This window comes from Canis lupus, chromosome 1, assembly GCF_003254725.2.
Source record: "Canis lupus dingo isolate Sandy chromosome 1, ASM325472v2, whole genome shotgun sequence".
Lineage (NCBI taxonomy): Eukaryota > Metazoa > Chordata > Mammalia > Carnivora > Canidae > Canis > Canis lupus.
Window position 1 is genome coordinate 107,680,768 of NC_064243.1, and position 114,607 is coordinate 107,795,374.

The 114,607-nt window shown below is 54.9% G+C and overlaps 9 protein-coding genes across 20 annotated transcripts; 5 read left to right on the forward strand and 4 right to left on the reverse strand.

The window, feature by feature from the left end:
- Positions 1-2,993: 2,993 nt before the first annotated feature.
- Positions 2,994-30,681, reverse strand: LOC112645195 (galactoside 2-alpha-L-fucosyltransferase SEC1-like). Of its 7 annotated transcripts, none has more exons than XM_025424389.3 (6): positions 30,319-30,681; positions 24,192-24,242; positions 15,424-15,542; positions 11,071-11,182; positions 5,251-7,450; positions 2,996-3,268 (listed from the first exon to the last, which is right to left on the reverse strand). In XM_025424389.3, exons 3-5 carry the CDS (start codon positions 15,523-15,525, stop codon positions 6,426-6,428), a joined length of 1,239 nt encoding a protein of 412 aa, XP_025280174.1. In that variant the 5' UTR covers positions 15,526-15,542; positions 24,192-24,242; positions 30,319-30,681; the 3' UTR covers positions 2,996-3,268; positions 5,251-6,425. The 7 variants fall into 7 exon arrangements, with proteins under 7 accessions (XP_025280173.1, XP_025280176.1, XP_025280174.1 ...); XM_025424390.3 differs by having other exon boundaries at positions 24,192-24,313; XM_025424388.3 differs by lacking the exons at positions 24,192-24,242; positions 30,319-30,681 and adding an exon at positions 20,435-20,904 and having other exon boundaries at positions 2,994-3,268.
- NTN5 (netrin 5) lies at positions 13,397-22,061 on the forward strand. The gene is made up of 6 exons (XM_049094031.1): positions 13,397-14,107; positions 17,325-17,513; positions 17,649-17,798; positions 18,580-18,633; positions 18,853-18,933; positions 20,253-22,061. Exons 1-6 carry the CDS (start codon positions 13,477-13,479, stop codon positions 20,705-20,707), a joined length of 1,560 nt encoding a protein of 519 aa, XP_048949988.1. The 5' UTR covers positions 13,397-13,476; the 3' UTR covers positions 20,708-22,061.
- Positions 30,682-35,032: 4,351 nt separating the features above from the next.
- On the forward strand, positions 35,033-40,678 carry CA11 (carbonic anhydrase 11). 2 transcript variants are annotated; one of them, XR_007402229.1, is made up of 10 exons: positions 35,033-35,791; positions 35,890-35,964; positions 36,676-36,818; positions 38,352-38,537; positions 38,752-38,847; positions 38,983-39,055; positions 39,190-39,344; positions 39,591-39,756; positions 39,852-40,418; positions 40,550-40,678. XR_007402229.1 is itself a non-coding variant. In XM_025424407.3 (9 exons), exons 1-9 carry the CDS (start codon positions 35,725-35,727, stop codon positions 40,573-40,575), a joined length of 987 nt encoding a protein of 328 aa, XP_025280192.1. In that variant the 5' UTR covers positions 35,033-35,724; the 3' UTR covers positions 40,576-40,678. The 2 variants fall into 2 exon arrangements, 1 of the variants encoding a protein (XP_025280192.1); XM_025424407.3 differs by lacking the exon at positions 39,852-40,418.
- A 304-nt stretch (positions 40,679-40,982) lies between these two features.
- On the forward strand, positions 40,983-47,093 carry LOC112645199 (D-box binding PAR bZIP transcription factor). The gene is made up of 4 exons (XM_025424408.3): positions 40,983-41,834; positions 42,698-43,108; positions 44,677-44,888; positions 46,608-47,093. The coding sequence occupies exons 1-4, from the start codon at positions 41,696-41,698 to the stop codon at positions 46,821-46,823; spliced, it is 978 nt and encodes a 325-aa protein (XP_025280193.1). The 5' UTR covers positions 40,983-41,695; the 3' UTR covers positions 46,824-47,093.
- A 178-nt stretch (positions 47,094-47,271) lies between these two features.
- On the reverse strand, positions 47,272-54,478 carry SPHK2 (sphingosine kinase 2). 5 transcript variants are annotated; one of them, XM_025424400.3, is made up of 6 exons: positions 54,338-54,478; positions 50,959-51,445; positions 49,906-50,055; positions 49,672-49,766; positions 49,468-49,583; positions 47,272-49,006 (listed from the first exon to the last, which is right to left on the reverse strand). In XM_025424400.3, the coding sequence occupies exons 1-6, from the start codon at positions 54,374-54,376 to the stop codon at positions 47,902-47,904; spliced, it is 1,992 nt and encodes a 663-aa protein (XP_025280185.1). In that variant the 5' UTR covers positions 54,377-54,478; the 3' UTR covers positions 47,272-47,901. The 5 variants fall into 5 exon arrangements, with proteins under 5 accessions (XP_025280185.1, XP_025280189.1, XP_025280188.1 ...); XM_025424404.1 differs by lacking the exon at positions 54,338-54,478 and adding an exon at positions 53,010-53,134; XM_025424403.3 differs by lacking the exon at positions 54,338-54,478 and adding an exon at positions 52,855-52,993.
- A 1,175-nt stretch (positions 54,479-55,653) lies between these two features.
- On the forward strand, positions 55,654-60,377 carry RPL18 (ribosomal protein L18). Its single transcript, XM_025424409.2, has 7 exons — positions 55,654-55,907; positions 57,263-57,349; positions 57,667-57,774; positions 58,464-58,562; positions 59,350-59,473; positions 59,547-59,616; positions 60,262-60,377. Exons 1-7 carry the CDS (start codon positions 55,905-55,907, stop codon positions 60,335-60,337), a joined length of 567 nt encoding a protein of 188 aa, XP_025280194.1. The 5' UTR covers positions 55,654-55,904; the 3' UTR covers positions 60,338-60,377.
- A 388-nt stretch (positions 60,378-60,765) lies between these two features.
- Positions 60,766-71,103, forward strand: FAM83E (family with sequence similarity 83 member E). Its single transcript, XM_025424410.2, has 5 exons — positions 60,766-62,841; positions 64,294-64,461; positions 64,795-64,919; positions 68,151-68,595; positions 70,272-71,103. Exons 1-5 carry the CDS (start codon positions 62,368-62,370, stop codon positions 70,545-70,547), a joined length of 1,488 nt encoding a protein of 495 aa, XP_025280195.1. The 5' UTR covers positions 60,766-62,367; the 3' UTR covers positions 70,548-71,103.
- Positions 66,271-67,052, reverse strand: SPACA4 (sperm acrosome associated 4). Its single transcript, XM_025424411.3, has one exon. It carries the CDS (start codon positions 66,756-66,758, stop codon positions 66,378-66,380), a length of 381 nt encoding a protein of 126 aa, XP_025280196.1. The 5' UTR covers positions 66,759-67,052; the 3' UTR covers positions 66,271-66,377.
- A 265-nt stretch (positions 71,104-71,368) lies between the features above and the next one.
- On the reverse strand, positions 71,369-105,828 carry SULT2B1 (sulfotransferase family 2B member 1). The gene is made up of 7 exons (XM_025424412.3): positions 105,621-105,828; positions 86,498-86,637; positions 79,686-79,894; positions 77,948-78,074; positions 77,372-77,466; positions 73,206-73,386; positions 71,369-71,582 (listed from the first exon to the last, which is right to left on the reverse strand). The coding sequence occupies exons 1-7, from the start codon at positions 105,689-105,691 to the stop codon at positions 71,401-71,403; spliced, it is 1,005 nt and encodes a 334-aa protein (XP_025280197.1). The 5' UTR covers positions 105,692-105,828; the 3' UTR covers positions 71,369-71,400.
- Between the last annotated feature and the right edge of the window lie 8,779 nt (positions 105,829-114,607).

The following is a 114,607-nucleotide window of genomic DNA, read 5'->3' on the forward strand; positions in this document are numbered from 1 at the left end:
TACCCACATTATAATTTCCCTGATGGTCTCAAAGCTGCCTTCCCCCCCACTTTCAACCACCACCAGCATGCCCTCATGCAAAGGCAGAAATCCATGGGTCCCTGCCCCAGCGCCCACACATAAGAGCACCCTTCGTTTTGTGTGCGGTGATAGCACCCACGCCACATGCCAATGTGCCAGGTATGGTTTATTTTTTATAACAGCTTGACTGGGATATAATTCACATACTATAAAATATAAAATACACAAATCACTTAAAGAATACTTTGAGGGTTTTTAGTGGCCTGCAGATCAGTGGCTTATAAACCAGGGTGGCTGCAGAGCTCTGCACACTCATCGCCACAATCATTGTGAACATATTTGTCCCTCCCCAAAAGCAAGCCTGGACCCGTAAGCGCTCACTAGCCGGATGACCATCAGTCTTTCTGTCCCTAAGGGCTTGCCTTTTCTGGACATTTCCTTTTTTTTTTTTTTTAAATTCTCAGAGAGGGAAAGTCACTTGCCCAGGGTCACACAGCGAGCGAGTACAGGAGCCTGACAGCCACAGTCTGTGGCCAGAGCAGGTGCGCTTACCCACTGAGCTATGGGTCCTCTCTGAGCCACTTCAAGAAGCATATTCCATGTTGGGCTTAGGGAGCTGAGGCTTTACTTTCGGTGGCCATAACAAAGTGGCCTGATCTGGAACTTTTGACTAGTTCCACTGAGAATGTCAAGAGCATCAGCTGTGCTGAGAAATGAGGCTTATTCAGCAAACCCCACCGCCCTGGCTCCTTGCATTCAAGTCCAAGGTTGCCAGAGGGGATGGTACCATATGGGGAATCCATTTCTGGTTGGGCTCAAAGCCTGGTCGTGACCCAAGGTGCCCAGAGCCCCCAGCCGGGTTGGCTCAATTCAGGAAGAGGCATCTGGTCGATAAGCCTCAGTTTCTCCTGGAAAGAGCTCTCTGGCCTCTGAGGGTTTCGGGGGACTTATAAGCCACAAGCAAGGATGTGGGTGCTAGGTCACCCCTGTGGCATGCCTCTCTAGCCTCTATGGCTTTCCACATTCAACCAGGTCACACCTTGCTTGACTTACACCTGGTGTTTACCCCTCACTGGCCACTGGATTCCCTGATCTGACCAGGAACTCAGGGCCGGGGCCAAGGCAGCTTGTGACTCTAATGTGCTGCTGTGCTAAGTAAGTTCAATGCTTGAACTGGTTCAGTGCTTGTCCAAGCCATTCAATAAACAGGCATGAAACACTGTATCGGTTTCCCAGGGCTGCTGTAACAAGGGGCACATTGCAAACTTCAAGCCTTTTTTTTTTTTAAGATTTTATTTATTCATGAGAGAGAGAGAATGAGAGAGAGAGAGAGGCAGAGACACAGGCAGAGGCAGAGGGAGAAGTAGGCTCCATGCAGGGAGCCCGATGTGGGACTCGATTCCAGGACCCCAGGATCATGATCAGAGCTGAAGGCAGATGCTCAACCACTGAGCCACCCAGGTGCCCCTCATCTGAACTAGTTTACCTGCAAAGACCCTATGTTCAAATAAGGGCACAAGCTGACATCTTGGGCATTGGGATTTCCGCCTATCTTTTTGGGAGACACAACTTGACCCGTAACAAACAGGTATGGTGTGCTCGATGCTGGTTTTGGAGTGGTGCCTGTCCTGGGCTTCCTTCTGTCCCCTGTGGTGAGGACAAGGAAGAGGTCATTGAGTTCAGGATAGAGCTCAGTAAATATTTGTGACTGATTTAGTGTGATTTATGCTTCACAGTTGGCCAATTTCTGCTTCAGCCCTTCTAAGAGTCACTTACTTCCTCTTCAAACAAGGCACTTCAAACATAAGGAGCAGAGCTGGGTTCCCTTTGCCTTGAGATTAAACAGAACTAAATAGAATCTTATTGCACTACTCCACCCAGCTCCCGGAACCCTGCAGGCCTGTTCTGGGTAGCAGGGCCCCTTCCTGGGTGGGGGGGACCCTCCCACCCCAGGAGATAACGTGGGAGGGTGGCTGGGAGGATGGATCTTATGAATCCTCCTCTGGTGCCTACATCATGCCCAGGATGTGGGAGAAGAGACAGGTGGGAAGCTGGTGCTGCCCCCCCAGCCCCTGCCTGTGGGAACTGGCCCTGTGGCTGCTCCTGGGTTTCGTCTTTGCCCCCTGAGTGAAGTCCGCAGGCAATATCACCTCTCTTCATTATTTTCAGAATCAACTTGATTCTGACCGAGAGCATGTCCTCATGCTAAGCTGAGGGATTTCAAGGCACTGGAGCCGTGTCCATGCGGGGATTTCTTTTGTGTGATACCAAAATCCCAGGGCAGGGGGGCATCGCTCAGGGTCCCAGCAAGAGAGGGAACCCTCATATGGAGGCACCTGGAGAGGAGTCTAATAGGACGGCTTACGAGGTGTGGGCAGGTGAAACAAGAGAGAATAAACACCCCCAGCTTCGCTCGCCTCCTCTGATTTCTGGACTGTGATCCCACTGCCCTGAGTCAGCAGGAGCCTTGGGGCGGGGAGCCTATGGAAACAGCGATAGAGTGGGGCTGCCACAGGCTGGGTGCTCCAACACTGCGTTCTTCCCGACAGCTGCGAAGTCCAATGTGAAGGTTTGCCTGGTGAGAGCCCACTTCCTGATTTGCATCAGAGGGCAGAGAAAGATCATCTCTGACATCTCTTACAAGGACACCAATTGTGTTCACCAAGGGCTCCCCCCACCCCCGCCCTAATCACTTCCGGAGGTCCCCTCTTCAGATACCAGCACCAGCACATTGGGAGGTTAGGGCTTCAACACATGAATTTTGGAGGGACACAAACGTCCAGTCCACGGCAGATGCTATCAGACAGCCTCCCAGGGCACAGAGCAGAGCAGGGAAAGTTGGAGAGGAGATTTGGAGGGGCTGTGCGGAGGGACCTGGCACTGGATTATTTTATTGAAGTGTGAGACATGGTTGCCATTTGCTTCTTTCTTTTATTTTATTTTATTTTATTTTATTTTATTATTTATTTATTTTAATTTTTATTGATTTATGATAGTCACAGAGAGAGAGAGAGAGAGAGAGGCAGAGACACAGGCAGAGGGAGAAGCAGGCTCCATGCACCGGGAGTCCGATGTGGGATTCGATCCCGGGTCTCCAGGATCGCGCCCTGGGCCATTTGCTTCTGTACTTTGATACTGTGGCAGGTGGTAGAGGGCCAGAGGTCCTGGCTCGGCTTCCTGTACCCTTCTGGCTGGAGTCTCTCCAAAAGGGGCAATTTGGGAAAAGACCCTGCTCAGGTAAATGATCCTGTAGGGGAGAAACAGAAAGGAAATAAAGCCTGTGTGATTCTAGGGCAGAGGGCTGGGAGTCCCATGGTGGCCAGTGTTACAGGCTGTATCCCCCACAAAAGTGCAAATGTTTAAGTATTAACTCCCAGGACCCCAGAATGTGACCTTACTTGGAGACAGGATCTTCAGAGATGCAATTAAATTAAAATGAGGGGGGTGCCTGAGTAGCTCAGAGGAGGGTTAAGGGTGGCTGCCTTCTGCTCAGGTCATAATCCCAGGGTCCTGGGATGGAGCTCCACATCGGGCTCCCTGCTCAGCGAGGAGTCTGCTTCTTCCTCTCCCTCTCCCCCTACTTATGCGCTCTGTCAAATAAATAGAATCTTTATTTTTTTTTTAAGATTTTATTTATTTATTCATGAGAGAGAGACACAGAGAGAGAGGCAAAAACACAGGCAGAGGGAGAAGCAGGCTCCATGCAAGTAGCCCGATGCAGGACTCGATCCCGAGACTCCAGGATCACGCCCTAGGCCAAAGGCAGGCGCTAAACTGCTGAGACACCCAGGGATCCCTAGAATCTTAAAAAAAAAAAAAAAAAAAAAAAATGAGGGACACCTGTGTGGCTCAGTAGTTGAGTGTCTGCCTTTGTTTTTGTTTTGTTTTTTTGTTTGTTTGTTTGTTTTGAGTGTCTGCCTTTGGATCAGGTCATGATCCTGGGGTCCTGGGATCGAGTCCTGCATTGGGCTCCTTGCAGGGAGCCTGCTTCTTTTTTTTCTTTAAGATTTTATTTATTTATGAGAGACAGAGAGAGAGAGAGAGGCAGAGACACAGGCAGAGGGAGAAGCAGGCTCCATGCAGAGAGCCTGATGTGGAACTTGATCCCAGGTCTCCAGGATCATGCCCTGGGCCGAAGGCAGCGCTAAACTGCTGAGCCACCGGGGCTGCCCGGGAGCCTGCTTCTCCCTCTGCCTGTGTGTCTGCCTCTCTCTGTGTCTCTCATGAATAAACAGATCTTTTTTTTTTTTTTTAATTTTTATTTATTTATGATAGTCACACAGAGAGAGAGAGAGAGAGAGAGAGGCAGAGACATAGGCAGAAGGAGAAGCAGGCTCCATGCACCGGGAGCCCGACGTGGGACTCGATCCCGGGTCTCCAGGATCGCGCCCTGGGCCAAAGGCAGGCGCCAAACCGCTGCGCCACCCAGGGATCCCTGAATAAACAGATCTTAAAAAAATAATTAAAAAATATTTTTGTTCATTTATTCATGAGAGACACACAGAGAGAGGCAGACACACAGGCAGAGGGAGAAGCAGGCTCCATGCTAGAAGCCCGACGTGAGACTCTATCCCAGGACTCCAGGATCATGCCCTGGGCTGAAGCAGGCGCCAAACCGCTGAGCCACCCGGGATCCCCCAAAAATAAAATAAAATTAAAAAAGAACCCAGAGTCAGCAGAGCTTCCAGCCCTCAAAGCGGGACACCCCCCCCCAGCTCCCCAGAGAGCCTTCAGAGGGACCAGCCCTTGCCTATACCTACCCGACGGCAACCTCCCTGGATAAGTAAGGCAAGCAGAACCACCCAGCTAAACCACGCCCGAATCCCTGACCCACACAAACCGTAAGAGCTAATAAATTGCTGCAGTTATTTTAAGCCACTAGGTTTGGGAGTCATTTGCTAAGCTGGGGATAGCTCACACAGAGCCCCCCCCCTTCCTCCCAGACCCCTCTTACTTTCCCTAGCATCCCCCTACCCTAGGCCCCAGACCATGATGACTCCATCGGGACTTAAGGAAGTATACTGGAAAAAAAAAAAAAGGAAGTATACTGGAGTCAAAAGACTCTGAGGAGATATATTGATAGGTGAAGACACCTGTGCTCAACCTCAGGCATGCCAGGAAATGGGCATTCAGGTAATTAAGACATTTGGAATGAATTTACAACAGGAAAGGGATGAGATCAAGATTTTTTTTAATATTCAAAACGGAGTATTACATGGATAAATGTACCGGTATCTCCATACTGCTGAATGCACTGAACACAGGAAAACCCGTATTGTGATCACTTAATCCAACTTCTCTCCACACGGGGGGTTTCTCAGAGTGTGCCCAGGGCACAGGCAGTGCCGAGAGTGAGGAAGTCTGTCTGCAGGTGGAGGCTGGCATGGCTGTGCTCCTGTCTGGGGCCTCCTGAGGTCTGCCCGCTGCTTCTAGAACATTGGCGGCTTTGCTGCTGCAGGCCAAGTGGTGTGGAGTCCTGCTGGACTCCGGCCAGCACTGTGAGGCCCCCACCCCCCATCCACACCCATGTCCAGGGCCCTCACCTCCCCACTGAGAGTACTTCCCTGAGATTCATCCCCTCAAACTCTGGGTTCCCTCCCTTTCATGCTAAGGCCTTATGAAAACTAAAGCCTGAATTCTTTGCTGCCCAAGACACCCGGCTCCCTTGTACTTGACGGCAGGCACAGCTTCACCAAACCCTCTCAGGAGACAAGGGCAAGACATCTGGACTTCCATTCCAGAAGCTGCAGACAAGGAGAGGGCAAAAATTAGGTTTCTTAAGGCAACCAAAGTTCAGGGCATGCCATACACCTGCCTGGTCATGGCCAAGGAGCATGCAGCAGGCAGGAAGTTTCTGGGGTCCCAGGCAGGTTCGTTTTCTGGGGGCAGTTTCCTCGTGGTTTCAGGCACCACTTGCAGAGCCAGAGCAGCAGCCAGAGCCACTGCCCTCACCAGGGAAAGTGCACTGTGGGTTGAGCGTGGCTTTTCCACCCATAAAATGGAGAGATGAGATTAGATCTTCTAGTTCTTTCTCAAGGCTGGCTTGCAGCGACTGGGGAAGGAGACAGGGTGTGCTAGAAGAGGCTGGGTATGAGCCTGCAAATTCGCTGCCAGGGCCTCTGCTGCAGGGGTGCCCTTGCATGGTTTGTTTAGTACCAACGGTCCAACTGCCAAGCAAACCCAGAGCCATGATGTGTTCCTGAGGACACTAAATGAACTTGCTGCAGGACTGCTGAGGTAAGCTCTGTGTTACTTTCTCTGCAGGTGGCACCTAAGGCCCCGAGAGATTAAGTGACTTGTCTGAGGTCCCTCAGCTGGAAAGCATGGTGGCTTGGAGATGCCTGGTGGTGCCAGGGCACCGCCTGTCGGGGGAGGGGGAGGAAGAGATGCGTGACCTCGAGGGGCTAGAGGCCATTCTCTCTGGCCTGCCCAAGGTCGGCCGCGATGCCCACCCACTCGGGCAGGAAGGCTGCCTGCGGCTTAAAGATCCACTGGAGGGGGGAGTCGGGCAGGGTGAAATTGGCCAGGTAGACAGTGGCCCCACCCGCGAGGTAGGCTGCCCAGATCCCGAAGGTGCCCACCGTGATGATGCTGTGGTTACACTGCGTGAGCAGCGCAAAGTCCCTGGTGGGGGAGCCCTGAAGGCCATTGCCCGCGAACACCACGTCGCGGAGGGAGCCGTTAATGTTCTGCCGACACCAGGACATGTCGTCACTGGTGATCACGAAGAGGGGAGCATGGTAGCGGGCCCGGAACCAGTCCAGGGCCTGGCGCAGGTAGCCCCGATCAGCCAGCACGCCCTTCCACACGTTTGGCATGACCTGCACGTAGTCCCCCCGGCGCACGTGGACCCCCACGAAGGTGCCCGGCTGTCTTCCGTTCACCTGCAGGCCCCGCAGAAACTTCTGAGCCTCCTCCCGCACGTGGTCGTGCAGGGTGAACTCCCGCAAGATCTCATCGCGGAGGTGGTGGTAGAAGGTCCAGGAGCAGGGGTAGCCAGTGAGGCGCACGTACTCCCCCGGGATGTGGCGGTACTCCTCCTCCATCCAGTCGTTCAGGTGGTAGTTCTGCCACGGGATGCTGCTGGCCGTGGTGCCGTGCAGGACGGGGAGGGTGATTCTGAAGATGGGGGCCAGCGTGCTGTGCATCTCGGCCGGGATGAAGGCCGGCCGCCCGTTCATCTTGGCCAGGGCGTAAAGGGTGGCGTACTCACCCATCTGGTTCCCCAGGCGGCCCTTGGAGTTGATGGTGAACACGCCCCCCCGGGGCAGGTATCTGGGGAGCAGGACCACGCGGCCTGAGTAGGCCCAGGGGGTGGGCACCAGAGCCAGGCGCTGGTGGCAGTGGAAGATGGTGGACACCACGAAGATGATGAAGAGGAAGTAGATGGTAGAGAAGGAAGGGCAAGTGGCCCGGAATCCCATCAGGGCTGCAGGGAGGACAGAAGACGCAGTCACGAGTGATGGCTTGGCAGCACCCGAGTCACATTCACCCCCAAATCATTGGTTCCCTCACTCAACTAAGCCAAGTGAGTCGAGTGGTGTCCAGCGTGTCCTGACCTGCTTTTTACTCTCCCCTCCACCTGTGGTTTCTCTGTGGCCATTCCAGGGGCTACAGCTCAGGAGCCCGTGCAGAAGGAAGCACTGGAATGCTGGGGCCCCCACTTTTCATCCTCTGGCTTCTGTTCCACCCCTGTCCAGGCTCCCCAACTCTCTCCCTCTGCCAGCCCCCCCTCTACTCCCTCTCCAATATTCCAGGGCTCCTCACTTTATTTATTAATCTGACCCTTTGGAAAGTCTGAACACTCCTGGGCCCTCCTCAAATGTTTCTTGTTCAATGTGGGTCCCCAGCAAGGTCAGCTGGCTCTTCCGCAGGAAGGCTGAGTATGACATCACACTCCCTCCACTGGGGTGTCCGAGCAATGCCCATACTGCCAGAATTTCAAAAAATGAGCCCCTCTTCTCATAGGGCTGGTGACAACTCTGCCCCAATCCTTAACACATGGCCTGCTCAGCTCAGGTCCCGCCCAGGGAAGACTCCAGCTTCGCTCCAAGCCAGCCTGCGGGGTGGGCCAGGTTCCAAAGATAGAGCAGGGGAGCTGAGCAGGGACTGGAGCCTGGGCTACTGGGGAGGAAGCATCAGCTCAGGACAAAGTCACCCACCACCCAGGGCCACCTCCATGGTGCATGACCCGAGCAGTTGTACATGGCCCACACTCAAAAGGGCCTGCGCTTCAGCCAGCTGGAAGGCTGACGGCTCAGGAAGGCTCTTGATCTTGAGGTTATGAGTTTGAGCCCCATGTTGGGAGTAGAGTTTACATGTTTTAATGAAAAGGTGGGGGGGGGGGGGCTGCACTTGGTTTAATGCTCTGCTCTCACCAGCTAGAAATTATCAATCAATCTGAATAAGGCACCCCAGGATCCCTGGGTGGCGCAGTGGTTTGGCGCCTGCCTTTGGCCCGGGGCGTGATCCTGGAGACCCGAGATCGAGTCCCACGTCGGGCTCCCGGTGCATGGAGCCTGCTTCTCCCTCTGCCTGTGTCTCTGCCTCTCTCTCTCTCTCTCTCTCTCTGTGACTATCATAAATTAAAAAAAAATAATAATGAATAAAGCACCCCAAGTTTTCATGTTCCTCTGGGCTCTGCGAATCCAGCAGCCCTGGTCCTTGAGTCTCAAGAGCTCCCTCTCCTGGCTTTCTGTCGGCCTGAACAATTTGAAAGTCGGAGAAAGACTGCATCAGGGGTACTGCTTCTGTGGTCCCTGGGTGCACCAGGCACTGGCCCCAGTGCTTGCTTGCCCACCTGCGATTCCTTATCCATCACCTTCCCAACAACTGGTGGCCAACTTCAACCTCAACTGAACTCATTTGGAGACAAAAGTGTGGCCCAAAGTGACTTGTAGACTGACTTCCTGAGATGCCCACGTTTTGCTGCAGAAATTGTAACATCTGATCATGGGATACTGCCCAGACCCCACATCCCACTACAGTGCTGATGCACAGGTTCTGGAACACGTCTGGTCCAGGGAGGTTCCGTTATGAGACTGCGGGGCTGTCTTTGCTCATCTAGACCTCATGCCCTCCTGGGAGGAAGGCGGATTGTTATGCTCGCTCGTTTAACAGATGAGGACACTCAGGCACAGAGAGGTTAAGAAAGCTGCCTTAGGTCACACAGCCAGGAAAGAGGTAGAGCATGGATTTTGAACCCAGGCAGTGTGGCTCAGGAATCTGTTCTCCATTACTGTCCTGGATTTTTCTAGTCTTCCTGAAGGAGAGCACTCAGATGCAGGCTCTCAGTCGTTATACATGGAGTATGATCTGCTCTGCCTCGTGGTGCCTGTCTTTTCTGGACCACCAAGGTAGGGATAAAAGATCTCTCTGTAAGCCCAGAGCTGTGGGTCCCACACTGCTGAGCTACCACATAGCTGTGCCCCAGGGAGGTCCTGCCTCCTCTCTGGGGCCATGTGAGGGAAAAGGTGCCCCCCCCCCAAAAAAAAAGCCTCCTTCCCAATTTAGAGAATTCTTTCCTCCAGGCTTACGTTGCTTCTACCCTCCCCCCACCCCACCCCCTCAAAGTGCTAAACACCTCATGCAGCTCAGGCTATTAAAAACAAAAGTGAGGAAGAAAGCTTCCCTCCAGGTCACATTAGCTTAAGAAACTGCTTGTTCCCAACCAGGTGGGGAGAAAAGTAAAGCAAAATAAATCAGAGACCTAAACCTCGAATTTTCTCAGGCAGCCAGGCTGGCCTTTGCACTGGCCATCCTCTCTACCCCAGATACTCTCTACCCCAGTCGCTTGGGTCCTGATGATGGGGGGGGGGGTGCTGCCCTCACCGCTTTCAGGTCTCAGCCCAAAACAAATGTCCCCTGCAGACTCCCACCCCACTTCCCTGCTTGCTTTTGCTCCCAAGCACTTGTTACCTTCTGCCATTCTCTAGAACAGAATTACTTAATACTTTCCTGTAGTGATCTCTCCTCTCCAGATTGTAAGTCTGGCAAGGGCGGGGGTCGTGGACACAGGACGGACTCGGGGCGCACTTGCTGGATGGATGCGTGTGGTGAATATTCCACAGCGTTACCCTGTAGCTCACACTGCCTGTCCCTAGAACTGGTATGCCCCCTCTGATTTGGGGGTGTCTCCACCCCGAAACCCCTTCTCTTGCAGCCAATTCCTCCTCACAGCCTAATTTCAAATCCAATGTCCTCGTCCTGGCTCCCACCCTGGCTGGCCTCTCTAGGGTGGTTCATGGGGGTCCCCCAGACCCAGAATCAGAGACTGCCCTGGCTGTGCCCTCCAGACCTCAGGGCAGGCTCCCAACAGTGGGACACTCAAATCCCTGTCCGGGTCGGGTCCATGGGGCCCCTCAATAAACACATTCAAAACCACAGGCAGGCAAATATCTGTGCCCCATACTCCTGAGACTCTTGCTTTTCTCAGCAGGAAGTGATAGAAAGCTTTATTTTTCTAGTCAAAACCATTGACTCTGTAATAGTCTCTGTAATAGCTGACAGTCACATTTGCATGAAAATTTCGTGACTGATGTGTTGAGGCCTTGTAGGAACTGGCCGTGGGGAGGCTGGCTTTGGGCTCTGTCCCCCTTGGGGTCCCTGCCCTCTCCTTCCAAAGCAGGATGAGGGAGGTCTGGCCATTCTCATCTCCTCACCTCCCTCCCTGCTGTCCTAGAAAGTGGCCCAAGTCTTTGGGTTTCCTGGTGGCTGCCCAGATCCTTCCAAAAGCACAGATATTTAGAGTGTAACTCACCTCAATGCTGAATTTACCCACAGCTGACAGAAGGTTCCAGAGGGAAGGAGGTGCCAGCTGGGGGTCCTGCCTCAGTGTGGAGAGAGGTCCTGATAGTCACCTGGCAAGTCAGCCCCTTCCCAACCCAATGGATCTGGATTGAAGAATCAAAGATTCATGGATCAAGGATTGCAGCACCACATGGTGAGCTGAGCTGTGGGGAGTCAGTGCTGTGGGGCTCTGAGTGTGAGTGCAGCAGGGACCCCAGACCCCAGAAGCCCAGGGGGCCACAGTCTGCTGTCCCATCCTACCTGTCTTTAGCCTCCTGGGCCAGCGTGCTCTGGGCTGCCTGGTTTCGGGTCCCCCTGGGGCGACATCCCTCACGTCCCACACAGTCCTGGGTGGCGTGGCTGGCTGGGGTCCCTGCGGGGAGAAAGTGGCTGCGGTTGGCGAGGGGACTAGGGCGGGGGTTGGGGGGGAGTGGTGGTGGTGTTGGATTCTGCGGGCTCTGCTCTGAGCTCCCGCCCAGAACCCCCACTAGCCTGGGGCCTGACAACAGCCACTCCGGCACTCAGGCACTCACTCCTGAGAGCCCACGCTGCCGCCCCGCAGCCAAGCTCCTGCGAGAGGGAAGAACACATGAGGAGCTAGCTGCAGAGGACCCTCTCTTCTTGGGCACAGGTTTGGCCAACGTCAGGGGCAAAGGGGTGGGATGCATGCAAAAAATCCAGAGAAAAGGAGCCTGGGTCCCAGATGGACCTCCTCACCGCCCAGGCATGGGGGCCTAACTATGGGTCTGGTAGGAGCACAGCTAGACTCTGCTCCTTAAAGGGGGGTGGGAGTGGACTCTGGCTCTCAAGAGGGATAGGGGCTGGAGGCTGGACATCTGGGTTCCCAGATGGGCAGGGGCTGGCTTCTGGATCCTCCAGGAACACCAGGGGACTCGCGGCCTGGCTGTCCAGGTGCAATGGGCCAGAAAATGGTACCCCACGAACCGCCCAGGCAAGGAAGGCGAGGTAGGAGATGGGGGCTAGGTCCTTAATGAAGCTGGCGCTAAGAAGACAGGGCAAATGCCCGTGGCTGCAAGTGTGCAAAATGGCGCCAGGCTCATGGGGAGGGGTGGAGGCTGATGCCTGTCCTCTGGGGCAGGGGGAGGTGGTCTCCGCACATGGCAACCACAGTTGGGATATGGCGGGGGCTGTGAGATCAGGCTGGGGTGGATGTGACCCCACCTGCACCCCCAGATGCCTCACAAGACTTCTGGGCCAGGAGCAAGCCAGGGGCATGGTCAGTGGGGCCCAGAAAGGTTCCAAGGGCACCAGACCTGAGGAAGTTCCTCAGTAGGGGCTGCGGGCCCAGGAAGGGGAAAACGGGGGGTGGGGGTGGGGGTGGGGCGGATTTCAGCCCCTAGTCCTTCTTCACCCCTGCGATCCCAGAGTCTGGACTTCAGCCACCACCCCCACATGGCATCTGGCTCTGCCCTGCCTCCCCCGCCCTTCCCCCTAGGCAGCACCCGACACCCCCCATAACTGTTCCCCCTTCTAATCTGAGGACCTTAGGGTGGGTAGAGAAAGTGGGGGCTCTGCTCTGCAGATTGGGAGGCCTAGGATGGCAGGTAGGAGTAGGGAGGGCTGCAGTGATCAGAAAGTCCTCAGAAATCCAAGTCTGGGGTCCTCCCAACCCTGAATTCTGAGGGGGCTCGCATCTGCTCTCCTAACCCCATGCTCCAGCTCCAGAGTGACCCAGGTTTCTAGTCCCTGGGTGACCCCCCCGCTCCAGCTCCTCATCCTCAGCACACTTCTGAGGGTGAGGCTTGGTCCCTGGGTGGGAAAGGGTTAAGGCTGGGTAGAGGCTGGGGTGGGTGGCAGTGGAGGAGGCTGGCGGGGTTGTTTGGCGCTAATCCCCCTCCGTGCCCTGGGTGTGGAGAACAAGGTTAGGGCCCCACGTGGGAAAGGGCCTCCGCTCTGATCCTCGTGGGCCAGGGGCCTGGCCACAGGCTTCTGATCCCCCGCCCTGCCCCGCCCCCACTTCCCCTCCCCGCCTCCACCTTCCCACTGGCCAGGCCAGGCAGGCAGGCTGTCTGTTCTCTTGCTCCCTGGGTGTCTCTGAGCCCACAGGTCTGCCTGTCTGTCCGTCCTGGCCCCAGGCTTCCTGGGACTCCATTCCCCCTCCACCCACTCCCTGTGGATCTGGGTGCCCCCTCCGTCTGGGCTCCAGCTTCCCCCATCCCCATGGTTCCTTTTCTGCACCTGGCCCTTTCCGCAGACTTGCGTCCCCTCCCCTGTCTTTGCTGTGGGTGCCTCTGTCCCTCTTTGTTACTTTGTCTCGGAGCTTCATCTGCCTCTAAGCCCCCCCACCCTTGTGGCCTGTCTGGGTTTCCCCATCCGCCTGCACCCCTGGCCCTCTCCCCAGGGCCCCCTGCCCCTCCACACTGACACCGACGATAGCTCTAGGGTGTTAAGCTGCAGATTAGTTCAGGCAAAATTCTCAATTTTGCTTGCGTTCTTTTCCCTCTGGGTTATGTAAACAGTAATTCTCCCCAGATGGAACTATTTTCCTCGCTTAGAAGCAGCCAGGGAGGGGGCTTGGGCAGGGCTAGGGATGGAATGCCAGGGTTCCCCCCCAGAGCCTGTGGGGGGAGGCTGACCCACGAGGGCAGCCTGAGGCCCTCAGCCTGGTCACTCCTCTCCTCTCCAGGTGCTTGCTCTGCTGGGACCATGCCTGTGATCTTTGCCCTCTGGCTCCTCCTAAGCCAGGCCACCGCTGACCCATGTTACCATCCAGGTGGCCGCCCCCGCTTCTGCCTCCCACCAGTGACCCAGCTGGCTGGCACGGCAGCCTCCTGTCCCCAGACCTGCGCCCTCTCCCTGGGGGCAGACCTCAGCCCCCGGGCCACCTGCAATGGCAGCCTAACCCTGGCCCTGGGCGGCCCCTTCCTCCTGACGTCCGTCAGCCTGCGCTTCTGCACTCCAGGATCCCCAGCCCTGGTCCTGTCTGCTGCCTGGGCCAACGGAGGTCCCTGGAGATCGCTGTGGCGCAGACCTGCCTGGCCTGGGGCCTTGGGGGGCCCTGAGAAGGTGACGTTCCGGGCCCCACCAGGCTCGAAGTCCAGCGTGGTAGTCAGTCACCTCCGTGTGGAGTTTGGGGGTCGGGCAGGGCTGGCGGCTGCCGGAGTGAGGGGCCGCTGCCAGTGCCATGGCCACGCGGCCCGCTGTGCCGCCCGTGCCCGGCCCCCCCGATGTCGCTGCCGCCACCACACCACGGGCCCGGGGTGTGAGAGCTGCCGCCCATCCCATCGAGACTGGCCCTGGCGGCCTGCCACACCCTGGCACCCCCACCCTTGCCTGCGTGAGTCCTGGGTGCCCCCCTCCTGCCCTCACCCCCCCATCCGTGCTCCCTGACTCTCTAGCAGCCGGTCCCTGGTCCCTCTCCCTCCCTACAGCGGCTTGCTCCTGGCTTCACCTTGCTTCCTGAGCCAGTCCCCTCTCTGCCTCCCCCACAGCCTCCCACCTGCCTGCCCCAGTCCCTGCTACCCCGACTTCCAGCTGCCCAGTAAGGGGCTCCAGTTTCTGCCCCACACACCATTTCTATGCTGCTGCTGCTGCTGCTGCTATGAATAACATTTCCTAAATGATTGTGGGGAACTGGGCAGCTGGACCTTTCCTGACTCATCAAATCAACAATATGGGGGACATATTTACTCACTAAGGACATCACCAATCACCAGCTATGTACCAGGCAGGTTTTGTCATCAGGTCCATTTTATAGATGAGGAGACTGAGTCTAGAGACGAGAGGTCCCTTGCACAAAGACACATAGCTACAAAGTGTCAGCTCTGGGTCTTGGCTTGTCCCTCCTGCCTATCAGGTGCCATCATGCTACATGCTCTAGGGTGGCAGACAGGCACATGGGCTCAGCAGCAAGCCAGCCTGGGCTCAAGTCCCAGCTCCTCTGCTTCCCAGCTATGTGACCACAGGCAAGTGACTTGACCTCTCTGTGCCTCCACTTCCTTGCTTGTAAACTGGGGACAATGACAATATTTCTTTTATAGGCTGTAGTGAAAGTCCAATGGGTCACTATGTATAAGGTCCTTGGAATAAAGCTTAATATGGTACCTGGCCCCAAAGAAGAGCTTGCTGTGCGACTGCCACGTTACCATTCCCCAGATGAAAGGGGGGGCCCTGAGGGCATGTACCACCTGCCCTAAGGGCCAACAAATTGCAGAGCTGGGACTGGACTTAGGGAGACAGACTTTCCCAGATAATGGGCGATCCACTGGTCCATCCAGCTAGACTAGGGCTCCCCAGGCCCACTCCACACCCTTTCCCCTCCATGGTGTTTCCAGACCTGAAGCTTCTGGAGTCTGGGCCCTTCCCCACTGCTCCTGAAGCCCTGGGAGGCACATCTGCTCTACCAACAGATACACACACAACACACCCCTCCTCTCTCTCAACCCTCCAATTCTTTGCCCCATTCCTCTTCTCTTTCTTCCTGCAATGTCACGTGGAGTAACTTACAGCCCATCCCACCGTCCTTGGCTCCCCACTCTGTCCTCATCTGTACCAGGGTCTATTCCTAGACCCTTTGCCCCCGCCACCTCTGGTCCATTCCCACCAGCCAGATCTGAGGCCCCTGCAGGGGCTGGGGGAGAAGGGGAGACTCACACTGCCTCGGGGTGGGACGGGATTCATCCTGAGCCTGGATGGGGCCTGGGAGCTGAGGAGGCCGTCCCTCTGAGGATCACCACATGGCCCCAGGCTGGGCATGGCACTGGCCTCTGAACCTGGGTAAGAAGCCAACAGTGTTGTGATGAAGCAGGGTCTGGGTGGAGAGGGTGGGACTAGGTCCTGTGGCAGAGCTGCTGGCTTTACAGGCATGGTGGTCTGAACCCCTTCCCACCACTGGAGCCTTCCAGACAGAGGGGAGGTGAAGTGATCACCTTCAGGTCAGAAAGAGCCCAACGCATGATTCTTCCCACTGATAATCTGAAGAGTATCTCTTAAGAGGCACCTCTTAAGGCCCACGACAGCCCTGGGAGAGGGACTGAGATCCCCACTGCACGGGAGGAAACCAAGGTTTAGGGAAGCAAGTCATTTTTCTGAGAACACACAGCTGCCTCAGCGTCCTGATCTTCCTGCTGCTGTTCTGTGTTCTCGGGACCTGCCAGCCCAGGCCCCTCAAACCCCTCGAGAATCAAAAACTCCTTAAATCTCTCCCAAGTATGGTCCATGGACCCCCTCCATCAGCATCTTGCTCAGAACGCTTGCTAGAAATAGATTCGTGGGCCCAGCTGAAGCCCTGGGGGTGGGTCCTGGAAGCTGTGTAGTTTCTTTTTTTATTTTTTAAGGTTTTATTTATTTATTTGAGAGAGAGTAAGCAAGCAAGCAAGAGCATGAGCAGAGGGAGAGGCAGAGAAGCAGACTCCTTGCTGAACAGGGATCCCTGAGAACACAGGGCTCTATCCTAGGACCCTGGGATCATGACCTGAGTCACCAGAGTAGAAGGCAGATGTGTAACCGACTGAGATACCCAGACACCCCCATTGCAGTTTCTTTTTTTTTTTTTTTAAGACTTTATTTATTCATGAGAGACATAGAGAGAGACAGAGACACAGGCAGAGGCGCAGGCAGAGGGAGAAGCAGGCTCCATGCAGGGAGCCCGACGTGGGACTCCATTCCAGGTCTCCCGAGTCATGCCCTGGGCTGAAGGTGGTGCTAAACCGCTGAGCCAGGCTGCCCTGCAGTTTCTTTTTAATATTTCCCAGTAACTCTGAGGAGTTGTAAAGTCTGAGAGCCACTGCCTCACTGATCAGCTCTCCCCAGAAACACACACACATGTACACTGCACAGAATCCTCACGTGAGCTGTGGATCACACTAGACTGGTTGCCAAGGCACAAGCTCTGGAGTCAGAAGCCCTGGGTTCTGATCCTGCCACTGACTTCGCCTCAGCTGCATTACTTTGGGCAGATGACTTGGCCTCTCTCCACCTGTTTTCCATCTGTAAAATGGGGCTGATGACAGCACAAGCCTCATGGAACTGCTTTGAGAATGAGAGGCGCTGAGCACTTAAGGCGAGGTGCTGGGCACACAGCTCTCGGCAGGCAAAGGCGTGCTCTGTGTCAAGCCCTAGGTCAAGCAATTTATATCCTTTTGGTTTCCTTTAAACCTCACAAAGTGGGCACTGTACTGCCATTTTATAGCCGGGGAGACCCAGCTACAGAAAGAAGTCACTTGCCCAAGAAGCACAGCGAGGAGTGGACAGGTTAGGGGGGCTGACCCCGCCGCCCACGCCTGGAGTGGCCACTCCTCTCTAAGCCCCCAGTTCCACAGAGATGTTCAGAGGTCTGCCAGGCCCCTCGTGCGTACCCACTCTGGTCCAGTGCACCCAGCTTAAAGATGAGGACGAAGAGGTTCTGGGGCCTGGGCTGACCCGCAAACCCCCAGGCAATCTCATTGCACCTATGCTTTGTTTCCTCTCCTGAGGGCAATGGGGAGAAAGCTCGGGACTGGGAACAGAAGGCTGGACCCTGGAGCCTGACGTGTCTGCCCCCGTCCTGTCTCTAGCCTGCTCTTGCAACCAGCATGCCCGACGCTGCAGGTTCAACTCTGAGCTCTTCAGACTGTCTGGTGGCCGGAGTGGGGGCGTTTGTGAGCGGTGCCGCCACCACACGGCTGGGAGGCACTGCCACTACTGCCAGCCGGGCTTCTGGAGGGACCCTGGCCAGCCCATTACCAGCCGCAAGGCCTGTAGGGGTGAGTGCCTGACCTAGGAGGAAAGGGCCTAGCAAGGCCAGACTCCTGGGCGGAGGGAGGAGGGGCCGGGTGACTGGGAAGGGCGCCTCTGGGGCCCCACGCCACCACTGATACCCAGCTCCTCTCCTCATGTAGCCTGCCAGTGTCACCCAATCGGGGCCACAGGGGGCATCTGCAACCAGACCAGTGGGCAGTGTTCCTGTAAGTTAGGGGTCACTGGCCTCACATGCAACCGCTGTGGTCCGGGCTACCAGCAGAGCCGTTCTCCTTGGATGCCCTGCCAGCGTGAGTCATGACGGTCAGGGCTGCAAGTCCTAAGTGGGACGGGAAGGGGACATCCCAGATCCCAGTGGGCAAGGATGCTCAGGGCTGGGACCCTGGGAGATGGAAGCTAGAGGCTGGAAGTCATACTCTGGGCCTTTGGGGGAGGAGGGGACTCAAATCCCAATCTCCTTAGTCTTGGGAAGGGGAAGCTAGGGGCCTGGACTCCTGTGTCTGAGGGAGAAGGGGGCTGTGGGTCTATGCTCCTGGATCTGAAGGAAGACGGAACTAGGGGGACGCCTGGGTGGCTCAGTGATTGAGTGCTTCCTTCGGCTTAGGGCTTGATCCCGGGGTCCTGAGATCAGTCCCGCATCCAGCTCCATAGGGAGCCTGCTTCTCCCTCTGCCTGTGTCTCTGTCTCTCTCTGTGTGTCTCTCACAAATAAATAAATAAAATCTTGGGACGCCTGGCTGGCTCAGTAGTTTGGCACTGTCTTCAGCCCAGGGTGTGATCCTGGAGACCCAGGATCGAGTCCCACATCGGGCTTCCTGCATGGAGCCTGCCTCTCTGTCTCTCATGAATAAATAAATAAAATTTAAAACAAACAAACAAATAAATAAATAGAATCTTTAAAAAAAAAAAAAAAAGGAAGGGACTAGGGACCAACTCCAGGTCCTGGGGGGAGGAGGGCAAAGGGTGCTCATACTCGGGCTTTAAGGGAATAGACTACAGGGTCTGGATGCTTGGATTCCTGTTGGAAGTGGGGGAGGGGCAAAAGTTAAATTTCTCCTTCGGTCTCTCACAGGAATTCCAGAGGCAACAACACCCCTTGTTACTACCCCTGGTGCTTACAGCTCTGGTAAGGCTGGTGTGCAGAACCCTGGCACCAAGAGGGATTAGGGATGGGCTGCTTGGGCCCCCAGATGGAGATACAGGGTGGCCCACTGAGCCCAGTCCCAAGGGGTCCAGAGGTGGGGCACCCCAGTTGTCCATCAAGATGGAATGAGGGGGATGGGCAGGAGCAGACGCTGCGGTCCAGGCCTCGGGAGCCCACTGCAGATGGCCTAACCCTCCCCAGACCCTCAGTGTCAAAACTACTGCAATGTCTCGGACACCAGGGTACATATGAGCCTTCGGAGATACTGCCAGCAGGACTACGGTGAGTGCTGGGGAGAAAAAAGGCCGGTGGGTTACTCAAGGTGTTCTGATGATTGCCTCCTTCTCCACGTTTAGCGTTCTCATCTTAAATGGAAAGGGGGACTTTCAATAACCCTTCCTGATTCTAGGACCAGATGGGGGCAGGGGCAGCGGAGTGGGAGTGTTCCCTATGTTCCCATATCTCCTCCTTCCCCATGTTCTTGGCCTTGCGGAGTGTCACTCTCTCCTTCAGGTGGACAGCTCTGAGGGAGAGAGGGGGCCTCCCGGGGATGGAAGGAGAGAGATGCTGGTTGAATGGAGGGTCCTGCCTATCTTAAGATACTTCTTGCCTCCCATCAGGGTCCCAGATTCTGAACCTTAGCCCCACTCCCACAGAGGCTCACCTCAAAGTTCCCTAATCCATCAGTTTACACCAGTCCACACCAGTCCCATGACATCAGGGCCTACGACCTCGGGTAACTCAGATCTCTTAGATACTCAGGAGTTCAGCCCAGCCCTTGAATCCATACAAGCCTGTGATTTCCCTCTATGGTGTAAGATCCCCAGGCCTCTCTTCCCTGAGGATCCACCATCTGGCCACCGGGTCCTAGGATTTGGAAAATGGAAACTTCTCATCCTGCCTCGCAGAGGGATCTTCCACCCCATAGACTTAGCTTGCGAGCAAGAGTCCTGCCCCTAACACATCTCACCTCAGCCCTTCAGAGAGTACATGTTTTCTGAATCACCATCACTATGACCTCAATTCTCAGGTCCTAAGTTCTGACCTCCTTCTGGCTCCCAAAATTCATCCCAGAGCCAATATCCTTTTCCAAGGGCTCTGCTTCAATGTCTCTTGACTGTGCCATATTTGAGACCCTGGACCCACTTCTTCTGCCTTGTTCCCAGCCACACCCACTGGAGGGTCCCCTGGTTACCCCGCCCCACACTTTAAGTCATTCTGGCATCTGCTGCTCCCAGTATAAACCCCAACCAAAGCGTCCCACAGTCCTAGGTTCCTCTCTCTGTTCGGCCTCCCCTTCCAAGAAGGAGACCTCCATCACCCCACCCTTCCTAATGACAATCCTGGAACCCCATCTCACGCTCCAGAAGCCTTGCCCCTCCTTGCCTTGACCATGTCTCCTCCAGCAGGCTCCACTACTCACGACACAGGGCCAGGACCCTCCCCCCCCCACCTCTCACCCTCAGACGTTCAAGGTCTCCTCCCTGAGGGTACCTTGGGAGCCCACCCCTGTTCCTGCCCCCCTCCCCACCGGGCGGGACTGACCCCGCGCGACCCCCGAGGCTCCCCCAGCCCGGGCCTGACCGCAACCCTCCCCGCAGTTCTCCGCGCGCAGGTGCTGGCGTCGGAGGCGGCGGGCCAGGCCTGGCAGCGGCTGGCCGTGCGCGTGCTGGCCGTCTACAAGCAGCGGGCGCGGCCGGTGCGCCACGGCAGCCAGGACGCCTGGGTGCCCCGCGCCGACCTGGCCTGCGGCTGCTTGCGCCTTCAGCCCGACACCGACTACCTGCTGCTGGGCAGCGCGGCCGGCGGCCCCGATCCCGCGCGCCTGGTCCTCGACCGCCACGGCCTCGCGCTGCCCTGGAGGCCACGCTGGGCCCGGCCTCTTCGGCGGCTGCAGCTGGAGGAGCGCGCGGGGGGCTGCCGCGGCCTGCGGCCCCCCGCCCCAAGCCCGGCCCCGAGCACCACAGCGGGACCCGGGCGAACTCCACCGCCGCCGCCGGAGGAACAGACGGGAGCTGGCGCTGAGCCTTCCAGTTCGACGACGGCGCGTCCCTGAGCGAGCCAATCAGGTGCCGTGGAGCCTGTGATGTCACTGGCACGCGCCAGCGCCGCGCCGCGCCGGCCGGAGGGACCGGCCAAAGGCCGCGAACCGCCAGCGGGACTTTGGGCCTTGGGCCAGGCGTTTGGGCTGCGGACTGTGCGGCTAGGCCCCTAAATAAAGAATTAAATCTTGGGGGAGTTTCGGCTACAGGGCACTCATATATTGAGGGGCAAAGGTAGAAAACCTACAGCCAAAAGACGGCTTTGCTCCCCGGCAAAATGCCTAACCCAGCAGCAGAGCTGGGATGACGTCACTGCGGTGCCCGTCAGATTTGTGTTGCCTGGTGATTGGCCAGAAGCCAGTAGGAGGGCGGGCGGATAGAAAAGGCGGGAAACGCGCCAAAGGAAAGGGCCGCGGTGCCGTATTTCCAGAAAGCTCCACCTGTAGGAATTTTGTGTTGTTGTTGATGTTGTTTTTATTTTTTTTTAAAGATTTTATTTATTTATTCATGATAGTCACAGAGAGAGAGAGAGAGAGGCAGAGACATAGGCAGAGGGAGAAGCAGGCTCCATGCACCGGGAGCCCGATGTGGGATTCGATCCCGGGTCTCCAGGATCGCGCCCTGGGCCAAAGGCAGGCGCCAAACCGCTGCGCCACCCAGGGATCCCTGATGTTGTTTTTAATGTTGTGTACCTGGTGGGTCCTAGGATAGTCTCTGAGAAAGGAATAAAGGGACTTGGAGTGAATATCTAGAGGGTTCTGACCGAGGTTCATCTGGTCTTGAAGTGCAGCCTAAACACTTTCCTGCAAGAATAGCCAGCGGGGAGCCACAGAGTGGTATGGCATCTCTTGGTGCTAAGCAGAATGCTACTCCCACCCGAGAGCTGGGTACTTACAGGCCAGAGGGATGGAGCTAAAAAACCCAAGGAGTAGTAAGTACTATGGCATGGAAGGTTGTCATGGCCTAGGACCTTCCTTGCCACCCTGACCTCTGCCCCCTGTAGCTGCAATGGACCACAGAGTTTCAGATTTGGGTGATCTTTGCAGGAGAGTCATTGAGGGAGGACTTGGAGGGATTCTCACAGGAACGGATAGGACTTCAGGCCTGGAGAGTGATCCTGTTCCTTCCCTGAGAGGAAAGTGGGCCTCTCAGCCAATGGAGAGCCAGGAATAGGCCCTGATGTCCTAAGTTACTAGGAAGAGAGACAGGCCCTCCACCCAAGGTTCTTTGTATGCTCCTTGTGAGACTGAAAAAGGCAGGTTCCAGCCTCCAGGAGGTGATTGTTTAACCCCCAAGCCACCAATAATACCCTATATCTGGGAAACTTGTTTTGGCTTCCAGGTGGGTCCAGGGTGGGGGCATCCCTGAAGCAGGAGTTAGGAGTCTTTAGGGGCTTTCTTTCTTTTTTTTTTTTTTTAAGATTTTATTTATTTGAAAGAGAGACAGAGTGGGGAGGGGAGCAGAGGAGGAGGGAGAGTGAGAATTTCAAGCAGACTCTGTGCTGCGGGCAGAGCCCAACTCAGGGCTCTATCTCACGAACCTGAGATCATGACCTGAGCCAAAACCAGGAGGTAGATGCTCAACCGAGTCACCCAGGCACCCCTCTTTAAGGGATTTTCTTTTTTTATTTTATTTTTATTTTTATTTTTTTTAAATTTTTATTTATTTATGATAGTCACAGAGAGAGAGAGAGAGAGAGGCAGAGACACAGGCAGAGGGAGAAGCAGGCTCCATGCACCGGGAGCCCGACGTGGGATTCGATCCCGGGTCTCCAGGATCGCGCCCTGGGCCAAAGGCAGGCGCCAAACCGCTGCGCCACCCAGGGATCCCGGGATTTTCTTTTTTTAGATTTTATTTATTTATTCATGAGAGCACAGAGAGAGAGAGAGAGAGATGCAGAGACATTGGCAGAGGGCGAAGCAAGCTCCATGCAGGGAGCCCAATGTGGGACTCGATCCAGGGACCCCAGGATCACACCCTGAGCCAAAGGCAGACTGCTGAGCTACCCAGGCATCCCTTTAAGGGATTTTCTTTTTTTAAAAAAATATTTTAGGGATCCCTGGGTGGCGCAGCGGTTTGGCGCCTGCCTTTGGCCCAGGGCGCGATCCTGGAGACCCGGGATCGAATCCCACATCGGGCTCCCGGTGCATGGAGCCTGCTTCTCCCTCTGCCTGTGTCTCTGCCTCTCTCTCTCTCTGTGACTATCATGAATAAATAAATAAAATCTTTAAAAAAAAAATATTTTATTTATTTATTCATGAGAGACACACCCACAGAGAGAGAGAGAGAGAGAGAGAGAGGCAGACCCACAGGCAGAGGGAGAAGCAGGCTCCACGCAGGGAGCCCAACATAGGACTCAATCCCGGGTCTCCAGGATCATGCCCTGGGCCAAAGGCAGGCACCAAACCGCTGAGCCACCCAGGGATCCCCTTTAAGGGATTTTCTAAGAAGTGTTCTGTTTCAGGGAAACTATATGTTTTATCTTGTCTTTTTCCATTCTCTCTCTCTCTCTCTCTTTTAGAGATTTTATTTATTTATTCATGAGGGAGTTTGAGAGAGAGGCAGAGACACAGGCAGAGGGAGAGGCAGGCTCCATGCAGGCTCCCACCCTGGGCTAAAGGCTGTGCTAAACCACTGAGCCACCCAGGCGGCTCTCCATTCTCTCTTAAAGCCAGTTTAGTGAGGCATTTGCCCCACTGCTCCACCCGCATGTCCTGTCCATCAGCAAATCCTGTACGCTCCACCAACTCCATATGTTCATAATTCAAGCATTTTTACCATGTCCACTGCTACTACTCAGTCCAAGCCACCACTATTGTTCTCTTGGATTTTTACAGTAGTCTCCATACTGGTTTTCCCTTCACCCCCTTATAGTTTTCTTCATATAGAACCAGGATGTTGGCTTTAAAACCCACGTCAGATCATGATCCTATTATGCCAAAACTCTTGAATGGCTTCCCATCTCTTTCAGAATAAAATCCAAAGTCCTTGCCCTGCCCTACAGAGCCGTACATGATGTACTTCCACCACGTAACTGACTTCACCTCCTATGACTCCCCTTCATTCACACCTCTTCAGCCACACTGACCTCCTTCCTGTTCTTTTAAAAAATCAAGCACACTTGTCCCAGGGCCTTTGAACTTGCTATTCTCTCTCCCTAGGGTGTACTTCCTCATATAACAGCAAGCTAGTGTCCACACTCCATTGAGACCTTCCATTACTCAGTTTAGCTAGCTCTGTTGGAATGATAAATGAAAATTGATTTCTTGGTCGTGTATGTGTCTCATCCAAGTCAGCAAGGGATGGTTTTCCACAGAGTCATTCAAGGACTCCAGCTGAGAGACATCTACCATCTTATCATTGCACCAAATGCAATCCATGGCATCTTGATCACTGCAGCAGGGAGAGAGCTGACTAGTCTCACACAAGAAATAAATGCTTTGGCCCAGGAATGACTCCAGCACTTACATTCATAGCTCATTGGTCAGGAATACTCACATGGTTTCACCTAATAGCATGATGGTGGGGAAGTAGAATTCTCTCATGTGCCTGGGAAGAGAGAAGAACCAGTGTAATCATTTTCTTATTGCTGCCATAACAGATTGCCACAACCTCAGGAGCTGAAAACAATACAAATTTATTATATTGCGGGGTTTTTAGATCTTATTTTTATTTATTTATTTATTTATTTATTTATTTATTTATTTATTTATTTATGAGAGAGTGAGTGGGGGAGGAGCAGAAGGAGAGGGACAAGCAGACTCTCTGCTTGAGCATGGAACCTGACACGGGGCTGGATTCCAGGACCCTGAGATCATGACCTGAGCTGAAATCAAGAATCAGACGCTTAACTGACTAACCCAGGCGCCCCTCCTGCCTCTTTTTTCTGTCCTCACACCTTTTATCCTCCTGCGGGGAAAGGTTTTCTGCTTTTAGAGACCCATCAGATCAGGATGCCTGAGTGGCTCAGCGGTTCTGTTGAGAGTCTGGCCCTGGCTCAGTGCATGATCCTGCGGTCCTGGGATTGAGTCTCACATCAGGCTCCCTGCAGGGAGCCTGCTTCTCCTTCCGCCTGTGTCTCTGCCTCCCTCTGTATCTCTCATGAATAAATAAATAAAATCTTTAAAAAAATCAAATAAAGACCCATGCAATCAGATGGGGCTCACCCAAATAATCCAGAAAAAGCTCCACATCATAAAGTCCTTAACTTTTTTTTTTTTTAAGATTTTATTTATTTATTTATGAGACACAGAGAGAGAGGCAGAGGGGGAAGCAGGCTCCCTGTGAGGAGCCCAACGAAAGACTTGGTCCCGGATCCCAGGATCACGACCCGAGCTGAAGGCAGACGTCCAACCAGTGAGCCACCCAGGTGTCCAGTAAGTCCTTAACCTTAATCACATCTGCAAAGTACCTTATACCATAGGAAGTAACATAGTCACTGGTTCCAAGGATTGGCGTGTGGTCATTTTGGGCTATTATTCCACCTACCACAACCAGATATGGGTTAGCACTAGAATTTTCCACCATGTGGCTCTGCTTAAATTTCACAGCATCAGTGAAAACCTCCCTGTTGGCGCTAAATAGTTGCTCCTTCCAATTATTCTTTATTTTTTAAAGAATTTTATTTATTTATTCATGAGAGACACACACACACACACACACACACAGAGGCAGAGACACAGTAGAGACACAGGCAGAGGGAGAAGCAGGCTCCATGCAGAGAGCCCGACGTGGGACTCGATCCCGAATCTCCAGGGTCACACCCCGGGCTTCAGGTGGCGCTAAACCTCTGCGCCACGGGGGCTGCCCTCCAATTATTCTTTAATTGGCAGTTTAAATTTACATATGTTTATATATATATACATATATATAATATCACACTCCTATGTAATAATATTCTTTTTCTCCAAGTAATAAACAGATGCAGTGCCACTGGAAAAGCATAAATTGATAAGGTTAGAGTAAAGTAGATTTTCCCATGGATTGGTGTGCACGATTTCTTTTTCTTCTTCATTTCTATATGTAAAGGAAAAAAACAATAAAAAAGAAAATCATGGAGACTTCATCTATTTTATGACAATAATTCTTTTCACTTTATGATTTTTTAAAATTTTAAGTAGACCAGGTCCCCAGCATGGAGCCCAATGTGGGGCTCAAACTCACCATCCTGAAATCAATACCTGAACTGAAGTCAAGAGTCAGGTGCTCAACTGACTGAGCCACCGAGTCAATTGAGCATCAAATTCTTAATTTGAGAATTTTATTTTTAAGATTTTATTTTTTTTATTCATGAGAGACACACAGAGAAAGAGGCAGAGACATAGGCAGAGGGAGAAACAGGCTCCTTGCAGGGAGCCTGATGCAGGACTTGATCCCAGGACCCTGGGATCATGGCCTGAGCCAAAGGCAGATGCTCAACCACTGAGCCACCCAGTACCCCTTAATTTGAGAATTTTAAAGAGCATTTCAAGCTATCTTATCTGGAAAGGTGATAGCAACATTACATATTCGGTTGGGTAAACAGAATGGTACATTAAAATTAAATACTAGGTTTAAGTAGATTTTGCAAAAAAAAAATATTTTTCATTCATTTGTCCTCCTTTATCCTTCTTTTTAGTACTTACCATCAAGTGACACAATAAATATTTGTCTTTTTGGTTACTATTTCTGTCTCTTCCACTAGAACATGAACTCCAAAAAAAAAAAAAAAAAAAAAGAACATGAACTCCACAGGAGCAGGGATTTTGATTTGTTCGAGTGCACCCTCATCCCTACGAAGATGCATGGTACATAGTGTACGGTCAATAAGTACTTGTTCAGAAACCAGATCAAAAAATGGCCTAACCTACCTGAAATTAATATTACACTGTCTGTTAACTAATAGGAATTTAAATAAAAATTAAACAAACTAAACAAAACAAAAATGGTCTAACTTGCAGCTTAACTGAACCTGAACTGGTCCCTCAAGCATCTGTATTATTAGGAGTTATGGTAAACCTCAAATAATAGTGGGCTTAAGCAAGATAGAAATTTATTTCTAAGAAAGAAAGAAAGAAAGAAAGAAAGAAAGAAAGAAAGAAAGAAAGAAAGAAAGAAAGAAAAGAAAGAAATTAATTTCTCTTTTGCATAAAAGAGGTCTGGATGTAGTCAAGCCAGTGGAAACCTTCTACCTTTCTTCTCCAACATCCTTAGAATGCAGCAGGATGGAAGAAGGAAAAGAGAAAAGCCCAAAAGTCTACACAGCTGACTTAGGGGGATCTTTTCCAAAAACTGCTACAGAATCCGCCTGTTCTTATCTCACTGGCCAGAATTTGGTGATATGACACCTAAGCTGCAAGACAAGGGGGAAGTACAACCTTTGATGCTGTGTGGTCTTGGATCCAGCTAAATAGAGTGTTTTGGTATCAAGTTAAAAGTAAGGACATTTAGGAAAATTAGCCAACCTGGCTTTATGCCAGGCCTTCAGCCAATCAGGACCCAGAGTATTCTATGACGTCATGAAGTGCTAGGCAGAGCAGCCTTTTCCCATTTCCTGGAAAAGAGAGGCTGAGATTCAAAGTAGTATGGCCTTGACATTCCATTCCGCCTCCTACTGTCCTGACCGTGCCTTTGTGTCTGTTTTGTCCCATGCTGTAAACACACCCCCTAGGACTTAATAGGTACTCAAGGATTTGTTGAATTAATAGGCTGGTCTTATTATCCCCTTATACAGAAGAAATTGAGGCTCCTGGGAGACTGCACCTTGAGGTGAGGGAAGAGATTCAAACCCAGGTTTGTTTGGGTTTGGCCAGCATTCTTAGCCATCTCTTCCATGAAGAAAGAAACTGGCTCAGAGAGACAAGGAATCTTAGCGACTGTCACACAGCAAGCAGCTGGCATTGGTTCTATAGAGCGAAGCTGTCTGATATGGTTGCCACTAGCCACATTGTGCTATTTAAGTTTAAAGCAATTAAAATGAAATAAAACGTAAAATTCGGTTCCTCAGTTGCATTAGCCACAATTCAAGTGGCTGGTGGCCAGCACACTGGACAGAGCAGATATAGAACATGTCCACCATTGCAGAAAGTTCTATTGGACGGCACTGCTCTAGAGACCATTTTCATGAAGAGCATAAACTCAGAAGCCAGGCAGCTTGGGCTCAAATTTCTCCGTATCCCTCAGTTCTTTCATCTGTAAAATTGGGATGATGATAATGATGATAGGAAGTAACTTCCAGGGCATATTATTATTATTATTATTATTATTATTATTTTAAGATTTTATTTTTAAGCAATCTCTATACCCAACATGGGACTCAAACCCACAACCCTGAGACCAAGAGTAGCATATTCCACTGACTAAGCCAGCCAGGCACTTCACAGGACATATTATGAGGATTAAAAGAGTTACTTTGTGGTTTAATGGGCTTAGAACAGTGCCTGGCACTGAGGAAGAGCCATTTGAATTTGTTATTAAGTGTCTGGTGGCTACACCTCCCCCCAGGAGAGACAAGTCCAGAAATCGAGAATACATATCTGCAGAGTTTGCTGGGTTCCCCCAGGGAGTGGAAGTTGACAGCAGCTTGCTCCCTGCTCTCAAGGTTAGGAGGTGAAGAGGGGCTGTGGGAACCACCCAGGCCTGGAGAGCCCTGGTCCTGCTGCCTCCCACCCAGGGGCCAGGGAGGAAGGAGATGAAAGTGAGGAGCAGGACAAGCCCCATATGTTCCCCATGACCCAAACTTTGTTCCCAGCAACCGAGACAAATAGGCATGAAATCCACATCTGGGACCCACCTCCGGCCTGGCCATTCCCTCCTCTGGGCATCGAGCCCAGTCTGTCTGTGTCCTATAATGGGGGCAACACAGGTGGCTTCTAGAGCTCAGAGGAGGCTCCTGCCCACCTCACCACCACCGATGGCTTTCTGAAAGACCAGACTCCTGTTGTACATAAGAGCCTAGGTAAGAATTTTCCCAGAAGAGAAGAGAGAAAGAAAACAGCAAAGGCAACAGTTTGTGCAAAGGTCTGGAAGCCCGAGGGCCTGGTATGGTAAGAGAAGAGCAATGAGGCTGGGGATTGGTGGTAGTCAAGGCATGTGAGGCCTCTAAGGCCAGGCTGAGGACCTGTGTGTTTCTCCTAGGGAGCACTGGGGAGCCATGGGAGATCTCTGGGCAATGGAGAGGGTGGGTCAGTCCTCTGTGAGAAAAAAAAACAGTGATGTGGGGGGGCTGTCTGGCTAAGTCCAAACAGCATGCAACTCTTGATCTTGGGGTTGTGAATTCCAGTCCCACATGGGGTGCAGAGATTACCTAAATAAATTTTTAAAACTTAAAAAAAAACCACAACCACCCTACAGTCAATCATCGAGGTGGCTCAGTTTACTCGGAGAGCCCAGAGAGGGCCATGAACCTAGCTGGAGATCAGGAAACATTTTAGGGAAAGTGAGACATTCGAGGTAGGTCTTGAAGAACAGATGAAGGATTTGGTGACCAAAAGAAAGGGCAAGGAGGGACGCCTGGGTGGCTCAGCGGTTGAGCGTCTGCCTTTGGCCTAGGGCGTGATCCTGGAGACCTGGAGATCCTGTGTGCTGCCTTGAACTGTTCTGTTCGGGACTGGATCGTGAAGCACGTGAACACAAACCCACTGTGCGACTTGACGCCCATCTTTAAAGACTACGAGAAATACCTAGCGGGAATCGAACAGCAGCACGGGGGTGGCGGCGGCAGGAGTTCCGGCCTGGGCATCAGTGGGACTGCTGTGGCTAGAGCCGAGGCAGGATGAACCCTGGGATCTGTGAAGGGTACACTGCAAGGGGAGGAGAGTCTGGGAGGGGAAGGTCAGCGGGGCCCTGGCTATGGGGACAGAAAAGAGTTAGAGGGTGCCTGGGTGGCTCAGCCACTTAAGCATCTGTCTTTGGCTCAGGTCATGATCTCAGGATCCTGAGATCAAGTCCCATGTTGAGCTCCCTGCTCAGCGGGGAGTCTGCTTCTCCCCCTCCTCCTCCCCCCTACTCGTGTTCTCTCTCACATGCACTCTCTCTCTCAAATAAATAAATAAAATCTTAAAAAAGAGTTAGGAGAATGTCTCTTCCACCCAGAAGACTTCCTCTTAACCCTCATGCAAAAAAATTTTTTTCTCAACCATTTCTGAATACTGGAGTCTGTTTTTTTTTTGTTTGTTTGTTTTGTTTTAAGATTTTATTTATTCATGAGAGACACAGAGAGAGAGGCAGAGACACAGGCAGAAGGAGAAGCAGGCTCCCTTGGGGGACCCCATGTGAGATTCAATCCCAGGACCCCGGGATCACGACCTGAGCCGAAGGCAGACGCTCAATCACTGAGACACCCAGGTGCTCCGGAGTTTCTCTCTCTTTTTTCTTTTTTAAAGATTTTTATTTATTCATTCATGAGAGACACACATACACACACAGAGAGAGAGAGAGAGAGAGAGAGAGGCAGGCTCCACGCAGGGAGCCTGACGCGGAACTCGATCCTGGGTCTCCAGGGTCAGGCCCTGGGCTGAAGGCAGCGCTAAACTGCCAAGCCACCCGAGCTGCCCTCTTTATTTTGAATTCATTCACTCACTTATTTGTTTATTCAACACATACTCCTGGTGTCTCAGTTATTCAAGGGTCCGACTCCTCATCTCACCTCGGATGTTGATCTCGGGTCATGAGTTCCAGCTCCGCCCTGGGTCCACGATGGACGTTGAGCATACTTAAAGGAAAAGAAAACAGGGCAGGGCTGATGGCTCAGCAGTTTAGCGCTGCCTTCAGCCCAGAGCCTGATCCTGGAGACCCAGGATCGAGTCCCACATCAGGCTCCCTGCATGGAGCCTGCTTCTCCCTCTGCCTGTGTTTCTGCCTCTCTCTCTCTCTCTCTCCGTGTCTCTCATAAATAAATAAAATCTTTAAAAAAAGAAAAAAACAAAACACTAAAAACGAAAAAAACCTAAATATAAAAACCATATTCTCCTGAGATCTCCCTGGGAAACGCCAGGATTGAGACCTGAGTCAGACCCAGGACTTGCCCTGCAGGGGCTCCAGGCAGAGGGTGTGGTAGGGGACAAACCTATGTACAGTCACATCTGGTGTGATGTGTAATAATAGACGCAGCATGGGGCCTCGCCTGTTAGATCAGAGAAGACTTTCCAGAGGAGGTGAGGCCCTCGCTGGGCCTTGTGGGAAATCCAGTTGTCTCCCAAGCATACAGGAGAGGGCCAGAGTCTCTGGGGAGAGACACCAGGAGCCTCATCTTATTCAATTGTGTTTGATTTCTCTCCTGAGGATTCCTTGTGCCCTGTGGGGAATGATGCTGGGGACCCAGAGATGGGTCAGGCCTGGGCCCTTGAGCGAGGACACACGGGACACGGGGACATTAGGGAATGGGATCTAGGCTCTAATGGAGATAGCACAGGGCATGCGGAATGTGCACAGCAGGCATTGACCCAGGCTGGGGGCATGGGGTTGTCAGAGAAGGCTTCCTGGATTCCTGGAGGAGGAGAGCCAACTTGTAGGTAGAACCTGCTATTCCTTTTTTTATTTTTTTTTAAGATTTTTTTATTTTATTTATTCGGGGGGGGGGGCAGAGACACAGGCAGAGGGAGAAGCAGGCATCATACAGAGAGCTCGACGACGTGGGACTCGATCCAGGGTCTCCAGGATCACGCCCTGGGCTGAAGGCGGCGCTAAACCGCTGCGCCACCGGGGCTGCGCGGAACCTGCTATTCCGGTCAGTCTTGTCAATCTCTCCCTACTCGTATCTCGGGCTCCTTCATTGTCACCAGTCTCTAAAAAGTTCCAGGTCTTTCTCGTTATTTCTCCCCACCTCAGGGGTTGGCTGCCCTTAACAATGACCACAAACTGCGTGGCTTAAGAAAAACAGAAACTGATTCTCTCACAGTTCCGGAGGCCAGAAGTCCCAAGTCAAGGTGTCAGCAGGGCCGCAGTCCCTCTGAAGACTCTAGGAGAGGATCCTTCCCTGCATCTCGCAGCTTCTGGTGGCTCCTGATGTTCCTTGACTTGTGGCTGAATCACGCCAGCCAGTCTCTCTCTGCCTCTGTCGTCACATTGTCATCTCGAATCCCCCTCCGCCTTTCTCTCATAAGGTCGCTTGTCATTGGACAAGCCAGATACTGAGTGCAGGATGATCCGATTTCATGGTCATACCGCAGCTACACCTGCAAAGACCTTTTTTTTTTTTTTTTTCCTAGATTAGGTCCTACTCAGGTTCTGGGCACCTTTTTGGGGGGGTTTGGATGAGTCACTTCCATCTCTGTCCAGCCTCAGTGTTCTATCTGTATAATGGGGCTCATCCTAACCCCACCACCTCCTGGGGCCACTTTGATGGTTGAAGCAAAAGCCTATAGAGCACCTGGCACCTAGGAAATACTGATCAGGACGGTGCCCTTTCTTCCTGATTTATTTCTCCACCAGAGCGGGGTCCCTCCACCACTCTTCCTCAATATGCTCCCCGCTTCTCCTCACAGATGCCTCCATCATGTTTTCTCTCATCCCTCTTTGCTCTGTTTCCCTCCCTTGCCCCACCACTTCCTGTAGAACTCTGGGCAGGTCAGCTATGCCCTCTGACACTTGGTTTCCTCATCTGTAAAACGGGATAACAGTCTCTCCCTCATCAGAAGATGACACGCGTGAGTTCACAGAGAGTGCTCCAACTTTGCCTGGTATACACTGGGTGGTTTACGTGCCGGCTCTTATTACTGTAATTAATAATGATCATAATGATGTTATTGCTGCTGTTTTCTTTGTCTGGCCTCTTTTTCCTGTTTCCATGGTGCCTCCCTCTCCAAATGTTACTGCATTTCTGAATAAGTGTCCCACTGACCTGTAAGCATCATGGGTCTGTAAGGGCTCATCTCTCCCCATTGTTCTGTCTCCCTCTTCTCCCCCAACTGTGATTTTTTTTAAAAAGTAAAATCTTGAGGGGCACCTGGGTGGCTCAGTTGTTGAGCGTCTGCCTTCAGCCCAGGTTGTGATCCCAAAGTCCTGGGATCAGGTCTGCATCAGGCTTTCTGCAGGGAGCCTGCTTCTCTCTCTGCCTATGTCTCTGCCTCTCTCTGTGTGTCTCTCATGAATAAATAAATAAAATCTTTTAGAAAAGGTAAAATCTTGATTTTTTTCATATTTATTTATTTATTTGAGAGAGAGAGAGCATGGTGAGGGAAGGGGGCATGGGCGAGGGAGAAATAGAGAGAGAATCCCAAGATGACTTTCCATTGAGCATGGACCCCAATACGGGGCTCGATGGGGGGCTTGATCCCAAGACCCTGAGATCATGACCCTAGCAGAAACCAAGAGTAGGGTGCTCGACCGACTGCGCCCCCCAGGCCCCCTCCCCACCTGTGATGGTTTTAAAACAAGCCCACAAATTCTCTGATAACTCTTCTCTTCAAGAGGAGGAGCCTAATGGCTTTCCCTTTGACTGTGAGCTATACTTAGTGACTCACTTCTGAGGAAGAGAATAAAACAGAAGTAACAGTGTGTGACTGGAGATTAGGTCATACAAGACATTTCTCTCTCTCTTTTTTTTAATTTTTATTTATTTATGATAGTCACAGAGAGAGAGAGAGAGAGAGAGAGAGGCAGAGACATAGGCAGAGGGAGAAGCAGGCTCCATGCACCAGGAGCCCGATGTGGGACTCGATCCCGGGTCTCCAGGATCGTGCCCTGGGCCAAAGGCAGGCGCCAAACCGTTGCTCCACCCAGGGATCCCTCCCTCTCCCTCTCTCTCTCTCTCTCTCTAACCAGTCACTCTGGGGAAGTCAGCAGCCATACTGTGAGGTCACACCAGTGCCCCTATAGCCCTCAAGAGAGGCACAGTGGTGAGGAGCTGAGGCTTCCTAGTGACCATCACGTAGGTCAGCTCAGAAGTGACTGCCCACCCCCAGCTGAACCTTCAGATGACTGCACCCTGGCCTAGGGCCCAACTGGACCCTCATGAGAGGCCCCAAGCCGAACACCCCAGCTAAGCCACTCCCAAACTCCAAATACTTAGACACCTGTTTGTTTCTCAAAGCCACTGAGTTTGGGGGTAATTTGCTATGCGGCAATGGCTAAGTAACAAATTACCTTTCTTGTGTTTTCTGTCTCCATTTCTTTTTTTTTTTTTTAAGATTTTATTTATTTATTCATGATAGACACACACACACAGAGAGAGAGAGAGAGAGAGAGAGAGAGAGGCAGAGACACAGGCAGAGGGAGAAGCAGGCTCCATGCCAAGAGCTCGATGCAGGACTCGATCCAGGGACTCCAGGATCTTGCCCTGGGCCAAAGGCAGGCGCTAAACCGCTGAGCCACCCAGGGATCCCCAATCTCTCCATTTCTGATTCTCTTTGTGTGTCTCTGTCCCCTCCATCTCTAGGGCCTCTGAATGTCTGTTCTCAATTCTCTATCTGAATGCCTGTCTTCCTGACTCTACTCTCTGCCTTGATGTCACTTGGTCTGTTTCTGGGCCTCCCTCCCTCTCTCTGGGTCTGGGGTCTCTGCCATCTGCCCCTCTCTGGTGATCTCTCTTTCTCTGCATGAGCAACTCTACTCAGAGGTGGGCGTGTGTGTGTGTGTGTGTGTGTGTGTGTGTGTGTGTGTGTCTGCCTCTTTCTCTGTCTCTCTTTGGCATTTGCTGTCTCTCTCTGTCTTTGGATCTCTTTTGGGCTTCTGTCTCTCTCCACTCCCACCCCCAACCCCCTTGCCTGCCAGCTTGTTCTTCCATCTCTGACCAGCTGGGTGGGTGTCTTTGCTGCTATGGCTTAAGTGTGTGTCTCTGTAGTTCTCTCCGCCTCCATCAGTATATATATTTCTCTCACTCTACCTGTATCTCTGTGTGTGTGTGTCTCTGTCTCTCTCTCCTTCTCCCCCTTTCCCTACCCCCCATCTCCAGCAGGCTCCCTCCCTCCATGTCACCCCGTATCCGTCTCAGGCTTCCTTTCCATGCTAAGCCTCTGCAGTTCTCCGACCTCACCTCCGGCTCTCGCCTCGGCCTCCCCGGCTCCTCCTCCCGGCTCGGTCCCTCTCCAGGTCTCTGCCTCCCCCTCCTGGTCAGCTGCGCGCACCGCACCCCGGTCTCCCAGGGGGATCCCTCGGCCGGGTTAAGGCAGCCCCCAGCCGAGGCCCACTGGAGCCTTTGGCGGGGGCTGCAGGCCCCGGTGCAGGTTCCAACCCGAGTCCCCACGAGCTGGGGGACCCCGGATCCTCCGGCGCCCGCGGCCCCGAGCACCGAGACTTCGGAGGACTCTCCCAGCTCCACCTTAAGCGCCCCCCCTTCCCCCTTCTGCGGAGGATGGGAACTGCCAGCTTCGGGCCCCAGGTGTCCGGGCCACCTCCCACCCCCATCCCCACCCCCACGCCCCTGGCCCCGGCACAGCTGGAAGCTGGGGATCAGCTCCTAGCGACCCCTCCATCCTGCCCCCTGGGCACCCCCTACACACACACACACACACACACACACACCCCAGTCCGAGGAGTGTTTGCTGCTGTGAGATCACCCGCCCCCCCCAACAACAACGACAAAAAAATTAAATAACACCCAGAGAGAGATCAGAGAGGGAGGGGGAGGAGGGAGCAGGGACGAAGGAAGAGAGAGACGAGAAACAGGAGAGGCAGAAGAGGAGGAGGTGGGGAGACTGGGCGAGAAAGAAGCTGGAGACGAGGGAGACCGAGAGGAGGAGAGAGAAGCAGGATGGAGACATGGGGTTAGGTGGCTCAGGGGAGCTGGGAGAAAAGAGAGAGAAGAGGGGGTGTGGATTAGAAGCCAGGAGGTAACCCCGGGGAGAAGCAGGAGGCAGAGAGAGGAGTAGGAAGATCCAGAGGTAGAGGGAGATTGGAAGGTTGGGGAAACCAGGAGCGAAAGGAGGAAAGGCACAGAGAGCAGATCTGGGGGGGTCTCCGTCCCCACTGCTTCAGTGTTTGGGGAACGGGACTCCCTGTAGGGAGGAGAGGCAGGCTGGAAGTCCTGGAAGGAGAGGGTCCCACAGAGGGGGTTAGGAGGAGCTGAGACGGGGGGGCCAGGACATTGGGAAGGAGTCGCTCAGACCTCCCCAGGATGGGGGCTGCCGCTCGTCTGAGCGCCCCTCGAGCGCTGGTACTCTGGGCCGCACTGGGGGCGGCAGGTAAGGCCTGGGGTGGGGGGGTGGTTGGGGCAGGAACCCCTGAGGGAGCGGTGGGGGTGGGGTGCCAAGGAGAGGGGTTCAGGCTGCTCTCTCCCCAGCTCACATTGGACCTGCACCTGACCCCGAGGACTGGTGGAGCTACAAGGATAATCTCCAGGGAAACTTCGTGCCAGGTGCAGCCAGGGTGGGGACCCAGGAGTCGGGGCTGTCGGGTGCCTCCTTCCTCAGACCCAAGAGTCCCAGCCCCTTCCTTTCTTCCTCCCTCCCTCCAGAGTGGGGCCCAGCCTGTGAACCCCAGCGGCTCACCATGGGACATTATTTATGCGCATTTCAAGTAGTGAGTGGGAGTGAGTGGAAGGAAGGAGTGTGGGGGAGCAAGAGAGTGTGAGTGCGGGTTTGCAGGGAAGTAGGCAGGTAGGACTGGCTGCTGCTGGCAACCAGAGGTTCCGTGGCCGGGTCCCCAGCCTTGCCCAGCCCTCTCTTGCAACTCCTCTTCCCAATACATTCATTATCCAGCTGTGGGACAAGGGAGACTGAAAGAACTACAACTCCCATGGGCTCTGACGCAGGCAGGCAGTGGATGTGTAGGCTGGCTGTCCTCAGGCCTGCTGGGAGTTGTAGTTCCTTTTTCCCAATGACTTAATTGAAGACAGATTTGAGCAAGGAGGGTGCTAGATGGTCTTTGGAAACTCCTCCAAGATCTTCTACGGCCCAAGGTTCTGGATCCCAGCCCCCTCCTCCCTCAGACCCAGGAGTCCCCATCCCCTGCCCTTCCTCTCCTGAGATCCGGGACCCCAAAACACAGCCTTTTCAGGGGTTCCCAGTTTGGGGATCCAGTCCCTGTTTCTGACTCCCTTTCCTCCCTGCCCTACTCTTGCCTCCAGGGCCTCCCTTCTGGGGCCTAGTGAATGCAGCCTGGAGTCTGTGTGCTGTGGGGAAGCGACAGAGCCCCGTGGATGTGGAGCTGAAGAGGGTCCTTTACGACCCCTTTCTGCCTCCACTGAGACTGAGCACTGGGGGAGAGAAGGTAAGGCGCCTGGTGGGAGGGGTCACCGAATCCCCTAGGGGTGGGCATGAGTGGGGGTGGGGTGTTGAGGTGGCAGGCCCGCCTAGGGCACAGAGGGGTGCACACTGGGTGGAAAGGAGGCTGCTTAGACTCTAAAAGGGATCACCTGTTCTTCCCTCCCCCAAACATGGCTCCCTCGTTTTTCCCATGTTGGCAAAAGCAATGGTAACACAGACTGTTCCCCGTGCCAGGTGCAGTTTTAAAAGCTTGATAATCTTGATAATCTTGCTAATTCTCCCAACCACCCTATGAGGTGAATGCGATTATTCACTTTATTTTAAGGATGCAGAAACTGTGGCACAGAGAGATTGAGGTACTTGTCTGAGGTCACACAGCTAGAGTGCCAGCACTGGGATTCAAACCCAGGCGGTGTGGTCCTAGCATCCATGCTCTTGCCCACTTTGTAATACCATTTCCTTTAAGAGCTGGGACCACTCTTCATTCAGCTGCCCCCACCAAAAGCCAGGGAGCTATTCCCAACCTGTTCTTGCCCTCATTCCCATGGCTAGTCTGGGCCCTTTTTAGTCTCCCTGCTAAATATCATTTAGATCTTTTCAGTTTGTGTCTTCTCTGCTGCCCCCACCATCACCTTGCATCTGGACTGGTGCCATAGCTTGCTAGCTGGCCTGGTTCTCTGCCTACTGCAATCCACTCTCTACCCCACAGCCAGAGAGATGTTTAAAAGCACAAATCAGATCACACCACTCTCCTGCTCAAAAACCTATTAGGATAAGTAACACTAGCAAACAGTTATACAGCAAGTACCACGTGCCCGGCACTGTGCCAAGTGTGAGATATATAGATATATACTATTATTTAAATAAAAATACAAAACATCCCATCATTGCCCACAAGGCCGTGGACCATCTGGCTCCTATCACCTCTCCTTTGCTCACCAGGTACTGGTTCCACTGGCCCCTTCACTACTACTGAAACAGGCTACCTCAGGGCCCTTGCACTTGCTGTTTCCTCTTCCTGGAATGCCCTTCTCCCTGCTCTTTGCAACGAATTCCTACTTATCCTTTAGGTCTCCACTCAAACATCACTTTCTCACCAAGGCCTCTCCTCACCCTACCAACCCACACCCCAATCAAGGCTGGGTTTCCCATCATGCCTTCTCAGAGCTCTCAGTTCTTCCCCGCATAAGCATAAGATGTAATTAATTAAGCAGTTTCTTATATGATTCATTATTTATTGTCTGCCCTCTGCTCCATTAGGACACAAATATCATGAGGCCTGGGGTTTTTGTCTACTTGTTCATTGCTCTCTTCCTGGCATCCATGGCACACAGTAGCAGCTCAATAAATATTTGTTAGTCGAATAAATTCACCGATATTGAGCACCTATATGGGCTAGAACAGAGCCTGGAAAGTCATTGGTGTTCAAATTATGCTGAATTATTAAATAATTGTTGGAAGCAGGAAATGTACCAGTGAGACACAGGAGGGAAAAGATCTCTCTTTGTCCCTGTGACGGCTTCCTCCTCTCCTGCAGCTCCGGGGAACACTGTACAACACCGGCCGCCATGTCTCCTTCCTGCCTGCGCCCCGGCCCGTGGTCAATGTGTCTGGGGGTCCCCTCCTCTATAGCCACCGACTCAGTGAACTGCGACTGCTATTTGGAGCACGTGACGGAGCTGGCTCTGAACACCAGATCAACCACCAGGGCTTCTCTGCTGAGGTGGTGGCCACTGGCCTCTGACCCTTGACCTCACCCTGAGTTGATCCAATTCCTCCCACCTCACCTTTCTCTTCATGTCTCACCCCCTCCTCCTTCACAGAACTGCCCCCCAAGCACTAATCTTTAATCTGACTTGGGACCCCAAGGTCCCAGAGCTGCACCCCTTCTCTCCTCCCTTTCTGCTGGGGGACCCCACTCTGTGCTCCCCTTCCAGGTGCAGCTCATCCACTTCAACCAAGAACTCTATGGGAACCTCAGCGCTGCCTCCCGGGGCCCCAATGGCCTGGCCATTCTCAGCCTCTTTGTCAATGTGAGCCCAGGCAAGATTGGGAGGGAGCAAGTGGCTGAGTGCCTGGAATTGGGTCTGGGGGAGGTCCTGGGGGAGGAAGGGATTGGGGTCCTGGACTTCTGGATTCCTACCTCCTCACCTTGTACCGCCACACAGGTGGCTGGCAGCTCAAACCCCTTCCTCAGCCGCCTCCTTAACCGTGACACCATCACCCGCATCTCCTACAAGAGTAAGTCCCTGGTGCATTGGGCTGTTGGGGGTGGGGTGGGGTGGTGGGGGTGGGAGGGTAGGAGGAGCAGTGTGTGCAGAGGAGAGGAGGTCAGGAGGGGTCTTGCTATTCACTCTAGCCCATTATTCCCGCAGATGATGCCTACTTTCTTCAAGACCTGAGCCTGGAGCTCCTGTTCCCCGAATCCTTTGGCTTCATCACTTATCAGGGGTCACTCAGCACCCCGCCCTGCTCAGAGACTGTCACCTGGATCCTCATTGACCGGGCCCTCAATATCACCTCCCTCCAGGTGACCCGCTGTCTGCCCCCTCCAGGCCGGCTAACCCATTCCCTGGCCTGGGCATTCCCCTCTAGGCCCTACCTACCCTCCTTCCTCCTTGCAGATCTGACTGCTAGGAGGCTCACACAACCTTTGGGGGTGGGCTGGGGCCAAGTAAGACCCCGCCTACCCGCTCCAGGGGCGGGGCCGCCTCTCTGACGATTCGCTAGGACTCTTCGTGATTCACTCTCAGTTTCCCACTCCCTTCCGCGGCAGATGCACTCCCTGAGACTCCTGAGCCAGAATCCTCCGTCCCAGATCTTCCAGAGCCTCAGCGGTAACGGCCGGCCCCTGCAGCCCTTGGCCCACAGGGCACTGAGGGGCAACAGGGACCCCCGGCACCCCGAGAGGCGCTGCCGAGGCCCCAACTACCGCCTGCATGGTATGCTCGGGTCTCCACCACCACCACCACCCCCCCCCGCACGTCTTGGTCTAACCCGCCTCTGTGTCTCCCCTTCTTTTCTCAATATGATACAGTCCTGCCCACCCCTTTGCCGTTTCTGTAAGGTCCAGCCTCCTGATCTCGCACTCGCTCTCCCTTCTACGTTTGTGTCAACATGGTACGGTCCACCTCCCCGCCACAGACCGTAGCTGGTCCGTGATTTGTCCCTCTTCACCGCTTGCAACTTGCAACTTGGTATATAACCCGAGATCCCTGGCTCCTCCCGCCCCACGGGCCGTGCTTTCCATTACTAGGGTTTTCCAAAGTGGTACAGCCCGGATCCTTTCCCGGTTTCCATGTGGTACGATCTCAAGCTGTTCCATAACCCGACACACACCCCCTTCCTGAAAATCAACGTGGTACAACCCCCTTCCCTCTCCACTGCCTAGCCTGTGCGGTTCGACCCTGCGATCTCTGGGCCACCACTCTAGCTTCTCTGCGGGGTTTAGCCCTGACCCCTACCCCCACCCCCATGAGTACCTTCCTGCAGTTCCGTGTGATGCTGAAGCTGGACGTCCCCATTCAACCCTCCTGCTGCCTCCTGTTGGTTAAACCCAGCGCGGGTCCAGAACCTGACCCGTTTCCCCCAACTTCTCGACTTGGTACCTTCCGGCTTCCCCCTCCGCAGCCTCCCCGTGGTAGAGCCCACCGCGGCCCAGCCCCCGCCTCCCTGCAAACCCCCTGCAGGGAGCCCTAAACTAACGATCCGCTACCGGTGTCGTCTGTCTTACAGTGGATGGTGCCCCCCATGGTCGCTGAGACTCCCCGTCGAGGATTGCGCCCGTCCTCTCCAAGTCTCCCCACACGGGGAGGGGAGTTACCCCCAAAACAAAGCTATTAAAGGGACAGAATACTTCCTGTTTCTTAGTGGTCTGATTCTAGGCGCGGCGGGGAAACATGGGTACTGAAGAACAGCAGCCTGCTTCTAGAAACCAGTCTCCCTCTTCCTAAACCGCCCCGCTCGGTGTTTCGGCTTCCTGTTTCCCAAAACCGACATTTCGGTTGGCGGCTCCTTTAAGCGGCGCCTCTTTTCACTCCCCCAACTCCCCTCCCCGCCCGGCAGCACGCGCGGAGCCATGTGCTTCCCCCTCCCGCCTGCCTCATTGGCCCGAACTGGGTCAGGGTCCCGCCCCCAGTGCAGTCTCCCATTGGGCAAATGTAGGTCAGGGTCCCGCCTCTCACCTAAAGGCACGGCCACTTCACGCCCTGAGCCCCTCACGCGCCCTCCCGAGCCCTGGAGGATCCGGGGGTCCCATTGGCCGTGCGTCTCGAAGGGTCAGGACGCGATTGGCCCGCGCTTTCAGCCGGAGGGAGGCACGCGGCTGGGGTGCTTAGCCCAAGAGGCTGGCAGGGGCCGAGGGGAGGGGTGCGCGCTGTGGCGTCGGGTGTTTTGGTTTGGCTTTTTTTTTTTTTTTTTTTTTCCGCGAAAGAAGTTTGCGTTGGCCACGCCTCAAGGCGGCCGCCTCCTCTTGCCCCCTCCCCCGCCCTCCGCGCACACCTCTTGGTGCAGATTGCAAAGCGCCTTCCGCTGAGAGAGCTGCAGATTTTGCAAGAGCCAGGCTCGCCCACCTTGTAGAAGGAGCGCCTGGTGTCCCCTTGAACTCTGAGTAGCAAAGAGCCGGCTGCCTGGTTTTGATCAAGCCTCTCACTCGGACTGCATGATCTCCTGGGACCCTCTTGAGTTGCACGTTTCTGCACCGAGGACTGCAAATCCCCGTCACCCCTAGGATTTGCAGTGTTCTGGATACTGGAGGCTTGCAAGCTCCGCTCGCCCGCCCCTGGGTAGGCACTCGCCCGAACCACAGGAGTGTGCCGCTGACTGGCAAGCCAGCTCTTCGCCTCTCCATGAGCCCGTGAGCCTGCGGGCAGGTGCCCGGTGATGGCGCGGCCGGTGAGCGACAGGGCCCCGGCTTCCCTGCTGCTGGGCGGCCCAGCCGGGGCCCCCCCTGGCGGGGGAGCGCTGCTTGGGCTGCGGAGCCTTCTGCAGGGGACCAGCAAACCCAAAGAGCCAGCCAGCTGTGAGTTCTAGCCCCCATCTATCCCAACCCGGACACCCTACTCCCATAGGGATTCAAGTGTTGAGGGGGGTGGGGGACTGGTGGCTCCCTCCTACGAGCGGAGAGTCCATCCTTTACCCGTCATCTACCCGATTACAAAGGTGTTCAGGCCCCTAAGTCCCTCAGCACCCAGGATCCAAAAGTACAGGCGCTCAAGCCCGTCCACCAGGAAGACCCAAGGAGTCCCCCCAAAGTCCTCTTTTCCGAGGACACAAGAGTCTGGGCTCCAGCCCCCGCTTCCTCTGGATTCTGAGAGTCTGGACCCCTGGGGTCCAGGGAGGAGGGAGGGGGTGTGTCGGATGCTCACACGGTAGTGACACGGGCTTGGGCGGGGCCTCCTGGGGTCACATGGAGTCTAGGGATGAGGAATGTGCCCCAGGAATAGAGCCCCTTCCTGCCCCTTACATAGTGTGGGGGTGGGGAGAAGAGATTCCTGTGAGCAAGGGGGTTAGACTACAGAGAAGTCTCACCTGCCCAACCCTCCACCTACCTCTGTCTGAACTTCCGTCCCCCTTCTGTGTCTCTATCCCTTCCCTGGTCTGTGTCCTCTCCTTGTCTGGGTCTCTATCCTCCACTCTTTCTGAGTCTCGGTACCCGTCTCTCTCTCTGTGGCGCCCCTTTCTGTGCTTTCTCTCTGGGTCTCTTTTCCTCTCTTGAGTCTCTGTCTCTTCTTTTGGGGTCCTTGCCTTCCCACTCTTATCTCTGCCTCTCCCCCGCCTGTCCGTCTTGCTCTGGATCTCCGTCGTGTGGGTCTCTATCTCCCCTTTCTTCGCGTCTCTCTGTCTCGGGGGTCTCTTCTCCATCTCTTCCTTCCCACCCCGCAGGTCTCCTGAAGGAAAAGGAGCGCAAGGCGGCTCCGCCAACAGCCACGGTCCCCGGGCCAGGCCTGGAGACGGCGGGCCCGGCGGATGCCCCAGCTGGGGCGGCGGTGGGCGGCGGGTCCCCGCGGGGGCGCCCGGGGGCCCCGCCAGGCCCGGGTCTGTTGGCGCCGCTGCTGTGGGAGCGGACGCTGCCGTTCGGCGACGTGGAGTACGTGGACCTGGACGCGTTCTTGCTGGAGCACGGGCTCCCGCCCAGCCCGCCGCCGCCCGGGGGCCCATCACCGGCGCCCTCGCCCGTGCGCACGCCCGCACCCTCCCCGGGGCCCGGTTCCTGCGGCTCAGCTTCCCCTCGTTCCTCCCCGGGGCACGCCCCCACCCGGGCTGCCCTCGGGGCCGCGGGCGGCCACCGCGCAGGTGCGACGGCGGGGGCGGGGCAGGGCCCTGGTGGGGCGGGGCTTGGGCTTTAGGGGCGGGGCTGTACAGCACTTGGGGCCGGGAGCGTGGGGCTGGGGTTGTGCGCCCAAGTTCTGGGGCCTCTAGGCGCAAGAGATGCTGGGAGAGGAGTCTGGATTCTCTGCTTCCTAATGCGTCAGGGACTGGGTCTCCTGGATCCATTGGAGATGGGGGCCTTGGGATCCCAAATTACAGGAAGTCTGCCCAGTGGGGCGGTAGTGTGGACTTTTCTGTGGAACGTGGAGACAGAGGGTGGGGACACTCGATTACTGGGGAGTGAACTGCGCTCCAGATTCTGGGCCTGGAATCTGTGGACTGGGGAAGAACTGTAACCCCTAGGCCCTCTACAGGGAAGAAAGCAAGGTCTGGGCACAGACTTATTTCACTGGGATCTAAGAGACTGGCAGCCCTAGTTGCTGGGTCCTCCAGTGGAGAAGAGCTAGGACCCGGGGTCGCGGAGTCCTCTAGATGGAATCTAGAAGGTTGGGGATCTTCAAACTGGGTCTTCCGTTGGGGCAACGACCGCGAGCCTCCTATGTTCCTGGGAGAGGAGGGGCCTGGGATCACAGAATCATGTATATCCCAGTGGCGAGGGAGAAGGTCAAGGGGACCGTTTCAGCGTGTTCCCCAGAGAGCAGGAGGGCCTGTATCTTTGGAGGTTGAGGTTTGACCTGAGACCCCAGGGAGAAGGAAAAGTGTGCGCCCTCGGGCACTTGGGGGTCTCCACGGGCGGACTGCAGGTTGGGGAATTCCTGGACACACCAGCCCCTGGCGCGGCCTTAGGCCAGAAGCAGGGCCCTTCCCTTCCAGGCCGCACATTCCCGCGCCACGTGAGTCCTCCCCTCCCTCCTCCTTGCTTCTCGCTTCGCGCACGCGCGGTCACGCGGAGGGGGCGGGGCCTGGAGAACTAGAGGGCGCCCGTGGCGGCAGGGGGGGCGGGGCGGGAAAGCAGGCACCCGCACGTGACAGGCCCTGAACCTGTGTCCTCAGCTGGCCCCGGCTTGCTCGCTCTTAAAGGCACAGGCCCTCCCTGTCCCTTCTCTTGAACCAACTTCCCCCAGGCCTCAGTCGTTTCTGCTTTTCTTCCCTAACTCTTCAGGGCCAGGAGCTCTTACACGGCTCACCTGAAATCTTTTCAGTGCACTGGATTTCTTTTTCCTGAACAGCCTGGGGTCTAGGCTTTGGTCATGGATTCAGTAAGCAGGATTCAGGCTAGATAATGAGAAAGAAGTAACTGCCAATCTGAAGGCCTGAGGTTTAGACCAGGCTCGTGTGTTATTTAGGGTAGGTCAGTTATAATTGGGCCTGTTTCCCTATTTGTAAAAATGGAATTGGTTCCTTGATTTCTAAGCACCTTTGTAGCTTACAGAACCTGCGTATTTTATATTAGAGAGGTTGATCTCTGGTGGGCTTTGTGGTAGGCTTCATAAGGGCCTTTCTTGTGGTAGAAAAGAGCAGGGGGTAGCCTCTGTGAAACACCCCCTCCCTCCATAAATCCACATTCAGGTGGCACATTCTGTTTCCCCAAGGCCTGACCTCTCGGGACACACCCAGCCCCGTGGACCCAGACACCGTGGAGGTGCTGATGACATTTGAACCAGACCCGGCCGATTTAGCCCTGTCAAGCATTCCTGGCCATGAGACCTTTGACCCTCGGAGACATCGCTTCTCAGAGGAGGAACTTAAGCCCCAGCCCATCATGAAGAAGGCCCGGAAGATCCAGGTGCCAGAGGAGCAGAAGGTAAGCATTGCCAGATGTAGGATCAAGGTGTGGCCTTTATAGGTCCCTTAGCCAGGGATGGCCCTTTCCTCACAGACAAGCCTGGGCTTCTCACTTTGGTTTTAGCTCTCAGGTTCTCTTAACCTACAGCCAAGAATGGGATGTCCATAGCCATGGGCTTGAGGGGGCCGAGGTTTGGGCTTGAGATTTACAAAGATGGTATCACTGGGGGATGCAGACTCAGCCAGCCCTGCTTGGACCCACCAGTATAGGCTTGGAGCTGTGACCAGGCCCTGTTGCCAAGGACAGCATCCCTTAGCAGCATGGTATCGGTCTGTTTCTTTTGAGCCACTTGTCAGGCTGGGGCTGATCTTTTTTTTTTTTTTTTAATTTTTTTTAAATTTTTATTTATTTATGATAGTTACAGAGAGAGAGAGAGAGAGAGAGGCAGAGACACAGGCAGAGGGAGAAGCAGGCTCCATGCACCGGGAGCCCGACGTGGGACTCGATCCCGGGTCCCCAGGATCGCGCCCTGGGCCAAAGGCAGGCGCCAAACCGCTGCGCCACCCAGGGATCCCTGGGGCTGATCTTTTGATCTCTGATTTGGGGCATCTTTCCTGGTGCTTGCATCTATGTAGGATGCAGACTTTGCCAGCCCCTCTGGGTCTTGTTTCTCATTGGTGAGAGGCCTCAAGTTCTCTCTAGCAGCCAGAGCCACATTCTGATTTGGAGCTGTGACCACATCTTTCTGGCATCCTGCCTTTGCCAACTCTGGGGTCTCCCCTAGTAAGGGGTGCCAGGGGTTCTCTCACCAGACTTCACCATGCCCTTGTGTAAGACACAGCTACCCGAAGCACTGAGGACTGGCTTGTCAACCCAGTCTAGACCAGTGGTTTCTCCTGTCACAGGGCCGGGACTCGATTTACCTTAGTAAGCAAAAACTAGGCTTTTGTGAAATGGGGGTGGGAGGAGAGCATCTGTTGGAGCTCTGGGTGGTCCTTGTTACTAAGGAGTGGTCCTCCTCCACAGCCAAATTCTACAACTGGGGAACCTAAGGGTAATGGTCTAGGGAGGTCTCAGGATAGGCCCTTTTACTAAGGGACAGCTCTTCTAGCAACCCAGGCTGTTGGGGAGAAGGCAGCTGTTTGGCCTCTATTCAAGGCCAGAGGGTCAGAGACTGGCTGCAGTTATTGGGACCACTTAGACCTTACTTTTGTTTGCTGAAGAAGGATGGAGTTACCTTGACAACCAGGTCAAAGGGCCCCAGCCCTGGATTTGTGGGACCCTAAACCCCATTGCTAGGGATCCTAAGCTTTCCTTAGCAACCAGGATCTGAGAAGGTGGTGCAAAGAGTGGTGCTTTTTTTCCTGGGAAAAGCCCTCAGACCCTGCAGGCCCTGTTGCTAGGGAACAAGCATCCTTAGCAACCAGGAGCTAACTGTAGGTCCTTGTCAAGCCAGGGTTTGTTTGCACAGTGGAGACTTGAAGCCCAGTTGCTTGAAGTGGGGAGAACTATCTCTCACCTTAGTTGTTGCCAGGGGCCTGCTCTCCTTGGCAACCATACCCTTGGGTACCCATCCTAGGAAAGACCTGGTATCTTTTGGTACCCAGTGCTGGGCAAGAAGCACACCCGGGGTGGGGTGGGGGGTCTCTTCGATGCTGCCTGGTCCTTGAAGGCACAAGGAAAGCTGCTTCTCCTGGTCCTTCTGGTCCTTAGTGCTTTCTCAAACCCTACCCTCAGGACGAGAAGTATTGGAGCCGACGGTACAAGAATAACGAGGCAGCCAAGAGGTCCCGAGATGCCCGGCGGCTCAAGGAGAACCAGATCTCGGTACGGGCGGCCTTCCTGGAGAAGGAGAACGCCCTGCTGAGGCAGGAAGTGGTGGCTGTGCGCCAAGAGCTGTCCCACTACCGCGCCGTGCTGTCCCGCTACCAGGCCCAGCACGGATCCCTGTGAGGCCGTCCCCCATCCCTGCCAGGCAGCCTCGCTCAGACTTGTGCCCTGACGCCCTCTTCCCTCCCCACCCTGTGGCCCACGGGCCGGCCAGCTGAGTGCCCCAGGAACGTGATGATGCAGATAAATACATTTATATTTTTAAGAAAAAGCGAGCCTCCCCCCTCCCTCGCGGGGGCGGGGAGGGTCCTGTGTGTGTGCCCCTGCCACTTCGGGGACCCCATCCTCCCACCGCCTCCGTTAATGCGTCCTGAATAAATCTTGAGAACCCCAGAGCCAGCTGTTGTGGGGGAGGAGGCAGCTCCCTGGCCCCAGTTCAAGGCCATTGGGTCACGCTGGCCGCGGTCTGTGGGCAGGTCTGGGCTTTGGTCCATAAAAGGCAGGAGCCACTGGAAGCGGCCAGAATTGGATCCCCTCCCACGGGCTGCCAGATGCAGAAGGGGCGACGGTCTGAGAGGAATGAAGCGACTGCCTTTATTGCATAGACCTTTTCAATTGCTTTGAAGATTGGGGTCAGGGGACGCACAAGAGACAGAAGACAAGAGAAACGAGTTTCCCCGCCCCCACTGGTGCGGGGGGAGGTGAAGGGACATTAGTGCAAATCCGAGTCGGCCCCGGGGAACCTGCCCCTCCTGGGCTGATTGGCCAGTTAAGTGGAGGCACCGGAGTGGATAGGGCGAGACCCGGGTCCTGACTGGCCAATTAACTAAGGCTTCCCCAGCCCGTACATGCCAGGGCCCGTCATCGGACAGCGCGTAAGGCAGTCTCCGCCCTCAGCGGACCTGGCCTCCCACGAGCCAGAAGCGAGGGTCTAGACCGAGTCCCGCCCTCATTGGTCAGGCACTACCCTCGGGGCCAGCCCATTTGTCGGTGATCGGGATGACCCCGACCCCCAGGAATTCGGGCCACACTCTAACCAACATTATCTATGGTCCCTTGGGAGCGGGCACAATCCTGAGACGGGTCCCTGTGTGTGGGGCCTTCGTCCTAACTCCTAGCAGCTAGGCCTCCGCCCCTAGGTCAGGCTCCGCCTCCTTGGAATGTAGGCCCCGCCCCCGGCGGGCTGCAAGCTTTGAGAGGTTCAAGGCTCCCGACCTGGGCAGCCCGGAGGCCCGGTGAGCAGTGTACCCAGGCCTGGATGCATCTGCGCCTGCAGTGGCCCATACTCCACCTGCTCTCCGTCCACAGTGAGCACGCCCCGAGGCGTGAGAGGCTCGAGGCGGAAGGCACGGGCCGCGGCATAGCCCAGCTGCGGACAGCCCAGGTTGAAGTGGCTCCCTCGCTCCATGGCCAGAAAAAGGCGCAGCAGCGCAGCTCGCGAGATGCCGCCCCGCACCCAGCACAGGTGCACCAGGCCGTCGTCAAAGCGCGCGTGGGGAGCTGCCACCAGATCAGCCCCCAGGTGGCTGGGTGAGATGGCCAACATAAGCACAAAGTCCCCCTCCAGCGTCACCCAGCCTGGGGGGAGGGGGGTGCCCAGAGGAGGGAGCAGGTGGTCAGGTGGGCCCCCAGTAGAGATCGCTTCCGGGGCATCAGGGGTGGGAGGTGGGAGCCCAGAGGAGGCTGGCATTTCTGGAACCCCCTCGGTGATGGGGGACAATAAAGCTGCCTTAGGGGAACTAGGTGGTGAGGGCAGCAGTGGGTCTGGGGACAGTGGGGCATCCCCAGCCCCACCCCAGTCCCCAGCCAACTCTGGGCCCCCACCGTTGAGAGACAGGATGGGCAGGGGCTCAGGTGAGCCAGGGGAGGTCAGGGCAGGCTGGGGCATGGGCAGTGGCAGGGGCAGGTCAGATACCGAGCGATGCAGGGGTGAGTGTGCCACGGGTGGGGCTGGGGCCGGGGCTGGGGCCAGAGTCAGCTCTGACTTGGCACGGGGCAGGCCGTGAGCAGGGGTGGGTGAGGCAGGTTCCACAGCGGCAGGGAGGTAGGAGAGGCGTCCGCGGTATGTGTGCAGGTTGGCAAGGCCCAGCACCGTGCCCAGTGTGAAGCGGGCACTGCCCAGGGCCCTGAAGCGCTCGCTCTGGATGTCCACATCTGACACGAAGCCCCAGGCCACGGACAGGAAGGAGAAACAGCGGGAACCCGAGGCCAGTGTCACAGAGAGCAGATCCAGCGGGCGGCTGCCACCCCGGCAGAGGAGCAGTGAGCAGTTGAGCAGCAGGTCGACACCCAGGGCAGGTTCAAACCTTCATAGACAGAGACGGATGGACACAGTGGGAAAGAGTAAACGGGGTCACGTGAGAGACACAGTGCAAGGTGGTAGAAGACACGGAAAGGTGGGGCTGCAGACAGCAAGGGGACCAGGCCACCCACAGCCTGGAGCCCACCCACAGCCATTTGGCCACCTTCGAATGGACCCTTCTTACCAAGCCAGGTTCCCTGTCAGTTCTTTCATCTATAAGCATTTTGCCACCTGTGTGCCAGGCACAGTTCTAGGTACTAGGGATATAGCTGGAAACGGATAGGCAAAACGGGGGGGGGGGTGCGGGTGCGGTGTGGGAGCATCCAGTCAAGACAGATCCACTTGGACTGGGATGGAGGACTGCGGACTGCCTGGGGGACATGTGGGGACAGAAGTGCCACGTAGCAGGAGGGCTCACCCTTCCCCTTACAGTACAAGGCTCCCCAAGAAGGGACCCCCACCTACCCCCCATGCTGGTTCACAGCTCCAGCCAGGGCATTGCCTGAGCCACAGGGGAGAATGCCCACAGGTGTCTTCACAGCTTCTTCCCAATCAGGGCGGCCTAGGAGCCCGTTCAGCACCTGCAGGGCGGGACACCAGCCACCTGGGTCCTGGTCCCAGTGCCAGCCTCCAGAGTCCCCCAGGATAGGCAGGTTGCCCCTGCCCTACCTCAAACAGCAGCCCGTCTCCTGAGACTGTCACGATGCCGTCCCACTCACTCAGGTTCAGTCCCTGAACCAGCTCCCGGGCGTGGTTCTGCCGTTCTAATGTGGGGAAACAGCAGGTGAGCCAGGCTGTTCCCCTCTGCTCCACCACCACTCCCCAAGACTCAGAACTCAGGAGTCCTAGCCCCTCACTGCCCCACCCCTCTAGCCCCTCCTTCCATCTTGACCTGGAACTTACCTGTCTGGATGAGGTTGAAGGACAGCCCGGCTTCAGAGATCATGGGCAGCACGTGGTTCTTACACCACTGCCAGGCCAGACCCCGCCCCCCGAAGGGATTGACCAGTAGAAACAATCGGGGTGGCCTTGGCAGAAGCTCAGGGGTTATTTCTGCAAAGAGAGGGCAAGGAGTATAGAGGCCACCGACCCAGGTTCCTCACCTCAGAGCAGCAACTGCAAACAGCCCCTAATGGAGCTGGTGGGGGGCTGGCACTGGGGCCTGCTGGGAATTCACAGGGTTTCTTTTTCCTCCCAGCCTTCAGGTGTTGGGGCTCAGGTGTGCAGCCCCGCCCCTCCCTCCCAGGGGCCAGAGACCAAGGCAGGGCTTGGGTGTCTAATCCCAATGCCCTTTGGACCCCCGTGTGGGAGGAGGAAGGAGGGCTGTGGTTTCCACTTTATTCTCAAACACCTGGAATTCAGGATCAGGTTACTCCACTGTGCAAGGCTCCCTCATTATCACTATCCCTTAGGGCCCCCAGCCAGCCAGCAGGATCCTGAAAGACCAAGGGAGGCTCACCAGATGGGGACCCTTGAACCTTTACCTTCCTGTGACAACTGAGGAGCCTGAGTGGGGGAGCCTCTGCCCCCAAAGCCTTCTCTGCCCACCGCCCCCCACCCCCCAGCCAAGAAGCTGGATTAGGTGCCACCTCTGGGATCCTGGGATGCCCTAGGGGACCTCTGAGTGCCTGTCACTCTGGGTGGTGACTAATCATGTCTGTCTGCTGCTCTCACCAGACAGGGAGCCTCTGACTCATCTGTGGTCAGGGCCCATGGAAGGGGGAGGGGACACAGACAAAAATCTATGAGAGCAGCAGACACAAATCATTTTTCTCTGCCTGTGGTTTTTCTTCCTTCTGTAGCCCGTCCCTGTGTGTATATCACTCTTTCAGTACAGACCAAGAGAGACACATCACAGACAAACACACAGTAGAGAAGAGACAGAGATGTCCACAGAGGAAAATCCACAGAGACACCAAGGTGGCCCTAGGACAGAGTGGCTGCATAGTGCCTCACCCCCATCCCCAGGCAGTGGCACTCCACGGAGCAGACACATGAGGGCAGTGGCCCAGCGCTGGGCCTCAGCGCGGTTCTCCTCGTAGGTGGCTGCCCCGTCGGCCCGAAAGGTGCGAGGGGCTCTGCGCCGGCCCCCAAGCCGGCCCCCGCGCCGGCCCTGCGGGTAGGTGTAGATGCAGAAGTAGGCTGCTGAGTCTGAGAGGCTGCGGCTCCGAAGGGTGCAGCAGCCAGACACCTCGGCCAACAGGACCAAGCCGCCCCGGGGCCGGGCTTCAGGCTTCGGACGCAGCCGCTGTATGTGCAGGGCCTGTGGTGTGAGAGTGAGGGCGAAGCGGGAGCCGCGGGCTGGGTAGGAGCCAAACTCGCCATGCAGGAGCGGGGTGCTGGCGGCCAATGGTGGCGGCGGTGGGGGGGCCATGGCCTCGGCCCTGTCCAGGGCGCTTCTAGGCCTGTGGCCCCAGCTCCAGGTCAGCTCCTGGTCTGGCCTCTGTGGGGAGGGAGGAGGGCAGGAGTCAGAGTCCAGGACCCCTGCGGCAGGTAGAGAAAAGCAGGGGCAGGGCCAGTGGACAGGAGATAACAAGGGGTGGTGACAGGCGAGATGGGAGTGTCAGAGACAGAAGGCTCAGACGAGTGTGGGGAGATCCTGGGGACACAGGGTATAAGTCTTTTGTATAGAAAGGCCAGCATCCTGGAGGGTGGACAGCCAGGCATGCAAACGTTCATTCATTTATTCCCCAAATAATCACTCAGGACCTTCTACGTGCCAATCACAGTACCAGGCCCAGCAAAGACAGCAGAGAACAAAAAAGACAAAAAAATCCCTGCCTTTGTAGAGTTTGTATTCTCATGGGAGAACAGAAAAACAAGAGAAATTAGTAAAATATACAGTGTGTTGGATAATTAGGGCTTCAGAGGAGAATGAGGCAGAGGAGAGAGATCTGGATGGTGGAAATATGGAAAGACCAAGAACACAACACACACACACACACACACACACACACACACGTGGGAGGTCATCTCCAGACGGAGAAAGTGACACCAGAGAGACACCCAGACACAAAGAAAGAGAAGGATGGAGTCTAAGAGCCAGAAAAACTCCAAAAGGAGACAACAGCTTTGATGAGATGAAACCCAGGATGATGAGAGATACTCAGTAGAGTCAGAGTTTAGGGGCGCCAGAAGGTCCTCTGAGGGTCAGGAAGACAAAGGACTGAGCAGAGAGGAGGGGCAGGAGGGAGGAGGTGTAGACAGCTGGAGAGACCAAGAAAGGGATAGGATGAAAGGAACTAAGGAGTCACAGAGCTAAAGGAGCCGCATGCAGGCGCCTGCGAGGGAGAGGGGCCGACACTGGACCCGGAGCACTGACCTGGGCGTCTGGCCGCCTGCTCTCCAGGGAGGGGATGGGAGCCGGGCCTGAGGTCCCCTCCCCAGAGGCCATCCCCCTGCCCTCTGCCCAGCTTCTGCCTCCTCCCTGCTCACCTTTGTTCCCCACCGCCCCGCCCACCCAGCTGCCTGCCAGTCCTGCCCCTCACCTTCCCCGGACTAGAGCTGCCCCAGACGCACCTCCATCTGTGGACTCACCCTCAGGAGTCACCTCTGCCCCCTGCCCTGGGCAGCTCCCTCGGGGCCCCGCCCCTAAACTTGCACTGAGCAGCGCCCCCATCCCTGAGCTGCAATCAGGCTTAGATAGAGTCCTAGATCTCCTCCAGTCCTGGGCCTGAGGCTCTGTCCCCTAGGTCCGCAAGTCTCTGGCCTGGTCCCCCAGAACTGGGCCTGCTTCGCCATTCAAAGATCCCCCTCCCCACCGCTCCCAGTCCATAGGCCTGAGTCTCTGTCTCCGGTTCCTCCGGTCCCGGTCCTCCATCCCCATCCCATTTCCAGAACCCAGTCCCAGACCTGGGTTTCCATTCCTGGATCCCTCAGTCCCGGTTCTGGTTCTCCATCTCCATCCCACACCCCTGGTACCCCAGTCCCGGCCTGCGTCTCCGTTCCTCTTGGTCCCGCGGTCCCCCAGACTCGGGTCCCTGACCCTACCCCCGCACCCTCCTCACACGCCAAGTCCTCCTCCAGGCGGCCCCTCAAGTCAGCACCAACCGCCCCCATCAGACCCGGGGGGGGGAGGGTGTGAGTCCGCTCAGCCAATGGCTGCGCGGCCGGCCTGAGCCGCGCCAGTGAGGGCGCGCGGGGGGCGGGGCCAGCAGCTCGCGAGCGTGGCTCAGGGGCCAGCCGAGGGAGAGCTTGAGAACTGGGCGGGGCATCGCGCTTCGCGAGATCAGCTGCCATAGTAAGTGAGGGCACACGCGCAGCAGAGGCGGCGTCACGACCCCACAAGCCAGCGCCGCTGACGCCATCTTTGTGGAGGGCAGGCGGTAGGTGGGCCCGATCCATTGAGTTTTTGAAAGAGAAGAAGCAGGAGGGAGGAGATCATCACCTGCAGATACTGACCCTAACACAGGTAACCAAGGACCAGAGCTATGCAAAGGGAGTTAGTAAAAGAGACCCAGAAAAGCAGAATCAGAGGCAGTAAGAGACTTAGAGAGAGTGCTGCCTGTTTTTTGGATACTTACAGAAAGCCCTGAGAAAAACAGAGATACGTATGCAAAGACACAAAGACAATAGAATTGAGAATATGCAAGGTTAAGGATTCAAGAAAACCCAGAAAATGATGGACACAGACACAGGGACAGATATTTCTGACAGGGAAACTGGGGAGGAGAGGCTCATTAATTCACCAACTATTTACCTTGGACTCAACCCAGAGTGGAGGCAGCATGACATGGACATCTGCCCAGTGAATGACCCAGTAACATGGCAAAACAGAAACAAGGAGCAAGATGGGGAGAAACGGTATCTGAGAGGGACTTCAAGGCAGGGGTAGGGGAGGAAGACAATGCTGGAGGAGCAGAGGCTAAGAGGAAGTGAGCCCAAGAGAATGCAAAAATGTGGGCAGAGAGAGACAGAGAGAGGCAAAGACATGGTAAAGTGCAAAGAAAGCAAGGCAAGAATAATATCTGGAGAGCAAGAAACAGAACCATAGAGAGATACATTCAGGAGGAGACAGGGACAGTATTTGCTAGAAAGGGATGACTGGTGGAAGTTCTTTGATCGTCAAACAATGTACCTTGTGTTTGACCCCGAGTAGCAACAGCACCGAATAATACATGCCAAAGAAAGACCCAGAGCAGGGGGTGGGAGTGGGGACAGAAACCCAGGAAGACGGGAGAAAACAGGGAAATGCACACCTTACATTTGGGAGAAAGAAAGGCGGGCAAAGAGGCTGGGATTCAGAGACAGAGACCAAGTCACCAAGGCAAGGGAAGAGAGGAGGAGGAAACTGTGTCCCGTGGTGCAGTGATCTTAGCTTTCGATGGACCCTTACCTGATTCCGCTGCTCCTCTGCTTCAAGGCGTCCATTCATCTGCTGGTCCTCTGCTGTGCTCCGGCATGAGCAGGACACTGGTCCTGGGCGGGAAGCCGTGGGAGGGCCGTATGGGCAAGGAGTCAGGCCTCACAGTCCGGCCCAGCCTTTGGCTCTGTGGAGGACAGGTGAGTAAGTAGCAGCATCAGGGGAAGGCTGCAGACCCGGCTGGATGTGCTGGAAGCCAAAGGGGCAGGGCTTCTCTGAGGAAGGAGAAAAGAGGGGACAGGTCAGCTTCGTCACTGCCCTGGCCAGTCCATCTGGTCCTACCCAAGAAGGGCTAAAACAACAGGAGCGGAGGCTACCTTGTTTTGAGCACTTTATGTGCAAAGCATTGTTCAAAGCACCCTTACTAACTTATGTAATGCTGGAAAACAAGTGTCAAGCCTGTTATCCCCTTTTGGCAGATAAGGAAAGTAAGGCACACAGAGATTAAATGACTTGCCCAAGGTCACGCTCTTGTTAGTAATTAGCATGGCCGGATTTGGGATCTGGATACAGCTGACAAGACCCCCATCTCACCATCTTTCTATGTCAGAGCGTATCACCCGAATCTCCAGGTTCCCTCTCTTTCTAGGTCTCCCTGTCATGCCCTGGGTCTCCATCGCCGGCGGGGGTTGGGGGGGCATCCCTCGCGTCTCTGTCCACTCCCGCTCTGGGCCTCCAGTCCTCCTTCCCTCTGAATCTTTATCCCCCAAGTCTTCCCTTCTCTTTCAGGAGGCTTTTACCCATTCCCTCTCCACCCCCATACCCCAAGGCTGGGGCTTCGGTGTGCCTCCTCCGCATTCCAGTACCGTGTAAAGCCCTCACATGGAGCCCGCGGGGCCACTCGAATCTCCTGCAGGGAAAAGCGGCCCCCAAGGGGTAGAGGCTGAGGCGGGGCTCAGAAAATGGGCAAGGGGAGGAGAGGAATATAAAAATTGGAAATACAGGATGCTATAGACTGGGCTGCAGCAAGAAGATCTCGGGTTAGATCTCAAGTAGGACTTCCCGAGCTACGGCGGCGCCTGGGAAGCACCGCGCGAGATAAGAGAGGTGAGCCCGATAAGGAAACGCCTGAAGCGTGGGGTTAGTGGTTTCCCGAGGTCCTGACAGGCCCCGCCAGCTCCGCCTCCTCACCTCCAATACTCGGCCCGCCGGGTCCTCCAAGGAGCCACAGAGAGGCCGTCGGCGTCGGGCCAGAGCGTCACCGTGCGACGCGACCTCCTAGCGCCGCACATCTCTCTCGCTGCCAATTCCCTTTCTTCCGGAAGACTATCGAGAACTAGGAAGGGCCAGAGAGGCCCCCGACGTGGTCGCCGCCCCTCCACCCTTGACGCAGCGCTTGTTCTCCGTGGGTGGTGGTTCGTCCACTTATTCCGGAATCGCCCATTCGACGCTCTGCGATTCGCCATAGAGAGGCCCGACTCGAGTAGAGCGCCGCGTCGCGCCCGCGTGACGTCACACAAGCGCCCCTCGCTGAAGGCTTTCCCCGCCCCCTTCGGCACTGTTCTCTCTTTCCGGACCTGGCTGAGCAGGAGGCGCCATCATGGTGAGCGTGCTTTGAGGCGCTCCGGGCTCGATTATCCGCCGCCATCCGCCGCGGTTTTGGGCTGGGGGAGTGCTGGAGGGGAGCAGGGATGTCGGGGGGGTTCGAAGGGGGCGACTCCCGCAGTGAGGGGACTGTTTTGGTGGATTCGAAGACCAAGGGTGGGTTAGTTCTATCAGCCTCTGGCCACTCTCGTCCCCTTTTATTATTCTAGTTCCAGTTGAGCAGATAACCCAATTGAAGTGCAAGGAAGTTAAACGTTGTGACCGGGGCCGCGTTGCACATTGCGTTCTTCGCCACATTGCAAAGAAGTGGCAGACCCGGGATTCGGACCCGGGTGCTAACCTCACGTCCGCGCTTGGTCTCTTAATCTTTGCCGCCCCTACCTGGACCTGTCACTCCCCTGACCTGGAACCTTGGGTTCTGGGGGTGAGGGAGGTCTCCACCGTCCGATGCCCGGCTTTTGCGGCCAGGCGGACCTCTGAAGTCTCAGCTCCCTGTCCAGCCTTCAGTCTTGGCTTTCCCCGCCTGTAACCCCAGTTTCTTGGTCTGTGCATTGGGAACACAGTAATCATGCGTCACAGACGCGAGTTTGGGAAGAACCTGTAGGAGCTACACATTGGAGATTCTTGGATACTGAAGTGCTGGAGGAAAGGAGCTACGAATAGTCTAGTAGCTCTACAGCGCCTGACAGGGCCTGTTAAGGAATCTCAGGACAGCAGCCGGAAGTGGTGGAAGTTGTGGCTTCCTTCAGTTTTCTTAGCTGAAGTGGGCAAACTTGTCTCCTCGGGCTGTTGGATTCAAGAAGCTAGTGCATGGAAGATTCTAGTACTGGTTCTGTGTGGAGTAAGTTCCTAACAAAGGTTCTTTGCTGTATTATTAGGTAGAGTCTGCCCTTGGGTCATGTTCTTGAAAAATACCACTTTTGGGGGATGCCTGGGTGGCTCAGTTGGTTAATCATCTGCCTTTGGCTCAGGTCGTGATGCTGGGGTCCTTGGATGGAGCCCCAGGTTGAGCCCCATCAGGGCTCCCTCCTCAGTGGGGAGTCTGCTTCTCTCTTGTGCTCTTTCTTTGTCAAATAACATTTTTTAAAAAAAATACAGCTTCTGAAGAATTAAAATTTGTTAGTGGATGTAAGTCCTTTAAAGCTTTTTAAGATGCCATGTGCTGAAGGTTTTGTGTGTGGATTTAATACTTTTCTTATGTTGGGGTTGTTGGAATCCCAGGTCTTCTAAGGGTGGACTTGGGATTTGTTGTCTCTTCAACAAATGAGGCCCTCTCTCTTCCTCAGAGAGGAAGAGTTCTGGGGGTGAGCTGCCAGAGAGAGTTGGGCCCACGGTCTATTCTTATCTCTGCAGGGAGTCGACATCCGCCACAACAAGGACCGAAAGGTTCGGCGCAAGGAGCCCAAGAGCCAGGACATCTACCTGAGACTGTTGGTTAAGGTGAGGTTGAGGCCGGAGCCCCTTAGGTGCCACCTAGAACTGCAGCTTCTAGAACCTCCTTTCTAGTATCAGGCTTCTCCAGGGGCCTGCAGGGCAGGCTCCTGTCTGTGGTTCTGCCCAGGGCTCCTGGAGTTTCAGTGTCCTCAGCCTCAGGGCTTATACAGCTGGGGAGTGGGGAGGGGAATTGGGGGGGCTAGGGGATGGGAAGCCATAAAAACCTTGGCAGCCCAAACCGGTTTTTTGTTAAGTTGAAGGTTGGAAGAATGGTGGGGGCTACCTACCCTGGGTTCCTATTCTGACTTTTCTCTGACCTACAGCTGTACAGGTTTCTGGCCAGACGAACCAACTCTACCTTTAACCAGGTTGTGTTGAAGAGGTTGTTCATGAGTCGCACCAACCGGCCACCTCTGTCCCTTTCCCGGATGGTGAGGAGCTGATTCCGTGGGTGACTGGATTGTGTCTTAGAGCCTAGCTTGGGGCAAGGTTGCGGGGGCTCAGAGCCTGGCCATCAGCTGGTTTCCTTCATCCCTTGGTGTGTGCAGAGCTCCAACCCTTGACCCTGGGGCTTATAGTTAAACAGCAGTGGGGGGATCTCTGGGTGGCGCAGCGGTTTGGCGCCTGCCTTTGGCCCAGGGCGCGATCCTGGAGATCCGGGATCGAATCCCACATCAGGCTCCCGGTGCATGGAGCCTGCTTCTCTCTCTGCCTCTCTCTCTCTCTCACTCTCTCTCTGTGACTATCATAAATGAATAAAAAATTAAAAAATTAAAAAAAAAAACAGCAGTGGGTATTTGAGCAACTTGGGCTCATCTTGTCGTCGTGAAGTTGGGGTGGTTGTAGTGGCTTCAGGTGGCCTGCTGTCACATGACACTGGTCTCAGGTGTCATAAGCTCTCCTGAAGGAGAGATCTGTTGAAAGGTCTGCATTTTGTCTCTGGTGTTTTTCCCGCCTGGACTGGAGGTTCAGCCTATGCTGATTGAAAAGCTTGTGGCATGGGTGGGTTCAACCCCTTTGGGGCCCAGCTGTCTCAGGCCTTGGGATGCCTGAAGCAATGAGGTTGGAGTGAAATGCCAGAAGGAACTTCCCTTAATGTGGAATTATCCTTCTCCCAAAGATCCGGAAGATGAAACTGCCTGGCCGGGAAAACAAAACAGCTGTGGTTGTAGGAACCATAACGGATGATGTGCGTGTCCAGGAGGTGCCCAAGCTGAAGGTATGTGGAGGGGGCTCAGGAGTGTGGTGGGTGGGCCAGAGCCCAGACTCGCAGTAGAGTCTGCTGACCTGGCTCACTGCTGATGACCTCTGTCAGAGTGCCTTGAGGCTTGTGATGCATTCCTAGTCTCTTCTCTGGGTGAGGCAGGCATCGCACCTCCCTGTCTGGGTGGCTTTTAGGGCTGAAGGGGGATTGTCCTTTGTATTAGTGATGCTGGGTGTCCCCAGGCAGCCCCCAGCCCCTTCTGGGTCCCTTTCTGTTGCCGGTGCTGGTTCTTGAATTTACAGGTTGGCTTCAAGTCTAGGTTTCTCTGCCAGTCTGTGGCCTGTGGACAAAGTCATGGGTCTCTTTTATATTTCCATTTCCGGGGTACTTGGGTGGCTCAGTTCGTTAAGTGTCTGCCTTCGGCTCAGGTCATGATCTCAGGGTCCTGGGATCAGGCCCTGTGTCAGGCTCCCTGCTCAGTGGGGAGCCTGCTTCTACCTCTCCCTCTCCCTCTGCCTTTCCCCTTGCTTGTGCTCTCCCTCTCGCGCGCGCGTGTGCTCTCAAATCTTTAAAAAAAGTCTCCATTTTCTTATCTGTAGTAACTTGAAGTTGTTGCAGCCTTAAAGGTGGTCTTGGACATAAATTAGCTATCGTCAGGTCGAGCTCTCTGTAACAGTGGTGTCCCCAGTCTCCGCAAGCAGCTGGGTGCCTCTGCTGGACCAGGGCCATGAAGAGGAAGGCCCAGCAGCCCTTGGGTGGCCATGCATGGGGTCTGACCACATCTGTCCCGTGTGTTCCCTAGGTGTGTGCACTGCGCGTGAGTAGCCGTGCCCGGAGCCGCATCCTCAAAGCTGGAGGCAAGATCCTCACCTTCGATCAGTTGGCCCTGGACTCCCCTAAGGGTTGTGGCACCGTCTTACTCTCTGGTGAGTGTTTAGTGGCTCCTGTGGCGACTTCGGGGAGCTGGGTCCCTACCTGAACCCATCTTCCCCTTCCCAGGTCCACGCAAGGGCCGAGAGGTGTACAGACACTTTGGCAAGGCCCCAGGAACCCCACACAGCCACACCAAGTGAGTATGCCCAGCCTTGCCATCTGCACCCGGTTCTCCCCTGGACCCCACCCTGTGGATCTGGGCCTTGGGCTCACTTCCAGCCTCTTCTGTTCCTCACACCAGTCCAGCCTCAGCCCCCTAGAACTCCTCCCCTCATCTTACCTGCTTTTCCTCAAGACGTGGCTTAAAGCTATTATTCCCTTTTGCTGAGATCTCTGCATAGCCAGCCCTGTAAGTGCAGTGTTCAGGGCCTGAGGCTGCATTTCCCAGGTGGAGCCTGTCTTACCCCACTTTGGGGCAGTTCGCATCAATACTTGCCAAGCGCAGGTGCTAAGTGCCCTTGCCTGGCTTTTCCAGCAGCCTACTAGGTGTCACCCCCCCTACCCCCCCCCCTTTTTTTTTTTAAGATTTTATTTATTCATGAGAGACACAGAGAGAGAGAGAGAGGCAGAGACACAGGCAGAGGGAGGAGCAGGCTCCATGCAGGGATTTCCAGGAGGTGGCGCTAAACCACTGAGCCACCCGGGCTGCGCCGCCGCCGCCGCCCCCCCCCCCCCCCCCCCCCCCCCGCTTCCCTTTTGATGTCCCCGTGCTGGTCTGTTAGAGCAGGCCCTATCCTTGCCCCTTAGAGGCACACTCTCACCTTCTTCTCCCTCCCCGCAGACCCTACGTGAGATCCAAGGGCCGGAAGTTCGAGCGTGCCAGAGGCCGCAGGGCCAGCCGAGGCTACAAAAACTAACCCCAGATCCTGCCTTGTTATTAAAAAGATTTTGAATGCCGATGGTCCTCTGTGTATTACTGTGGGGGGGGGGGCGCGGGAGACGACGAGAGCGGATTGGAGCCTTAGGGTGAGTTGGGGAGTAGGACAGGACGCGGTGCCCATCTCCTTGGAGACCAGCCTGGGACGGGACCTTCCCCCTGCGGAGGGCGGAGTCAGCTCTACCTGCAGGCGCCCTCTGGCGGTTCCGACTCGTGCCTGTCGATCCTGTGCTGTTGGACCCTTACGGGCCCACTACGGCCAAAGCCCCGCCCCCCTAATGCGCCGGATGACAGGTGTTTCCGCAGCTGCTCAATTCCCCGGATTAGCCACACCTGCTCCGGGCTGGGGACAGTGGGCGGTGTGCGGACCGGGAAGTGCAGGAGGGGGCGGGCCCGCAGTGGGGGAGGGGTACGTGGGAACAGGTGAGTTGTTACCCTCTTCAAAAAGCTGAATCTGGCGGGCCATTGGGCCCTGGGGCAGTAACTCGGTGAGTGTGTGCCCTGGGCTAGCGCCTTCCCCTACCGGCACTCGAGGGCCTTTCCCAGGGATCTGCTGTGGGCCCTCCTCTGTTTACATAAGGGGCTGGGTTCCCCGGATCCCAGGCTAAAACCTGATGAATGAGGCCAGACGGCCGGAAGAACGGCAGAAATAAATGCAGGAGGTCTCCAGACCCCTATTCTGACCTCCGAAAAGGCAAGACAAGGAGGGATGGGGATTTGGACACGTTGGGGGAGCTGGATGGGGTGAGAGGGAGTCCTGGTTTTATTCCTCTTCTCTTCGTAGGCCCTATCGCTGTAGTGTGCAGGAAGGAAGCTTCTGGGTGTGTGATTGGAAGGAAGGGCTGCTGGTTTGCAGGAATCGGGGGTCCAGTGTCCAGAGGTTGGGTCAGAAGCCTTAAAGGGTGGTCCTTGGCCAAGAATAGGTGGACAGTCAGCTAGCAGGAGATAGTTGGATTCAGGCAGGAACCCAGACAGGTCAGCTTGGCCAGGGATCAGCACAGATCAGAGGGCAGCCCAAGACCATTCTGGCTGGGAGACGGGCAGCCAATCCAAGCAACTGGCTGGTCAGGCCCTCCAGTGAGATGGGCTGTTGCCACTTCCATGGTGATGAAAGCTCCTGTTGAGTGTATCCTCCACTGTAGCCGCCCAAGTGGGTGTGAAAGCCCAGGAGCAGAGTCCCCGGTCCACAGAGACAGACCTCATTCCCTGGCTGGGGGAGGGTGATGTCCAGACTTAGGGCTGGAGCCCATTCCCAAACAGAGCAGGTCCAAAGGGGAAATGCCTGGGATGGTCAATCAGTGAGAGCCGGTGGGGTGAGCCAGTCACCAGTCCTCTGGAAGAACATTCTGCTGGACCCATCTGGGTGCTCCACCGGGTGGTCAGATAGTGACATTGTTAGTTGGAAGCAATCGATGTTTGCCAAATGATCCAAAAGATGGCTGGAGAGGGCCAGTTAGATGTGCTATAGGTTGGGGACAGATAGGCAGCCCACTTTGCCTTTGGTTAGGGACATTTGGGTGGTAGGAGACAGGCAGACAGCCTGTTGCTGTTGCCTGGAGATGGTCGGGCAGTCAGCCGGACCTTTGACCAGGACAGCCAGGCCCTCAGCCTGACCAAGACTGAACCAGCAAACGGGTCAGTTGGGGTTATTGAGTGGCCAGGAGACTGGAAATTGTGTGGTGGGAGCACAGAGGAGCAGCTCATGGGTCACACAGCTGGGGACGGTGTCAGGTGGTCAGCCTGACCATCAGATGGCCAGCCTGCCACGGTGGTGGCTGGAGGCAGGTGGGTGGTCAGTCTGAGCAGCCCACACCCTAAGCAGTCTGATTGTCACGACGGTGATCCAGGGACACAAGGTGCCACTCACAGAGCTGCCCTGGAAGCCTTGGCACCGCTGCATAGACTCTGCTTGGCAGGAGACCCCCCACCCGCACCCCAGATGGTCAGTCCCCCAGAGACGGCCAAACCTTCAGACACCCAGCTGCACGGTCCTCCCACCTAAGCAGCCCAATGGCAGCCTCCCAGCTGGCAGCGCTGGAAGGAGTGGGGTCAGGGCCCGAGGGGCTGCCCTTGACTGAGGCCAGCCCCAGCTTCCTGTATTCCGAGGGCCAGCGCCTGGCTCTTGAGGCTCTGCTGAGCAAGGGCGAAGAGGCGTTCCAGGCCTGCGTGCAGCGCGAGGGGCTGCGGCCCTTCCTGAGCGGGGAAGAGCTCCGGAGCCTGGTGGCGGCCGCTGAGAACTGGACCACATGCAAGCAGCCACCCGGCAGGGCAGCAGAGGGAGCCACTGCCACCGATGGGGACTCCGGCAGCCTGACTTACTGGCCCGGACAGTCAGAGGAGCAGGTGCCCACGCTGCGATTGGGCTGGCCGGAGGACTCGACCTGGAAGGGAATCACCCGGGCACAGCTGTATACCCAGCCACCCGACGAGGGCCACCCGCCCCTCAAGGAGCTGGTGCGCCAGGAAATCCAGGCCGCCTGCAAGGTGGGGGTCTCAGGGGCCCGGTGTCCATTCCCCAGACCCAGACATCCTCGCATGCCAGCTCCTGGACCTGGGAGTGGTGCATCCCCTGAGGCCTGGGGATCTCACCCATGTCTTCCTGGGACACCTCTCAGGAGGGGGGACACAGGTGTCCACATCCCCCAGCCTCATCCTCACCCTCTCTCCAAGGCCTGGGTCCCCCTAGGCATCCATGCCCCTTGGACCGAATCATCTACCCCCCCAGCACCCCACCCTACCACTGGGGTAAGTGTCTCCTTCCTTCCTCCCATAGAGGGCCCAGATGTCTCCCCTATGGCCCCCTGGATAGCCTGTTCTATTCTTTTTTTTAAAGTCATTTTTTAAAAAATTTTTATTTATTTATGATAGTCACACACAGAGAGAGAGAGAGAGAGAGAGAGAGAGAGAGAGAGAGAGACATAGGCAGAAGGAGAAGCAGGCTCCAAGCACCGGGAGCCCGATGTGGGATTCGATCCTGGGTCTCCAGGATCGCGCCCTGGGCCAAAGGCAGGCGCTAAAGCGCTGCGCCACCCAGGGATCCCTCTTTTTTTTTTTTTTTTTTAAGATTTTATTTATTCATGAGAGACACAGAAAGGCAGAGACATAGACAGAGGGAGAAGCAGGCCCCCAACAGGGAGCCCGACATGGGGCTCCATCCCAAGACCCTGGGATCATGACCTGAGCCAAAGGCAGATAGATGCTCAACCCCTGAGCCCCCCGGGTGCCCTGTCTGTTCTTTATATAACAGCTTTGTGCCTGCCAGCTCCCACGCTAAGTGCTCTACATGACTTAACATTTATAATTGTTAAGAGGGTCCTGTGAGGTTGGTACTTACAATACCAAGTGAGGAGAGTTGGGGAAACTGAGGCATGGGAGGTTAAGTCTCTCAATGGTAAGTGGCCAAGTGGGGATTTGAACCAAGGCTGTCTGGCCAGTGGGTCAAGAGTCATCACTGCTGCATTTTTCTGCCTGTAAGACCCAGGCCCTCAGCCCCTGAGTCCCCAGAGCTCCCCTGGGTGGCCGAGCAGGTCATCCCCCCCACCCCTGGTATCCATGGCACCCCCAAGTACCCAGCCGTGCAGTTGCCCACATTGCCCTGCCAGGGCATCTGGCCCACTGAGCCCTGGAGCAGGGCCACCACATAGTGTCACAGCTCGCAGGACGCCACTTGCCGGTGCAGACGTCATCATGATGAGTTTTCCAGCAGCAGAGGCCTTGGTCTCCAGGAAGGACAGTCTTTGTCTCTTTCACATGTAGGCGCCGTATTGAGCAGCAGTCTCTGTCTGGGGGTCTCTCCCGCAGCGCCCCCTGAACACCCCGTCAAGGACGGGCCTTTAAACTCCCACCCTCAGAGTCCCTCACTCCCAGGGCTCCACCCCCTAGATGCCCCCCGGGTCTCCGGGTTCCATCCACAGCCCGTCTCCCCACGCCCCCCAGCTAGTGGCCGTGGTCATGGACATCTTCACTGACCCAGACCTGCTTTTGGACCTGGTAAACGCTGCCACACGCCGCTGGGTGCCTGTCTACCTCCTCCTGGACCGCCAGCAACTGCCTGCCTTCCTGACCCTGGCCCACCAGCTGGGAGTGAACCCCTGGGCCACTGAGGTAGGAGCCTGGCAGGAGGGACCCAAGTCCCCATTCCCCTGACACTAGGGCCAGTGGGGGCAAGCCCTTCCACTGCATCCTAGCTCATCAAGGTAGATGCCAGCCGAGAGGGTCCTCTGAGATCTGATGCCCCTGGCATTGGGGGAATTAGAGGTGGGTCTTCCCACGGGGTCCCTTTGAGTTAGGGGTATTTCCAAGAGAGACCAATATTGGTGGCTCTGGGGAAGCTGGGACAGACCTTTCCTAACCAGCCTGGAGGGACACCCAAGCCCTGGGCAATGGGCGGAGGTGCATGGGGTTGGCCTGAGCTACGGTGTCCCCCCTCCACTCCAGAACCTAGATATCCGTGTTGTGCGGGGCTGCAGTTTCCAGAGCCGCTGGCGACAGCAGGTAAGCGGCAACGTACGAGAGAAGTTTGTGCTGCTGGACGGCCACAGGGTCATCTCCGGATCCTACAGGTGCGCCTGCCCCTCACCACACCTCCCAGCGTCTGTCCCCAACCCTTGGGGAGCAGTTGGCATCCCCCTTACCAGCATCTCTTTCCTGGTCTGTGAAACGGGGCTAAGCCCCCCTCTCACTGGTAGAGGAGGTACCATAGGGCCGAACCTCCTTGGGGTGGAGCCAGGCCTGCCTGCGGGGAGGAGGAGAGTCATCTCTTTGACCCTGTGTCTTTGCCCCTCATCTGGGAAACAGAGCCCACAATTTGTGTGTGGGTTTCAGAACCAGGAGGACATGGATTGGAGTCCTAGCTCCGCCTTGAGTTAACTCCACCTCTCTGAGCATCTCTAAAAAAATAGAAGAGTTGGTGATGACCAAATGACCCGGTGGCCCACATCCCTCCTCTCCTTTCTCTGGGGTCTGACTAACCTTGACTCTGGGCTGGTGCCTTCCCTGCTCTGCGCCTCACTTTCCCCATCTGGAAAGTGTGAATAATAACAGCACCTGCCTCATAGGGTCACAGTGGGGGAGGGTGTGGGGTGCCTGGATGTTGGGGTCTCTTGGCCTGGCTTTGAACTATAGCTCTGCTGGCTACTAGCTGTGTGACTTTGGGCAACTGACTTCACCTCTCTGTGCTTCACTTCCCCTTCTACAGGATGGGATGATACAGGTCGTAGGAAGCTGCACCCAATTCTCTGGTCTCCACCTTGTAGATGTCAGTAGCGACCCCCCTTCCCCTATTATGGCAACCCAAAGTGTCTGGAGACATTGCCACTGTCCCTTGTGGGGGCAGAGGTGCCCTGTTTTTACCAGTGCTCCCCACTGGTGGTTTTCCATCTTGGGCCTGCCTGCATCAGAATCACCTGGAGGACCCGTTAAAAACACAGACTTCGGGAGCCTCTTTGCACCACCTACCCTCTGCCCCCTATCACCTGGCTGGGGACGGGGTCTGAGAATTGGCATCCCTAGCTAACTCCCAGACGGTCTGGGGACCTCATTTGGAGAATTGCTACCGTGGAGACTGGGCTGCCCTGGAAGGCATTTACCTTCCTGGCTTTGCTTGGGGATTCAGCGAGATCACGGTGCCCTGGCATGTAACATAAGCAGTGCTCCGTAAACATCAGCTGTCATTTATTATTGTCATTGTTCGTTTTAACCATATTTCATCGACTCTGAGGTGCCACCAATGAAAAGAAGCATCCTGATCGAAATGTGAAAAGATACGCGTCTTAGAACCAATGAAATACAGTAGGGGTACAGCCAAACCCACCAAGCATGGCTCCCCACCACTGAATAAGGCCTGAGGATGCTTCGCCGAGCACTGGGCTCCGGGTGGACAGCCCTAGAATGGATGAAGCCGGGGCCACAAGAGGTTGTCCAGGGCCTCTGGCCATTTAATGGGGAGAAGGGGTGGAGGCGGGGGGCTCGGGGAGCAGCGGAGCCGGGACACCAGTCCCAGGTCCTGCCCTTCAGGTTGGTCACAGCAAACGTGGAAGCAGCAGCAGCAGCAGCACACCCAGCGCCAGGCCGGCGGCCCGCCCCTCCCATCTGGCGGGACTGGGGGCCCTGTTACACATGTGGCCGTAGCAGCACGTGGTGGTAAGCGTGTAGGTGACACCCATGTAGGTGACCGGCTCCTCGTGGCCGCAAGAAGTGGACAGCAGGCAACCTTTGTTGATGATAGGGCCGAGGCCTGGAGCCACCCCATGGCCTGTGAAGCAGTCCTCATCGTCGCCACACTGCATGTGGATGCCGGGACACTGCTTGGAATCGGTCAGCTCACAGAACACACAGTCCTTGGCGCCTGTGGTGCCCGGGGGCAGAGCCATTGCCAGAAGCAGCAGCCAGCCGAGGACCATGGTGGCCTGGCGGCGGTGACGGTGCCCAAGCCAGGCCGTGGGCTTCCTGGGCCTCCCGGAACTGCTGAATGACGCTCCTGAGGCCCACGAGACTTTTGCCCCTGGTCTGGCCTCCCAGGGTCAGCACTTGGAGGGTCCTCGGGTCCCAACGCTCCGCGTCCCTCTTGGGAACTCCGTTGTGACCACTGCTTGAGAGTCCTCGGGTCTCAGAAGCTTCCCCAGGACGGAGACAAGCCAGCGGCCACTACCTGATGGGAGTCTATATGGAGCGGAATGGGGTGACCTCACAGACCCCTCAGGGCTCCCACTGGCCCCTCCAGGGGTGAGGTCACAGGTGGGGGGAGGGGTGTCACAATCTGCTGGCAGACAGGCCCACCAACCTGCCAGGGCGTGAGGACACTGCCACCCCGCCAAGGTAAGGACGATCGGACCAACACTCGCTCTCCTGGTCGCTGACTCATCGGTTCTCTGGGCGCTGAGCCTGCAGAGGTGCACAACCAGTGGGGAGCCCGTTTTTCAGATGGGTAAACCAAGGCTCAGGAAGGGAAGGTACCATGGCCAAGGTCCCCAGAGCCGGGAACAGAACCCAGATTCATTTAATTCCCAAGAGGGCATTTACCGAGCACCCGTTGTGTGCCAAGACCCATGCTGGATGCTTTATTTATTTATTTTTTTTAAATTTTTATTTATTTATGATAGTCACAGAGAGAGAAAGAGAGAGAGGCAGAGACATAGGCAGAGGGAGAAGCAGGCTCCATGCACCGGGAGCCCGATGTGGGATTCGATCCCGGGTCTCCAGGATCGCGCCCTGGGCCAAAGGCAGGCGCCAAACCGCTGCGCCACCCAGGGATCCCGCTAGATGCTTTAAATACCACCACTGTGACGACACTGACGACAAGGACCCTAGGAGCGCTGCACACCACAGCCAGCCGGGCACCACGCAGGGAGCTCAACCCTTTGTTCGCTCCTTCCAATCTTCCTACTTCTTTGCTCCATATTGCAGATGAGCAAACTGAGGCAGGCACAGTCAAAGGAGTAGGCCTCGTGGGGGTCAGCAAACTAATCCTACCTCTCAGAGAGGGAAACTGAGGCACTGATGCCTCCTTTGCTGGGGATGGGGCAGAGTCCAGGTTTAAGCTCAGGCCAGCTTCCAGATTGTACTTAAAGTAGCTTAACTCTTGTCACATCAACCCTCTGGGTAGGTGCGTGGGCTGTTCCCATTCTCAGGGGTGGTGGTGGTGCTGGCAGGTGTTAAAGCCAGAGAGGTTGCAGGACTTGCCTAAGGTCACACAGCCTGCCCTGGGACCAAGTGGGGGATCAGTAATAGTGTCCAGGCTGGGGCGCCCCCCCTGGGCTGCACAGAGATCTGACCCCTCCCTGCGTGCCCCCCAGCTTCACATGGAGTGACTCACGCCTGCATCGCGGCCTGGTGACCCTGCTGACCGGTGAGATTGCCGATGCCTTCAGCCGAGAGTTCCGGACACTCTATGCGGCCTCCTGGCCGCTCCCGCCCGCACCCACCCTGGGCCCCTTCGTAAGCACCGTGGGGGGGCTGCAGCTGGCTCCCAACCCCCACCGTGTGGTCCGCCGCCGCTCTGTGGCCCCCATGTCCCCGCCGCCACCCGACGGCCCGTTGGCCCAACGCTTGGCTGCCTGCCGAGTATTTGAGGGTGACAGGCAGGAGACCCCGGCCACCCCAGGGCCGGCGCTGAGCGACATCCTGAGGAGTGTCCAGCGTGTCCGGACCCCCAGCGGCCCCCCGGCCCGGCCCAGCCGCTCTCTATGGGACCTGAGCCGCCTGTCCCAGCTGTCGGGCTCCAGTGATGGTGACAGTGAGGTGAGACCTGGTGGCCTGCCTGAGCAAAACAATAGCTGGAAGAGGATGGGGCAGCTGAGAGCTGACTATGTGCCAGGCCCCAGGCCAGAGCTGGGGTGCGGGGAAAGTGCCCACCTGAGTTCACGATCCCAGGGACCCTTTCCTGCAGCCCTACTGTGTGTTGGGCAGAGGTGCACTGAGTGGCTTGGGCCAGGGACCCCGAGAGCCCCTGAGGGTGCGAATCCTGGCCTGACCGGTGAGAGCTGGGCAGAGATGTGCCTTCTCTGAAGCCTCCGTGTTCTCATCCAGCTAATGGGTGCAGCAATGTCCGCAGTCTCGGTGTGGTGGGAAGGAGGAGTCAGCGAGGGGAGGTTGAAGTAGAATATTAAGCACTGCGATAAGTCCCCACGGTGGGATATATTTATATTTATTTCATGAGACCCTCATCCCAGGTCAGTGAGGTAATACTCTGCTCAGGCTCATGGTTACAGATGGAAAAGAGGTTCAGAGAGGTCAAGTGACTTGTCCAAGGTCAAAACAACCATCTCTCTGTGGCCACTGTGCCACCTGCAGGCACTTTCACAGAGGTGGTGAAAGTGGACCTTTGCCATGACCTTCTGAGGTGGATGTTCTTACAGCTCAACCATTTCATCCACCCGCCCGTTTCACAGTTTTGGGAGACTGAGTCATGAGGGAGCGATTGGAACTCAGCCCCAGTGGCCTCCCTGGGGCAGCTATTATTTTTTATTTATTATTTATTTATTTATTTAATTTTTTAAAGATTTATTTATTTATTCATGAGAGACATAGAGAGAGAGAGAGGCAGAGGGAGAAGAAGGCTCCCCGCAGGGAGCCCGATGTGGGACTTGATCCCAGGACCCCAGGATCACACCTGAGCCAAAGGCAGATGCTCAACCACTGAGCCACCCAGGTGCCCCCCACCCCCACCCCCACCCCCCTCCCCGGGGCAGCTTTTAAAATGCTCTGCCTTTGGCTTCCTGGATTCAAGTGTTGTCAGCGTGTTGGGGAGGGGTCTCTGCCCCTCCCCTCAGCTGCTGAGACCCTGGGGTTCCCACAAAGCCTGTCTTAATCCTCTGGGACCCTGGATGGAGCCTCAGTGCCCTCAGCTGTAAAGTGGGCTGCCGCAAGGGCGAGAGCAGAGAGCCCTGTGGGACAAGTGGGCAGACTCGCCCTGGATGCCAGCAGACCCGGGGTGCAGCTGCTGTGGGTCGTGCCCCTCTCAGGCTCAGTTTCCCATCGGCTAAATGGGAACAGGTCATGGACCTGTTTCCAAGGGTGAGGGAGAAATGTCCCAGGAATCTCTTCCCTTGATTCCAGTCCAGGGGAGAGGGGGTTGGGCAGGGTGGGGGCAAGGTCCTTGCCTCCACCCCTGTCCAGAGCCACCCTCACCCACCATCACCTCCTTTGGCAAATATTTGCTCCCCCCTGGGACAGCTGTTGGCAGCTTCCTGTTCCTCCCCAACTGCAAAGCTGCAGGGGGAACACAGCAGCTGGCCTCCTGGGGGTCGGGGGGCCCCAGGCCTCTCAGTTCACTTCCCTTCCCCGTTCTGGAGGCTTTTCACCTTCCCTGACAGTTACACACACACACACACACACACACACACACACACACACACACCCTTCCAGGGACTCAGGCCCCAGAGCCTTCTCTCATCTTTCTTTCTTACCCTCTGCAGCTCAAGATGTCCTGGGGCTCCAAGGACACCCCGGCCAAGGCCCTGATGAGGCAGCGGGGCACCGGAGGGGCTCCCCGGGGGGAGATAGAACCCCGTCCTGTGGGCCGGTCCCAGCCCTGGGGCGGCCCCCTGCCCCTCCTCCCGGCTCGCCGCCTGCGCTATCTGTCCCCAACCCGAAGGAGGTTTGGTGAAGATGCTGCCTCCAAACTCCTGGAACCCCGAGGAGTCCAGCAGCCAGATCGGGGTGCCCAGGCAGGACTCAGGGGGCCTCGCTGACCGGAGCCGAAGCATCACTGGGCCTGCCTGTTGACTGGCAGCTCCAAGCCCCCTGCCTCCATGCGGTGACTTGGACAGGCTTCTGGCCTGGGTCTCTGGAAAGTGGAAAGGATTTTTTTTCCTCTTTGTTCTAGAACTTGGGCAGGCCCAGTGCTCGCTCTAGATGCCAGTGTCACAGCTTAGAAAACGGGCAGAAAGTCTCGACTAGCTGGAATCCTAGAAGAGTGCATACCCTACTGGGGCCAGGTCAGAACTCCTCTGAGGACAGGCCTGGCTGAGTGGCCCCGGTGCCGGCATTGTGCGGGGTGAAGGTGGGGCGTCCCTGGGACAAAGTGGGGGAGCTACCTGCACCCACCATGCTCAGGAACTGTGGGTAAACAGCTTGGCAGAGAAGCAGACAGAATCCCATACAGGGACTGGGGCTGAATAACCAGGGACACACCTGCTGGGCAATGGATCAGGGCTATGGGCGCTGGGACTGTTTTGTGGGTGCTAAGGGGTGAGTTGTTGGGGCTCCCTTTACCTCTGCTCAAAATAAAGCTGCTTTATGCCAGAATCTTGCATTTGCACAGCCTAGTAGAGGACCCAGGAACGCAGTCCCCGCCCCCTCCTCCGCGGCCGCAGCACCCCTGGCCTGGGGGGTGCGGGTCAGGTGCCCGGCGCTTGCCTCCCTGCAGTCACCCACCCCACTGGTGTGCGCAGCGGGGAAGAAGACCTCGTCCCCTCCGGGCCCTGGGAGCCGGTCCCCACCCCGGCCGCCGCCCCCCTCGCGCGCCCCCTGCCGGCCGCCCACGCCAAGCCACCTCCAGAGCGCATCGGAGTCGGGGCAGGAGCGAAGCGTTTATTCTCAGCGTCACGGGTGGAGGGGCTCGGATCCAGCCTGGGGGGGGCTGGGGCTGGGATCGGGGTCCGGGCTGGTGTCCTCGGGGACGTCCCAGGGGAAGGTGGGCATCCCCCGCATCTGCTCCCGGTAGACGCGGTCGAAGGCTTCGCTCTGCGCCACCGTGAAGTGGTTCTTCCAGTCACCGCACACCCCTGGGGGGAGGGGGGAGGGACGGCCAGATGAGGAACAGCGGAGCATTCCCCGCCCCCCTTTCCCACCTCCGGGCTTGCCCAGAAGCACCTCCCCACCCCCCCTTCATCTCTGTGTTGCCGCTTCACCGCCAATGGTGGCCGCTTCTGTCCCCAGTCACCTGGCCAGACCCCTGGGCATCATTTTCCCGCCTTCTTCCCTAGCCCCCCCCCCCCCAACTGAACCTCCAGTAGACCTGTTGCCTTCCTCTAATTTACCCACTTGGCCCCTTAAATCTGTCCACCCAGAACATCCACCTCCCCATCCTGCATTCCTGCCTCAGTGCCACCTGTGTGACCGTGTCACTATGACCCGTCCCTAACCTCCCTGGCTAGAACAGGGCTTCCTCACCCCAGGGCTCCTGCCACACGCTACACTACCTCCATTATGGCTCTGACAGTGGGAATGAATGCTTTCCCACACCTGGTGCCAGGGAACATGCCAAAAGGCTGCCCTGGATTCATGGGGTTCACTCCTTAACCCTCGCAGCAGCCTAGCAGGCAAAGGGCACAATGAACTCTGCCCCCTTCCGTGTGCCCCAGCAGGCACGGGGATCCCTCTGAGCCTCTCATTTCTCACTTTGTCATGGGGTGAAGTGAGCCCCATGCCCACCTTGGGCACCACCCCTTACCTGGAATCCTGGGGCCAATGGCATTTGGATCGTGGTATTTTGAGTCCTGAGTGTACACCCCACATATTATATAACGCCTCTCGTGAGGTCTGGGGGGCTCCCCATGTAGGCTGAATAATCATCCCCGCTCCAGAGGTCACATCCTAGTCTTTAGAACTTGTGACTATGTGACCTTACATGGCAAAAGGGATTTTTACTCCAACGGCGCTTTGGGGACAAATGGGAGCCACGAACCAGGCAATGCACATGGCACTAGAAACCCAAAAGGCAAGGAATATATTCCACCCCCCAGAGCCTCCGGAAGGAACAGTCCTTCTGACACTTTGGTTTTAACCCAGTGACACTGATTTGAGACTTCTGACCAGAACTGTAAAAGAATAATAAACGTGGATTGTGTGAAGCTGCTAGATGTGTGGTATTCTGGAAGGAATGGAAGCTAACGCACTCCCACCCTCACCCCATAATCTAATACTTGAATATTTCTGGGGTGAAACTTGATGCTCAGAAAAGTTCGAGAAGGGACACCTGGTTGGCTCAGCAGTTGAGGGTCTGCCTTTGGCTCAGGTCGTATCCCAGGGTCCTGGGATCAAGTTTCTCATCAGGCTCCCTGCAGGGAACCTGCTTCTCCGTCTGCCTGTGTCTCTGCCTCTTTCTGTGTGTCTCTCATGAATAAAGAAAAAAAAAAAAAAAGGTTCGAGGAGACCCCACATAGCCTCCTAGTGCTGGCCATGGCAGTGCATGCGGCCGTTTTGTTCCCCTTTGGAGCTGTCCGGGTGGCAGTGCTAAGCGCCTGCTGTGTGCCTAGGACCACAGTGACTCTGTGAAGGCAGTTCTGTTTGGAACAACCGCGTGTTTCAGCCAGGGAAACTGAGGCCCAGAGAGGCTACATAAGTCACCCAAGCCGCACAGCCAGGTGGTGGCCCGAGTGTGGCCTGGAACCCCAGCACCCCCGCACCTTTCCGGAGGAAGGCACCGCGGCGCTGGTCCAGCAGGGTAGGGGGCAGGAGGGTGAAGTTGGACATGGCGTTGGCCTTCATAGCACCGAAAGCTGAGTGCGCCACCACGGAACCCAGCGCCTCCTCACCCAGCGGCCGGCCCAGAAACTCGCACACGCGCTGCACGGAGCCGTGGAGATCCTGCAGGCAGAGGAGGGGGGTCAGGGAGGCCAGGTGGGGGGTGGGGTGGGGGACCCCCGGGGGCAAGGAAGGAGCACCAGCCAGAGCCAGAATCTGGCTGGCTGAGTCCCAACGCAGACCTGTCTGGGTGACTCAGCTTCTTTGCCTCCGTTTCCCCACCTCCAAGCCGTGGGGTTGGGCTATGGCTTCTTCGAGTTTTTGCAGGTTGGGGGTTTGGAAGGTTCCATGGGTGGGAGGGAAAGGGCGGAGGCGGGGCGGAGGTCACAGCAAGGGGCAGAGGTCAGTTGGAGTGTACACCCACATATTACATGACGCCCCTCGTGAGGTCTGTGTGGGTGCTCCCCGTGAATCTTCTGCAGAATCACCCTCATTCGGGTTAGAGGTGGGAATCAGCCTGTCTGGGCCGCAGATCTGCACCTTTCCCAGGTCCCCACCCCACCACAGCGGCCTCCTTGACTCAGTCCCAGGCCAGACCCACAGACTAGCCTCCCCCTTCCTTCTCCCCCTGCCCCCAAACCCCTGTCAGTCTCTCTCTGTTCGTCCCCTCCTCTGGGCTCTCAGCCCTAGCACTGGTCAGCTCTTGTCCTTTTCCTATGGACCTTTGCTCCAGCCTCCTCCCTGGCCTCCCTGCCTCCAGGCCCCCACACCCAGAGCTGACCCTACTCCTCTCTGCTCCCAGCCCTCCTGTGGCTCCCTGGTGCCCCAGGGACAGGAGTCCCAGCCCCCCAGGCCTTGCTTTCAAGGACAGAAGTGGTCTGGCCTCCCTCATCCTATCTTTCCAGAACTTACCATTCCCTACACTTCCCTCCCTGCGCCTTGGCATGGGGCTACCAAGAATGTCCTGTGCTGCCCTCCTCCACTTGGCAGACTTCCCCAACCAGATGCACTTCAAATATCAACCCCCTCCTGACACCGATGGTTCAAGTCCCTGGGGATTGAAGACCTACTGTGTGCCAAGCTCTGGTCCAAGCCCCTCATGTGTATTTGTGCCAAGCGTGCCAGTTGCCCCACAGAGAGGCGTCATTACCCCAATCCGTAAATGGAGGCTCAGAGAGGGGAAGACACTTGTCCAGGGTCACACAGCGAGGGAGGAGCTCAGATTCGAGTGCCGGAAGCCCCACCCTCCCCACCCCCCTCTATCTCACTGCCTTCCCTGAAATGCAATCAGCCTTCTGGTCAGCTCCACCAAGCTCACCGCTCCGATTTTCCAGGTCATTCCTGGTTTCATAACCCTCCATCCCTTTATCGTCTTGAACCACTGGCGTGTCCCAGAAATTCTAACATGTTGGCAGTTCCTCACACCCAGGGGCAACCCAGAAGCTCTGTCAGGCCGCATGGCCCAGTTTTTGGTTTGGAGAATAAAGCTAGATGAAAAAAAAAAAAGTGTGTGTGTGTGTGTGGCGGGGGGTGGGGGGTGGGTGGGTTGTGGGGTGGTAATGCCAAAATCTTTTCTGGATCTTCTAACATCAAAAGATTTACCAGGGTGGGGGGAAAAAAAAGCCCAGGCAGATTGTCAACTCTCTTTAGGTCACAAATCCTGAGGCTCCTCCTCTATAAAATAAGGGTAATAATAGTTTTGGGGTGAACCATAAAAAATGTTCCTATTTTGTGGACCAAAACTGGCCAAATGCTGGCAATTTTATGTGGTTCGCTCTAACAGGTAACTCACCTGTCCATACTGGGTGAGGATTAAATGTGATAAGCCATGTGCAGTATTTGGTGCATGGCCTCTGTTACCCTCAGGGGACATTTGCTGCTATTGTTACTACTGATCAGATAAGCACTTGCTCAGAACCTAATAACTTTTAGTTTACACACTATATTAACACGGTGGCATTCCTTGTCAGATGGTAATAATATGCCAGTGTCAGGTATTGTGGCAACCCCGTGAGCCCAGGTTTTCCCACCCATTTTAAGGATGGGATGTTGGGGATCCCTGGGTGGTGCAGCGGTTTAGCGCCTGCCTTTGGCCCAGAGCGCGATCCTGGAGTCCCGGGATCAAGTCCCGCATTGGGCTTGCGTCATGGAGCCTGCTTCTTCCTCTGCCTGTGTCTCTGCCTCTCTCTCTCTCTCTCTATCATTAAAAAAAAAAAAAAAAAAAGGATGGGATGTCTGAGGCTCTGAGAGATTTTAGGGTTTTTTTTTTAAGTGGACTCCACACCCAGCATGGAGCCCAAAGCAGGGTTCGAACTCACAACCCTGAGATCAAGACCTGAGCTGAGATCAAGAGTCGGAAGTCCAACTGACTGAGCCACCCAGGTGCCCCAAGTTTTATTGGACACAAAAATTCAGGTGTTTCCCACTCCAGAGTGAGTGGGAGGAAGAATACAAAACATACATGAAACGCACCTACAAGAAGAAAGCATGTCTGGGGAGCTTAGTGTTGGAGCATCTAATGGGAGCTTGTCGGGTACCCAGCCTCTGGGAACATCTTTGTTAAGAATCTAAAAAGGGGGGCAGCCCGGGTGGTGCAGCGGTTTATTTTTATTTATTTATTTTTATTTTTTTAAAATTTTGTCGTAATTTTTTATTTATTTATGATAGTCACACAGAGAGAGAGAGGCAGAGAGACATAGGCAGAGGGAGAAGCAGGCTCCATGCACCGGGAGCCCGACGTGGGATTCGATCCCGGGTCTCCAGGATCGCGCCCTGGGCCAAAGGCAGGCGCTAAACAGCTGCGCCACCCAGGGTTCCCTGGTGCAGCGGTTTAGTGTCACCTTTAGCCCAGGGCGCGATCCTGGAGACCCGGGATCGAGTCCCACGTCGGGCTCCCGGTGCATGGAGCCTGCTTCTCCCTCTGCCTATGTCTCTGCCTCTCTCTCTCTCTGTGTCTCTCATGAATAAATAAATAAAATAGCTCTAGAATGGAGCTCCTGGGTGGCTCCGTTGTTTCAGCGCCTGCTCAGGTCATGATTCCAGGGTCCTGGGGCCTGGGATCAGGCCCCGCATCAGCCTCCTGCTCAGTAAATGGTCTGCCTCTCCTCTCTCTGCCCCTCCCCTCACTTGTGCATGTGTGCTCTCTTGCTCTCTCTCTCTGTCTCAAATGAATGAATGAATGAATGAATGAATGAATAAAAATTTTAAAAAGTGTTCGCTAAAAAATAACAAATCTAGAATGGTTGGTTATATGCACTGTGACTTGTTCCCCTAGAAGCCTGCAGCACCGTCCCAGCAGCCGAGCAGAGCAGTGGGCATTCCGCATGGCACCCTCTTCCAGGGAGCTCTCCCTGACTGCCCCAGCCAGAAGGCATTTTTTTTTTTATCCCAAGTGCCTGCTCCAGGGACATTTGATGGGGTCCAGACAGGATCCCCATCTAATTCCAAAGGCTGTTTCCTTCCTCTTCTCCCCTCTGGCTTTCAGGTCACAACCATCATTGAAGCTCACTTCCTACGCGCCAGCGTTTCGCATGACTTCATCTATCCCATCACCTCCCCTGCTCGGGGCCCACCCCTGGCTTCCACCTCCTCAGAGAAAAGCCAAGGTCCTGCCTGTGCCTCCTGCCCCCTCTGCCCACATTTCCCACCCCCTCCCCAACTCAGATGGCTCTGGCCACGGGGCTTCTTTGCTCCCCTAGGAACACATCAAGCAGGCTCTCACCTCAGGGCCTTTGCACAGGCGGTTGGTTCCCTCTGCCCCAGGCTCTCCCCACCCTCCCCAGATACCTCCATGGCTCCTTCTTCTCCTTCAGATCTTTGCTTAAGTGTTATCTTCTCTCCCAGAGGCACCCCTCCCTGACCACCCCATTTAAAAATTGCATTCCGCACACATTCCTCCTCCTCCGCTTGCCTTTTCTCCTTAGCTCTGCTCTCCAAGCTGCCATCTATTTTATTTATCTGTCTGCGCCCCTCTCCAGCTCAGGACCCTGCTCCGTTCACTGCTTTGCCCCGGTACCTGGTGCGTCGGGGTCACAGAGCAGGCCTTGTGGGAAGGGAAGTGGGTGCGAGGAGGGGTGGAGGGGGGGTGGGGTGGGGTGGGGGGAATCACCTGGTGCAGCTCCTCGTAGGTGATAAACAGGAAGTTCTCTTTGCCCTGCATCCGAATCCAGCCCTTAATGTGGTCGAACCAGGAGCCAAACTGCACTGCGGGCGGAGGGGCAGGTGGATGAGGGCCGGGCAGCAGGAGCACCCCCGCTGGGGTTTGGGGGGGCCTCACTAGCCCCATGTAGCCCTCGGCCTGGTCCCTCAGAGCTGGACACCTCACTCATGCTCCCACACCTGGCACCCCGAGAATCCTTGTCTCCCCATCTCTCTGTTTCTGTCCCTTCTCTGCATCTCTGTCTCTTTTTATTTCTCTCCTTTCCTGTCTCTCTGTATCTGTCTCTGTGTCTGTCTGTCTCTGTTTCCCTCTGTCTCCTGCTTGCTCTGTGTCTCTGTCTCTCAGGTTCTTTCTCCCCATCTCCGTGTCTGGCGCTATCTCTCGCTCTCTTGTGCTCCTGTCTCCTTCACTGTGAGTCATGCCCTGTGTCTCTGCCTCTCTCTCCTCCATGTCCCTCCTCCGCCCCCTTCCTGCCTGGAAACCCGAAGGGCGCCCTCCCCACCTCATTTGGCTCCCAGTCCTCACCTTCGCCTTTGAGAAAGTTCTGCAGGAACTGGTCAGGCGTGCCGGGGTCTTTCAACTGCCCAGCAATCTTGGAGTAATGATAGAGCGAGACCACCACGTCCCGGGGGTTCCGGCCCATGTAGATCACCTGTGCGTGTGGGTGTCGGGGAGAGGCGAGAAGGGGTCAGATACGGGCAGGACCCCAGCCCCAAAGACTGCATGCTGCCCCCAGGCCTTCTCTCTTCTGAGCCCTCGGCAGGAAGGACTCGGGGTAGACTTCTTGGGGGACTGCCCCTCTAAGCTTAGCTCAGCTCCCCTCATCACAGAGGATGCAAACACATTCTAGGAGGACAGAAGGACTGTTCTTGGACCAGACAGAGTGACAGTTTGGCTTCAGGGAATAAACACTGGAGGAGGAAGGAGTAGGGCTCAGGATGCAGGAGATCGGAGTGAGAGGCACTGAGCCTCCTTCCTAGTCCCATAGCCAAGGCCCCAGCTGATCCGTTCCTGCCTGGTTCCTCACCTCAGCCTCCTTCCCAGCCTCCCAACCTCCACATGGCCCCAGAGGGTCCTTCTACACCCAGAGCTCACCCCATCCTCCTCGACTCTCCAGCGCTCTGGGGCAGAGTCCCAGCCCCTGGCCCTGGCATTCAAGGCCCTGGTCACCTGGTTCCACTTTGTTTATCAGCTTCATGTTTCACAACCGAGCCCCCTCCAGCCCCATCGGATGCGTCCTTCACTGGCAACTGTCTCCTTTCCCAGGTCTGCGGCCAGCCACTCACTTTCTTGGTCATCCCACCAGTCGCCTGGCTTTAATTACTCCCCTTCTCTGTATCCACCGGCCAATTATAGATTTGCATGCCCAGCCCAGAGCCGTCGCATCAAGTTCTGATTCAGTTATCTCACTGCCCACTGGCAACCTCCACCCGGAGGTCCATCGGCCGCAACAGAGCTCCCATCTTCCCCCCCGAGCCTCCCCGCCTGTCCCCCCATCCGAGGTGACAGCAGCCACATCTTCCCAAGCTGCTTAAGCCAAACGCCGAGGAGTCACCCTTGACTCATCTGTCTGACACCCACACCCAATCTGTCAGCAAATCCTATTACTGGTTCCACCTTCGAAATACACCCCAAACTCAGTCCTTTTCCTTCGCCCGCGTGGCCACCACCCTGGTCTGGGCCACCGTCACCTCCCACCTGGACTCTGTCCTCGCCCCCGCCCCCCGTGGTCTGTTCCCCGCCTTCCCTCCAGAGGGCGCCCGTGAGACCCTCAGTCGGCTCCTGGGTCTCTGCTCTGAGCTTTGCCCTGGCTCTTCTCCCTCCGGGTACAAGCAAAGTTCCCACCACAGCCCACGCAGCCCTGCACAGTTTGGACCCTGTTACCTCCCTGACCTCATCTCTACTCCTCTCCCTCTCGTTCAGTTGGCTCTGGCCACACAGGCTTCCTTACCAGCCTCAGGCATGCCACACCCACCCCCAGGGCCTTTGCACCTGCTCTTCCTTGTGCCTGGAATGTTCTTCCCCCAGACATCCCCACGCTCTGCTCCTTTCTGCTGTGAACTTATCATCTTGGCCTATTGAAGATTCTCCTTATCTATCCTCTGCCTGTTACCCACAGGCATTGCTGTGTGAGCGAGAACATTATTTACTACTGTTCTCGATCAGGGCCAGGCAGCACATAGTAGGTGTTCAAGAAGTATGTGCTGCATCCATCCTTTAGCTATGCTCTCCTCCACCCCGATACCCCTCCCTCCTCTCCCACCTTCGCTTTCGAGTTGAAGAAGGCTTTGGTGAAGAGCTGGATGGGGAGGTGGGAACTCATGAGGCGGGGCCTGGGCTGGTCCGAGAGGCTGAAGGCACCCATGATGGTCTCACACCAGGGTGCCCGCTTCCAGATGGGCACTGAGCGGATCCAGGATGGGTCCCCGTCCTTTAGGATTAAGCTGAGGATCTCGATCATCCAGTTGGTGCCTGTCCGGATGATATTGGGCAAAGTAATCAAAGATGGGGGTGGGGCGGAGGGGAGGACAGAGAGAAGCAGAGTTGCATTTCTCACGGTGCATTATTTGCACAATTTGCTACATATTTGGCTGCACAGATGCCTCCTGGGCCCGTGGAGAAGCTGGGGTTGCTTATCGTGCATTTCAGACCAGGAACTCAAGGCTCAAAGAAACAGTCTCTGGTGGCCAAGGTGGAGAAGCTGGGAAGTGGCGTGAGGCAGAGACTGGCTCACCGTCCACCCGACCCCTTTTCATTTCCCTACCAGGAATATTGAGGGGACCACATTTTTCTAGCCTCCCCTGCAGCTACATGTGGGGCCATGTGACTGAGTTCTGGCCAAGTAAGTGCAGGTGGCAGCGATGTGCAGCCATTTCCAGGCCTGGCCCATAAACACCTCCCACATGCCCCCCCTTCCCTCTCTGCTGGCTGGATGTGGGGACGCCATTGGAAACTGGGGCTCCCGGGGATGGCAGAGCCATAAGATGGAAAGAGCCAGAATGCTCAAGACTGCGTGGATTTCTCCCCACTTCCCTCCATGCATCTTGCACCAACTGGAGTTTAAAGGAACGATAAATAAGCTTCTAGTAGGCTCCATGTCTGGGATTCCGAGGCTTATGTATGAGGCAGAAGCATTCTGTTAATACATACAGGAAGCTGGAATTAAATCCAGGCGTCTGGACTTAAAAGTCTCAGCTCCTTTCACTGTCCCTTCTCAGAAGTAACCCTTTGATGGCTGTGGGAAGCCGCAAATGTCATGTAGCAGGAAGGGACCTCGTCAGTGACCTGGTTCTCAGGTCTGAATTACAGGTGACTACAGTATAGGCAAGTCAGATGAGAAATAATAATAGCAATAATAATAATAATGTTAACAATCACCTTTAGGAGTATTCTATTGCCTTGGATTGTCTGTTTTGTTGTTGTTGTCTGCTTTTATTTATTTTATTATTATTATTTTTTAAAGATTTTATTTATTCACAAGAGATACAGAGAGAGGCAGAGACACAGGAAGAGGGAGAAGCAGGCTCCCAGCGGGGAGCCCGATGCAGGGTCCTGGGATCATGACCTGAGCCCAAGGCAGAGGCTCCCCTACTGAGCCACCCAGGTGCCCTGTTTGTCTGTTTTTAAGTAATCTCTGCAACCAACATGGGACTTGAACCCACGACCCTGAGATCAAGAGTCACACGTTCCACCAAGTGAGCCAGTCGGGCGCCCCTATATCCCTGGATTCTAACAGTAACCCTGTCCCCGTTCTTAAGGTATTGCCTCTGGCCTCCGAACCACTCTCACCACTCTCGGTTGCCCTGTTCTGCGGTGTTAGAGCCCGACCCCGCGAACGTTTCTCCTCCGGCGCCTAGTGAACTGGCAAACTCTGCCGGTAGAGGGCGTGGGAGGAGCCCTGCAGGAGGATGGGGTTCTCTTCCTGGCTCCTGGGTGCTCCTCCTAGCTGGGTCCTGTGATGGACAGCGGCCGGCAGTGGCAGTGCCGTGGACACCCAGAGCCCCTGCGCCCCCTCCCCCCCAGCAGATTTCCTTGGGCCTCTGCTTCTGCTCCGGGGGAATGATTGGTGGATCCCTGTGTTGGCTCTTCCTGTATCCATTGGGGTTTCTCCTTACCCCTTGGTGGTTTATTTATTTATTTTTTAAGATTTATTTATTTATTCATGAGAGACACACAGAGAGAAAGAGAGACAGAGACACAGGCAGAGAGAGAAGCAGGCTCCTCTCAGGACCCCCATGTGGGACTGGATCTCAGATCCCGGGATCATGACCCGAACCAAAGGCAGCCACCCAACCATCCCCCCCTTGGTGGTTTAATCCTCTGTGACTAGTTCATCCATTTTTTTGTGTGGGTGTGTGGTAAACCCCACATAATGTAAAACTTACCAATGTAGCCATTTTTAAAGGATACAGTTCAGTGGCCTGAAGCGTATTCAGGTTGTTGCGCGCCCATCACCATTGGTCTCAAAGCTCTTCTGAACAAAGCCTGCTGTTCAGGGCACAGATTTCTACAACTTTGGCGAAGGGAAATTTGGCTATGGCCATCAAAATCGCCTATTCACAGACCCTTTGACCAACCAGTTCCACATCTAGGAGTTTTTTCTACAGATAAATGCATTTGTGTGCAAATCCTATATGCGCCAGATGCAACGTTGTGTACAAAGCTTGCATGGTGTACAAAGTTTACATTATGCACAAAGGCAAAAGGTTGAAAACCAGTTAATACTGGTTAAACACTAATTTATTAAGGAACTGCTTAAACAAGAGTTCCTTTTTTTTTTTTTAAGATTTTATTTATTTATTCATGAGAGAGACAGAAAGAGGCAGAGACACAGGCAGAGGGAGAAGCAGGCTCCATGCAGGGAGCCTGATGTGGGACTCGATCCGGGATCACGCCCTGGGCTGAAGGCAGCGCTAAACTGCTGAAGCCACCCGGGCTGCCCTAAACAAGAATTCCAACATTATGGAATACTATGGAACTGCAAACAGACAAATAAACAAACAAGGAAGTCCTTTGTCTACAGTCTGAAGGTGGGATGATGTCAAAATACCAGGAAAAAGAGGGGCACCTGAATGAATGGCTCAGTCAGTTAAGCATCTGACTCTTGATTTTGGCTCAGGTCATGATCTCGGGGTGGTGGGATCCAGCCCCATATTGGGGACTTATGATTTCCTCCTGCCCTCTCCCTCTGCCCCTACCCCTCTAAAAAAATACAAGAGAAAAGAAAGCAAAAATACAAATAAAACCACATTACAGAATGGTGTGGTTAGTGTGTCAACTTTGATGGGGAAAAGTGAAAATACATTTATGCACATTTCTGCTTGTACGTGCAAATTCTGAGAGGATGCACAGGGGCTTTTGGTGTCTACAGGAAGGGAGAGAGATCTTCCGGTACAAACCCTTCATCCCTCTCGAGCTTTTGAAATATGAATGCATGACTTCTTAAGAAAAAAATTAATACATATCAAATTAAAGAAAGAAGCTGGACCAGTTGGACATCCGTGGGCAAAGAACCTCAGTCCACACCTCATCCCATATTCTAAAATTATCTTAAAATAGATCATAGATTTAAGCATAAAATCTAAAACTATAAAATTTCTACAGGGAAACACAAAAGACGTTCCAAAGATTTCTTAGCTATGACATCAAAATCTGACCCATTCAAGAACACATGGACAAACTTGATTTCATCAAAATTAGAAACTTCTGCTTTGAGAAGACACCAAAGAGGTAAGTCACAGATGGGGAGGGGGGGGAAAGTATTTGCAAAAGGCATATCTGATAAAGGGTTTTTCTCAGATTATATTAAGAACTCTCAGGGCCCTTGGCTGACTCAGTCGGTAGAGCATCCAACTTTTGATCTCAGGGTCATGAGTTTAAGCCCCACATTGGGCTGGACTCTACTTAAAAAAAAATTCTCGAAACTCAATAATGAGAAAACAAATTATTTTAATTTTAAAATGGGGAAAAAGGGATCCCTGGGTGGCGCAGGGATCCCTGGGTGGCGCAGTGGATTGGCGCCTGCCTTTGGCCCAGGGCGCGATCCTGGAGACCCGGGATTGAATCCCACGTCGGGCTCCCGGTGCATGGAGCCTGCTTCTCCCTCTGCCTGTGTATCTGCCTCTCTCTCTCTCTCTGTGACTATCATAAATAAATTAAATTAAAAAAAATCTTTAAAAAAATGGGGAAAAGACTTGAACAGATGCTTTACCAGAGAAGATACGTGATAGCCAATGAGCATATGGAAAGATGCTCTAGGTCATTGGATACCAGGGAAATGCAAATCAAAACCACAGTAAGATATCAATGCATACCTGTTAGAAAGGCTTAAAAAAACAAATCAACAACAACAACAACAACAACAACAACTACTACTACTACTACTACAAACCCTGTCAATATCAAGTGTTGGCATGGAACACTTGGTTGGCAAGCTCACCTGTGTAGCTGGTAAGAACACAAAATGGTAAAGCCACTTTGGAAAAGAGCTTGGCCATTTCTCAAAAAGTTAAGCAAACATACTACCCGTAGACTCAGCAACCTCACTTCTAAGTATTTCTCCAAGAAAAATGAAAACCTGTTTCCATGCATGGACTTGCATGCAAAGCTTCATAGCAGCTGCATTCATACCCACCCAATCTGAAAACAACTAAAATGTCTTTTGACAGATGAGTGGATAAACCGCGGTCCATCCAAAGGATGGAATGCTCTTCAGCAGTGAAAAACAAAACAAAAATAAAAAAACACAAAAAACATGAGACTCCTGGGTGGCTCAGTGGTTGAGCATCTGCCTTCAGCTCAGGTCATGATCACAGGGTCCTAGGATCGAGTCCCACACTGGGCTCTCCTTGGGGAGCCTGCTTCTCCCTCTGCCTATGTCTTTGCCTCTCTCTCTGTGTCTTTCATGAATAAACAAATAAAATCTTAAAACACACGCACGCAACAACCCAGCTTGGGTGAATCTAACGTATATTATGCTGAGTGAAAGAAGTCAATCTCAAAGGCTACACATGGCATGAGTCCATTTCTGTGATATTCTGGAAAAGGCAAAATTCTAGGGGTCGCACACAGCAATGGTTGTGGAGGTGGGACTGGGGGTGAGGAAGCAGCTGACCACGAAAAGGTGTGAAGGGATTTGGGGGTGATGGAACTGTACTGTATCTTGGTTGCGATGGTGGTTATATGACTGGATGTATCTCTCAAAGCTCAGAACTTGGAGGGAAATAAAAACATATGTCCACGTACAGTATGCCAATGTTCCTAGAAACATTGCCCATGACATCAAAGAGTGCAGGCAACTTGAGCGTTTATCAACTGATAAATGAATAAGCAGAAAAAAAAAATAGTATGCCCTACCATGGAGCGGTGTTTGGCCGGAAAAGGGAGAGAAGCATCGATGCGTGCTACAACATGGATGAGTCCCCAATACGACATGCTAAGTGAAGGAAGCCAGACGCAAGAGACCACGTCTTACAGGGTTCCATTTATATGAAAGGCCCAGAATAGGCAAATCCATAAAGTCAGAAAACAGATTAATGGTTCCCTTAAGGCTTGGGGTCCGGGATGTGGGGTTTGGGCAGTGATGGCTAATGCGTACAAGGTTTCTTGTTGGGATGGTGAAAACGTTCTTTTTTTAAAAAAATTTTATTTATTTATGCTAGACAGAGAGAGAGAGAGAGAGAGAGAGAGAGAGAGAGAGAGACAAAGACACAGGAGGAGGGAGAAGCAGGCTCCACACCGGGAGCCCGACGTGGGATTCGATCCCAGGACTCCAGGATCGCGCCCTGGGCCAAAGGCAGGCGCTAAACCGCTGAGCCACCCAGGGATCCCCTGGTGAAAACGTTCTAAAATGGATTGTGGTGATGGCTGCACAACCCTGAACGCGCTACTGCCACACAATCGTATGCTTTAAAGTGGGTAAATCGTGTGGTATGTGAATTATATCCCCCAAAATACCCCTCACAGAACTCTATGCTGAAAAGGGCATGTATCATATTTTGAAAACTTTCAAAAATGTTTTGAAAAAGAAATAAAGTGGTCAGTCCCCATCATTGTAGAAATCTGCCCCTTCTCTCGCCGCTATAAGCTCCCTGAGGGACTTTGAGTAATGTCACCACAAGAGCCTTACCTTGGCTCCTAAGGGATGCTTCATCAGCCCATGTGCCCCCAGCCTTAGGCCCAACCTCACTGACCTTCTCTTGTTCCTCCAACCCCATCAAGCCTCCCCCGACCCCAGGGTCTTTGCACATGCTGCTCCTCTGTGTGGGACACACTTTCCCACTCAAAGCCTTCTGCAGCTTCCAGGTCTCGACATAGACATCTTGTCCCCCATGAAACCTGCCCTCATCCCCCAGACCATCTCTTGTTACCTACATTCGATGCTCTCGGCACCTTTCCTTGGGGGCACCCACCAACCCCAACTCTAATTATATAGTAACATAGGTGATTGCATATTGAGATAAAGTCTGTCTCTCCCAAGAAACTGGCAAATGTCTCCCCTATCCACAGCTGTCTCTCCACACATGGCAGATGATCTATAAGTGGCATTTCAGTGACGGAATGGAAAAAATGAAGAGCATCCCTTCCTCCCTCCCTCCCCACCTCCTTCCTTCTGCAAATATTTACTGAATACTTATTATGTGCCAGGCACTGTTTTACACTCAAAGAATGCAGTGCTGATCCGGACACGCTAACCTAGCTGCCCTCAAAGGGCTCACACGCTAGTGGGGGGAAACCAGAGAATAAATCAACAAACGAAAACACACCATAGTGGCTGGTGGGGACAGGTGCTGTGAAGACATGTAGAGGCCAGTTAGGGGGATGAAGAGGGACAGGATGGGGACGCTGCTTTAGTAGGGAGGTCAGGGAGCCCACCTGGGGGGAGGAAGGAGTGACACTGGGCAGAGGGGAGGGTGCAAAGGCCAAGCTCACCCAGGTTCTGAGCAGATGCAGACACCGGGCCTCCCCACCCTTCGAGCCTCCCCCCCACCCCCGGTTCTTTCTGCTTCCTTTCCCCTGGATCAGCCTTTCTCAGGCTCTGTGGCCACCACCCCAGCCGCCCTGCCCAGCAGGTACCTGACTTGGGGTAGGTGATGATGAAGATGTCGTCGTCCTGCACATCAGCGTTCTCTACCATGCGGATGCTCTCGGGTGAGTAGATGCCGACCGGGAAGGGGATGCCCTTGTACCTGAAGTATTCGCCTGACAACTTCTGGCTGTAGGAGTGTGGAGGAGACACCGTGAGGACTGGGGAGGAGGTGAGGACAGGAGTCAGCCCCGGAGGTTGCATTGGTGGGGCAGAGGAAGCTCAGGGTGGGAAGGAGGATGAGCAAGGAGATGGGTGAGAGTCACCCCCACTCGCTGGTGGATCCCCGGCAACAAACTTTCCCTGAGTCTCATTTCTTCATCTGCAAGGTGGGAACGGTTTGCCAAAACCCCACAACAATCCTATAAGGTAGCAATGATTATTAGCCCCCTTTTATGAATGAAGAAAGCGAGGCACAGAGAGGTCGAGTGACTTTCCCAAAGCCACACAGCTGGTGGGACACGGAGCACTTCACATCTGCAAAGAGGGGCTACATGCTTTCTTCTCATTACCCCAACTCTTGAGGAAGAGGCTAAGTCAACACCCCATTTTACCTACAAGGAAATGGAAGCCACAAAAGTCATGTGTGGCAGATCCCACCCATGAAACACAGTCCAGATGTCACCGTGAAGCTGAAACAGTTTTGTTATTGTTGTTTTTTAAGATTTTATTTTTAAGTGGAACACCTGGGTGGCTCAGCGGTTGAGCATCTGCCTTACGGCTCAGGTCGTGATCCCAGAGTCCTGGGATTGAGTTCCCACATCGGGCTCCCTGCAGGAAGCCTGCTTCTCCCTCTGCCTGTGTCTCTGCCTCTCTCTCATAAAGAATAAATAAAATCTTAGATTTTAAGTAATCTCTACACCCAACGTGGGGTTTGAACTCAAGCCCTAAGATCAAGAGTCGCGAGCTCTACCAACAGAGCCAGCCAAGAGTCCTGAAGCTGAAATAGTCTTAAGTTTCAAGCCCAAGCTCATGTGAGCTGCCTTTCCCAAACCCCCCAGTGGGCTGACAAAGCCATACACGCAAGTAAAATTTTCCAAAGTGAGATGTTCTAAGAGCAATCCATTCAATCTGCTGTATCCTTTTTAAAAAATTTTTATTTATTTGTTTATGAGAGACACAAAGAGGGAGAGGCAGAGACATAGGCAGAGGGAGAAGCAGGCTCCATGCATGTGGGATGTGGGACTCGATCCCGGGACTCCAGGATCATACCCTAAGCTGAGGGCGGGCACTTTACCGCTGAGCCACCCAGGGGTCCCTCTGCTGTATCCTTCTATTGTGGCCTCCCCCCAGGGATCTCCTGCCCCTGGGGTGAGAGAGGGGTGGGTACCGGGGGGACCTGGCTGGGGTGAAGTGGAGGTGGAGAGATATTTTACTGAGCTTCCTCGGGCGATTTATGAGGTCTGTGGTCACACCTGTCCATGCACGGCGGCATTCCTGCTAGCTGGCTGGCTGCAGGAATTCGCAGAAGTCACATCACAACATCACTTGTCCTAGGGCACCTGGCATGGAAAGTATGCGGTGGAGGAGGAGACGCAGGTCTGAAGTGTAGGAAGCCAGAAGCTAGGCTGTGTCATTTTTCTGGAATGTTTGGAGGGTTTGTGAGCTTTGAAAATGAGGCAAGTTGCTATAATTTCCTTTCTCATCCTAAGTAAACATCCCCTCTGCCTAGGGCTGCAGTCAAACACATTGCTTCTTCTCCTTAAGGAGAAGGGGTGCCAGCATCACTGGGGTGCAAGCTTCAGGCCCCACAGAATTCGATCCGCCCATTCTGAGCCGCCACGCTGCGCTACTTTCCATTTGTGTCTCCTTATAGTACACCGAGGACAACTCATTAAACTGGGAAAAAAAAAGTATGTGTGTAAGTAGGTTATATTGTCTGTGGGTTTCACTTTGGGATGCTGAAGAGGCTCTTACAAATATTCTGTTATCTGAAGAGGGTCGGGGACCACACAGATGAAACTCAGAAACACACTGTGGAGTTAAAGACGGGTCACAAGAGGGTCCAGGCCCCGTGATTTCAATTATGGGAAGTTCAAGTACAGGAAAGGTGCCAGAGGGTGCTAGAAGGTTCTAGAAGGCGGGCCGGCAGTTATCCTTTGGACAGGTTGGGGGACTGTGGGGTGCGGGCTGGTTACATGGTGTGCCTACTTTGCAAAATTCCTTGAGTTATTGACCAAAGCTCGGTGGACAGCACTCCTGTGAGTTTTACCTTTACAAAATATTCAGTGAATGAATGGATAAAGCATTAAAGGAGAGAAAACCCCAAAACCTTCCACTAAAACAACTGTTTCTGGGATGCCTGGGTGACTCAGTGGTTGAACCCAGGGTCCTGGGATCGAGTCCTGCATCGGGCTTCCTGCACAGAGCCTGCTTCTCCCTCTGCCTGTGTCTCTGTTTCTCTCTGTGTGTGTCTCATGAATAAATAAATTAAAGTCTTAAAAGAAGAAGAAGAAGAAGAAGCAGGAACAGCAGCAACAGCAGCTAGAGAACCGTGTGTGCTCCGCCTAGGGTCACAGGAGGGCTCTGGGGAGCTCAGGGGAGGCTCAGCCAGCCAGGGTCTCCTGGGGGCAGTGTCCCGAAGTGCCGGAAAGGGGCTGGCATGTGGGCCCTGGCCTGCTGGCAAAGGCCCCTTTGTCCCGACCGGAGGAGGGAGGGAGGGTTGGTCACCTCACAGGTTGTGGGAGGAGGCTTTGAGGCCCCAAGTAACCACGGTGGTACAGGCGAGGCACTTCCTAATCGAGCTGAGACCCAATACTTCATCTCCCTGTGCCTCAGTTTCTTCAACGGTGAAAGGGAGACGGGAGAAGTAGGAGAGTCTTGATTAAAGGGCATAGACTCTGAAGCCAAAATATATGGATTTGAATTCTGTGTCCCAACGGCTATGTGGCTTTGGGCAGATCCATCGACCTCTCTGTGCCTCCTCAGTTTTTTATCCATAAAATGGGGGTAGTAAGAATCATTACCTCCTAAGGTTACTGGGAACACCTAAAAAGTACTTGAACCGTGCCTGGCATGCAGTAACCACCATATAAATGTCTGCTATTTTTTTTTTTTTTTTTTAAAGAAGGGTAGTTGGCAGCCCTCGTGGCTCAGTGGCTTAGCGCCGCCTTCAGCCCAGGGTGTGATCCTGGAGACCCAGGATCGAGTCCCACTTCGGGCTCATTGCATGGAGACTGATTCTCCCTCTGCCTGTGTCTCTGCCTCTCTCTCTCTTTCTGTGTCTCTCATGAATAAATAAATAAATAAAATCTTAAAAAGAATTTTTAAAAATCTGAAAAAAAAAATAAAAAAGGGTAGTTGCAGAGTGTACTGTGTCGATAGACCTAAAATTGATTCAAATGGAGCCCGGTTCATGTTCTACATTCAGTAAATTTGGGCTACAATGATTGTTTTGGGGTTGTTTTAGATTTTATTTTTAAGTAATCTCTACACCCAGCATGGAGCTCGAAACCCCGAGATCAAGTGTCGCATACTCTTGATTGCACTGAGCCAGCCAGGCGCCCCTACAGTTATTATTATTATACACATTAATAGAGGCAACAGTGGGCAGCCAGAGGAGGGGCCGCTTAGCACCCCGTTTGGCACACAGCAAGCCCTCAGCCCACTGTAGTGACTTCACTCTTCGGTGATGACGTGTGGGTGTGGAATTAGTGATGTCACTGGTTGCCAGGCAGATTAGCCCAGGGAGGGAGCGCTTGGAGGCCGTGGGTTCCCATTAGACTGGCCGCCAAGTGCTTGGGTCTTGGCTCTCTCCGAGCTTTAGGCAGCGGATCTCACGTCTCCTCGCCTCAGTTTCCTTATCTGTCACATGAGGGTGATAGTAATCTCTACCTCGGGGTTTTAGTCCTACCTGAGGATTAAAAGGAATCATCTATATTGAGCGCCTGGCTCCTGGTCAATGAATGCACGCATGTGAGAGTGAGTGGACGCATTGACCAAGAAAGTGGGGGAAAGTCAGGGTTTTTGTGATGTCCTTTTACCTGCCATTCTCAGCCCCCAGCGCTTCAGAATCCCCTGCATGGCCCTATAGTGATGCCCATGGCCTGCCCCCTTCCAGGCCAGCAGTGCCCAACCCTTACGACTGTGCCCTCCGAACCCAGGACAACCAGTTGCTCATTAAATAACCAGTCAAGGGCAGACCAGGTGGCTCAACGGTTTAGCACTGCCTTCAGCCTAGGGTGTGATCCTGGAGACCCGGGATCGAGTCCCACGTCGGGTCCCTTCATGGAGCCTGCTTCTCCCTCTGCCTGTGTCTCTGCCTCTCTCTCTGTATCTCCCATGAATAAATAAATAAAATTAAAAATAAATAAATAAATAAATAACCAATCGAGGCGTGAAGGCAGTGAGGCTGGGATCTCCCTGCATCTGCCAATGCAACAGATGGGAGCCTGGAAGGAAGGGGGAGTGATCTGGCCCAGGCCACACACACTGCAAGGTCCAGGCAGAGCTGAGATTTGAACCCCAGCCCCGCAGGGAGTTTCTGTCCGGGACCCGCCTTTCCCGTGTCTCGCCCACGCACACATGCCAGCCAAAGCTCCCCAGTGCCCTGAGCGCTATTCCCACCTCCGGGCCTTTGTATCTGCTCATCCTCCTGCCAGGAATGCCGTGCCCTGCGCTCATCTGTGCTTGAGTGTGGAGGCCGGGGAGCCCCCACCCAATTCCTGCTCAGCTGAATCTCACTGTGTGTCCTGAAACAGGTGCTCTGTGCCTTCACTCCCCACCTCGTAAATCGAATCTGGCCCCAGGGTGACTTTCCTCTCCCTGGGTGACAAGCCTGGTCTGTTCCCACCCCATATCCTGAGCCTGGCATTTAGCTATCGCTCGACTGGAGCAGAGGAATGAAGAGGACCAGTGAGCCGGGTTGGAGTCCCGCAGCAGGAGGAGCAGCAGGAGGAGCAGCAGGCCACGCTCCGGCCGATGGGAGGGGCACCTGGCTAAGGACATACTTAGGCTCCTAGAAGATGCCTGGCCTGGCCGGCCCTGCTGGGGACACCCCAGGATGTGAGGCTCTAAGGCTAGCCCAATGCATGGATCTTCCAGCCTCCCACCCCACAATGCACCAGGCCCTGGCCCTCTCCTACTATGTCCCCACTGCCTCCATCCAGCTCTGGTCTCCTCCTTGCCCTTGGGGCCCTCCAGCCAGCCACCCCTGCATCTCACGGCCTCCAGTTCCTCCCACCTGTCCACCCTGCACATGGTCACAGCCCCTCAGCCCAGAACTCAAAGCCCTTTGTAGCCTGGACCTACCCATTCCTCTGGCCTCCTCAGACCTGAAAGACCATGTCTGACTTCCTTCTGGTCCCCGCAGGGGAGGAGGTACAGAGGAGCCACCCATAAAGAAATTCTATGCCGAGGCCATACATTATCAGACTTTCCCCAGAAATCCATGAAATGGATATGGAGAGCACTGCTTCATGCCAGAAGAAGTGGAGGTCCAGAGAGGTTAATATATTTCCCTAAGGTCACACAGCAGTCTTGCTAGGAGATCTCAGGAAGCACCTGTCCATGCACTTCCACCCCTTCCTCTGCTGCTAGGGCATGGTGTGTCTGGAACGTTCAGTGTCTTATATCTAGTGCCTGGCACACGACAGGTGTGCAATAAACAAATCCATCCCCAGTTCAGACCCTGGTGGTGGGGCCTCTGTCACCACCTCCAGAGGCAGCCCAGTCCACAGTGGGGAAAGAAGGCAGGCAGAGGTTGGGTAGACTTCGATTTGAACTCCGATTTGAACTCTGGCTCTGCTACCAATGAGCTCTGTGCCCTTGAATATATAGCTTAACCTCTCTGGGCCTCAGGGCAAGGAGGGTAGGAAGGCCTTCCTTGAGGGAACTTGGGTCTGGACTTTGCTGTCGCCTCCTTGCTGATCTCCCTGCTTCCACCCCTGCACCCTAGGGGCCGTTCTCTGCACTCTGAGAAACTAGTAGGCTCTTGTCTCTCCTAGGCTCAAAATCCATCTGTCTCACCCAGATGAAAAGCGAAGTCCTCACCGTGAATACCAGGCCCTGCAAACTCCGCCCTGACCCTCCCTCCCTGACCCTTCTGCCTTAATTTTCACTCTCTCCCATTGCTTACTCCGCTGGGCTCCTCATACTGGTCTCCTCGCTGGTCCTCCGACCCTTCGGGCCAAGGCCTGCCACAGGGCCTTTGCACTGACTATTCTCTCTGTCTTCCATTCAGAGTCTGTGATTAACACCCTCACCTCCTGCCTTTGCTCTGACATCACTTCTGCATCGTGTTGGTGAGGCCTCACCCGACACCCTATTTATACTTGAGCCCTCGCTGCCCCAGCCGCTCACCCTGCTTTGTTCACCCAAACGCCCTGGGCACCTTCTGAGCTGCTCTCACGGCTTACTATTTCTTTGTTTATTGCCTTCCTTCTCCGGTTGCATGTAAGCTCCGTGAGACCAGGGATTCTATTTATTTATTTATTTATTTATTTATTTATTTATTTTCCGTCTCAATTGCCAATGCATCCAAAACACTGGAAGATCTCCGATCAGTATTTGTGGAAGAAATCAAATGAATGCTGAGAGCACCACTGGGCACAGTACTCCCCACTATGTTATGTGCCCGAATTCATTCATTCCCTCAACAACCCAGGAGGTGGCTGGTAGTACCATCCCCTGGTACAAATGCAAAATGAAGTCACAGAGAGGCAAAGTCAGCTGACACACACACACAGAGGGCAGAGCTGGGATTTGAACCCAAGCAGTGTGACCTTGCAGTGTGACCCCTAACCCCCAGGGCCACGGGGGTAGTGCCTCTGGGCCCCTGCATTCGGCTCTCCCCAAGGGTGCTCCTTTCTGGGCAGGGGTTGTGGGGGTGGTCAAGGAGACATAGGTTTGCCTTCAGAAACCTCATGTAACCTCTTCGAGTCTGTCTCCACCTCCCTCCCCTGGGGCATGGAGTATTTAACTCCTAGGGGAATATTATCTTCATACTGTATTATATTATATACCGTATATTCATATATCTCACTGGTATATATATATATATATATATATTTTTTTTTAGATTTATTTATTTATTTCAGAGAAAGAGCCAGCAGTGGTGGGGGCAGAAGGAGAGAGAGAATCCCAAGCTGGTTCCGTGCTGAGCGTGGAGCCTGACACGGGGCTCGATCTCACCACCCGGAGATCATCACCTGACCCGAAACCAAGAGTAGGATGTTCAACTGACCGCACTACCCAGGTGCCCCTGAATTATCTTCATATGAGCAGATTTTAAACCAGAGTCTCTCTCCATCCTGCGTGTTCACCCAAGAGCAGTGAATGCTCATGTTCACACAAACATCTGTACTCACAGGTTGATAGCAACTGTTCATCACCGCCCCAAACTGGGAACACTCCAGAAATCCCTCAGTGAGCAGGTAAAACAATGGTGCATCCACACCACGTGACACTACTCGACCAGGATGAGAAACAAATCCCTGAGACCTCCAACCACATGGATGCAAAGGCGCAACGCTGAGCGAGAGAAGCCGGACTCGGGAAGCCACAATCTGTGTAATCCCAACCGTCCGGGTCACCTGGGTGGCTCAGTGGCTGAGAGTCTGCCTTTGGCTCAGGGCGTGATCCTGGGGCCCTGGGATCGAGTCCCCCATCAGGCTCCCTGCATGGAGCCTGCTTCTCCCTCTGCCTATATCTCCGCCTCCTTCTCTGTGTCTCTCATGAATAAATAAATAAAATATTTGAAAAAAAATCCCATCCATATGACGTTGGCCCCGACAGACATCTACTTCCCAATCCCCAGAGCCTGTGAATATGTGACACTGCAAAAGGGGATTTTTTTGGGCTCTGATTATGGTAAGGATTTTGAGATGGGGAGCTTAGCGGGTGACCCTAAATTCAATCACAAAGGTCCTTCTGAGAAGGAGGGGGGACAACAGGAGCTGTGATCACAGGAGCAGAGGTCAGAGAGCAGAGAGTTTGGAAGATGCGAGCCCCTGGCTTTGGAGACAAAGGAGCCACAAGCCAAGGAACACAGGCGGCTTCTAGGAGCTTCTAGAAGGACCCGATTCTCCCAACAGCCTCTGGGAGGGATGTGGCCCTGCTGCCACTTAGATCTTAGCTCATTGACACCGATTTCAGGCTTCTGACCTCCACAAGGGTACGGACATGGATTTGTGTAGTTTGAGGCCACTTGGCATGTGGTCATTTGTTGCAGCTACAATAGGGAACATAACATTTTCGGAAAGACAAAGCTGGATGGACAGAGACTAGGACTAGATCCACGGTTGGGGGGGCAGTCAGGGATGAGGGGGCCTGACCACAGAGGGATGATGGGAACTGCTCTAATGGTGGTGATGGTTACACCAATCTACACATGTGCTAAAATTCATAAAACTCTGCACCCCGCCCCAATCAACTTTACTGTGTGATTTTCAAATACATGCTTAATGCCCATTAACTATGATTATAACAAAACATCCTGTTGGCCAGAGAGCCTCTGGGCTGCCCAGGGATGTGCAGGGAAGTGACGCTTGCCTAGGTTACAGGCCTGCCTTGGATTTGCTCTGTGATCTGAGGCCGCTTACAAGCCCTCTCTGGTCTCACTTAAAGAATAAGCAGTGGCAGAGGCTATAGGGACGTCTTTTCTAGGGACGTATGTCCAAGGAGAGCTCTCCAACCCTGGGAGCTTTAGGCCTTTTTGCCTGAGATGGGGCAAATTGATTCATTCAGCCCACAAATATTTACTGAGCTCCTACTATGTGCCAGGCGCTGGGAGATAGAAGAGCGAAACTAAGTGATCAAAAACCCTATTGCAGTTTGTGTTTCAAAGGACAAAACTGAACCCCAAACGTTTTCATGTGTGTGCGAGTGTGTTCTTTAAAGATGTGTTTTTAACTAATCTCTACACTCGACATGGAGCTCGAACTCACAAGTCTGGGATCAAGAGTCGTCGCACCACCACCGACTGAGCCACACAGGCACCCCTGAATCCCAAACATTTTAAACGTGGTATGTCGGATGGTGATGGGGAAAAACAGAGCAGGGTTGGAGGGGGGGTGGATAGGGAGCATCTGGGGGAGGGTGTGGGTTTTAAGGGAGGGTCCTCTGAAGAGGTGACCTGAAGGAGGCTAGGGAAGGAGAATGGGGGGGGGCGTGCGTGTGCAAAGGAGGTGACAGGATCAGCTGCAGGGATTCTGGGGTCTGCAGGGGGCTGGAATGCCCCCTCCCTGTGAGCGGCCCTATCCTTCTGGAATGTGATGAGGCTGCAGGACGTCTCTTAGCAGCCCAACTGGGCCGTCCTGCTGACTCACGCCGGTGCCTGTGGTCAACCTGCTCCCTCTGGGGAACAGTGCCAAGAGTCCCTGGGCCTGTGCTGGGTTCAGCGTGCCTCATTCCCAGGACACACTGTGCAGCGTCCGGTCCAGCCACCCCATGCCTCCGTCTGGGTGGTTCTCGGTGCCGGGAGGACCTCTCCTCACCTCCTGAAATTCCGCTTACAGCCCATCTGGGCCAGCATCCCCATCTCTGGGCCGCTCCATCTCCAGGGGGAATGACTCATGCCTTGGCCAGAGTACAGACAAACAGGCTCTTTTCACTTGCCGGCTCTTGGCAGGAGAGCAATTAGAGTAACCTCTTTGGGAGATCACTTGGCAACATTTTAATTATGGAGACCACCTCCGCTAAAGCGGGAGACACCCCCTGTGTCTGCATTGTTACTCATCTCTGCATCCTGTTTGCTTCTTTTGCAGCCCTTTTAATACTTGGTAACGAATTTCTTTGGTTATTCACTTTTTTAAAAAAAGATTTTATTTATTTATTTGACAGAGAGGGAGAGAGAGCACAAACGGGGAGCGGGGAGCGGCAGGCAGAGGGAGAGGGAGAAGCAGGCTCCCAGATGGGCAGGGAGCCCCACTCGGGACTTGAGCCCAGGACCCTGAGATCGTGACCTGAACTGAAGGCAGACATTTAACCGAGTGAGCCACGCAGGTGCCCCTGGCCATTGACATCTTATAATCAGTCAGCCCCACTAGTTGGGGAGTGAGGAGGGAGCAGAAATTGTCCCCCTGTGTCCCACCTCCAAGAATCAGTGCCTGGCTCCTCCATCCTATCTGTTGGAGGTACAAATAATGGGATCCCTAGAAATGTATGGAATAGACAGGTGGCCTTGAGGACGTGCCCAATTCAATATATACCGGGATGTTTACTACAGGATCATTTACAAGACTTGAAACAACACGGGACTGGATAAATACACCAGGGCCTCATAAATATTGGAATCCCACCATTCATAAGGAGGTGTTTATTTATTGAGAGGGATGGGGGTCACAGGTGTATTTCTCAAACCCAGTGCACTTCAGATTTGTGCACTATACTGTGTCTATATATCCTCTATTAAAAGGTAATCCCAGGGGCACCTGGGTGGCTCAGCTGGTTAGGCGCCTGCCTTGGGCTCAGGTCATAGTCTCAGGGTCCCAGGGTCGAGCCCTGTGTTGGGCTCCCTGCTCAGCTCTCCCTCTGCCTTCTGCCCTCTGCCCCCTACTTGTGCTCTTGGTTGCTCACTGTCTTAAACAAAATCTTACCCCCCCCCCCCCACACACACACACAAAAGAAAAAAGAAAGAAAGAAAAGAAAATCCCATAAACGGGAATGTTTATGATGCAATGTTCTGGTGTCTGCAGCTTACTTTGAAAACATATCACAAATAAGGATGGATGCAGACATACATGCTAAGGCATATATAATAAAATTTTAGTGGTGGTAGGCACAGGGATGTTCGTGGATAATTCTTCCAAGGTTTTTTTTTATATGTTTTGACATTTTCACGCTGAAAGACTGGAGGGATAAGGAGGTGGCATTTATTTGTCAAGATGTCCCAGATATTACAAAAGGTTAAAAGGCATAAAGTAGAACCTTGATTCTGTTTTCAAAAGAGAGAACTGAGATGAGATACACCCATGAAGACAAATTTCTGGCAGGTAACCCTTAAAAGTGGTTAACTCCAGGGATGGGTCTGGGGTAGTTGGGAGACTAGAAATCTGCATTTCATGACCCCCTACGTCTTGAATTCTGAATTTTAAAAAAGATTTTAATTTATTTATTCATGAGAGACACAGACAGAGAGAGGCAGAGAGAGGGGGAAGCAGACTTCCTGCAGGGAGCCTGATGTGGGACTCGATCCCAGGACCCTGGGATTAAGACCTGAGCCTAAGGCAGGTGATCAATCACTGAGCCCCCCCAGGCACCCCTTGAATTCTGAATTGCAAGCACAGCGGCAGTGACTGCTCCATGCTCACCCCCTGCTCTCAGCAGGTGGGACCAGAGATGTCTGGGGGGGCGATGTGGGAGCTACCCGTGGAAGAGCCCGGGCCCTCAAACACGTGGCCACATGACTCAAAATACTTAATGGCTGGGATATGAGCCCTCAATGAATTTCTACTGCTTTCAGCACCTCGAGTGGGAGGATGTTTAAGTCTCCCAGACTTCCTTAGTAGGGCGCATGCGTATTTTTTCTTTCTCTTTAGAAAATCTAATTAGGAAAATAACAAATTCTTGGATCATATCTCTGTATCTTTGATCATCTGGGTTTATTAATAAGTTAATGGTCTCTCCCAACAATGCCATGCCAGCCCTAGGGGATCCCAGTACTACCAGTTTGGTGAGTAAGCTAACTGCCTATAGAAGCACATGCAAGCGTTCACAGTGAGAGTGCTCTGATTCCTCTTCTCCTCCCCCCTCCACCCCCTCCTCCTTTTCCCCTTCTCCCTCCTCCTCCACCACCTCCCCCTCCTCCCCTTCATCCTCCTCCCTCTTCTCCTCCCCCTCCTCCTCTCCCTCTTCCCCTCTTCCTTCTAAAAAATATCGATTTCATACCTTGCACCTTACTCTGCACCTTGCTTATTTTTTAGGTCAATCCACAGCCGTCTCATTCTGTTTAAAAATAGCTGCAAGATATCCCACTTGCATCCTTTTAAAATTATTTTCCTTTTGAAGAGCTGTATTCATCTTAAGTGAGTTTTGACAAGCGCATCTCCTCCTGCAATCCGAACTCCTGTCAAGATACAGAAGAGCCCAGCGCCCCCAGAAAGTTTCCTGGTGCCTCCTCGTTATCTGTCCCCGCCCTTGCCGGGGAGGTGACCTCTGTCCCGAATGCCCCCCAGAAATGGAGTTGTCTGGTCTTAGGTGTTCTATTTTTTTTAAATATTTTATTTATTTATTCATGAGAGACACAGAGAGAGAGGCAGAGACACAGGCAGAGGGAGAAGCAGCCCCATGCAGGACTTGATCCTGGGTCCCCGAAGGCAGGCACTAAACTACTGAGCCACCCAGGGATCCCCCTGGTCTTGGTTGTTCTAGAACTCTCATCTTATAGAATGCACCCTTGCATCTGGCTTCTTTTGCTCAGCATAACATTCTTGACATTCACAGGTGTTCGTGTGTATATTAGAGTTTTTTTCCTTTGTGCTGCTGAGTCGAATTCCACTGTGTGAATAAATCACAGTGTGCGTATCCACTCCCCTGTTCATGGCTCTTTCCAGATCAGGCTAGGTTGCCTAAAGCCGCTGCAATCACCCAGGTGTTTGTGTCAACCTACATTCTCATTTCCTTGGGCAAATAACCAGAGGTTGGAATTGCTCGGTCACAGGGTAAGTCATATTGTTTGGACTATAGTAACTGTGCAGTTTAAGTTCTGAGGGGGTAAATCCCCTCCCTCCTTTCTTCCCCTGTCCCCACCCTCACTGGTAATTCCTGCGCATTTCCAATCCACACAAACTTTGAAAAAACTTTGAAAAAACATTTGAGCTACATTACTTCAATGTATTACTTTCATAATAATCATAGTCCTGGAGGAAAGCTTAGTTAAAGAAATTAATCACTCTCTTCAAATTCTGAGTTCTTTCTTTGTACTGAGGCCCCAGGCTTTGACTGTCAAAGGCCAGCAGATTCCTTGCGCCCCCTTGGGCCCCCACTCCTCTGAGGCCCCCATGCCAGCACGGCCAGTGCTGTTCCGTTCCCGTTCCCACCACCCGGTTCTCCTTGTTCCCTGCTTGTTCCCTGCATACGCTATGCTCCACCACACCTCAGATCTCTGCCTGTGCCTTTAGCCTGAGGCTCTTTGTGACTTCTCTCTCTCTCTCTCTCTCTCTTTTTTAAGATTTTATTTATTTACTTGACACAGAGAGCGGGAGCGAGCAGGGAAGCAAGGGAAGCAGCATGCAGAGGGGGGCAGCAGGCTCCCGACTGAGCAGGGAGCCCTACCTGGGGCTCGATCCCAGGACCCTAAAATCATGACCTGAGCTGAAGGCAGATGCTTAACCCACTGAGCCACCCAGGTGCCCTTCCTGACTTTCCTTTCTCTCTAATGCTTCCTCTCTCTCTCTCCCTTCCAACGTGCATTTATTAAGCTCCTACTCTGTACCTCCCCTGGCCCTTGGGTCACTCGCAGCCTAGAGCCATGCCAGCCAACAGAACTCTCCAAAATGATGGAAGAGTCCATTTTGCACCGCCCCCGATGACAGCTGCTGGCCCCGTGTGGCCAGTGAGCCCTCGAAACGTAGCCGTAGCAACAGGAGGCAATTTTAATTGAATTTGTTTATTATTGGTTTCAGCTGTAACCTGACACTCAATTCCAGCCACTGGAACACTTTGTAGGCAGGTTTGGAACAACTCAAGCCTGGGAATTGACTTTTTGAGCTGTGAGGCCATGAGATCTAGATGCAGATCAAGCCTTCCTGATGGAAGGTGGTGTCTCATTGAAGAAAAAACCCACTCGGTGACAGCGGCTTCACGTACCAAGAATGGAAAATGTTTCATTGATAATTTTTCTATCGGTTACAAGTGGAAATGGGAACATTTCACAAATAGCAGGTTAAATAAAATCTTTGATTAAAATGATTTTTTGCCTGTGTCTTTTGCTGTCTCTCTCTTTTTTTAATGTGGCCGTTAGAAAATGTTTACCGAAGGGGCTCACAGTGTGCGTCTGGGGGACAGCGTTGGTCTGGAGGATGGACAGACCACAGACTCACTGGTCCCATGTGAGTGACAAGCTCCTTGTGAAGGTGATGGCTGCAGAGGGACAGCCCCGTACTGCAGTTTGAGGCCCTGTCTGATCCCTTTCTCTAAGGGTTTTTTAAAGATTTTTATTTATTTGAGAAAGAGAGAGAGAGAGAGAGCGCGCACAAGCAGGGGGAGCGGCAAAGGAAGAAGGAGAAGCAGGCTCCCACTGAGCAGGGAGCCCCATACAGGACTCAATCCCAGGACCCGGGGCTCATGACCTGAGCTGAAGGCAGACACTTAACAAACTGAGCCACCCAGGCACCCCTGTCTATGGGGTTTAGAGCGAGCCCCTTGGAGCACATCTCAGATGTGCGGTCCTCTCCAGGCCTCAGTGTGTCCATCTGGAACAGGAACCCTAACCTGGGCAGCCTCCCAGGGCTGTTTTGAGGATCCAAGGAGCTAATCCACACAAAGCCCTGGAGGAGCCTGGTGCATGCCGAATGCTCAGGAAGGTTCTAATTATCACCATTCTTCACCCCGTCCCCACCCTTCCTGGCACCTGAGTTCCTGGCTCAGGAGGGGTCACGGGATTTGGAGAAGGAAGCAGGAGAGACCTCACAAACCCTGACTCAGCAGAGAGCGCCAGGTCTGGCCCGTCCCCAGGCATCACCTACTGCACCCATTTCACAGACGCGTGGCTCCTGGCGCTTCTGTCTGCCCCCCCCTCCTGTCCCAGCCAGTGAGCGATGTGGGCAAGATGGGCAAGATCTTAGCCCAGGGTTGCCTGCTTGCGACCTTCGACCTTTGTGACTCAGGCATTCTTGCCACAGTGGCAAAGTCTGGGGGAGGGGGAGACTGGTCCCAACATCTGGCTTCTGATCCAGGCCTCCCCAGCAGCCCCAGCGGCTCCCTCCTTGCCCTGGCATTCGATGCTACTAGAGGGTCCACCAGGTGCCACTCTCCCTCCCAGAGCCTCTCTCCAGCCAACTGCACTGCTCAGTTCTTTCCAAGTGGTTCCTGGATGTTCCCACTCCGCAGGCCCTTTGTAGGACCCCCAGGCACACGTCCCACCTCCCCACTCCTAAGACCCCCGAAAGACCATGTGACCTGCCCCTTGCCCCTTGGCTCTGCAAACCTGGGTCACTGGGGATGGGGTGGCTGTAAGCATCTCCCAAGGCACTTTATTTACTAGCAGGCAGCCCAGAGTTCCTCCCCTCTCTCCCGGCCCAAATTCCACCCAGGCGAGGAGGTCCAATGTCTTATTATTTGTTTATTGCTTAGAACCTTTTTATTAGCGCCCCCCTTCTCTTTGGGCAAAGCAGCAGCTCTGTGACTGGCAGGGCTCTAGCCAATAAAACCTTTGAGTGGCTCAGCCCTCCCCAAGGAAGGAGGGGGCCCGTGTTGTAAAAGCAGGGCTGGAGAGAGACCTCAGCCATAAACAGGCAGAGATGAGACCGGGCCTTGCAGGAGGTTCTCCAAGATTAGAGGGAGGCAGGGAGGGGTGGCAACCGCAGGTCCAAATGCCTGCTTGGCTTCCTCTGGCCTCAACTCTCTCTCTCTGTCTCTGTCTCTCTGTCTCTGTCTCTCAGGGGCCGGTGGTGGTGCAACCCAGCATGCAGACCCTCCAGGAAATGTGGCAAAGCCCAGACTACCTACAAAGCCTCCCAGCCGGGCTGGAGCTACCTCCCCTCCCTCCCCTCGCGCACCCCCAGCCAGGGCCCCCTAGTCAGGCAGTCTTCGTTCAAATCCTGGCTGCCCCCCACTTGCTCAGTGGTGCGACCTCGGGCAAGTCCCTCAAATTCTCTGGGCCTCAACCATCTCAGCTGCAAACAGGGTGACAATAGCTAATCATTTGTGCCGGTAAATCTCAGACAGTTGCTACGAGGCAACCCACAAGCACACAAGAAAGGAGCACGGGGGGGGGGGGGGGGGGGGCGGGGGTATCAATGTTGCCTGGGCCTGCCTCCCCTCGGCCTCCACCGCCACGGGGGGCTCTGAACACGACTGTCCCTGTCCCGCCTGCCTCCTACTCTTCACGTTTCCCTTTTCAAATTTTGTTTCTGCCCTTACCCTCCCCCGTTTGTACAGAGGATACATGCACGGCTACGGGGGAACATGCACAAAATTCATAGAGCATGATGCATCACGAGCCCCGCAAACGAGGAACGAGAACATTCGGAGCCGTGTCTTACGGGCGTCTCTGGGTTCCTCCTCCCTGCAACCGCTAACTCAGTGCAATCCTTGCCAGTCTCTTGGTTTGCTCAAGAGAGTTTTGTCCCGTTGCCTGTATCCTCAAAGCAATACACGAGCTTTTCTTGTTCGCTGCGGGGGGAAGGGGGAGTGTAAAAAGTGGAACGAGGCTGCAGAAGATATCCTGCGAATTCTTTGGCTGGACATTAAGAGTCACGCATGTGGCTGTGCCTAATACTGGTCCCTGTGAGAATTTCCCACTGGCCCCTGGTCCCTTCCGCTCCCCTCTCCCTGCCTGCCCTGCCCCTGCTCACCTGCCTTCCAGCCCTGACTCATCCTGCAAGCCCTGGCTCCCGGCTTGCCTAATCTCCATTCATTCCTTGACATCATTCTCAGAGACTCCCCAGGGCCCCGAGGTGGCCCCGAGGTGGCCTGACTCTGTCCCTGTCGGTGAATAGTCCCCCGTTTGGTGTGTGGGATGAGTCTGAAGCTGGAAGTGTGCTCAGGGACCCACCAAGAATCTGGCATTGTGCGAGAGGGAGTTTGCCCCAAGAGGGGGAGAGATCATCCCAGGCAGAGGAATGTTCGCAGGCACAGGCCCCAAGGTGTGAGATCCAGGCTGCAGTGGGTGTGGAGGCAACCAGGTGGGGCCCTGGCATTGAGGAAGGTGGGGACTGTGGGAAGACAAGTGCTCCCACAGATGCAGCAGGGTGAGCAGCGGGACCTCAGCCCCACTCCCCTGTTTTAAACCAGAGCAGCTCTGTCTTGAACTCTATTATGGGTTTCTCCCCCAGAGTAAGATTAGTCTGGAACAAAGAAATCTCTGTCTCAAAAGGTTCTAGAAACAAACCATCACCATGGGTGCTAGTGAGCCACAGAAGGAACCTGAGCCAGAGGTAGATTTGGATATTAGAAAAGACTTCTCTGGGAATCCTCACGGAGGAAATGACTATGCAAAGGCACTGGGGCAGAGAGCAGTGAGGTGTGACCCGGGAATGGAAGTCCCAGGATACATGGAATACAGGCAGGAGGCCAGACCATCAGGCCACCACCACTTGGGACTGGAGGGAGGGGAGGGACAGCTCTGGGAAGGACTAGAAGCAGGGAGGCTGGGGTGAGGCAGAGAGAGGAGGCCTAGGGGGACAGGCAGGGTGAGGGCATGGTATGGAGAGTCCCAGGAGGGGAGGGGGAAAGGGGCAGTGCCTGGGGGTGACCCGGGGACCCATGATGGGGCCATCCCCGAGATGGCAACCCAAGAGGATGGAAGATTCGGGGGAGCCACTGAGCTCCCACTCCAGATGGGCATGGTGTGCCTGTCTGAGCTGCCTTGGGGCGGGGGGACAGGCAGGGTGCTGAGGCCCCTTGGGAGGGGCATCCTTCTGGGTCCAGGGCTTCCAGAAGCTCCTGGAGAAGAAAGGTTGAGGTCCGAAGGGCACCACCCAGGGGGCTACAGACATTCAGGCCTAGGGCTGCTTACAGGGGAGGGCTATTCACCCCCACATTCCAGATGGAGAGACTGAGGCTCAAGAGGGCACGTGCCTGCATCAAGGTCATGCACCGAGCAAGGGCTGGCGACCTGCTGGCCCCTGGGTGTGGGGGAGCAGAGAGGAGGGGGGCTCCCAGCTGCCTGGGTCCGGGGGGAGTGGATGAGGCCTTCCCAGAGGTGGAAGCCCAGCAAGGAGCCCATTTATCTCTGGAGGGAGAAATTGCAGGTCCCAGGGGCCAGAAGACCAGGAGAGAGGAATGCTGGGTGGAGGGTGCTAGGACCGTCCTGAAGCAGAGCTGGCACAGCCTGGTGACACCCTCAGCCCCAGAGCCCCAGCGCCCCCGGGAGGCTGGTCTCCATCACACAGCAATCAGAATTCAACCGCCATGCACCCTGGCTCCTGGGCGAGGGACGGACCCACACACTACAGCCTGGGGGGGTGGGCCGGTGGGGAGATGGGCTCCTGGGTGAGGGACGGACCCACACACTACAGCCTGGGGGGGTGGGGCCGGTGGGGAGACCCTCCTGGCAGAGCATAAGCCCCTGGGGGTCGGAGATCATCTAAGCAGCTCGCTGTGTGACCCGGGGCAGGCCACCTGCCCTCTCTGGGCCTCCACTTGCTCATCTGAAAAGGCAGCCACGGGGAGGGGGGCTCGCCAAGGCTGTCGAGGACGGGGAGGCCACAGACTCCGGGGGCAGACAGATCGGGCTGGGATCTGCTTTGGGCTGCGTGATCACGCTCAGGGCACTTTCCCTCTCGGCCTCAGTTTCCTCATCGGGAAAGCGGGTACAATAAAGGTGTCTGACTCATCCCCAGGAACAAAGGGGTCACGCTCAGGAGGTGGGGAGTGCTGTGCCCTGACCTCTCCTGTGAGGGCTGATGAAGCCAGGGCCCGTCCTCCTGTCCTCCAAGCCCCCGGGGGACTCAGCCTCTGCTCGGGGCCCCAGCTGCACCCCAGCCCTGCCCACCCCTGCTCCCCCATCTTCCCGTGAACACAGCAGGCATCACATTCCGAGCCCTTGAGAGGGAAAGCATCCCCATCTGGGGGTGCTCTGGGGCGTCCAGCAAGAAAAGGGGCCCCCAGGCCCTTATGTTTCCCGAGCAGTTACTGTGAGCCCAACTCCTGCCCTCATCCAGCCCTTTATCAGGAAGATGACTTTGGAAGACAGAGAAACCAAGACCCTGCGACAGTCGGGGACACCTCAGGCATCCCAGCAAGTCACTCAGCACAGCCTTGTGCCCCACTCCCTTCCAGGAGAGACCTGCACCCAGAGCATGAGCCAGCCAGGTCCTGGTCTGGGTCAAGTTTGAGGCAGCAGGAGGCTGGAGGCCACCAATGCAGAGGCTCATGGCTCTTCCTGCAGGCCACCTCCTCCGGGGACAGGGAGGAGGAGGAGGAGGACGAGGAGGAGGAGGAGGAGGAGGAGGAGGAGGAGGAGGAGGAGGAGTGGGGATCTCCTGGCTGGTGCCCAGGCCCGGGCCTCACCTGATTTCTGAGATGTTGTTTTCGTGCGTGTCCCACAGGGCCGGGATCCGGGGCTCGGCGGGCCCGTCCATGGCAGGCCGGTGAGGGCAGGGAGGGGAGGACGCGCAGGAGCAGGAGGCACGGGGCCAGCTATGTGCGGCGGCGGCGTCTGCCACCGGAGGAGCCCGCCAGGTGCCTACCTCCGCGCCCAAGGGGAGGGGCAGCTCCCAGCCGGTTCTCCCAGCTGCTACCCACGCCTCCAACAGCGGGAGAGGCTGGGAGGGAGCCACCCTTCTCCGAGGGTGGGAAGGGGAGGAGGGCTGATGGGCACATCTCAGGAATCTCCCCAGTGGCCGTGGGCCAGAGTCCAGGGGGCAACTCCAGCTCCATACTGGAACCTTCCAGGCTAGTGGTTCTGGCCATACCCACCTGGAGTCTCAGTTTGCCAATGTGACAAAGCTAATCTCATCTCAGAGAGTTCATTCACTCACGCGCTCATCTATTCATTCAAGAAGTATTTATTGAGTGCCTCGGGTCTGCCAGGCGCTGCTCGAAAGGCTGGGATCCTGTTAGAACCACCTGCTGTGTTCGCGGGAGGATGGGGGAGCAGGGGTGGGCAGGGCTGGGGTGCAGCTGGGGCCCAGAGCAGAGGCTGAGTCCCCCGGGGGCTTGGAGGACAGGAGGACAGGCCCTGGCTTCATCAGCCCTCACAGGAGAGGTCAGGGCACAGCACTCCCCACCTCCTGAGCGTGACCCCTTTGTTCCTGGGGATGAGTCAGACACCTTTATTGTACCCGCTTTCCCGATGAGGAAACTGAGGCCGAGAGGGAAAGTGCCCTGAGCGTGATCACGCAGCCCAAAGCAGATCCCAGCCCGATCTGTCTGCCCCCGAAGTCTGTGGCCTCCCCGTCCTCGACAGCCTTGGCGAGCCCCCCTCCCCGTGGCTGCCTTTTCAGATGAGCAAGTGGAGGCCCAGAGAGGGCAGGTGGCCTGCCCCGGGTCACACAGCGAGCTGCTTAGATGATCTCGGACCCCCAGTGGCTTATGCTCTGCCAGGAGGGTCTCCCCACCGGCCCCACCCCCCCAGGCTGTAGTGTGTGGGTCCATCCCTCGCCCAGAATCCCAGCAATTCTGATTGCTGTGTGATGGAGACCAGCCTCCCGGGGGCGCTGGGGCTCTGGGGCTGAGGGTGTCACCAGGCTGTGCCAGCTCTGCTTCAGGACGGTCCCAGCACCCTCCACCCAGCATTCCTCTCTCCTGGTCTTCTGGCCCCTGGGACCTGCAATTTCTCCCTCCAGAGATAAATGGGCCCCTTGCTGGGCTTCCACCTCTGGGAAGGCCTCATCCACTCCCCCCGGACCCAGGCAGCTGGGAGCCCCCCTCCTCTCTGCTCCCCCACACCCAGGGGCCAGCAGGTCGCCAGCCCTTGCTCGGTGCATGACCTTGATGCAGGCACGTGCCCTCTTGAGCCTCAGTCTCTCCATCTGGAATGTGGGGGTGAATAGCCCTCCCCTGTAAGCAGCCCTAGGCCTGAATGTCTGTAGCCCCCTGGGTGGTGCCCTTCGGACCTCAACCTTTCTTCTCCAGGAGCTTCTGGAAGCCCTGGACCCAGAAGGATGCCCCTCCTGAGGGGCCTCAGCACCTTGCCCGCCCCCCCCCCCGCCCCAAGGCAGCTCAGACAGGCACACCATGCCCATCTGGAGTGGGAGCTCAGTGGCTCCCCCGAATCTTCCATCCTCTTGGGTTGCCATCTCGGGGATGGCCCCATCATGGGTCCCCGGGTCACCCCCAGGCACTGCCCCTTTCCCCCTCCCCTCCTGGGACTCTCCATCCCATGCCCTCACCCTGCCTGTCCCCCTAGGCCTCCTCTCTCTGCCTCACCCCAGCCTCACCCCAGCCTCCCTGCTTCTAGTCCTTCCCAGAGCTGTCCCTCCCCTCCCTCCAGTCCCAAGTGGTGGTGGCCTGATGGTCTGGCCTCCTGCCTGTATTCCATGTATCCTGGGACTTCCATTCCCTGGCCACACCTCACTCTGCTTGTCCAACCCCCAGTCTTCTTCCCAATTGCTGGTCTCCTGATCCCTCAGACACCTGGAATCTGGCCACGAAGCCCAATTTTCTCACCTGAAACGACTTATCTTTATAGCACAGAAGGAATATGGGCACCCTGTTTTAAAAAAGGGGAGGAGGAGGAAATGTCTGAGCAGGTAAGTCCAGATAGAAAATAAAGATCCCCATAATCCCCCTTCTATCCACGGAGAGAACCACCGATGACAGTTTGGTGGCATCTTCCTAGAAACTTTTTGTCATTTTTCTGGTATGTTCCAGAGAAATTTTTGTTGGATGAATAAATACAAAACTACTGGGGTGCCTGGGTGGCTCCGTGGTTGAGCATCTGCCTTTGCCTCAGATCGTGATCCCTGGGTCCTGGGATCAAGTCCCGCATCAGGCTTCTCCCTCTGTTTGTGTCTCTGCCCCTCTCTCTGTGTCTCTTATGAATAAATAAATAAAATATTTTTTAAAAATTACTGTCATTTAAAATTTGATTCCCAAGGGGCACCTGGTGGTTCAGTGGATTAAGCGTCTGCCTTCAGCTCAGGCCATGATCCCGGAGTCCTGGGATGAGCCCCACATTGGGCTCCCTGCTCAGTGGGGAGTTGGCTCCCTCTGCCTCTGCCCTTCTCCCCTTGCTTGTGTGCTCTTTCTCTATCTCAAATAAATACATAAAATATTTTAAAAAATAAAATAAAATAAAATTTGATTTCCTGGCCATGTGTTGTTGCACAGTGGGAGGGATAGGGCATGTCAGACTCACATAGCAGATGCACAAAGGGAGCTCAGAGAGGTGGGATGAGCTGTCCAGGGTCACACAGCGTTGCCTACTTTCATTCTGTTGGTGGGCAGGAGACAAACGTCCTGGGCCAATGCACCCCCTGCCCCCCAGTTCATCTACCCAAAGGCCCAGGACTATGCGCTGTGGTTTGCGGAGCCTCCCCCAGCCCCCCCCCTCCAGATGAGTTTGAATCTTACCTTGGCTACTTTCAGACTTAGCCTTGATGTGCCCATCTGTGCAAAGGGGTCCCTCGAAGGGAGTGGGGGAAATCGAGAGGGTGAGCTCTCCCTGTCTGGGGCTGATGGACTCCCCTGATGTTAGGGGGAGAGGGGGCTGAGCTGGGACATCTTTCCTGGCCCTCTGGGCTCGGCTGCTCTGCTTTTAATGACTGTTTGTTTCTGGGTCTGAGGAGGTGACAATCCTGTCCTGCCCCTCCCATGGGAACCTCCCCTGAACCCTGTCACCAGGTCCCCCCACAGCACTGTCAGAGCCAGAGAAGCCCACCTACCTGTGCCACCCTCATGTTCCAGAGGAGAAGGAGAATCTAAGGGGACCAGAACACTCAGATCCTTGAGGGAGACTGGAAAGGAAATTTGGGGAGTTCTCCTTGGGGGGCAAGGACATCTGGGAAAACCCAGGGAGAATTTAGAGGAGAATTCTGATGGGAGAAGGAGGACCTGGAGGCTGTGCCTGAGAGGCCAAGAGACCTGCTAGACAAGGTAGCCCGGAGATATAGAAACGTTTGCACCTCAGGGCCTTTGCACTTGCCATTTCCCTGGCTGGTGTGCTCTTCCCCAGAGAGTTGGATGCTTCAGGGCCTCTCTTCAGCAGAGTTGGCCCTGCTTCTCCTCCCTGACCTCTCCCATCAAGGTCTCTAACCTTATTTTTTTTTTCTTTATTCCATAGCACTCATTCCCTTCTGATATCCTAAATGTGTTACATCCTCAATGTCTTACTTTATCCTAAATGCTGACTGTCCGTCTCCACATTGGACTGTCAACCCTACAAAGACAGGGCTTGTTATGTTTGTCCCCTTTCGTATCCCAAAGGAAACGCCTTGAAATTTGCTGGGACTTATGGGCTGCTCGGTAAATGCTGTGAGTGAATCATCATGGGGTGATGGGGAGTGAGCAACTGGTGATGGTGGTGCCTGGAGAAACTTTTGAATCTCTTCAAAGATGGGAGTGGGGATGGGGAGATGCAAGGCCTGGCTGTGGAGGGCGATGGACCCAGGATCTCGAGGAGGTGGCAAGGGCAACCAGAAGACAGAGTGGCTTCTTACCCAATGACAGGAGGAAAGGGACAGTAATGGGAATCACTGACCCCACCACCGTGGATCTGGGGAGGCCAAGGTGTATGAGGGACAGGAAAGATAGTTGGAGGTGGGGGTGAGAAGAAGAAAGTGGAAAAGCCAGTGTCAGCTGGTGGTCCCTGGGAGGAGTGAGGATTATCCATCATCCCTCCATGTAGCCTCCAACCATCCATCCATCATTCCTCCAACCATTCATCATCCATCCCACAACTATCTATCCATCCTCCAACCACCCATCCAACATTCTCCATCCATTCATCATCCAACCTCCAAACATCCATCCATCGATCTATCCTCTGACCATCCATCCCTTCATCCCTCCATCCATTTATCACTCATCCTCCAACCATCTATCCATCATCCCTCCATCCATTCATCATCCATCCCCAAAACACCCATCCATCTATCCATCCTTCAACCATCCATCCGTCATCTCTCCATCCATTCATTTACCCAACCCCCAAACATCCATCCATCAATCCATCCTCCGACCATCCATGCTTCATCCCTCCATCCATTCATCACCCATCCTCCAACCATCCAGCCTTCATCCCTTCAACTAACATTTCAGGGTGGCCTCCTCTGTGGGACCTGACATTGCATCTACAAACAAGACAGGTAAGAAAACACGGCTTAAAGCTGCACTGTCAATGCTGGAGCCACCATTCACGTGCGGCTATTGGCCACTAGAAATGTGGCTTGTGTGACCGAGAAAGTGAACATTTCCAGTTACATTGAATTTTAATTAACTTACATGTAACTTTTTTTTTTAATTTTTATTTATTTGTGATAGTCACACAGAGAGAGAGAGAGGCAGAGACACAGGCAGAGGGAGAAGCAGGCTCCATGCACCGGGAGCCCGACGTGGGATTCGATCCCGGGTCTCCAGGATCGCGCCCTGGGCCAAAGGCAGGCGCCAAACCGCTGCGCCACCCAGGGATCCTACATATAACTTTAAAAACAGAAACAACATCAAATACTTTCCTCTTAAATGCAACATTAATGTGTTGGTAAAATTACATTCCAATCTACCCCTTCGAAGCTGAGCATTGCAATTGAGATAAAACATGCAAAATATCTCTGCAGTGATCTTTATATTGATTAAATGTTGAAACAATGATTTTTCAGATATGATGGATTATGTAAAAAGTATTCCTCAAATTAATCTTATCGTATTCTCTTTGCTTTTTTTTTTTTTTTTTTAATGTGGCTACTAGAAGGTTTAAAATAACACGCGTGGCTAGCATACTAGCCTACTTGACTCCGCTGACCTGGGGCAAATGTGGTCTGGTTGGTGTCCTGCCTGCAGATACTGGGCCTCTTGGGGGGGGTCAGGGATGGCTTTCCAGGGACAAGGGTGCCCCACTAGGGGAAACTCTCTAGGTGAGCAGGACAAAGGGCTATATGCTGGAGAGACACCCAGAAGGGACGTTCCTTGTCCAAGGAGGGAGCATCTGGGGACCAAGGGGGGTACCTCTGGGCCCCGGGGTGGAAGCTCATACCTGTCCCTGGGGCTTCAGGGTAGCAGGGACCAGTGCTAGGTAAGGATGTGCTAGGCTGGTCAGGACATGCCCCCTCTGCCTCGACAGCAACCCCCCCACCCCCAGGATGGACACGTGTCACCAGTGTGCACCACTGACCATGAGCGGGAGCCCCTGAGGCCTCAGACATCAAGGAAGGTCTTAAACGTGCCCTCCCTGTTCTGGGCCGCCCCCCCACTCTGCCCCACATATTAATTCCTTGGTGTTTCCCCAGGCCTCCACTGGGGCCCCAGGAAGCCCCAGGTTGTGCCACTTTGCTCTTGGAGCTCAGACATGGGCAAAGGGAGGTCACTGGGTCATGAGGGCACGTTTCCACAGAATCGGGGCCATTGTCACCTCCAGAGCCTGACCTTTCCATTAAAAGCTAGTAATTGCCAGGAATTCTGGGAGAGCTGAGGATCAGACCAGCTCTGGCTGCTTAGAGGCTGGGTTCCCAAGAGGGCGGAGGCTGGGGGCAGGGCTTCCAGATCCTGGAGTCAGGAATAGACTCTGAATGAGGCGCCGAGGGGGACAGGACTGGAGCTGGGGGTCCCGGACTTCTGCGTCTGAGGGAGGAGGGTGCTGGAGGCTAGGACTCCCGTGACCTAGACAGACACGAAACTGGGACACCTAGACACCTGGACCTAGGGAATGGGTGGGCCAGGGCCAGGGATGCCCTTGGCCCCACGGCTCTGGATGGCCCCTTTGAGAGGGAGAAGAAGACATCACACAGGGTGGGGTGGGCGGAGGACAGCTGACACCTCAAAGGCAGCCTGTGCCCTCCCACCAGCTTTCCCCTCTAATCAGTGGGTCCATCTCGGGGTGTGCAGCGTTGCAGAAACCTCACTCTCTGCTCTCCACCCCGATTACTCCATCCCTGTGGAGGAGCCTGCCCCAGGGCCGATACTGCAGGCCCGGCCCCACCCCGCACACTCACCCAGGCGCCCCGCCCACCTGCTCCTGGGGCGGGGCCGGGGCTGCGCTAGGTGGGGGCGGCCACACCCGGTCCCGCCCGGGCCTGGAGCAGGCGGGGGACAGGGGGACGCTGGCGGGGAGGGGGCGCTGAGAAGCGGAGTCTTTCCTGGCTGCTCGACCACAAAAGTGAAGGGGCCCAGGTGTGCAGAGATCCGGGACCCCCAGAGGTCAAGCCGGGTGATGACAATGTGTGAGAGCCCAAGGCTTGGGGGCCTGGACTCCTGGGTCTGACGGAGGAGGCACTAAAGTCCCTGACTCTGGGCACCTGGGTGGCTCAGTGGTTGAGCATCTGCCTTCAACGCAGGTCGTGATACTGGGGTCAGGATCGAGTCCCGTATCAGGCTCCCCTCAAGAAGCCTGCTTCTCCCTCTGCCTGTGTCTCTGCGTCTCTATGTGTGTGTCTCTCATGGATAAATAAATAAAATCTTTAAAACAATATTAAAGTCCCTGACCCTGGGTCTGAGGGGCTGGAGGCCTGGAGTCCTTGATCTGGGAAGAGATTGGGCATGGGGAGTTTAGCCCCCAGGACTGGGACACACAGAGCCTTCTGGGGTAGGGGTGTTAGATATGGGAGTGTTGGCTCCACGGGCACCTGCGTCTCCCAATCCTCTCAGGTGCTCCCAGCAACATCCTCACCTGTCCCCAGGGCTCTCCACTGCCAAGATGCCAGGACCAGCCAAACCAGCTGTGCCAGTTGGGCATCCCTGTGACCCCCCCTTCCCTGCGGTGACTCCAGGAAGACCTGAGCCCAGCCCGAGGCCCAGGGCTGTGAGTAGGTGGGTGGGAGGCGGGCTCATGTAGGAGAACAGGGTGCCCCAATTGCTGCTTCATCCTCTCGCCTGCCAGACCTGTCCTGCTCATCCCTCTCATCCCTGCTCCTTCCATCATCCTCCTGCCTTGGGCAAGGGGCGGCACCTCCACTTCCTTCTGCGGATGACACTTCCTCTCTGGCCCTCCGTCCCCCAAAACCTGCTCCACCAAACATCTATCCTGTCCTTCCTGCTATTGTGTTCCATTGGTTCATTCAGCAACTCCTACGGAGTGCCTATTCCGTGCCAAGCACTGTCCTAGGTGCCGGGGGTAGAGTGGTGAACCAAACCCGAGAATGCGTCATGGTGGGCTCAGTGATGACTCCACACCCTCATCCCAGGACAGATACTGACCTCACACAGCATAAGGGACTTTGCAGAGGTGATCAAGTTAAGGGTATTCAGATGGGGAGGATGACCCTGGGTTCTTTGGGAGGGTTTGATGTCATCACTAGGGTCCTGGTAAGTGAAAGAGGGAAGCAAGAGGGTCAGAGTCAGAGAGAGATTTTGAGATGTTCCGCTACTGGTTGTGGAGATGGAGGAAGGGGCCGTGAGCCAAGGGATGCAGGTGCCTCTAGGACCTGGAAAAGGCACAGAAACAAATCAGCCTCTGCAGCCTCTAGCAGAAACACAGCCCTGGACACATTTGGCTTTTAGCTTAGTAACAACTACTTTGGATTTCTGATCTCCAGAACTTCAAGATAATAAATTTGTGTTGTTTTATTTTCTATTTTATTTATTTGTTTTTTTTTTTTTTAGATTTTATTTATTTATTCATGAGACATACAGAGAGAGAGGCAGAGACATAGGCAGAGGGAGCCCAATGCGGGACTCGATCCAAGGACCCTGGGATCACAACCTGAGCCAAAGGCAGATGCTCAACCACTGAGCCATCCAGGCACCCCAATTTGTGTTGTTTTAAACCACTAGATCTATTGTCTTTTGCTACAGCAGCAATAAGGAACTAGGGAACTGTACTAGGGAAGGAGGATAAGGAGCAGCTAAAAATTATATAAATGGCAAGGATTGAGAAGCATTAGGAAAAAACATAAGTCAGAAGAAGACGCTGGAGGGGATCCCCGGGTGACTCAGCGGTTTAGCGCCGCCTGCAGCCCAGAGCCTGATCCTGGAGACCCAGGATCGAGTCCCACATCGGGATCCCTGCATGGAGCCTGCTTCTCCCTCTGCCTGTGTCTCTGCCTCCCTCTCTCTGTGAGTGTCTCTCATGAATAAATAAATAAAATCTTGAAGAAGAAGAAGAAGAAGAAGAAGAAGAAGAAGAAGAAGAAGAAGGAGGAGGAGGAGGAGGAGGAGGAGGAGGAGGAGGAGGAGGAGGAGGAGGAGGAGGAGGAACACGGACCAGGGGCTGTCTTAGGCAGGTGGTCAGGGCTGGCCTCTCAGAGGAGGTGAGGTTCTGCAGAGGCCCGAAGGAGGAGAGGGAGCCAGCTGGGTGGCTACCTCTGGGGGAGTGTGGTGGAGAGAAGAGCCCATGCAAAGACCTGTGGTAGGAGTGTGCCTCATGTGATGGCCACGTGGAAGAGGCCACTGTGTTTGGAGCAGAG

What these genes read in the sequence shown, in the direction of transcription:
- FAM83E (XM_025424410.2), top strand. Translation starts at nt 62,368, where the DNA reads ATGGCAGCCTCCCAGCTGGCAGCGCTGGAAGGAGTGGGGTCAGGGCCC. An exon ending in GTCATCTCCGGATCCTACAG is followed by an intron (nt 64,920 to 68,150) that starts GTGCGCCTGCCC and finishes CGTGCCCCCCAG; the next exon opens with CTTCACATGGAGTGACTCAC. An exon ending in CCAGTGATGGTGACAGTGAG is followed by an intron (nt 68,596 to 70,271) that starts GTGAGACCTGGT and finishes TACCCTCTGCAG; the next exon opens with CTCAAGATGTCCTGGGGCTC.
- RPL18 (XM_025424409.2), top strand. An exon ending in CTCTGTCCCTTTCCCGGATG is followed by an intron (nt 57,775 to 58,463) that starts GTGAGGAGCTGA and finishes CTTCTCCCAAAG; the next exon opens with ATCCGGAAGATGAAACTGCC. An exon ending in AGGAGGTGCCCAAGCTGAAG is followed by an intron (nt 58,563 to 59,349) that starts GTATGTGGAGGG and finishes TGTGTTCCCTAG; the next exon opens with GTGTGTGCACTGCGCGTGAG.
- LOC112645199 (XM_025424408.3), top strand. Translation starts at nt 41,696, where the DNA reads ATGGCGCGGCCGGTGAGCGACAGGGCCCCGGCTTCCCTGCTGCTGGGC. An exon ending in ACCCAAAGAGCCAGCCAGCT is followed by an intron (nt 41,835 to 42,697) that starts GTGAGTTCTAGC and finishes CCCACCCCGCAG; the next exon opens with GTCTCCTGAAGGAAAAGGAG. An exon ending in AGGTGCCAGAGGAGCAGAAG is followed by an intron (nt 44,889 to 46,607) that starts GTAAGCATTGCC and finishes CCCTACCCTCAG; the next exon opens with GACGAGAAGTATTGGAGCCG.
- LOC112645195 (XM_025424386.3), bottom strand. Translation starts at nt 15,636, where the DNA reads ATGCCTGTAAAGCCAGCAGCTCTGCCACAGGACCTAGTCCCACCCTCT. An exon ending in CCGTCCCACCCCGAGGCAGT is followed by an intron (nt 11,183 to 15,423) that starts GTGAGTCTCCCC and finishes TTCTCCCCGCAG; the next exon opens with GGACCCCAGCCAGCCACGCC. An exon ending in GCCCAGGAGGCTAAAGACAG is followed by an intron (nt 7,451 to 11,070) that starts GTAGGATGGGAC and finishes TCCTCCCTGCAG; the next exon opens with CCCTGATGGGATTCCGGGCC.
- CA11 (XM_025424407.3), top strand. Translation starts at nt 35,725, where the DNA reads ATGGGGGCTGCCGCTCGTCTGAGCGCCCCTCGAGCGCTGGTACTCTGG. An exon ending in TGAGCACTGGGGGAGAGAAG is followed by an intron (nt 36,819 to 38,351) that starts GTAAGGCGCCTG and finishes CCTCTCCTGCAG; the next exon opens with CTCCGGGGAACACTGTACAA. An exon ending in CACCCGCATCTCCTACAAGA is followed by an intron (nt 39,056 to 39,189) that starts GTAAGTCCCTGG and finishes TTATTCCCGCAG; the next exon opens with ATGATGCCTACTTTCTTCAA.
- SPACA4 (XM_025424411.3), bottom strand. Translation starts at nt 66,758, where the DNA reads ATGGTCCTCGGCTGGCTGCTGCTTCTGGCAATGGCTCTGCCCCCGGGC.
- SPHK2 (XM_025424396.3), bottom strand. Translation starts at nt 52,396, where the DNA reads ATGGCCTCTGGGGAGGGGACCTCAGGCCCGGCTCCCATCCCCTCCCTG. An exon ending in GCAGGCGGCCAGACGCCCAG is followed by an intron (nt 51,446 to 52,324) that starts GTCAGTGCTCCG and finishes CCCTCCCCACAG; the next exon opens with AGGCCAGACCAGGAGCTGAC. An exon ending in GCCACTGCCTGGGGATGGGG is followed by an intron (nt 50,056 to 50,958) that starts GTGAGGCACTAT and finishes CTCTCTTTGCAG; the next exon opens with AAATAACCCCTGAGCTTCTG.
- SULT2B1 (XM_025424412.3), bottom strand. Translation starts at nt 105,691, where the DNA reads ATGGACGGGCCCGCCGAGCCCCGGATCCCGGCCCTGTGGGACACGCAC. An exon ending in TCTTCAACTCGAAAGCGAAG is followed by an intron (nt 78,075 to 79,685) that starts GTGGGAGAGGAG and finishes CCACACGCACAG; the next exon opens with GTGATCTACATGGGCCGGAA. An exon ending in CCTACGAGGAGCTGCACCAG is followed by an intron (nt 73,387 to 77,371) that starts GTGATTCCCCCC and finishes CTCTGCCTGCAG; the next exon opens with GATCTCCACGGCTCCGTGCA.
- NTN5 (XM_049094031.1), top strand. Translation starts at nt 13,477, where the DNA reads ATGCCTGTGATCTTTGCCCTCTGGCTCCTCCTAAGCCAGGCCACCGCT. An exon ending in CAGCCGCAAGGCCTGTAGGG is followed by an intron (nt 17,514 to 17,648) that starts GTGAGTGCCTGA and finishes CTCCTCATGTAG; the next exon opens with CCTGCCAGTGTCACCCAATC. An exon ending in TCCTTGGATGCCCTGCCAGC is followed by an intron (nt 17,799 to 18,579) that starts GTGAGTCATGAC and finishes GGTCTCTCACAG; the next exon opens with GAATTCCAGAGGCAACAACA.